The sequence below is a fragment of the Panthera onca genome, chromosome C1, assembly GCF_046562875.1.
Source record: "Panthera onca isolate mPanOnc1 chromosome C1, mPanOnc1 haplotype 2, whole genome shotgun sequence".
In the NCBI taxonomy this organism is placed as follows: domain Eukaryota; kingdom Metazoa; phylum Chordata; class Mammalia; order Carnivora; family Felidae; genus Panthera; species Panthera onca.
In genome coordinates this window covers 8,774,018-8,917,458 of record NC_138346.1, presented here as the reverse complement: position 1 = coordinate 8,917,458, position 143,441 = coordinate 8,774,018, and the positions used below count along the sequence as shown (strand labels likewise).

Here is a 143,441-nt window from a genome sequence, read left to right as displayed (position 1 = left end):
AAAGCTTAAGAACCAAGGGACTCTCCCTGGATTCAAGGTCACCTGGCTTTGTCAAGCAGCCCCGAAGCTCTTGGACAATGCCAGACCCATTACTGGGATTGTCAAACCAAGGTTCCCCCAACCCCCACTGGCCTGGGATACCAGACGGGAGGAAATGGGAGACGTGGAGCAGAGGTTCCTAGCCAGGCTCCTAGGGGCAGAGCCTGAAACAGGGATTTGGGTGCACAGGATTTGTGGAGGAAAAAGGGAGTGAGGGAGGTAAGAGGACAGAGGAAAGAGTAGAGCGAGGAGGAGGTCTCAGCGGGGAGTCCAGCTTCAGCTCGACCCCAGGGGAGCTTTGGCGCGTGAGTTACACCACAGAGCTGGTGGGGATCTGGGTGGGCACCAGGAGCACCCACAGTTGTCCCCAGTGCCAAGTCCCCATTGCAGTGAACGCCTGCTAATGCTGGTCGGGTGGTAATGGCAGCTTCTCCACCCACCCCCAGACCTCCGCCGGCCCCAGAATGGACAGGGAGTGGCCACAGCAGGGCACAAGGTGGGAACAGATGCTCAAAGTATCTCAAAAGCCCGACCCAGACAGTAAACTCACCAGCTGCTCAGGGGCTCTGCTGCCTGATCGAGGGACTATTGTGGACGCACCTTAAGTTTCATGAAATTCCAGAGCCACCAAGAGGCTCTATTTCCCCATCTAGAAACAGGGAAGACCGTGGGGCCTTCTTCTCAAGATTATTGGAATGTAAGATAAGGTGGCCAGGTGGCGGGTCTTGTTACCCCTACCACCATGGGGGTGGTTGGAAACATGCAGGCTTTGGAGTAGGTCCCAGGCCTGACTCTGCTCCCTGGTGGCTGGGTCTTAGGGGACGCATCACTTAACTTCTGTGAGAGCCACGCCATGGCTAACGTAGGGGGACTAGTGACGACCTCCAAGGGCGATGGTTTTGAGGATGCACTGAGGGGATGTTCAGACATGCCAGGCGGGTCACAGGGGATGGGTAGATGGTGACCGGCAGTCTGAAGAATGCCCTTGAGCCGTTTTGTTCTAGAGGCTCCTTACAACAGGGCCCACGGTGTCAGCTTGGGTTCTGTCCCTCGAGGCACGCAAGTTTAACGTCAGATCCCGTTCCACACCCAGGATCTCTGGAGCCTGGGACAAGTTCCTTAACTCCTGACACCTCATTTTTCTTTTTGTTAAATGGAGGTAATGATAGTATCCCTCTCACTGGGTTGACATCTGTAATATCACTTACTCTTTTTTTTTTTTTAATTAGCTTTCTTTTTAACTTCCACGCATTTATTTTCAAGGGAAATTTAGTTCTGGCCATAAATGGAAAATCCTATCCCTTTCCATAAAAAGACTACACAGTAAATATACATCCAAAATGTCATGGAATTCTAGCCGATAAGGATACCTGAGAAAGCCTCCTCTTTCAAGGCAGTGCCCTGTGTACTCCAAGGACAGGTGTTGGATGTTGAGACAGGCAGCGCCTCACTGAGACGCTGTCTTCCACTTTAACCGGAGTTGAGAGACCCCAGGAATGGCAGGGACCCCAGTTACTTAATGTGAAGCATCGTATATACTGCAGTTCACACAGTGCTGAGCTCTGCGCGGAGGGTGCAGGGAGGGGAGGAAGGAGATGGTTGATGGCAAGGAGGGGAAGAGAAGGTGGCCGGGAGGGGGAAATGGAGAGGACGGGAGAGGAATGGAAACCCACCCCGGGTCTGGAGGAGGTCACTCCCCCAGGGCCTGAGAGTGAATCAGTGGCAGAGTCAACAAGACCCCAGAGACTGAAGCCCCGAGTGTGTTGGGGGTGGGGGTTCAAGTGGCTGGTGGGCCCCATATCGCGGACGTCACTTAGAAACGCACGCGGTGCACGAACTTCACCCGGCTTTCTTCTGCTCCGAGGGGTAACTCCTTATGTCCTCTCAGGGTGGGCCCGGTGCCTGGATGCAGGGCTAGGGTGCAGCTTTCTCAGGGCCAGACGAAACCAGCCCAGGGACAGGTCTCCAACCTGACAGGCTGGTCCGGCCAGCGACCAGGGACCAGGGACATGCTGGTCCTCTCTCTGCACGGAGCTGTCCCGCGACCACTCTGGTTTCCCTTGAGGGAGAGGGAGGCTGTGCCACCCACCCTGAGTGGCCTGAGACAGGGTCCTTCCCAGACCCCACAGCCATGATGAGGTGGCCTTTCTGCACGTAACCCACTGCTTTTGTCAAATTACTGTTCCAGCACTGGGATGGCATTGGGGTACTTGAAATGCGTTTTAACCGACCTCAGCAGGCCTAGCTTCTTCCAGACCTGCTTCTGTCCGAGCCTGTGCTACAGGGTCATATCCCATCATTGAGTAGACACTGTGAGTCTGAGGGTCTGATTATGGCACCACCAGCAGGGGGCAGGAGAGGCCTTTCTAGAAGCCTAGAGGTTGCAGTGACAGTTCCTGGACACTAGTCAAGCACAGTGTCTCCCACTCTGACTTCCCACTGTCCCCCACAAGAGCCCCTGCGAACTCTGTCAACAGGCAAGTGGGGCAGCACGGCTGTGACATGTCAGTACTGACCATGTGCCCAGCACCACACCGGGTACGGTGAGACTTGATGACACCAAGGTCCACCAACAGCCGACGGCTAGGCTTGGGACTTTGAGGTCTGGTAAGGTCAGTGCATCTAGGCTGGTCAAGGACCCCAAGAGAGGGGAACAGGGGACAATAATTCACAGGGAGACACAAATGCTTACCTGACATCCAAGCTAGAAGGCAGAGTGCAGATGGGGGGAAAGAGTGTTCATTAATTAAATAATGCATTCATTCATTAAATATTCCTTGGGTATGTACCCTGTGCTATAGGAGTAAACCAAGATGTACAAAAGCCCTCCCCTGGTGGAGCCTGCATCCTAGAGGGCACAGACAGACAATTGACAAGTGAACGAATAAACAAGATCTCTTGATTGTGTGGCAAATGTTAGGAAGGAAATAGAGACATAAAGTTGATCTGATAAAGAACAGAGAAGGTCAGAATGATTGGGGGTGGGGGGGGTGCTCCTGGGAACAGGCTGGTCTGTAAAGGCTTCTCTGAACTGAAGCACACATGCCAGAAAGAGCCAGACTATGCAAATATGTCTGTGTTCTTACAGACAGAATAGCAAATTCAATAGTCCTGAGGCAGGAAGGAGCCTCACACGTTTTGGGGGCCAGACAAGAGGCCAGTATGGCTGAAGCCAAGATGCCACTGGAGGGACCAAGGTCAGGCAGGGCCTCGAAGATTTCTCTTGTGTTCCAGATGGGTTGGAAGCCCCAGAAGCAGGGCAAGAGCAAATTCTTATATAGCACTTCCTGTGTGCAGGCACTGTTCTGGGTCCTTTACATATACTCGTTCATTCATCCTCCCCTCAGAGGGAAGTCTCTCAAGCTGCTGATTTAGATTTCAAAATAATTGCAGGTCCTGTCGAATAGAGAATGGAAAAGGGGGAGGAGGACGAGATCGGAATTGTTTGCACTACTCCAGGCAGGCAAAGATGACACTTGGAACAGGGTGATGGCTCTTACGGATATAGAACCAGCAAGTCTTGCTGATAGATTGAATGAAGCGATGAGGGAAAGGAAGCCTCAAGGAGCCCTTGAGGTGCCATTGCCAGAGGCACAAGGCACAGGAGGGGGCAGTAATCAAGAGTTCTGTTCGTTGTTACTGTTAAGATGTTGGACAACCAAATGGGCATGTCACATAGGCAGATGGATATATGGAAGTCAGCGGAAAAGCCCAGTCTTAGCTCTAAGCGTAGGAGTGATTAGAAATAGCTGAGATATACACCCACAGGCGGTGGCTAAGATGACTCGGGGAGAAGGCATAAATAGAGCAGAGAGCCAGGAACTGAGGCCAGGAAGAGGTCGTTTAGAAGTCTGCTAGTGAAGGAAGGTGCCTATGGACAAGACACCTACTGTGGGTCTGCTCTGGGTCTAGGCAAGTATGCAGGGTCCCTGTAAGTTCTCAGAGATAAGCAGAACAGATAGGTTCAGGTCAACAAGCGGTGTCCACAGGTAGGGAAAGGCAGCAAGGAGACAAGAATCTCAGTGGAAGGGGCTGAGCAGGGCTGGGACTTCTGATCATAAGGACCCTGCCGCTACCTTTCTGCTTGTCCATGAAGTGTGGACAGACAGACATGTGCTTCCCTTTCCTAAGGGAAAGCACCCACTACAATAGGTAGGAATGTTTTTAGAAGGTGATATGGGAGCCAAGCGCAGAATGAACTCCCAATGCGGATCTGTTGGCTTGGACAAGTGCTTTAGCCACTGAAAGCGACCCTGAGGTTATATGAAGGTGTGTGTGTGTGTGTGTGTGTGTGTGTGTGTGTGTGTGCATGGGGGGTACACTGAGTCATCCTGGGTTCCATAAGCTCAGCAATTAGACACTGTGGAAGGGAAATAGAGAGTTTGGTGTCCTTCTTAGTCCATAGACTATAGAACCATCTAATGACAGTGACAAAGCCTCCTCTCTGGGAAAAGGTGTTTCTAGAATCCTCCTTCTTAAAGCATGGGAAGCCCCTCTCTTAGCATCCCTCCAAGAATGATGAGACACTACAAGCAAAGGGCTGTTTCCCCTCTCCTTTTGGGCACTGAGCATAGTAAAATTCATTGCCACAATCCAGCTTGGGGGCCATAAGGCTCTATCGTAGCTGCTGGGAGCCCTGGGAGAAGGGACAGGAAAAGAAGGCGCCAATGTTGACTGAGCCAAGTACCTGCCAAGAACTTTGCATAAGTGCGTTATAGCCTAAAGGGAACACCAGGCTCTAAGTGGCTGTGTTTAGATGAAACTAGTTGACAAGACAATGACAGAAATTTGAATCCTAAATCATTTATTTTTCCACAAGAGGATCTTAGCTGCTGAACCTTCACCCATGGGGTGGTAAAACTGGGAAGCCACCAAAATTCCAAGGTCATGGAATATTGTCTAAGCTAATGGCTCTATCCTCATTTTTCTTACAGATCCAGTTTCCATCAAGGATCTCTCTTGTCACCAAAATAGAACAAAAAAAAAAATCTGTTTAATGAGTGTGTTTTACCCAGAGACACAAAGTTCGACTTGGCAAGTGTGTTGGGAGATGGGTTTGGGATGACTTTGAGAGTCCCAGGCAATGAGGGTGGGATCCTGCAGTTTCCTGTTGGGGCCACAGACCCAATGGTGGGGGGTGGGGGGAGGGCAACTTTCTCTGCACATTCAGAGCAAACTGTTTCTGATTTTCCCAACCTAAAAACAAGAATTCTAGAACTTAATTCAATACCTAACACAGTCAACTGTACTTCCGTCCAGTGATAATCCCGGTTAGGGGAACAGGAGGAATGTGCTGGCCCCCTTCCAGGCCTGCGCCTTGGGGAACAGGGGGCCTGTGCCTGGGGACACTCTGTCTCTGGGAGGTGGCTTCATTTAGCTTCACCTGTGATGGGGGACACGCGGGGTCAGGGCCAGTCACCACTTGCAGTCTTGTGCTCTCTCGGAGGACTTAGCCACACCCGCCAGAGGCTGGTGGGGCTTGAGCAGCTGAGGCAGAGGTCTCAGTTCAAAGTGGGAGTACGGGAGAGGGGTGTGAAACAGGGAAGAGATGACAGTCCATTCAGGTGCGGTGGCCCCTGAGGACAACTGAGGCCTACCCAGTTCTGCTGGGGCAACGATGGGAGACAGACCATATACCTCAGAATAATCCCACTGGAGGCAGGAAAGCTGGATGTTTAGACACCCGTCCCATTGGTCCTCAGTTAAGGGCTGCTGGAAGGGAGATGGTTCTTTCTTCCAGGACTTTCCTCCGCTCCAGAGATGAAGCTCCCAGGCAAAGAAGGCAGATGGCTGCCCTTGGGAGTCCAGAATGCACTGAAGCCCTCAGTAATGACCAGGGGATGTGAGCGGGCAGGGAGCCAGCCTACCTGTAACAGGGAAGGCAGGACTGGGCCAGGTGGGCCGGGCCAGTCCCAAGGAACCCTGCAGCCCACTCGTCACCTCCCCATCCTGGGATTTCCTTTCCTAAACAGGCACTGACTGATAGGCTGGGAGAGGGTCCCTACCCCTGGACTGAGAGTCACCTCCTCTGGGAAGCAGCCCCCCCAAGAAGAATGCAGACTTCCAGGCTGGGGCAGGGTCACGCTATAGTCCTGTCCTGAGGGTCAGCATGAAGGGGGCATAGATCTGGTGCCGAGGACTGGGGCCCCTGGTCAGCCTGGCTCCTCTGACTGAAGACACTCAGCTCCTTTTCCCAGCATATTAATCAGTCCCTTTTCGTTGTCCCCGTCGGACAACCTCACCCAACCTGACCTGAACAAGACGGGGATGTATTGGCTCCCGTCAAGAGGGAAATTCCAGTGCAGATGTGGCTGGTTCCGGGGGTGCAGACCGTGCCCCCAAACCTGTTTCTGCTTTTGCAGGGTCACCTATCTTCAGGCAGGGGGCCTGACGGCTGCAGCAGCAACAGCCCCCCAGCCTCTGAAGGTCAAGTCTGGCAGGGAAGGTGGTCTGTTTCCCAGCAGCAAAAGGGCTCTGATCAGCCTCAGATCAGGTCCTGTGTCCCTCCTGGAACCCATGCTCTGCCCAGGGGAAGGCAACGCTCTGACTGGCCAGGCTACAACCACCTTTGGAACTGAGGGTCAACCCCACGGAAGGTCTGAGGACTGACGGCAGGGAAGAGGCCAAATGATAATTTTGGTAACCTGTTACTCAAAGAAGTGGGAACCCATGCCAGGCAGCTAAAAACCACAGCTTTCCACTCCAGATGGTTTTGAGCCTGTGACCAGAGCTCTAGTGCTGCCCTCCACTGCTGCCCCCTTCCCCTCCACCGCCACCATTTCACCAGGATGAATGCCTGAGTCGCTAGGAGTCAAGAATTCACAGTTGCCTTGAGCCACGGACCCATGGTATTTGGATTCCTCAGGGCAGTGGTGACCTGGGCAGTCCCACCCTCCCACCTGTGGGAAATGTGACTGGCTGTCATCATGACTGGGGGATACTATAGGCTGTTAGCGATGAAGGCTGAGAATGCAAAGCACAGGACAGTCCCACACAACAAAGAGTTATCCCACCCAAAATGTCAATAGCATTCTCTTTGGCAATCACTGCCACCAGGGCTCATCCGTGGATACTCTGGTAGTACACTGCCCTTGCATTGGGTCTCACGGTACTGGTCACGGACCATAGGCATCACTCTCGAAGAGTAGAAACCATGCATGATAAACGGTCACATGCCAAGCATCCCCCAAGTAATGGGGGGATGTTGGTATGTTCTATTCTGTTGGTATTTCCTGTAGGACATACCCTCTTCCCTCTATTTGTTAGGTCCTGGAGGCAGATACCAGCTGTTTTTCCTCTCTCGAATCCTTCCTGGCACATAATAGAATCTCATGAATGAATAAGCCTGCCCCCACTGGGACCATTTTTTGATAAGCTGAGATTTGGGTTAGGCCATTGTATTCAGAGTGGCTTACAGTGATGGTTGGATTGAACTATTTTAATTACCACCAATTTCGAGCAACAGCCCCAACAGGTGCTTTGGAGAGGGAAGAGGAGAGCTAGAAAGAAGCGTGGCCAAGTATACTTCTGACCACAGTGCAAGAGCTAAGGCTACCGTGGCTGTGAGTTTGGGGACAGCCTGGCTGAGGCTGGGCCTGTGGGTCTGGCATCTTCACCAGGCTAGATTCAGACCTTGGCTCTGACTGTGGTCTCTAGACCACAGACTGGCTATTCCTAAGAAAGTCGGGTCTTATCCCATTGCAGCAGTCCTTCTGAGGGCAGAAGAGGTACGCCAGAAGAGGCTACAAGAGGTGAAGAGCCAAGTCCAGGCTGCCCGAGCCCCCTGCAGCTGCCCATCTGGCCCACCCAGCTAACTGGCGCCAGGTGCTAGGATCAACTGAAAGGTCCCGAGCTTTTCAGATACTTCTCTGGTCCTCCTCCTTCCCACCCTACCCTCCAGAGGACAACCACTCTCCCACTGGCCACGAAACCTGGTGGGCTACAGGTAGAATGAGTAAGCAGGATGCAGGGAACCAAAATGACAAGTCCAGTCGTAAAACTGAGGTGGAACACCCAAGGGCAGCCCCTTCCATCTCCTCTGAGGTCCCAGGCTCAATGCTATGTTTGGCAGGGCAGTAAATCAGGCCTGTGGCTGCTGGTAGCCCGTAGAGGTAAGATAGCTTTTCACGCTGCTGCTGCAAGTTCTGCCTTCACTGGAAGATTCTGGAAGACCTTTTCTCCCCAGCCAGCGCTCCTCGGTATAGGCAGCGACAGCATACACATTAATAACATGCAGATACTATACTCTCACGACACCTCACACAGCCAGTCATGGAGACTCGGAGCAGGAATTTGAGTTGGCAAAGTGCCCTTGTAAAAACGATTCATGATACGTTCCTGGCCAAAGTCAGGGAACTGAGCCATGAGCTGGCAAAAGGACTGGGGCTAAGAAGTCTTAAGGTACCTCCTTACTGGGAGTGTTGCATTGTTGGCTGCCAAGGAGGGAAGTATCCAAGGAAGAAGGCCAGTTGGTCTTAGCTGCAGGGCTGAAGCAAGGGATCCAGGCTCAAACTCCTCCAGGAGATTGAGAGCTAAGGAGTTCTGTTCGAATCCGGGGCGACTGATCCCACTTAAGAAGAACATAAAATAGGGGCACCAGGGAGGATCAGTAGTTGAGCATCTGACTTCGGCTCAGGTCATCATCTCACAGTTCGTGGGTTCGAGCCCCACATCAGGCTCTGTGCTGACGGCTCGGAGCCTGGAGCCTGCTTCGGATACTGTGTCTCCCTCTCTCGCTCTCTGCCCCTCCCCCACTTGTGTGCATGCGCTCTCTCTCTCTCTCTCTCTCTCTCTCTCTCTCTCAAAAATAAACATTAAAAAAAGGAGTACATAAAATGGATGAATTGGACAATCGGCTTGTCTTGCATTAGACTCAGGATGAAAGGTCTGGGTGGGCCAGCTCCATGAAGATGCTGAACCCCTGGGATTGTGTTCCCTTTTTTACCTTTCTCTTCCTCCCTCTTCCACTTTTTCTGCCTTTCTCTTGCCTGCCCACCTCCAGTGGTCAAGGGTGAGCTGCTTGTACCTTGTTCTGGGAAATCCGAGGATACCCGGGACGCCTGTGTGGATTGAAGTCGGCTGCAGAATGCCACTGGGATTTAGATTTACCCTCTGGTGCTCTATTCTGCAGATGTGGTAGGAGGTGTTTTGATGAGCTGATAAGGGATCTTGAAGGAGGTAGTGCGTGTGGAAGAATCCCACAGCTACTGTAGCTCAAAGAGCCCAGCAGGCCCCCCGGGGCGAGCCCCTGAAGCTGGGCAGAGCTGACCAGGAGAAGTGGGTTGGAGGAACTTTTGGGGTCTACGTTGCACTTCGGGGGGATTTGTGTTTCGCGCATATGGTGGGGGGGTGTTGCTTTCTCTGTGGGAAGAAGCAAAAGGAAAGTCTTTTTGTTCTAGTGGGCTTAGGAACCGATTTGCCCACTTTCTTCCTCTTACTCACTTAGCAAAACCACATCCTGGTTCAAAAACCAGTTCTCCATCTCTGGTGCACGTCCAGCGGGACTTGGTCAAATACAACCATGCCTCCTGGAATTACTCTAAATTTATGACCTCGAATTCCAAGTAGGCTTCAGTGCTGGCGGGGATTGAATCACCGCACATCTCCCTGATACTCTTCTGTCTTCAAACTTTACCCCCAAGTCTCCCCACCTACCAGCCCCTCTCTAGTCAATATTCATGTCCCCTTCACCCAAGACAACCACTGGTTTGATTTCTACACCCACCGACAGACAGACACATAGTTTTGCCTGTTCTGGAAACTCATATAAGTGGAATCAACCAGCACACACACTTGTATCAGGCTTCCTTTGCTCAATGTTTTGAACCTGATTCATAGTCTTGTATATATCAATAATCTATTCCTTTCTCTTTCTGGGTATTTCCATGTGTGACCATGCCACAATGTGTTTATCTCCTTGCCCATTAATGGGCATTCAGATGGTTTCCAGTTTGGAGATTTTTAAAAAAAAATTTTTTTTAGTGTTCATTTATTTTTGACAGAGAGAGAGAGAGAGAGAGAGAGAGAGAGAGAGAGCATGAGCGGGGGAGGGGCAGAGAGAGAGGGAGACACAGAATCCGAAGCAAGCTCCAGGCTCTGAGCTGTCAGCACAAAGCCCGATGTGGGGCTCAAACTCACAAACTGCGAGATCATGACCTTGAGCTGAAGTCGGACGCTCAACCGACAGAGTCACCCAGGCGCCCCTCCAGTTTGGGGATTTTAAAATAAAGTTGCTACGAATATGTTTGTGTGATTCTTTTGGTGGGCTAAAGTTTCCCTTTCTCTTTGGTGTATACCTAGGAATGAAATTCCTGCGTCCAAAGGTAGGCCCATGGTTAACCTGAAAAGAAACTGCCACACTCCCAAAGTGGCTGTGCCATCTGACCCTCCTGTACCAGAGTATACCACACAATCTGACCATTTAAGGAAGTAAATTAGAGCACATTATCCCTCCGCAAAACACCCTCTAATGACCTAAGGACGGGATATTTAATTACAGTAAGGAATTATTGTAAATTTGTAGGTGTGAAAATGACTTTATGTTCAGCTTAAAAGACGTCCTCCTCAAAGATACACATAGAAATACTTAGGGATGAAATGATGCGGGACACGGGAAATGGAGATACGGATGAAACAAGGTGGCCGTGAGCTGCTCACTGTGGAACCCGTGTGATTGGTTCACGCTGAGTTTATCATCTTCTTCACTCTACTTTTGTGTTGCAAGAGGACCAGAGCCAGACAGAAGTTAAAGCAGTGAGGGCACGTTTTATTCTGGAAACATTGCAATAGGGGAAGAGGGACCTCAGTGTAGAACTGAGCTCCGTTCTGAACATAGGGACAAGGGGGGATTTATAGTCAAGGAGCAGGGTGGGGTCAATGGGCAGAAAATCACTAAGAGGAAACATAGGGTAAGGGGCAATTCTGGTTTAACCAACTCGACAGGATTCTTGCTGTAGGCAAGCCAGGGTGAAAGATATTGAGAGGGATAGGTGAGGATTTTGATCAGATATCAAGGATAGTTAGATACCAAGGATTCTGTAAACTGACCCAGCAGGATTCCCACTAAAACCAGATGAAGCAGGCCCAGGTCTGGGCCAGATAAGCCTGGCTACAATTAGGTCAAGAAGAGACACTTGATTTCGGCTCAGGTCATGATCTCATGATTCGTGGCTTCGAGCCCAGTGTTGGGTTCTGTGCTGACAGTACAGAGCCTACTTCAGATTCTCTGTCTCCGCAACCTCCCCCCCGCCCCTCCCCTGCTCATGCCCGCTTTCTCTCTCACTCTCAAAAATAAACATTTTTATAAAAATATATTCTTTAAAGTGTTTTAAAAATCCTCCAGTTGAGGTCTTTCCAAGGCCCCTCCCTCTCTGACCGAATGTCCTGTTATGCCCCACCTACTGCTCTCCAGCTAGGGAGACCTCCTTGCTGTGTCTCCCCAGAGCCAGGCACTAGGCCTTTGTGCTGGCTGGTTTCTGTGCCTGGCACGCTCTTCTCCATAGCGCATGGCTATCTGAGCCGAAGGAATTTGAAAAACAGCAGGTGCAGGAAGGACTCTGTGACCTTCCCCTCAAGTAGGTCATAGACCCTCAGGTGAGAGATGGCTTCTCTATACCTACAAGAAAAAAAATAATAAGCCTTATCTCCAAGACAGCTGTCCTATCGCATTTTCCTACAACTTTTCATTCTTCATCAACCTGGCATTGAAAGGCTCAGGTATAACCACTTCTTCAGGTCTAGATTTCCTTATAAAATCTTCTACATCACATAAAACTTAAATAAGTCTGCATGCTTTTCTCTTATTAATCTGGGGTTGTTGTTGTTGTTGTTGTTACAGAAGCCCCAGCCAAGAACTTGGACGGGCAGGGGGAAAGATGTTTTTCTTTCTCTGCATTTGCCTTCGAGTCTCTGCTCAAATGTCATGTTCTCAATGAGGTCCAGCCTGACCAGCTGCTTAGAACTGCAAACCCCCACTTACTCTATTCCCATGACCCTCAGTCCTCTATAAAACACTGTAAAATTCACTTATTGCTTATGGTGTTGTTATTGCCTGTGTCCTGCCTCTAGCCGGAAGATGTGCTGGCCAAGGATCTCTTTATTGTTCACAAGTATACTGCCAGTTCCTGGCAATGCCAGTGGCTGGCATACAGAAAGAGTCAATACTTTGTATGGATTGAAAGAAAGGGAGAGAGTGAAGCAGAGAGGGAGGGAAAAAAGAAGGAATGGGGAGAGAAGAAGAAAGAGTAGTGTATAGGGTAACATTTTTCTAGGGGAAGGAAGCCACATACGGAGGCTCTTTTGTTCGATTAGTGTGTTGTCCATTTTATTACCCTGTTTGGTTAATGTCAGAAATAAAAGCAAGGGCTTTTCTTGGTCTAGTGTCTAGGCTGGTCTTAGAATGAGCTCACCTGAGGGGCCCCTGGCTGGCTCAGTCAGAAGAGCACACAACTCTAGATCTCGGGGTCATGAGTTCGAGCCCCACTTTGGGTGTAGAGATTGCTTTAAAAGGTAAATTAAAAACTTAAAAAAAAAAGGACACCTGCTTATGGTACGCCTGGGTGGCTCAGTCGTTTAAGCGGCCGACTTCGGCTCAGGTCATGATCTCGCGGTCTGTGAGTTCGAGCCCCGCGTCGGGCTCTGTGCTGACAGCTCAGAGCCTGGAGCCTGTTTCAGATTCTGTGTCTCCCTCTCCCTGACCCTCCCGCATTCATGCTCTGTCTCTCTCTGTCTCAAAAATAAATAAACGTTAAAAAAATTAAAAAAACAAAAAAACAAAAAAAAAGGACACCTGGGTGGCTCAGTCGGCTGAGCGTCCGACTTCAGCTCAGGTCATGATCTTATGGTTTGTGAGTTTGAGCCCCGAATCGGGCTCGCTTCCCCTCCTCTCTCTCTCTCTCCCTCAAAAATAAATAAAAAAACTTTGAAAAATAATTTTCAGGGGCGCCTGGGTGGCTCAGTCAGTTAAGCGTCCGACTTCGGCTCAGGTCAGGATCTCATGGTCTGTGGGTTCGAGCCCCGCGTGGGGCTCTGGGTTGACAGCTCAGAGCCTGGAGCCTGCTTTGAATTCTGTGTCTCCCTCTCTCTCTGACTCTCCCCATTCATGCTCTGTCTCTCTCTGTCTCAAAAATAAATAAACATTTAAAAAATTAAAAAAAAAAAGAAAAAACAAAAAAGAAAACTAATTTTCAAAAAAGAATAAGCTCTCCTGAAATGATGTCCCATGCACGTCAAGTGACTTCAAAGGGCTTCAAAGTTACACATCTGGACCCCTCAGCTCTTTGGAGCCAAGTACAGTCACAGGCCCCACGCTAAGAATTGGGTCAACACCCTCACGGTGCCACGGGGCTCCTCTGGCACTCTGCTAGTCTGTGTCTGTCCAAGAGGACCCACACACCCAACAGACTGACCACAGGCCACAGGGGAAGGACTCCTGTGGGGAGGGGTAGGAGTGGGAAGGAGTGTTGGCGAACGCCCCTTCCTTGTCACTGTGACCTCTAGGGGGAGCTTCCCGGAGTGAGCCGAGAACCCAGAACTGGGGGACTCCCAAGCTGGGGGCAGGAAGCCTATGGCCGACTCTTGGTGGGTGGGGCTTTAAAGTGACCCTCCTTCTCAAGGCTTTTTTTCTCAGCCCCGGAGAGTGAAGACAAACCACTTTCTCAGCTTCTTCAGAGAACGAAGATGAACGAGGGGTGGGGCCAAAGGGAGCATTAGCAAACCACACAGGGAGGTCTTCTGACTGCCCAAGCAGCCACTGGTCCCAACTGAAGGGAGAAGGGCTGGAAAAGGAGCCCATGTGAGTGTGGGACTGAATTCCACGTCGGCGCCCAAACAGCCGGGCTCTGCCCCAACACTCCCCCTCCCCCACTCAGGACTCCCCTCCCCCTCCCCACCAGGCCACATCCTTGAGGCAAGAGAAGGCTGCAGAGCAAGGAACAGTGGCCCTTGGAATTGGGAATCAGGTCGCGAGTTTACCTCATGCAAACCAGCTCCCTGGAAACCTGCAGGGAAGAGATGACTCAACACGGACATCCCAGAATCCTCACTGGTTCTTGGCAAAGAGCCTTCCCCCACCCCCTCAGCCGCAGCTGCTGGGGTGGGGGGTGGGGGGAAATGCAATGTGCCTCCTTTCTCTTATCCCTCCTGTACTGTTCACATGGTACAGCAAACACAGAAAGCCCTTATTCACAGGCTCCATCGCTTGGCCCTCTATTGAAAGCGTCCTGGAAATGCAAATTCCTCAGAAGCAGATTCTTTTCAAACACTTTAAAGTTGCGTATTCTCACAGAGAGCGGTTAAGCTGACCAAGACTGCCTTGGGCTGGAGGCTCCTTAAAAATAATATTTACATTGAAAGGAGAAATGTCTGAAACAACCAGAAAGCAGAACTCCCAGCTGAAGTCAGGCTTGACGACAAAAGGCCAGGGGGGCCCAGTTTCTCTGGGCCTCACCTCCCTGGGGGCATGCAGGTGGAAAGCCCCCTCCTTTTGCTTTCTGCGCCCCTCCCCCACTTGGCCTTGCCTCCTTCATTCAGTACAGTCTTGCACCGATACCCACGTTAGTCCCGGGTGACTGGGACCCAACAACAAGACAGAATTGTTGCCCACCGGAAGCTCGAATCCAGGGGGCTAGACAAGCCTCCAGAGGAGCAAACTTTCCCCTCTCCTGGGGCCCTGAGGCCTCCTGCTCCTTTCAGCCCGTAGAACCCTGAGGTTGTGTGTGGTCTCAGCCCCTTCTCAGAGGGACAGATCCCCACAGGGATGGCTGTTGTGTCAGTAAGACTGGGTATTTTAAGTCTTGTCTTTGTATCTGTACGTGAGGCCCCTTCTCCAGTGCCTCAGGCTTCACCTCCTGCCAGGTCCCCTGGGAGCCTCTCCTTCTGCAGCAGCTCTCCCTGGAGGAGGGGTGCCCTCTCCTCCCTCAAGCCTCAGGCGGGATTCAAGCCGAGACAACTGAGGAAAACAGGATTCCTCTCTCCTCCCACGACCTCTTCTAACCCACCCCAAACCAAGAGACCACTTGATTAAAATAGACATTTCCCCCCCTGATTATACAGCATTTCGTACCATAGATTTGATACCCGTTCTTTTCATTTCTCATGGAAATCTTTCCAATCGCTCAGTTTTAGCAGCTGCATGATGTCCCATCAGACGACTGCTCCAGAATTGCTCAAATGAGACCCCAAAGGGTGGCCGGTTACGCCATCCCACAAGACGCCACTTTGGCCTAAGGGTTGAGCTAAAAGCACTTTAAAAACAGCAGATCTAGAAAGGGCATTCTAATCTCCCCCTTTCTTTCTGAAAGCCGGAGATTAACAAGTCCCATGAGAAAGATGCCCTCCCTGTACCAGAAGGAAAGCAACACTTATCGAGGACAAGCAGCTGAGACCTGGGGAATTCTACACAAACAGGCCTCTTCAAGATACTCATCTTCCTTTAGCCTCCCCACGTAGCCTAGTAATTTTTCCACGGTTGTCTCGCCTTGTTCAAGCTAACGGAGGAGTAAGTCGTTTTCACCATTTCTTTGGGTCTTCATTCCCTTATGAGTTCCCAGGTCACATAAAATTTATATAAATTTGTGTGCCTTTCTCCTGCTGACGGGCCTTAGGTATTTAATTCTCAGTCTCAACCAAAAAAAAAAAAAAAAACCCTTAGAGGGTAGAAAGAAATTGTTGCATTGCCTAGAGCCATCCAGCAGGAGTGCCCACAAGCAGGTGCCCTTCCCAGCATTCCAAGCGAGAGTCCTTTGATTCACTCTAATTGAACGGCGTTGGGTCACATGACCACCGATGATTGGTACCAAAGGCATGTGTTGATTGACTTAGGCCACCCCGGGCCCAGCCGCAGGTTGGGCTGAGGTTAGCTTCCCCTGAGTAGGCTGCCTGAGGAAAGGCAGAATATCTGAATGAAAATTAGGTGATTTTAGTTCAGGAAGCATATAATGCTGGGAAGACGATGAACACAGGTGGGTTCTCACTATGAGCTTTTCCTCTTGTGGCAGTTCACCTGCTGATGGATAAAGAAGTTTCTCCAATCATTCACTTTTAGAAACAGTGCTGCAATGAACATCCCTAAAGATACGTACGTTTTTGCTGAAGATTCCTTCTCAATGCCACTCTCCTCTGATTACCAGAGCCCCCCCATACCCTCTTCAGACTTGCCCTGTCCCCCTCTCTCTGTGTATTTGCTGCTCCAAGGTCAGACTTCATTATCATTACTTCCACAGCCTGTAATGAACACAGAAATGAGTCAGGCTGGCCTTCTAGGGTTGGGACATGTGATGTTCAATTCTCGCTGCACAGCAGCCAGCTATGGTGGGAAAGTACTCCCCTAGGGCCAGAAATCCAGGAGAGATACCCTCATAGGTCCACCTACCATGTGTTTTTATATTAAACTCTTCTTTTAAGCCAAGCACATCATGCCGGAAGTTTGACCTGACATCAAATAAAGTGTCTGTAGCCTCCTTCATTTATCCCACCAATGGGAAAATAGTGGAAGCCTATAGAAATCTGACTGTAGTGAATGCTGTACCGTTCTACTGGATCCAAGCACTCATTCCCTCGGATGCCAGAAGTGTTGTCTGCTGAGTGCTCACGGCGGTGCCCATCTCTGGGAACTGCCGTTGGTTAAAAAAAAAAAAAAATGTTGCTTCACCCAAGATCATGCCACCTCCCGAGAGGCAAGATGAATTTAATGACAGGTTTGTAGAGGCAGAAAATGTTTCCCTTCTTACCTTCTAGGTTCTTTGGCTGCTCTGATAATTAAATTGACATAAGACGGATTAACAGGAGAAAACAAATTTAATTACAGGCGTATGGGAGGGAGCCCCATAAAAATATGAGACTCAAAGGCACTCAGGCAATTGAGGCTTATGTGCCATCGTGAGCTAAGGAAAGGAAGGGATGGGAGCCTGGGGCTTCAAAGGGGAGAAAGGAAATTCACAGGAAGATGAGAAGAGCGGATGTGCTGTAATCAAATGACCCGCCATGCAGATGTATGTCACATAAAAAGAAGTTATCTCTGATAACATCTCCCTTTCTGGGCCAGGCCCCCGATGTAAATTATTTTAGGCATTTAAGGGAGAGGTAAAAAAGCTTTTCCTGAGTCTGCTGGGACTGGATCGCCTTCTGCTCAAAATAATCCACATGCCCAAGTTTAGGGTGGCATATTCTGCTCCCCTTCAGGTCCGTGTGGGGATGAAAAGGCCTGCGCTTGCGTCTCGTTTTGAGACAACTCTGAAAGACCATCCCAGCTCCAAAGTTTCCTATGTGTTCCAGTTTTCTATTGCCACATAACAACCCACCCCAAAACTTACCAAACCAAACAGTGGCGCAATGACTTGTTATGTCTCGTGTTTCTACGGGCCAATGGGCTCAATGAGGTAGTTCATGGTATAGCTGAGGTCCCTCCTGTAGCTGCGTTCAGCTGGCAGCTTGGCAGGACCTGGAACCCCCAAGCTCGCCTCTCATCCTGCAGGGTCGGCTCCCCTTTGCCTTCCTCACTTGTAGCCTAACACGGGGCTTCTTTACGCGTGGCAGCTGAATTCCAAGGGGGTATTCCAAGAGGACAAAGCCCCACGGTGCAGGCCCTTACCCAGTCTCTATTTGCATCATTCTTACCAACGTCACAATAGCCAAGCCCTGAGTCGATATAGAGCTAAATGAGTCGGTATGGAACTGATGCGGGACAATCTACACAGGTCAGCCCTCCAGCAACTAATCATTTGTATCCACTTGTGACACGGAGTCACCCCACAAAACGAAGCAAAATAAAACGTCCCAAGTTATCTCGCCATTCCAGCACGACCCTCGGGTCTGAGGTCCGGGATCTTAGCGTCAAGATTAGATCCGGGTGGGGTGATGCACCCCTGGTTTGGTTCCTCAAGTACTCCTCAGATTTGGTTTCTTAGGTGCAGAGCCCTGTGAACCAGGACTAACGATGTTATTTCCCCAACGCGCACCTGACACATATTGGCGAGACAGAGATAGGAAAATATAATAGCTTATTCTCTCATTCAGAAGGTGAGGGGAAAGGGAGGCGCATAATAATCACTAGCCCATAGCTATAAACAAAAAAATCTTTCCACGCGCTCATTTAATTGCAGCTCCCAAATTTTGGCGTTTCGTTTTTGCTTTTGTTCAAGTAAAAATATTTCCTCATTTCACGTGTGGTGTTTTAAGATTTGTGTGAGGGGGACCCTGGGTAGCTCTGTCCATGAAATGACCAACTGTTGGTTTTGGCTTAGGTCATGATTTCATGGTTCGTGAGTTTGAGCCCTGCGTCAGGCTCCACAGCTGGCAGGGAGGACTCCGCTTGGGAGAGAGTCCCTCTCTCTCTCCGCCCCTGCCCCCACTCACGCTGTTTCCCCCAAAACCAATAATTAAACTTTAAAAAATTAAAAAATTAAAAAAATTAAGACGTTATTTGGGATTGTTTGGTTAATTCCTATATATTTGAGGACTTCCTGGATATCATATTATTATTGATTATTACTTTTATATATATATTTTTACAATTTTGTTACATTTTTTAATGCTTATTTATTCTGAGAGAGACAGAGGCAGAGAGAGAAGGAGAGAGAGAATCCTAAGCAGGCTCCACACTCAGCATGGTGCCCGACACGGGGCTTGATTCCATAAACCATGAGATCATGACCTGAGCAGAAATTGAGAGTCGGATGCTCAACCGACTGAGCCAACCAGGCGCCCCTGATAATTAATTTTAATACCTGTATGATTGATGACTAATTTAATACCTCAGATAAAGTACTCTGCAGGTTTTCAATCCTTTGAAATTTATTGAGACTTGTTTCATGGCCCAGCGTATGGTCTATCTTGGTGAATGTTCCGTATGCTTTTTTACACAATCTCATAATCACTGATTTTTACATGAAAGTATTTAGGGGCATCTAGGTGGCTCAGTCGGTTAAGCGTCCGACTTCAGCTCGGGTCATGACCTCACAGTCTGTGAGTTCAAGCCCCACATTGGGGTCTCTGCTCTCAGCACAGAGCCTGCTTTGGATCTTCTGTGTCCCTCTCTCTCTGCCCTCCCCCTCCCCCGCTCATGCTCTCTCTGTCTAAAATAAATAAACGTTTTTAAAAAGTATTTACTTTGTTGATAATAAGTAACTATTAACATGGTTAAGTTTAAGTCTGGAATCTTGGTTTAGTTTTCTATTTGTCCCCCAAGTTTGTTTTTCCTCTCTTCATCCTTCTCTGCCACTCTTTAGGTGAATTGAGTATCATTTACTCTGCCACTTATCTCATCTATTAGCTCTTTAGGTAAGCTTCTTGGTGTTGTTTCTAGTGTTTTTTTTTTTCCTAGAAACTGAAACATGTATCTGTAACTCATCCATAGTGTTGAGTTTAAGCCTGCCCATCACCCCCACATGTCACCTCCTCCCTGAGGACTGTCTGTCCCTCACTCATACCAATTCTGTGCTCCTGGAATCTATTTATTCGTGCATTCATCTAGCAGGCACACACTTAGTGAGCAGCAGGATAATGCAGGAAGAGAGTGCCAGCTCTCAAGCAAGCCATGAATAGAAAGGGAGCCGGCTCCTTCTGCTACCAGAAGTGACGAGGCAATGCAATCATTGAGACCAACATGAGATGATGCTGTCATTGTAGAAAGGAAGGTCCTTGTAAGGAGGAAGCCAGACGCTTTCTTCAATCATCTCCCGAACAGTTCTGGGTAGCGAGGCCTGAGCAAGTCAGGCTTCATGTGCCAAAGGTACAGCCAAAGTCATTGAACTAGAAAAGTCAGAAAGATTACGGGTGATGTGGGCTCACTTGTCCACATTGGTGCTTCTGAGGATGACTTAAAAGCATCTTGAAAGCATCAGTGCACAGGTTTTCTGTCAAGTTGTGGACAGAAGTGCTTTTTATAATCGCATGGAAGTTTACAACATGAGGGCACTGACTAAAATAGAGTACAGCTAGGAGCACACGGGTGGCTCCATTGGTTAAGTGTCCTGCTTTGGCTCAGGTCACAACCTCGCAGTTTGTGGGTTTGAGCCCTGCATCAGGCTCTGTGCTGGCAGCGTGGAGCCAGCTTGGGACTCTTTCTCTCTGCCTCTCTACTCTTCCCCTGCTCAAGCTCACTTTCTCTTTCTCAAAATAAATAAAGTATGGTAATCAGATACATAACACTATTTGGCGTTTTGAAATGATGATGTCAGTCCATAGGTGTTGATATGGAAAAGTATCTAAACTATATGGTCCAGAGAGAAGAGTAGGTATGATAACACTATGTACTGTGGGATAACCACTCGCATAAAGGTATTATGGGCTGTGAGATGCATGATAGGAAGCACAGAGTAGGGACTGTGTCTAGTTTTGAACAATGCTATATTCCAGGACATAACACATAGTAGGTGCTCAATAAATATTTGTTGACTATAACAAGCACTTTGTTCAAAACTTGGAAGGCTGGGGCGCCTGGGTGGCTCAGGTGGTTAAGCGTTCGACTTCGGCGCAGGTCATGATCTCACTGTTCATGGGTTCAAGCCCCGTGTCAGGCTCTGTGTTGACAGCTCGGAGCCTGGAGCCGGCTTCGGATTCTCTGTCTCCCTGTCTCTCTACCCTCCACCCACCTCACCCCCTGCCCATGCCCTGTCTCTCTGTCTCTCTCAGAGATAAATGAACATTAAAATAAATAAATAAACAAATAAATAAATAAACTTGGAAGGCTAATCCCCTAGTTGCTAATAATAAGAAACTGAGTGATATTTTTTCTTTTTCATTGTCCTTATGTTTTGTTTTTGTTTCCACAAAAAACATGGTGAGTAGAGGATTGTAACTGCTGTCTCAGATTTATCCCAGAATGAATACATAAATTCCTCTGTACGCAAACACTGTTTTTAGGTTTCTGTTGTTTGTGTTGGTGACTGAGGGAACTTGAACTTCACTGAGTACAGATTGGTCTCTCAAGATTGCCTCTAAAGCAAACTAGTGATTTTTTGATGTGGATTTGTCCCACATCCACAGCAAAGAGGAAAAAAAAAAGTGTAAAAACGCAAAATGCTTGGAATTCTTGTTAGAGGATTAGAAAACTGAATGAGAACACGAGTCTCTGAATCCCATTCCGCTCTCCAGAGAATAAAGATGCGTTCATAACGATGGTGTCAGGTACTAAGTAAACATCAGAAGCCAGAAAGAGGAGTTTTGAAAGATTGCAAATGGATGAAAATTCTTTCTACCACAGTGATCGCAGGAGTGGTGACAAAATGATTATTCTTAAAGACTAAAATGAAAACTTCAGACCCAATAAGATCCCTGAGCTCCCCAGATTAGAGAATAGCTCAGAGTTCAGTATAAGGGTCCAAGTGAAAATATAAAATTTTAAATATTTTGTGTGTATCTTTGTTTTTATCTTTCTTTGACTAAAAAATAAAGAACAAACATTTAAGCTTGCTTACAAAATATACCAATAAAATGCTTTTTTAAAAAGTCACAGGAGGGGAGCCTGGGTGGCTCAGTCGGTTGAGCATCCAACTTCTGCTCAGGTCATGATCTCACGGTTTGTGAGTTCGAGCCCCACATCCAGCTCACTGCTGTCAGCACAGAGCCCACTTCAGGTCCTTTGTCCCCTTCTCTTTCTGCCCCTCCCTCGCTCATGTGTGTGCTCTCTCTCTCTCTCCAAAATAAATAAACATTTAAAAATAAAAAGTCACAGGAAACATTAGGAAGAAGGGAAAACAGGTTAGGAGAGATACTGTGAAGCCAGAGATAAAATTAATACACAAAATGCTTACCGTGAAAATCCTCTACACTTGCTAGATATGGGCCACAATTTGACTCTGAGCTTCCTAGCAGCCCATGCAAGGAAAGAAACAAGGCCAGCCATATCACTCACAATGTTCATTAGATACAAAAACAAATCAGGAGCTTAATTCCAAGACCAGAAAGGAATTTCTTCCATATGCTTTCATTCAAAGGGCCTATGTAATATAGTGAACAAGGCCCTAAAAAACATCCTTACTGTAAATAAAACAATGAGTGCTGTGGGGTTGGTGTTGACAGTCTTCCTTCTTTAAGTCAATGGCATGACTCCATGTGGGTTCAAACCAAAAAAATCCTACCAGGGCAGAGAGCACGTGATCATCTAAGTGTATTGTTCAAACCTAAAATAAATGCTAACAAGGACTAGAGCTCGGGGCGCCTGGGTGGCTTAGTCGGTTAAGGTTAAGCGTCTGACTTCAGCTGAAGGCATGATCTCAGTCTGTGAGTTCGAGCCCCACATAGGGTTCTGTGCTGTCAGCTCAGAGCCTGGATCCTGTTTCAGATTCTGTGTCTCCCTTCCTCTCTGCCCCTCCCCCACTCACACCGTCTCTGTCTCTCAAAAATGAATAAGTGTTAAAAAAATTAAAAAATAAAAAAGACTAGAGCTCTTATGCATGACTGTGTGACTGCCATTCAGACAAGTCTTCCTAAATGTTGTTAAATTCAACCAAATGTTTGCTAAGTATCAAACAAGAGTGAGTTTTAGGTTGTGGCTCCGATCTGACAAGGACCCTTGATATTCTATATTGCTGGTTAAGGGCAGACCTGAATGTTTAAAGAGACAACTGAGATTGGGGCAGGGTTAACAGCCTCTTCTGAAAGTCAAGGAGCCTGAATAGAGGTCACCAGATATACCCATACTGTAGGGGGGGGGGGGCGGGGGGCGGGTGTCAGCCGGCAGGACCCAGGCAGGGCCATTTCAGTCTTACCCTCACACACAAATGACCAACACCTCAAATTCTTAGGCTAGTATTCCTGACCTTTCCAAGCCCAAGAACCATTTTTAATGCCTGCCCACCCCCCACCTCCCTGCCTCAAGCATGTATAGTCATTGTAGCTTTGGAACTGGCTGACTGAAAAATATTTAAAATGACAGACTCTTTTTTAAAAGTTAGGCATGTAGGGGCACCTAGCTGGTTTAGTTGGTAGAGCAAGCAACTCTTGATGTTGGGGTCATGGGTTTGAGCCCCACATTGGGTGAGGAGTCTACTTAAAAAAATAAATTAAACATTTTTTAAAAAGAACAATAAAAATTAGGCATGTAATAAATGCTCATTATAGAAAAAATTGTAACTGTGTGTGGTAACTGATCTTAAATAGAATTATTATGATTATTTTGAAATATATACAAATATTGAATCATTTGTAGAATGCCTGAAACGAGGGGCGCCTGGGTGGCGCAGTCGGTTAAGCGTCCGACTTCAGCCAGGTCACGATCTCACGGTCCGTGAGTTCGAGCCCCGCGTCAGGCTCTGGGCTGATGGCTCGGAGCCTGGAGCCTGTTTCCGATTCTGTGTCTCCCTCTCTCTCTGCCCCTCCCCCGTTCATGCTCTGTCTCTCTCTGTCCCAAAAATAAATAAAAAACGTTGAAAAAAAAAAAAAATTTAAAAAAATAAAAAAAAAAAATAATAAAGAATGCCTGAAACGAATATGTTATATATCAACTATACCTCAATAAAGAAAAAAGAAAAAAAGGAAGGAAGAAAGAGAGAAAGAAAGAAAAGGAATAAGTGAAGATAAAAATCACCAGTATTTTGGCTGCCCAGCCTCTAGGACAGGTGGCAGGCAAGGTTCTTATCTATTCCTCTTTATGGAACCCAAAGGGGAATCAAATATTCTCATTCAGCTTCTTTATAACTAGTACATCATCATGTAACCTAAACTAGACAGTTAGGTGTTCCTGCCTAATTGAATTGTGAAGGAATGATGGAAAGGCCCTACGGTCAATCAGATAATATTCACAGTGGCTGAAGCAGAGTTGGGAGTCTAACAGCATAATCCTGAGAGGCCAACAGCAATAATGTCAGGGCCAGCATCCCAGGCAGGCTGTTACTAAGAGGACACTGCCATCAAAATGGCCTCTCTATTTTCAGCAGAAGGTCCCAGAGTGGCAGTGTGGCTTCTCTGATGTGTCAGTTCACAGTCCATTGAATTGAATGAAGACTGGGTCCCCTTGGAAAAGAAAACAAACATGTGATAACATCAAAAATGTATTCTGCCTATCTTACTCCTGCTTTTCCTACAGGGGATCTGACCATGTGTCAGGGAATCTGTGCCCCAAGGAAAACAATGAATACCCCCTTTCAGGGGATTTGGGATGCTAGCTCAAGCCAACAGTAATCCCAGGGGACAAGAACACCACTGAGTTGAGTGATAAATGGAGACTTGATTGAGTTCCCGCTCATAGTAGGGCTGCTGGAACCCTGAGCCCATTACTTCTCCAAAGCCTGGGTGTAGGATTGAAACAGATGCCTTAAACCTCAGGCAGAACCCTCGCATTGGTTCTCTGACCCAAAAGTAAGGGTTATTATGACAGGAAGGGCAGAGGAGAAGCCCTTGGAGTCCCCCCACTGCCACCCAACAAACGGCAAATCTGGAGGAAGACCAAGCCCAGAAGGTAGTACAGCCATTAGTATCACTGTGAGTGTGTGTGTGTGTGTGTGTGTGTGTGTGTGTACAGGGGGATGATTACTCTCTCAGTCCTATACAATTCTCCCATTTGGCCAGTGCCGAAGAAAGTGTGGGACAGGAGTGGACAACGGCGAGTCCCCTCCATCTTGCTTCTAGACTTTGTGCTGGAATGACCTTGACCATCTCACTGCCCTATGGAACACCATGTCGGTCCACCTCATTGATGATACTGTGCTTAGACTAAGGTGAGCCTTAGAAGCTCTCACAGGACATGGGTTCACTGAGTTTCCCCAAATATTATCAACAGTTCAAAGAAAGATATTGATTGTCTTGGCCTTTCCCTCACAATGACAAGTTGGCTGTCCCGGGTCCAAATATCAAATCCACATAACAGTGTCCCAAACAAGATGGAAAATGATGGGCTCAAAGGGGTTATTCACCTTCCTTGGTTGGGAAAGAAAATCTTTCCCAGAAGTCTCTCCAGGGGACTTCCTCTTGTGTTGGACCGGCTAGAACTGAGTCACGAACCCACCCCAAGACCAATCACTGGCAAAGAGGGGCGGGAGTATCATAGGTGGCTTAATCTACCAGTGATTCAACCCCTGGCCCTTTGTAACAAAGTCAGAGCTCGGTGAGCATGGAGTGGCAGCGAGTAGGGAACCACCAATGTTTGCCACAGCCAGTAACCTCACGCCGTCACTGTCTAATGTTGAAAAACAATGTAAACTAAATTGTCGATAAAGTCACAGAAATCATCCTTGGAAGAAAATGAAAGCATACCTCTAGATCTGCCCAATACGATAGCCCCTGACTACCTGTGGCTACTTAAATTTAACCTAAAAATAATTGAAATTAAATAAAAATTTGAATCGAGTCACACCAGCCATATTTCAAGTGTTCAACAGCCACTGTGGCCAGTGGCTACCAGACTGGACAGTAAAGACATAAAGTATCTTCATCATCACAGAAGGTTCTATTGGCAACCACAGCTTCTGCTGCCAATGATAAGTGAGAAGAGGCTTCTTCTAAAGCTGTGAGGTGAGGGTTTCACCTGTCCCACCAGTGTCATGCCACTATCGTGTCAGTGGCAACACCCCCATCACCTTTGCCCAGCACAACCCGAAATTGGTGAGCTGAGCAGTCTCCAAGCCAGAAATCGCAGAAGCTTTCTGAGCCGTGGAACTGCATTCAACATACAGATTTGGCAATGAAACCCGTGTTTTCGTGCACTCACGGAGTCCATCCTGACTGAATCCTCAACGCATCTCTCTGGGCAGGAGAGGTGCTGGCCGGGAGCTGGTTGAGCAAATAAAGTTATCGTGAGATTAATATTTAATGGTTTTCTGGTCCTACGCCAGGCACCCTGTGAAGAGTGGTCATGAAGTCGCCCACTGCACGTGTCCCCAAAACACACACGCTTCCTATAGCTCATCAGCGAGGGCACTAAGGAGCTGCAGAAGGGGCACAGAATGAGACAGGGGCAGGAAGTGCATGGGGAGCGCTATGCCTCAGGTCCACCCCATGGACACAGCTGACATTGTACTTGATTGTCTATAAACGGGTGCGCGTGTTGAACCCTGGCAGAGGAAGAGGAATGTGTCCTGTGATAACCCCCCCCCCAGTTCCACTCTAACTTCCAGAGCCCTGACAACTAAGTGCCAGCTGGAGTGAGGTTGGTACATTCATATCCTGGAGGAGATAAAGGCCCCATTCGGCTCTTGGAGACCGCAGCCACTTCCTGGCCACTACCGGCCAGTGCCATTCTCCTGCGAGGTTGGATCTTGGGAGACTCCTGCTCAAACTCTAACTTGACCTGGCCAGGGGGATTTTAAAGGAGGACCAAGTTGAGTGGCTTCGAGGTCACCCCACGCCACTGCAGGACAGGTCAGCTGCTGCTCCCCTCCGCGCTGTGCCAGAGGCTCAGACATAGGCGGATCCTCGTGAAGTCACCTTGAGGCCAAGGCCAGGGCAGCAGGTGCAGACGGCCTCCCTGGGATTGCATGCTGAAGCTGCATTTTGCCAACATTCTGCCGGGCTGAAGCTGCAGACATGCTGGCGATGCTCAGGCAAGCTTGTCACCTGCTCCCGGCTGCCAGGCAGAGCTGGCGGGTGTCCCCGCTCTTGCATGGATGCTCTTTCAGCTGTGACTCCCAGGTCTCCTAGTGCACGCCTCGGAGGGGGATGGGTGGGGGCGGGTAGAATGCTCAGGCACCGGCTGAGTATGCATTTCTGAGGATGGGGGATCGCCTTCCTGCCCCCCACGCCCTCAGCCTGTGTAGACGTGCCCAGGGGGCCTGCCCCCTCCCCTGCTGACACCGCTGACCCGTCCTGGGCCCGGCAAGGGTGCAGTAAGGATTAGAGCTAGGGTCTTTCTGCCCGGCCTTCTTAACAGACCTTCATTAGACCCTCACTTACCTAAAGTTCAAGTAAAACTGAGACGCTTGACCCTCATAGGAGCATGAGCCGTCACAGAGATCTACATCCCCAGTGCCCTGACAGGAACCAGCCCTGGTCAGGTAGACGCTGAAAGGGAACAGAATACCTCACCCAAAAATGCCACTTTGGCATGTGGACTATTTGAGCTGAAGGCAATCAAGACCCAAAATGTTCAGGAAAAGATTTTTACCTCTCCTTTAACTGCCTAGAAGAATTTAGATTGGGGACTTGGCCCAGAAAGAGAATCATTACCAGATATATATATATATATATATATATATAGATATATATATATATATATATACATTTTTTTTTTTAATTTTTTTTTATCTGCGAGACTCACCTGCATGGTAGGGCCAACATCTGATTACCAGACTTTTGCCTTCTCATCGTCCTGTGAGTTGCCCTCCTCCCCTTTGGAGCCCCCAGGCCCCTATCCCTTTCCTCAGCTCAGGACAACAAGTGAGCCTCAATTGCCTCCCATAAGGATGTAATTAAATTTCTTTTTCTCCCGTTAACCTGCCTTATGTAAATTTCATCATTAGACCAGCCAAAGAACCCAGAAAGGAAGAAAGAAAAACGTTGCACCTCGACAACAAGGAAATGAAGTCCTAGCACAGGGGTGCCCTCGTGGTCATGCGGCAGCGGGGACCCAGCACAGGGGCTGCTCCACTGTCGGGCCCACAGCGCCCCCATCAGATGCAGTCTTGAAACCTTTCTGGCTCCAGCCTTGGTCCTCTCTGAGTCCCGGGGTCTCCTCCAACTTCTTTCCCCTTCACGGTCTTCTTCACATTGAAGATCTTTCTCCCTCTACTGGGATCCCCAGGAGCCCATACACTCTCCCCAGGTCCCACTTTCCTTGGAACTCCGAAAACAACTGTTTCATGGGTGAAGAGAAAGGAAGGAAAGATGTAAAGGAAGACCAGTGGGGAAGGAAAAAAGACTTAGGGACAGGGGAAGAGAGGAGAGGAGGGGAAGGAGGAGTGGGTAGAAGGAGAAGGGAAGGAGGGGGAGGGGGAGGAGGATGGGGAGTGGGATGGGGAGGGGGACCAGAGAAGGGTTGAGGGGTAGGGTAGAGTGGGGAGAGAAGGATGGGGAGGGGAGGGAGGGAGGGGTTGAGGGAAGGAAGAAGGAAAGATAGCCTGAAAGATCAGGAGACTAGAGGAGAAAGGAGGTACCCGAAACCAGACCAAAATCACTCCTTTTTCTCCAAATCAACACTTTTCTGTCACTCTTCCTACCAAGTTCTGCTTGAGGGACCATGAGGAAGCAAATTGTTCCAGAAATCCCAGTTTCACTCTACATCTTCATTGAAAACCAGAGAAATCAGAAAAAGCCTATTTGTTTCATGATATTGTCGAGGGCATGGACACAGAGGAGGGAAAAATAATCTTGGCTTCCTGCCTTTTTTTTTTTTTTTAAGGTCTTTGTAGTTTCCTGTTAATTTAATCCCTGAACCTTCGCCATGTAAATAGCGCAGGTAAAGATAAACTTCACTGGCCCTGGACTCTGACCTTTGTTTAACACCCACCCCTTCTCTGATTCATTCTCCATCCCACCTCTGGAAGGCTTGGAATTGTTACCTAGAAGTTTAAAGCCGAAGAATAAATAGAATAAATGGCTCGCGGCAGAGCATGTTGGTTTTAGACAAGCCTGGCAAGACAGCCCAAAAATAAGAGCAATGCTCTAGTCAGCTGCTGTGTCTTCCTCTCTTCCTCAAAAAAGTGACCTCGCTGGGGTCCATTACCTGTCTATTCGCTAGGTAGGACTCCCACAGGCTGTCGCCTCTGCACTTCTATGCACCCAGGCTGTGCTTTGCTGGCCCTGCACTGTACCATTTACTCAGACAAGAGTGATTTAAGCAAAATATTTAATCCCTCTTACTCAGTATTGTTGAGCATCCCTGTATTTATTTCTTTTGTTGTTGGAGTGCTTCCTCTAACAGTGTTTTCAAAGGGTGGCTATTTGCGAGAAAACTTCCGACCCTTTAAATACCTGATAATTTAGCTAGAAATCTAAAATCTAGGTTCGAAGTTCTTTCTCTTTGATACTTTAAAAGTATTATTCAACTATCATCTTAAATGCAGTGGTGCTGTGAAGAAATCTGAAGTCAATCTGATGTTTGTTCCTTCCTCAGCCTTCTGCTATCCAGGTGCCTGGAATACAGATGTGATGGCTGGCGCGGACGCTGCTAGCTTGGATTATGAAGATGAGATGGGGGAATAGTGATCTGGATTGAAACCTGAGTCCTCAAGAACTAGTGATACAAAGCTACTATGTCGGCCATGAGCGGTCCACCCCCACACTTCTACAAAAGGGAAAAAATAAACTTTCATTGTGTTTGGAGTCTGTATTATCAGTAGCTGTTATTTGGAGTCTGTGTTATTAGTAGCTGAAATGAATCGTAATTCATGTCTTAATTAAATCTGATTAGTTTTCCCAGTGATTGATACTCACCTGGATATCAGCTACCCTGGAAGAGGCTAAAGCCTAAATCCTACCTTGTATCCCTCCTGGGGAGCTCAAAGAAGGGAGGGTGGTGGTGAGGACAAGGGAATTGCCTCTGGCATTACAGTGTAGACTTGGCTACCTCCAGGTCCCTCAGACCCCGCTCTGACCCTTACCAGGCACGTTGCTCAAGGGACTTCTAGGCACTCTCCCTTGGCTGCTACTCTTTTCATGACCTAGGTCATGTGAGTGGAATGCCCTGACCCAGGCAGGGGGAAGAAGGGCCTGGACTTCGAGGGGCTGCCACGTCCGGTTATGCTATGCTTCTGACTCCAGCCTGATGTTACCATTCCTGGCTAGCACAACTATTTTCTGCCTCAGAGTGCCAGGGCAGTGATGGCGACAACTGTGTGGCTGGGGCTGGGCAACGATCCATCCAAGCCGATGCGGGCAGAGAAAAGTACATGTTGTGAGACATTCACTCATCCTACCCCCTTCTAGGGCCCCCAGCCCTTACCTACAAGGGATTGCTGTTTCCTTCCCACCCTCCATGACCCAACCACCTGGTGCCTCCAAGGAGGTAGGATTGGGCGGGGGGGGGGGGGGGGGGAGAAGTTCTCATGGCTTGTGCGTTGCTTTCTTAATCCTCATCAACCCCCCTCTTGTTTCTGTGGCATCTTCAGGATTGTATTCACAGGAAGAGGCCAGCATCTCAAGTACGTGACCCTTTTGTCAGCTCTGCATTACTTTTCTCATAGCACCGATCACCATCTGAAGCTATTATTTATGTGTGTATTGTTTTCTCTCTTTCTCTCTCTCTCTACAAGTCCCCACTAGAACAGCCTATCCAGTAGGGTAAGCTGTCTCCCCAGCACCGGGCACAATACACGGCAGAGATGCTCAGTACATACAAGTTGAGGGACTGAATCACTGAGCTGGTGCTGGAACCCAACCCTGCTTCTGGCCCAGGGCTTCCAAATCTTGGGCTTTTCCCACCCAAGCCCCTGGATCTGTGCCCTGAACAAAGACCGTACACAATGAGAAAAGCTTTCTATGAACCAGGCTCACAACAAAGATATGGGGTCCTTACTCCAAGCACTGGCTAAAACAACTGCTGAATAATTTCGACTTAGGGCAGGGCTGCTTGCACATCTTCAAATTCCCACTGCTTGCACACAGTAGGTGCTCAAAAAAGGTGTGTTTTATTGAATGGACATACAATTTCTCCTGGAGGAGATATTTCAGTATAATTATGGGGGGCGGCAGGAAATAGGGTAACTGAAGAGCACATTGGAGGTTATATGGTGAAGGAGAGAGCTGAGCATGAATATGCTAGTGACCGAAAAGGAGTCATCGGAAGTAAAGCACTGTCCACTGCCACAGCCATTAACCTCGTGCAGCTATTTACATTTCATTAAAACGAGATAAAATGTAAAATTCAGCTTCTCAGTTGCTAATAACAGCCACATGTGGCTTGTGACTACTGCATTGGACAGTACGGATCATATAAAATATTGTCATCATCAAAGAATGTTCCATTGGACGAAGCTGACCTAGACCCTTAGAATGAAAGTAAATGCACCCCTGCTTCTAACTTGGCCTACTGACATCCCCTTGTCACCCCGTAAACCACCACTGCCCCTGCCCAGATCACAGCACCATCAGTGCCCATATCTGCCTTCTTAAGCTTTCTGCTCCACAGGGAGTAAAGCTGTCGGCCTTCTTAGTTTTCACCTCCTTCCCCCCCAGCACCTGGGGCACTGCCCTGTGGACGATAAGTATTTGTTGCAATAATGAACCCTCAATTAGCTTTTGTTAAATGCTAAGACCCAAAAGGTGAGTTAAGTGACAGAAGAGAAGAAATCCCCCTTTCCATTCTTTTCTCACCTCCCTACCCCATTGTCTGCTTTCCGTCTCTGGTGCCCCCCCCCCCCCCCCCATCAACTCTAAAGCCGCATAGTTAGAGGAAGGTTAATTGTCAGGCTCAGGTGATGATCTCATGGCCAGGGGACGGAGCCTGGAATCAAGCTCCACACTGACAGTGTGGAACCTTCTTGGGATTCTCTCTCTCTCCCTCTTTCTCTCTTTCTGTCTCTCTCTCTCTCTCTCTCTCTCAAAATAAATAAAAATACACATTAGGGGGGAAAAAAAGAAGTATCTGTTCCAGGTCTCAAACCGATCTAACTTGTGAAGGTGTATTTGTTCACATAATTTTCGGTCTTCCTTCACCCTCGGCTGCCCTGCTCCTAGTATGTGCTCAATTTGTGTTTGTTGAATGGATGGATGAATCGGTGCCTGGATACACGGCCGGCCGGCTCGGTGTCCCCGCGTTGCCACAGACACTGCGGGAGGAGCCGCCCTTAGAGCCCTGGGGGGAGAGCCCCAGCCGCGCCCCCCTCCCACCCCCCCCACCCCCCCACCCCCCCCCCAGCAGCCGGCTGCGGCACGGAAAACGCGGCCCGCGGGCCGGGGGTCGGGCGGAGCTTGGCCCTCGGGGGCGTGTCCTACTGGGCCCGGGCGCCGGCGCCTGGAGAGGGGCGCTTCTGGCGCGCCCTGGCCCCGGCGGCCGCAGAGGACGCGCGGCGGCGAGCATGGAGCGCGAGCTGGAGGAGCTGGCGGCGCGGCCCCCGCGCCCGGCCGAGCCGCCCTTCCAGGCGCTGGTGGAGGCGGCGGGCGGCCGCGGGCAGGTGCTGCTGGTGGGCGAGCTGTGGGAGCGCGAGCAGAGCCGCGCACTGCTGCGGGACTTCGCCCGGGCCGTGTTCCCGCCGGAGCCAGGCGCGGGCAAGCCCGGCGGCGCGGGGCCCGGGGCGCCGGGGGCCGGGGCGCCGGGGGCGCAGAGGCCGCCCGGGACGGCGGCGGCGCGCGCCATCCGCTCGCCGCTCGTCTTCGTGCTGTGCCGCGCGTCCTCGCTGACCGCCCGCGAGCCGCGGCGCCGCCTGCGGGAGATGCTGCGGGACGTGCGCGGCCGGCGGCGGGCCGGCGCGGCGCTGGTCGGGGTGCTGGTGGCCGAGGCCGGGCCCGAGGACGCGGTGGCGCCGGGGCTGCGGCTCCTGGAGGCGCTCCTGCGCGCGGTGTTCGGCCGCCAGGCGGGGGGCCCGGTGCAGGCGGCCGCCTACCGCCCCGGCCACCCGGCCTCCAGCTTGGCCGTCCAGGCGGCCGCCTGCAGAGCCCTGCAAGCTGCGGGGCCCGCGCGTGCAGGTGAGACTACGAGGCCCGGGAGCGGGCGGGCGGGCGGCGTCGGGGGGTGGGGGGGAAGACCCCCCCAAGTTGGAACTCTTTAGGCCGGCTTCCCTCCTGGTGCACCACAGTAAACTGAGGCCGGGAGAGAGGGGAGGTCCTAGCACTAGGTCTTCCAGCTAGCGCAGTGGGCCCTGGGCACCGGGTCCAGTCTGTTCCGGAAGGATCCAGAAAGCCTTAGAGATGCAGGAGGGCTTGGAAAAGCCGAGCGGGCAAGCTCAAGGCAGGGGAAGTTGGTGGAGAGAAGACTGGATTGGGCTGGGAGCTGGGAGGAGGGAGAGGAGGTGAGAAAGCCTCAGGATGCCCAAGTTTAAAGGTGGGGAGGGGAACAGACCCGGGACCAAGGGCTTGGCGGTGCGCGGAGCTTCTAGGACGCTGTGCAGCTAGAGATGCGACGGGGACGGGGAGGCTCAGTGCAGAAGCGCCAGGGGCTTATCATAGGAATAAGGAAAGGAATAGACGCCAAGACTTGGAGGTAGGGGGACAGGGTGTGAGGGACTGAGGGCCCAGAATTTTCTAATCCTCCTTGGCTACCCACTCTGTGCGCACCCACTGCTGTGTTTCTATGTTCTCCTGAAGTGGGAGGAGGGGAGTGAGGGGCTTTTCCCAGCCTGGGTGACGACGCTGGGGGCAGTGTCAGAATCTACTCCACCAACAAGAGCTTTTCTGTATCTCAGGATTAAAGTACAGACATTAAGTGTAGCTGGATCCGGCAAAGCTGAGAGGTGGCAGGATTGTTCTTTGCGTTCCCAGATCCCTCCCCACCCTCACTTTTCCAGCATCTGCTGCCCCTCAAGCCCTCCAGCCTTCCCTTCTTGCTAAAGAGTTAATGAAGACAGAGACTGTGTTCTGCTTCCCTGGGCACTGGTGTGTTAACCAGAAACTGGGAGATGCCAGGCTTGCAGGGGAGCCTTTTCCAGCAAGGAGACCTGGGACCTCTGATGGCACAAATGTCACAGACCTACCAGCTAGCCTGGCCTGCCTGGGTGAAGGCCGTGCAGCTCAGCCTTAGAGCCTGCCCCAACCTCCCCCCACATGCCTGCAACCCTTTTCTCTCGAATCTGTGAGCAAGCCAGCTAAATTTGAAACTCTGCAAGCAGTATCCTGAAAGACATGGGGAATGTCCTGAGGTGGGTTATTATTGTGATTGTGGATGCCAGCTTCTTCACTGACCTGGCCCCATGGGGCAGAGGAGGGAATTTACACAACCAAATATTCTGTGCTTAATGAGCTGGTGCCTAGAAAATTCTGAGTTCTCAGTCTCTTAGCCCTCTTCCATTCTCCAGAAGCAACTTTTAATTCCCCGGAGCCAAGCGTGCTCTGGCCTCCTAAGTTTTTGTACACATTACAGTTGCCTTGAATGCAGTTGCCTCGAATGAAAGCCATTTTTCCCATCCTCCTCTTCACCTGACCAATCCCATCTCATCTTTTGGGACTGGACTTCCTCTTCCAGGAAGCCTTCCCCAACCCTCCCTACTCCCCCTTGTAAATTTGCAAGTGAAATCCCAGAATTCTTAACGGGGTGGTTTTGTCACTTTCCCTCGTAAGTGACATTATATTCCCATTTCCCAACACCCTGCCTGGCCTGCAGAATCCTTGCCTCCTATCAACACTTAAGAAATTTTTTTTTTAATTTTTTTTTAACGTTTATTTATTTTTGAGACAGAGAGAGACAGAGCACAAACGGGGGAGGGTCAGAGAGAGGGAGACACAGAATCTGAGCTGTCAGCACAGAGCCCGACGCAGGGCTCGAACTCACAGACTACGAAATCATGACCTGAGCGGAAGTCGTCCACTTAACCAACTGAGCCACCCAGGTGCCCCAACACTTAAGAAATTTTAACACTCTGCAAGGGAATCATTCTCTACTGCTTAAACTCGTTTCTACTTTTTAAAAACATACTAAACAACAATGAAACCTTTCATGACCAAAAGTCATGAGTGTGGTTGTAACTCATTGTCCCCTGGTTTCTTCAGGGTTCTTGCAGTGGGTGGCACCATGGCTTCCTTTGCTACAGTTTTGCTGGCAGCTGGGTCTGGCTTTTTAAAGTTTTCCAGTCTGTTTCCTCCCTGCCTGATGGTTATTACACTTTCAGGTTGCCTGCCTTTTGGCAGTGACCTTTTACCTAGTTTATGTTTAGTTCAAATCCTAATCCAACTAAGCATCCCGTCTCGTTAGGAGAGGGTACAAATTAAGAGTAAATAGATCCCGAGTAAGGATTTATGAACAGGACATTTTGTGTCCCAATTGGCTTTCTCCAGAGAGTTGGGACTCTCTGGGACTGAGGTGCTACTATATAATAAGGAAACTAGACTCAACATGTAATTGTTTTATTGTAATTATCAAAAGAGATTAAATCTGTTCCCATTAAGAAATAGTTTGAACTAAACCCAGGGGGAGAATTTCTGCTCTTTGAGTATTTTCTTTGGTGCTATGGAATTGTTAGTTTCATGGCAGTTGTGTTACACGGTTTCCCAGGCACGATACCCACATCATAGGGTTTTGAAAAGATAAAATAACATAATATATATAAAGCAATCTTTGGGGGGGGGGGGGCTCAATTTTTTAAGTATAAAAAGTCCACCCCATTTTATAAATCAAAATCCTTGTGTTTTTAATCAAACAGTTGAAACTAGGGCAGTTGATGATTGAAGCTCTTGGTTTGCTGAACAGACAATCTCTCAGTCCTGTCAAGCACACTCACCTGCTGCCTCTGGGACTTTGTGTTCTCTCTAGTGGCAGGAGCCTGGGAGAGACCCGGCCTCCCAGCACTGCTGGCGTGCTTTTCTTGGGGTCCCTGGAGCCGGGGGAAGGACCCAGATGCCACCTCCCCCAGTGACCCAGCTCAGGGTGAGTGTGCTGCCTTCCTGGCCTTCTGGACCTTGAGGGCCAGGTGCTTGGGATTATGGGAATGGTCATGTGCTCACAGGGACCTGAGGGATAGAGTGGACCAACATCCATGGAGCACCCGCCATGTGCGGGGCGTGGAGGTGAGTGATGTGAGGTGCCCCTGCCACTGGGCGAGGCACACAGGCTCCCCAGCAGGGCTCTAGCCCCGTGGGTCTCTGACTAATGAAGGCAGTTGGTGTGGGCAGGGCTGCCCTGCAGGTGCCTGCCAGGTCCATAGCGGGGCACTTGGATCCAGACGCATTCCATCTCCCCTGAGGATCCGGGGAGTATCAGGAACGAGTGACCAGGCAGCTAGGGGTTGGAGATCGTCCCAGGCGGAAATGGTAAGACTTAGAGAGGAAGTACTGTGAACGAAGGCTTGACGGCATGATGTCATGCTCCAAAAAGGAGTCCCTTGTCGGGAGAACTGGGGGTGAGGTATGGGAGACTGGTTAGGGCTAAGGCTGAAGAGGAGAGTTTAGATCAAATTGGGACCCTGGACCCAAGTGTCTGGGGAACAGTGAGCCGCTGGTCATTCTGAGCGGGGGTGTCCAGATTAGAGGTGTTTGGGAGAGGTGGCAGACTGCGGAGCAGGGAGAGACAAGAGGCAGAACCAGTTAGCAGGGGACCGCCCGGTCCTAGGAGGAACAATGGGCAGCCTGGACCCAATGCTGGCAGTTTGGGAACGGAGAGGAAGGAACTCAGCCTGAAGCCATTTTTAGGGTAGGATCATCAGGCCACTAATAGGAGAAGGGGAGGGAAGAAAGTCCTGCGAAGTCCCCAGAAGCACTCTGTAGGCATTGAGGCTGTTGTGACAGAGACAAGAAGTACCGAGGGGGGTTAAGTTGTAACCAGCCGAATGTATGTGGCCTGCACCCCCAAAGTGTACTGAACAGTACAGCTCTGTTACAGAAACGGGCAATGTTTTATTTACTTTTTAAAGAATTTTTTAATGTTTATTTATTTTTGAGAGCGAAGGAGGGGCTGAGGGAGAAGGGGACAGAGGATCCAAATCAGGCTCTGCACCGTCAGCGGAGAGCCCCTATATGTGGGGCTCGAACTCACGAACGTGAGATCATGACCTGAGCCAAAGTGGGACGCTTAACTGACTGAGCCACCCAGGCGCCCCCGGGGGCAAATGTTCTTTATGTTCAAAAAAAATCATAAATCAAATCAAAAATCAAAAGGTGAGGTATCAGCCTTCTACTGGCACGTAACAAGTTACCATAAACTTAGTGGCTTAACACAATGCCCATGAATTCTTCTTGATTTCCATGGGTTAAGCCTGGGCAGGGCTTAGCTGGGACTTCCGTTCAGGGTCTCATAAAGCTGCATCAGAGTGTCTGCCGGGCTGCAGTCCTTTCTGGAGCCCGAGTCCTTCAAGCTCACTTCGTTGTGGACAGAATTCACTTCTTTGCTGCTGTAAGACTGAGGCCCCTGCCTTGTTGGTGGCTGTTAGCTGGGGCTGTTCTCTGCTCTGACAGTCACACCTCTACACATCTCTCAACACAACAATTGCTTCTTCAATTAGCAGGAGACTTTCTAGTCTCCTGTTATGTCACTTAATCATCAAATGTCACCTTTGTCATATACGGTACCCTAATCAAGGGATTCACAGGTCCCACCCACACTCAGAGAAGGGGATTATTCAGGATGGATACACCAAGGAATGGAAATCTTAAGGGTCATCTTAGAATTCTGCCTATCACAGGTGAAAGCTCAAAAAAAATTGAAAAAGCAAAACAAGTATTTAAGTCATTTGCTTAATTCTGCCACTTAAAAGTAACTATAATCTGCATTTTGGTGTAGACCATTCTATTCATTGATCCACTTGTGTTATAGAAATTTTAATAAATATACTTCTATATAATATATGCATCATCTGCAAAATGCATCAGATATTTAAAACATTTAATTACAAAAATGTTCACTTCAACTTTTCAATCATCATTTTGGATATTTTTGGGAACCAAAGGAAAAAAATAATAAAGCAAAGGAATCCAAAACAATTTTACATAGATCTTGTATAACTTCCCCCTCTGTAGCATATAACAAATTTTTTTAGTGTTTTTCAATTTATTATTTTTATTTTTGAGAGAAAGCACACACAGCATGTGCATGGGTAGAGGAGGGCAAGAGAGAGAGAGAGAGAGAGAGAGAGAGAGAGAGAGAGAGAGAGAGAATCTCAAGCAGCCTCCACGCTCATTCCAGAGTCTGATGCAGGGCTGGATCCCATGACCCTGGGTTCATGACCTAAGGTGAAATCAAGAGTTGGATGCTCAACTGACTGAGCCACCCGGGCATCCCAACAAATTTTTTTAAGTTCTGTTTGGTTAAGTAATCTCTACACCCCACTTGGTATTCAAACTTATGACTCTAAGATCAAGAGTCACATGCTCTTCTTTTTTTTTTTTAAGTATATTTATTTATTTTGAGAGAGAGAGGGAGGGAGGAGCAGAGAGAAAGGGAGAGAGAGAATCCCAAGAAAGCTCTGTGCTGAGAGTACAGAGCCTGATGTGGGGCTCAAACCCACAAACCGCAAGATCATGACCTGAGCCGAAACCAAGAGTCGGATGTTAAACTGACTGAGCCACCCAGGTGTCTCTGTAGCATATAACAAATTATTTAATCTCAAGTAGAAGCAAATGTATTAAAATGAAAATTGCACTCATGGACTATGTGTAGGCAATGATATAACATATATAATAAATGTAGGATTATACAGACAGACATTTATACATACTGTTTTGCAATTAGCTTCCTTCACAATAACATATGGTGACTGCAGTATTCCACGGCAATGATTGCATATCAACGATATCTTTTCTCTTTTGAGGGGATGGTGTGTAATTGTAGATTCACATGCAGTTGTAAGAAATCATACAAAGAGATCTTGTGTACTTGGCCCAGTTTCCCCCAATGGTAACATCTTGTGTGAAACTATTGGATAATATTACCACTGGGATATTGACATTGAAACAATCCACAGATTCTCCTCAGAGTTCCCCAGTTTTACTTGTATTTGTGTGTGTGTGTGTGTGTGTGTGTGTGTGTGTGTGTGTGTGTGTGTGTTTAGTTCTATGGAATTTTATGTATCTTTTTTTTAAGGTTTATTTCTTTCTTTTGAGAGAGAGAGCGTGCACATGTGTGCATGCAGGGGAATGGCAAGGGCAGAGAGAGGAGGGGAAAGAGAATCCCAAGCAGGCTCTGCGCTGACAGTGGCGAGCCCGACTGGGCTCGAACTCACGAACCGTGAGATCGTGACCTGAGTTGAAGTCAGATGCTCAGCCGACTGAGCCACCCAGGCACCTGCCCCGTGCATCATTTTTAATGCCCGAATCCCATCCTGTGGGTGAGCCATGGTTACCCCATCCCGTGGTTGCACATCTAATCGGTATGTTTGCTTTCAGCTGCAGGCAGAGAAAGCAAGCATAGCAGCACAGGCATTCAGTATCTCACCTAAAAGACGGTCTAGTGGTAGAGTCAGCTTCAGAGCTGGTCGATTCAGGGGCCCAGATTCTTTCCTTCTCTCCGCTGGGTTGCCCTCACTCTTGTTTCATCCTTGGGTTGGTAGCAAGACGGCCGCAGCAGCTCCACTAATTATCCCTAATTATCTCCATAGGATAAAATCCTAGAAGTGGAATTCATGGGTCAAAGGGTATGTACATTTTTAAGGTTTTTGATATGTATTTCACTGTGGTTTTTAAGTAGATATTTGCTGAAGCCAACTCTCTCCCTTTCACTCCTAGCTTATTCACTCCCAAACTTGACCTTCTGATTGGGTGGTTCCTGCTCTTGTGTTCCAGATCACCTCCAGGACCCTGAGGAGGAGCTGGCCCTGACAGACGTGTTTCCCAATGGAGACTGTGAGGACCCCAGAAAGGGGCTGAGAGCCTGTGATGGATTTGTCCACGCTCCGGCTGAGCCCGCTGCAGACTCAAGATGAAGGCCGGACACCCGGACTGCCTGGGCTCGAACCTGCACTCTGGGGACTGGCGCCTTCTCACTGAGCCCCCTTGCCTCCATGGTGACCTTGGAATGGTGGTAACCACAAAGGCCCCTGCTGCCAGGGGGCTGCCGCATTGAGCCAGCTGGGAAAACTTATTTTCCTGGAACCTGCCCCCGCCTCATAATTTGCTCAATCTCTGATCACAGTGAGGTTATTTGTTCTTTCTGTACCTCAGTTTCTCTGTACCATTGGGACAGATGGCTGTCTCCTTTGAGGCTCTGTGGTGCTGTGGCAGCCTGTGGTGTGTTTGCATGAGCATCCATCATTTCAAGTGCGACTGGAAAGAACTCTGGACCAGAAGTCATCAGATCTGGGGGGAGTGGTCTTAGACATGTCACTGAACCTTTGTGGCTTCTGTTTCTCAAATACATGAGGGGACTACCAGCCCAGGGGCTCTCACCCAAGGGCCAGGCTGCTGCTCCAGACAGCATTGGAAACTTTGAGTGTGTGTGTGTGTGTGTGTGTGTGTGTTGGGAGGGTTACTGTAACTATGAGGTGCCCTTGGCACTTAGTGGTTATTTTACAACGTACAGGACAATCTCAAACAGCCAATTATTGTTCCATCCAAATTGCTCATCATGGCAACCTTGAGAAACTCTGGATGAGCCAATCCCTTCTCCCTGTGAAATTCTAGGAAGAGTCCCCTGGAGCAGAGAGGGTTGGGCTTCCCAAGACCCTGGCTCCCAGAGCAAGCCAAAATAAAGACTGCATTGCTGCCCTGGGGGCCTATTGGGCCAGAGACAAGACATCCGAGTACTTTGCATGCCCTCTCTCTTCCTCCTGTTGACATTGATCTGTGCCAAAGCCTTTGAGAATAAGAATGCTAGGAATGGCCCACAGCACCAAACAAGGAAAGGTAGGAATAAAGACATGGGACTTTCTCTTGATCTCAGGCCCTTGTCCAAGGTCAAAGCAAACCCAGCCCAGAGGTGCCAAGTTCCTGAATCATTTTTTCTCTGTTTATGAGTCAGACAGGGTCAATGATGTTCCCTTAAAAGCCAGGAAAGCCATCCGTTCACTTGTAGAAGGAGCTCTGCATTACCTCCATTGCCTTCCTTGCCTGCCCCTGGAGTTAATACAGTCTTTGGAGTGGCAAGCGCATCTCCTGATTTTCCGTGGTAGGAAGCGCTATCTAAGCAAAGTAGCTGAATTCATTCATTCGTGCACGGTTTGCTCAGCAGACGTGCTGTTGGGCAGGTTTCTGCCCAGCGTTCTGCAAGATGCTGCATGACTTCCAGTAGTTATTTTGGTTTCCATTTCTGGTACCAAAATGTGGAATTGGGGTTGAGGGGCTGTATGAGATCAAGGAGGGTCCCTTCTGGCTCTATGCTTCAATTTATTCTTCATAATCAGCCTAATTCAACCCCTCTCTGCCTCATGGGGATAGTGTAAGAGCAGACAGGGTGACATCTTATTTGGGGCTTGGTTAACAGCAGGAGTCATTTTAATAATGCAAGGCTGTCTCACCGATAAGTGGACCCAGCTGACCTCCTTCTCCGCAAGAATGAACTCAATGAATTAACTTTTGATTTTGTTTTAAAATGGGGAGACTGGTATTTTTGAAGCTGCTATATTTTTCTATTTCTCTGTTAATTTCTTTGTAATAATTGGGTTGGAGTTTTGTTGTTTGGTGGGGGGAGGGAGCTTTTATTAAGTTAGGAAGTTATCTAAGGCAGAAGTTCCAAGGCACCCCGCCTCTGCTGCATTCAAAAATCTTTCGTATTTGTTAACAATATTTGAGACTTGAGAGATTGCACATAAAAAAGCTAGTTTTCTAGGGTGGAGGATGGGGCAATGCCATCATCTCCAGTTTGCTGCAACCCCCTCCCCTGATTGGAGGCCCCCTCCCAGCCATCTACACCGCCCCCTATACACTGCACTTCACTCACGTAAGCCACCTGCCTGATCCTGAAGGACATATGAGTTTGCAAGCCTGTGGGGTAAAGGGTGGTTTGCATACTATTTTTTCATTGCTTTCAGTATCTCTGGTGAATAGTTGAAGAGAGAAGATCTTTACTGAGATTTGTGTTCTGCCTCCCAACAGATAAACACAAGACTGAGATCCTTCCGGGTCTAGCTTGGCTTCCTTGACACATGGCTAAGATAAGCGCTGTCCTTTTAGGAACAGTCTAGTTGGTATTTTCTAGCAGACAGAAGAGTTAGGTGCTGGAAGGGATGACCTTGGTGGTAGATCTCTTCCAAGGACTCTTCCGAGGCATGAAGATTGGACGGGCCTGTCCGAGAATAGAGGCCCCGGATTAAGTTGGTGGTACCAGGAGCCACTGGCGAAGGCCTCCGGTCAAGTCATGGTCTGGACTGTTGGGTATTAATCCTTCTAATATGGCAGTAATTGTGCTGCTTCTGACTTGAATCAATAATTCCTTATATCTAATAAAACCAAACCGTACCTCATTGCTGTCTAATCAAAACCAGAATGGATCTTCCCTTTCATTTTCCTAAGGTGTTCCTTGCAAGGGCCCCTGGGAGCAGAGCATCTGGGCAAAAGGTGGGAACTTCTGGAATAGTTTGGCCTGAAACTCTTCCATTGCCGCCCTAGATCACATCTCCACCACCCTATTGGCCAGAATTGGAAAATCTATAGCTGGAAAGTAAATACTTGAAATCTTTAAAAAAGATAACATTGAGCTTGGTATTTAACAGGATGTGTGTGTTTTGTGTGCCCATATGAGCATGTTTAATGAGGTCAAATGGCCTTGCCTGAGTCTCGGAGAGCCCCTTATCATTTGTGTCATGGTTCCTTTCCTCTCAAAGAATTTGTCTCCAAGACTTGCCACACAGAAGGCATCCCTTGGTTGTCAAACCAAAAACAAGGGAAAGCTGCAAAGGGGCCAAGGGCCGAGCCCCCCATACCTGTGTGCTCTAAACAAGTCCCTCTTATCCCAGACAGAGAACCCAGGGCCCAGCCTCACCGGAAAAGGTGATGACAGCCATGTTAACCTGATGGCAGCTGCACTTCAAAGTGTAACAGAACCGCGCTGCGGGGCTGGGTTCCCTGTAGTCAGCAGGCCTGCACTTTGTCCTGTTTGGATGGCAGTGGAGACAACCTTTTGTTTTGTACCCAGGGGCTGCACAACTCCCCTCTGACCTGGTTTTGTGTGTTAGTGGATCAAAGATTGAGACAGACCGTTGTTTGTGTAATTTTAGAGTTCAAAGGAAATGAGGTACAAGGCAGCGTGGATGACCAGGATCCTGCATGAATTCCTCAGGTGCCTTTGGCCCCTGAGCCAGAGCCCTCTGGTTGCATTATACTTGGGGCTGCCGAATCGGGAACAGAAACAGGGCCTACCAGCCGGGCCATGCCATGGCTCACAGACCTACCGAAGGGACCAGGGTGTGGGATTGCTTGGCTCCAAAGTTGGGCTGGGCACTAGGGCCACTGTGGGTCCAGGGCTTGGCAAGGGCGAGAGACCCCTCTGGCTTCCTCCCTGAGCTCCCCAGCCCCAGCCAGGGCTCCTGCTTCAAATGCAGACCCACACCTGCATGTTCCATGGCTGGTGAAATTCAGAGACACTCCAGTAGGAGTTCAGATGTTAAGTCTTAAGTCAGGCTTCTTACTGTCGTTCTCTGCACTTATTTGGAGTAGTTAGGCACTTAGTCCTTGTGACTAAGCTCTCGTTTTGAGTTCTGGTTACCAATACTGGGCCTCTGTCTTGTCACCCTGCGTTCCCTTTTCCTCACTGGTTGGTGAGGTCTTCTCAGATCATTTCCCCAACCCCAGACTATTCTAACCCTGACCACCTGCTCTCCCAGATATATCGTCCACTCCAGAACTCCTGGCTGCCAGGACAGCCACTCCAAGCCCCTTGCTCCCTGATGGGAGTGGGTCTCACCCTTAGCCTCTGCCCCTCAGTCCGGTCTGGTCCAGCACGTGCCGGCACCAAAGAGCAGAACCAGGCCCAAATGGCAAGTCGGAACAAGAGTTCTGGGTAGGTGTAGACCGGCCCTAAGAGAAATCTAACATCAGGAACATATATATGTAGGTTTAGATTTTCTAGTAGCCACATTAGAAAAAAGTAGGGGCGCCTGGGTGGCTCAGTTGGTTAAACATCCAACTCGTGATTTTGGCTCAGGTCATGATCTCACAGTTTGTGAGGTCAAGCCCCACATCGGGTTCTGCACTGATCGTGGAGCCTGCTTGGGATTTTCTCCCCCTCTCTCTGCTCCTCCCTTGCTCATGAGCACTCTCTCTCTCACTCTCTCTCAAAATAAATAAACTTGAAAAAAAGGAAAGAAAAATAATTGACAAAGCAATGAAATTAATTTAAATAATATATCTTATTTAGCCCCATATATCCAAAATAATATTATTTCAACTTAAATATAAAAAGATTTTGAGACATTTGACATCTTTGAAATTCTGTGAGAATTTTACACTTCGAGCTCAATTCAGACACTAAATTTTTGTTTAAAGTACTTGATATTGTTCCAAACATACTTACAAGTTTCCCATAACTGAATTGGGTGCCAGTCTTTAAGTTTCAATGAGATAAAATAAAACTTAATTTAAAAATCAGTTCCTGGATTGAACAGCCACATATCCAGGGCTCAATATCACCTGTCGCTAGTGGCCACCGGATGTGAAAGCAAGAGTCTAGAGAACACTGGAAAGGTGGAGACCTGTCTTGGGGGTTCACTGTGGGGTTCCCACCCCCGCCCCCTCCCAGACTCCCAGCAAGGAGTTGTCCTCATGGAGACCATGCCTAGCTAGGGTGGAGAGATTTCAGCATCCCGGATGGCTTTGCAGGTCTCTGGGCCTCGGTCCACCCGGGGCGGTTCTGGCCCCATCCAGGCCTTTCCCTCCCACCAAGCACCCGCCCACCGGAGGCCCACGTCACCCGCTGCGTTTCACGCTTCTATTCCCGAGAACAAATGCCTTCCCTCTAAAAGCACGTGGCAGGCGTGCTGTACGTGAAGCAGTCAGCAGCCTCTCCGCCAGGCCCTGTGACATAAGATCTGAGGTTCATTGAACGCTGCTCTATGCCAAACCCTTGACTAGGGCACCCCCCACCCCGGACGAGTGGCCCCGCCAGGCAGGTGGACCCGCCCCCTTTACGCCTGGGATCGAGTGACCCCACCGCCACAGCGCCGCTAAGCGGCAAAATATCGGAGATTTGATCCTGCTGTTCCTGGCTCCGACGCCTGCCCGAATCAACTCATCACGCTGCTGCTCAAAAAGCAATCAAGCTCGATTCTTGGCAGGAATGAGCCCTCCTAAGACCCAGGATTCAAATGCCAGGAGGTGGGGCGCCGGGGTGGCAGGGAGAGGGGGATGTGGGTGGCCACAGGGTCTCGCACGTAGCGGAGTTTTCTGCCTTCCGGGGAGCACTGTGGCCTCTAGAGGGCGCCGCGCCGATCAGGGAGTGGCTCCAGGCAGAGCGTGGTACTGAACCCTTTTTGAGGTGGGCCCACTGGTTTCTTCCCTTCACCCTGACAGAGACCCCGGCCAGGCCGACACCCGTGTGAGCCCACAGATGACCTTGTCTGGGCTCTGAGAACTTTTGTGTCGCTCCTAAATTTGGAGGGAGATAGTTGTTTATGAACAGAGCACTGGCTAAGAATTATTTCTGTGGTTTTGGTATGTCCTCAAACTTCTTTGAAGATAAATATATCTCATTTTCAAATCTTGGAGAGGGATGGGAGCCTGGGTGGCTCAGTTGGTTAAGCATCAGACTCTTGATTTCTGCTCTGGTCACGATCTCATGGTTCGTGGGTTTGAGCCCTGCGCCCAGTTCTGCACTGGCAGCACAGAGCCTGCTTGGGATTCTCTCTCTCTCTCTCTCCCTCTCTCACTGCCCCTCCCCTGCTCTCTCTCTCACTCTCTCTCTCAAAATAAATAAATAAACTTAAAAAAAAAATCTTGCAGAGGGCAAGGGTTTGAGAGACATAGGTGTGAGTTCTAGCATTGTTCATCCATTCATTCAACAAACATTTATTGAGCACCTACTGTGTGCCTAACACTGTGCTAGTTACTATAGGTGACACCGAGATGAATAAGATGTAGCTTGTTCCCTTGAGAAGGTCCTGGTCCAGTTGGAACATGGGCAAGGAGACAGGATACTAACTGTGTGGGGTAGAGTCTGTAAGAGGGCACATAGTGGAGTGGTCAAGAAGGCCTACCCAGAGGAGGAGTTGCTTGTTAGCTGAGGGGGAGAGGGAGAGGAAGACAGCGGGAAGAGCAAGTACCAAGGTCAGAGACGAGGTGCATGGCAGCATGGCCACTCTGGGACATAAAGATTGAGGGTAAGCAGGGTTGGATGAAGGTCTTGGGGGAGAGAGTCCTTGTCTTCCTTGTTTTTGATTGTGCTCTGGGCTGGCTGGGAAGAATAGACTGGGGAATCATGAGATGGTAAAGCAGGAAGTCAAAGCTGTTGGAAGCTGTCACAGCCAGGAAAGAAAAGGGGCAGCCAAGACCGATGGGAAATGGAGCTGCACTAATGTGAGAGACATTAGACTGACCAGATCGGGTACAGACCAGGTGAGGGGCAGTGAACAGTCAAGTGCACGCCCCAGGGCCCTGCTACGGTAGCTGTTGGGTGCCCTTCACCACACTGAGATCAAGGCAGGAGACAAGAATGGAGCTTTGAGGTTGTTGAGTTAAGGATTATCTAGCAGAGATGTATGGTGCGTGTGTGGGTCTGGTGCTCGAGAGAGAGGACAGGCATGCAGGGATCTATTTTAGCGTATAGCAATGGGAGGCATTGATCTCTCACAGGGAGAATGCAGAATGAGACAAAGGCTATGGACAGAAAGAAACTCAGAAGAACGAAGCATAAGAATCGAGCTCGGGATGAGGGCTGAGGGTTTCAAGGAGTAGAGGCAGTGGTCAGAGTTGAGTTTTGAAAAGATCGCCCTGAGTAAAGAATGCACAATTGAATGGAGAGGAAGAAACCAAAGGCCTGGAACAGCCATCCAGGTGGAAAAGCAGAATCCCCAGGAAGAGAGGGAGCCCCTCACAGGGTTCCCACAGGGCTCAGATGAGGTTGTAGCAGCTGCAAGCACAGTATCCAAGCCAGAGACATGATTGTCCTTCCACAGGGAATTTCTTCTCTTTGAAGAGCAGGGGTGGTGACTGGCCTCCTCATTTGTTTTGTTTTTTGTTTTTGTTTTTGGGTTTGTTTTTTTTTTTATGAAAGATGGGTGGGGCCAGAGGGAGAGGGAGAATCTTAAGCAGGCTTCATACCGCAGTGCAGAGCCCCACGTGGGGCTGGATCTCACCACCGTGAGATCATGACCTGAGCCAAAATCAAGAGTTGGGCACTCAACTTGACTGAGCCACCCAGACACCCCTCCTCTTGTTTTAAAACATTTTGAATTAGTTGCCAACATTTATTTTTTTATTGAGATATAACTGACACGTAACATAGTGGTTAGTTTTAGGTATACAACATAATGACTGGGTATGTGTATATATTGGAAAATGATTACCACAATAAGTTTAGTTACCATCCAGCAGGGTATCAGTATAATTGTTTTCTTGTGTTTAGAACTCTAAAAACTTTCATATATACAATACAATATCTTTAACTATAGTCACCATACTGTAACATCCCAGGGCATCTTTTTAGATTGAAGTATAGTTGACACACAATTATACATTAGTTTCAGGTTAATAGACCTGTTTATCTTATAACTGGAAGTTTGTACCTTTTGACTACTACCTTCACCCATTTCACCCAAGTTACCACCATTTTTTTTAATTAAAAAACAATTTTTTAATAATTTATTTTGAAAGAGAGAGAGAGAGCATGCACATAAATGGGGGAGGGGCAGAGAGGGAGAGAGAGAGAGAGAGAGAGAGAGAGAGAGAGAGAGAGAGAGAATCCCAAGCAGGCTCCATGCTGTCAGCACAGGGTCCAACGTGGGGCTCAATCCCACAAACAGTGGGATCATGACCTGGGCTGAAACCGAGATTCGGACACTTAACTGACTGAGCCACTCAAGTGCCCCCAAGTTATCACCATTTAAAAGTCATATTTCATATGAAATTCTGATTTCTGGCTTTTCTTGCAAGAGTCATAAGCTTTCAGGGGCACCTGGGTGGCTCAGTTGGTTGGGTGGCCGACTTCGGCTCAGGTCATGATCTCACAGTTCATGAGTTTGAGCCCCATGTCAGGCTCTGTGCTGACAGCTCAGAGCCTGGAGCCTGCTTCAGATTCTGTGTCTTCCCCTCTCTCTACCTCTCCCCTGCTCACGCTCTGTGTCTCTCTGTCTCTCAGTAATAAATAAACGTTTAAAAAATTAAAAAAGTCATAAGCTTTCACAACAGCAGCCCTACATTTTGCACAGCAACGCTGGGCTACTCAGCCCCCGCTCTCTTTCAATGGGACACTCATTCTTCGTGTTCATACAGTTATCACCACGCCCTCCTGCCTCCCTGACACTGTTAGTTGCCATTCACCATCATGCTGATCTAATATTATACTCAGACTGCTTCACTCCTTTACATCACCTGTTACATTTGTGATTCCTCTAGAAGTTTCGGGCATGCAAGCGTCTTTATATGAGGGATTGGCCAAAATGCATCCGTAAAATGATACTCCCAGACATCTGTTTATTTTTTGTGCACACTTCCCAGGGCAGTCCCTTTCATCCTGAGCTATAGGTTCTTCAAAAGTGTTTCATAGTTATATTTGATATATTTTAACAAGCTTGGCTCAAGAATACTAATTTAAAAAATTCACACATACACTCCAACATGTTATCAAGCAAATTTTAATTGCACCACAAAATATTTTTGTGCCAGTAGGTTACATTGCTTTCACAAGGCCTCAGAAATAATCCTGATTTTTCTCTTTCAGAAATAATCTTTTCTAACTGCTATCCAATCGATGAGTCACTTGATGATGTAAGGCAAGTGGCTTAAAAATGCCACCATCTGTCTCTAACCTTTGTCAAGGCTTTCTCAGTACTGGCTATTGAAGCAAATTGGCCATTGAAGCTGGTGTATGACTGCAAACAGGGACCACAACTGCCATTTCAAATTAGGTATATGAAACACCAAGAACCTGTTGTTATTGGAGGAAAGAGGAATTAGGCAAGTGGAAAACAAGAATGGAAAGCTTTTTTTTTTTTTTCCTTTGGGACATTTTCACTGTATATGTTTCTACACTTCTATAAAACAATGTACTGTGTTAATGACTCTAAATGTAAAACAAAATTCTCATGGTTTAATTTTATTCGAAAGCAGTGAATACTTAGGGATTCATTATGACAATGAAGCGTTTCTGTGAGGATTTCTTTATTAGACAGGTTCTGCTTTTTAAAAACTTTTGAGACTCGGGGCGCCTCGGTGGCTCAGTCGGTTAAGCATCCGACCCCTGCTCACGGTTGGTGAGTTTGAGCCCCACGACAGGCTCTGACAGCTCAGAGCCTGGAGCCGGCTTCGGATTCTGTGTCTCCTTCTCTCTCTGCCCCCACCCCACTTGCACTTTGTCTCTCTCACTCCCTCTCTCAAAAATAAGTAAACATTAAAAAGTGTTTTTTAACAAAGAAATAAAAACTTTTGAAACTCATTTCTCTAAGAAAAGGCTCTTTGCCCTGCTGCCAAAAGCTTGAGGTGGATGCTGCAGAGAGACCGCCCAGGCGGCAGGTGGCGCTGCGAGCTCCGCGAGCACCTGCCCGCAACACCCTTTCTCTGAGCAATGGCGGGTGATGGTGGGGTCCTCTTTCTGGGGGTGGCCATTCTGAAGCCTGATCGCAGGTGCGCAGTGGTGTCCGCGCCCCAGCGAGAGCGCCGAACCTCGAGGAGGGTTGAAGAAAACATGGAGCTCTCCTGCACCCTTCAGCGAGGGCCAGGGCGGCGGTCGGGGCGCAGAGAACCGCAGGCCGGGGGAGAATTCGCGCCGAGCAGCAGGCGGGGAGGCGGGCAGCCCCGGAGCGGGCGGGGTCCTGGAAGAGAAGCGAGCCGGCGGCCTGAGGAGGCTACTGACTGAGCAGCGCACCGGGAGAGCGAGCAGGCGCGGCGGAGTGGACGGGCCCGGAGCTGACAGATACACGGCGCGGCCGGGACGGCGAGCGAGCGGGCAGGCCTGTGCGGGACGCAGCCATGATCACCTCAGCTGGTGAGTGCGACCGCAGCCGGCGCCGAAAGGGAGGAGCCGCCACGCCGGCTTTTAGCTGAGTCAGGGCCGGTGACTGGGCACCTCCCGGCGGAGCGCCGGCCCGCGCGGCCCCTCGCTGCCCACGGCCCAGCGCCCGGGCCGGGGGCTGGCAGTCCGGTCCGGCCTCTCTGAGGGCCCCGCGTCCCCCTCGGGCTCGGGGGAATCGCGCCGGCTCGGCCGCCTGGGCATCCCTCCCCAGTCACACCCCCGTGCCCGGTCCCGAGGGGCTACCTGGGCCCTTCTCCGGCCCCGGGGCGGTGGAGGTTCTCAGTTCTGCGCCTCCCGAAGTCGGCCCTGTGGGGCCGTCTCATCCATCCCAGGGCTTCCTCGCAGGTGCCCAGGATAGGCCGGTCCCCCTGTGCGGTCGGCCGATAAGGCGGCCTCCCTGCAAGTGCTCTGGCCCCATCCTCCTGCTAATTACATTTGAGGCGGGTGGTTTCTGGGCCTATTCCAAGAGGATTCAGTTAAAACGCCCAGACAACTTTTGTGTTCGGTGAAGACAACACCCGGGGACAGCATTACGCTGCGAATCATTGTGTGGTTTGGAGGCGAGGTGCTCAGCAAACATTCTGTTTTGAGGAAAGAATTCGCGGGTGTGCGGAGCAGGCTTCATACGCTTAACGTTGTATATGCAGATTCGGGTAATGACATTTGAAATGGGATAAGCTGTGCAGGTCTGGCGGCGATTTTTAAGCCCCCCTGCTACAAATTGATTTGCGTGTAGCTGCCCACAGCCTTGATGTCTTTCTTTCTTTTCTTTTCTTTTCTTTTCTTTCTTTTCCTTCTTTCTTTTCTTTTCTTTTTTTCTTTCTTTTCTTTCCTTTTCTCTTCTTTTTTCTTTTCTTTCTTTTCCTTTCTTTTTCTTTCTTTTCTTTTTTCTTTTCTTTTCTTTCTTTTCCTTCTTTCTTTCTTTTCTTTTCTTTTTCTTTTCTTTTCTTTCTTTCTTTCTTTCTTTCTTTCTTTTCTTCCTTCCTTCCTTCCTTCCTTTCTTTTTCTTCCTTTCTTCCTTTTTTGCTTGCCTGCTTACACACCCTTTTCTCCTCCTGTTTTATTTACGCTTGTCCCTCAAGCATTTTGTTGTGAGCTAGGCTGGTGATCAGAATAACTTGTAAGGAGCTCAAAACCATGCATTTGTGGGGATTGCTGAAAGAAATTGGTGGAGACCCCAGGGACGTAATAGCTACTTTGAAAGACTTCAAGAGCCGTCACCTGCACCTGGAATCAGACTTTTGCCCCCAAAGAATACAAATGAGATGAATTTGAGTTGAATAAGGGCAGAGTTTTTCCAGTCCCGGCTCTCTAAAGATGCAATAAGCATGAAGTCTCTTGCCATTTGTAAACGTAGGCCTCGTTCCACTTCACATCTGTCCACTACCACTGCTTCTTTGCTAGAGACCGCCTGTTCTTTTGCCTGGGTTCCCGTAACAGCCTGAAGATGAGGTTTTTCCACTGTTACCTGCATACATTCCGTTCTCCTTGTTGGAGTCAGGGTATTTTTTTTTCGAACTTTAATCACACAATATCATCTTTCTGGCTTTGAATCTCCCGTGATTTCCACTGTGTTTAGAACCAGATCCAGTCTTGTAAACCGAGACTTCCCTGGCTGGATACCTGCCTTGTCCTACACCACTCACCACATCCGAATCTTACTGGCCTTTCTGTTCCTTGAGTATGTCAGTTTCTCTCCTCCCTGAGGACCCTGCCCTCTTTTTAGACTCTTTTTCCTCAAGTTGTCCCTTAACTTCTCCGTCTTTAGTCTCGGTTCGAATGTTAGTCTTTCCTGATCATTCTGTTAAAACATGTGCCTGCCTCTCTTCGCCTTGGCTGTCCCCTCCCTTCATCGCAGTCCTGTGATTACTTTGTTTACTTGCCTGATAGCTTTCTCTCTGGTACAGTTTTGGGCGACAGACTTGTCATTTTCATAATTCTTCGAGCACCGTCAGGCAGATGGCAGAAGTCCACAAGTATGTCTTGAATGAAGAAATCATTAGTCAGCTGATCAAATCAATAAATCAATCCCTAAAGTGTTTTGGAGGCTGAAAAAGCACTTGGTGGGAATATAATGGGAAGAATTTAAACCTTTTGGTGGTAAGAATAGAGGCCTTTGAGGTCCTACTCTGAGACTGTGCTGATGCGCTATATTTGTGGTGAGTGTGTATTTGTTACTATCATTTGTTATGTTTACTGAATTACTTAGCTTCTGCTCCAAACCTTTTGTCACCTTATTTCCTGTCCTCTGGCTCACAGTGGCTTAGGATCTGTCCCAGGTGCTAAACAGGCTAGCCTCATGGTTCTGGTGTGGATTCATCCGTTCATTTGTTTATTTGTTCTCTACTCACTTGCTAGGCACTAAGAACACAGTGATGAATAAGAGGTGAATGTGGATTGTTACATTTTTCAAACCATTTGGCAGAGAAAGGGAGTGGAGAGATAGAAAGATAGGTGGTTACAGGAGAGAGATGGAAAATTGTTTTGTTTTTTTTTAACATAATATAGGCACGGAAAGAGAAATTATGGTACAAAGCTTTAAAACAGTAGCCTCCCACTCCTCTTTCCTCTTCTTAATCCCTGGAGACAGCCACTTTCAACTTTTAAGCTGTTTCCACTGGAACACACGTCACTATGTATAAATCACATCCAAAGTTTTCTATAAACTGATTGGATAAGTTACATAGTATCTGCTTACTTTTTATTAGGGCAGAAGAGATTTTTCTAGCATGCTAAACTTCTCACATTCCTTGTGTGTCTCCCCTCCCCTGTCCAAAGGAGCGTTCTATTTTGTTAAGATGAGAAAGATTTGTGTATGGAGTGTAGAGTATCTGATTTAGTTGTGTTCCATGAACAAAGGCTGTGTTTCTAAGCCAGGATAACCATGTAACAAGCTAGTCATAAGTGAAACCAAATAGGAGAGTGTAAAAAATTCATTATCTCTTTTGGTAAAAGCAGTTCAGACACATCATTGATGATGGGCAATGGGTAGCATTTGTAGTACGTTGATGAAGTGTTCTGTTGTTCATGATCTGTTCCGCATTTAAAGCATTCTTGTCTATCAGCTATCCACGTCACTAGTTCAAAATCCCACCCATTACATTTTTTAATTTGTTTTCTCTCCACTCTGTCAGTTTAGCCTCTCTGTTCTGGACTTGTCCTACCAAACTAGAGTACCAAGAAGTTCTTTCTATTTGCTTTTTCTTTTAGAATAGCATTATGACCTAGCCAGCACCATGGTGTGATTTTGTTGGCTATATTTTGTATCCTTTCCTGTATGGCTCTCTAAAGACTGCTGGAGTTATTTGGCAGACTGACACCAATTAAAAATGGCGACATCTCCTAAGTAAAGTTGTCTTGATCAACTTTAATCAACTCGCAGTTTGAACTCAGTGTTCCAGAATGATTTTAAGACCTACATGGAAAACCTGTATCTGAGAGACCGTTTCTTTGTGGTCTAAGGACAGTAATTTCCCATATATTTTTTTCTAATAATCCCTTTGACTGTATTTCAAGGTGTATTCTTTTGGAGAGGTTAGTTGTTTCCTTTACTCTCCAGTGTTCATGTTAACACTTCAGGGTCACGGGAGGAACACTGTGCTTGGGTACTTAGAATTCAGAACAAGTCAAATTGCTCATCATTTCACATAACTTCTAGGTTACTTGTGATAAAAAGGAGGTGCCTTGAAATAATTGATGTATTTTACCCTGTTGAGTTGATTACTCTCTTTTTTTTTTGGTAAATAATTTTATAACTGTTGGTTTATTTTGTGTGAATAGATTTGTTCTCAAACAAATTGTCTGGGAAGGTTTCTCCTTGATCAGTAACTAGGCGAGTGATTATCAAACTGTATTATCAGCATCCCAAGGAAAACTTGTTGCCCTGTAACTGGACCCCACCCCCACATTTTCTGATTTAGTAGATCTGGAATGAGGCCAAGAATTGCATTTTTAACAAGTTCCCAGGTAATGCTAATGCTGTGGATGCAAGGACTACACTTAGAAAACTATTGAATTTGGCAAATAATGTGATATATGTGGTGTCATGGTATCATAAGGATTTGATAACATAATTCTTAAACTTCAAAATATACGCATTTATAGATATAAAGAAAAATAATTATTGTAGTGAAGTCACTTCTCAAAAAATGCTTATTTTTTCCAACTGTGATATATTTTTGAATAAGCAGTAGCTTCTTTCTTCGCATATACTTCATTATCACGATAAACCTTTTGTTTTATAGCTGGAATTATTTCTCTTCTGGATGAGGAAGAACCACAGCTTAAGGTATGAGTTGAAGAAAAATTAACTGGGGTTAATAGGAGTGCTGTGAAACTCTTTGGCTATAGTGATATTTGTGTATTTTCCATCATTTAAAATAGCCATCTTACCCAGTCTATACCCATTCAAATCTAGCCCCAAAGGACAGTATTTTGGCAATAGCAGTTGTTCATTTAACAAAGCTAAGGTAAATAATTCTCAATATGCCACCAGAACACTCCCTTCACCCTTGTTCCTTTATCAAAGGAAAGCACAAAAAATTGATTCTCATGTGTCACGTATTTTTAAATTATTTTTATTTGATTGAAATTTGGAATGTATGGTAAGAGGCTCTACACACCTGAATTCATTTATGTCCAGAGTTGTAGTCAACTTTGTATATACAGAGAAGAAAAATGTTCCTTATGGTAAGGAATGACCTATGGCTAGTCTGATGTTTTATGATTAAAAACCAAGGAAATGTGTAGACCTAAGAGACAACATAAGTCAGTTAATTTTTGTGTTTGTCATAGTAAAAATTTTGGTAAATGTGACTGAGAATTTGGCCACTGATTTATTGGAAACATTTTTTTTTTTTTTTTTTTTTTTTGAGAAAATGTAATTGTAAGTCTCTCTCAAAATTGAATTTTGGTTTTATCTTCTACAGGAATTTGCACTACACAAATTGAATGCAGTTGTCAATGATTTCTGGGCAGAAATTTCTGAGTCTGTAGATAAAATGTAAGAAATTATTTTATTTCTATAAATTGGATTCAAGTAAATCAACTAATCTCTGTGGATGTGGATCATATGGCTTATTGATTCCTTTAGAAATTTGCTGCTACTAAACATATTTAGATTTGGGATTTTTGAGAAGAAGCACAGTTTAAGATTGCCCATACTTCCAAATTTCTTTCAGAGAAGTTTTGTATGAAGATGAAGGTTTCCGGAGTCGGCAGTTTGCAGCCTTAGTGGCATCTAAAGTATTTTATCACCTTGGGGCTTTTGAGGAATCTCTGAATTATGCACTTGGAGCCGGTGACCTCTTCAATGTCAATGATAACTCTGAATACGTGGAGACTATTATAGGTAATTATTCTCCATCTGGTAAGGCTTTATCTTGTTGGCTTCTCTCTTGCCGTAGTGCACATAACATTTTTTTTTTCCGATTACTTCTTGCTCTTGCCAAATTTAATTCTTAATCTTTTTTTTTTTTTTTAAGTTTATTTATTTAGTTTTTGAGAGAGAAGGAGAGCAAGGGCAGGGGAGTGGCAGAGAGACAGAGGGGAAGAGAGAATCCCAAGCAGGCTCTGTGCAGGGCTTGATCTCACAGACTGTCAGATTGTGACCTGAGCCACAACCAGGAGTTGGATGCTTAACTGACTGAGCCACCTAGGCACCCTGCCAAATTTAATTTTAATTGGAAGTTTATAATCTTATAATTTTATGCAAGCTGAGTTTTTAGATCTGCCTTCCAGTTTTGTGCTTTATTATCTTTTGACATAATGAGCAGTAACATTAGTAACAGTAATAATGAAGATGCCTACCTCACAAAACATTTTAAGAATTAATCTGATAAATTATTCAGAAACTGCCTAATCAACACAAAGATGGTTATCTTACATTATGGTTATTGCTACTCCAGTGAGCATTCTGTAGCATGAAAAAGTTCAGTCAGATTATTATGAGTGACAAATTAAATGACAGCAATTTATAGAGTTGTTTGTAATACCAGAAACCATTATTGACTGCCTTCATTGTGCTAGGCACTGTGCCACTCATTCTTCATGGTGTGGTTTATTCCACAGCTCCCCTGTGAGGAAGGCGCTATAACTCAGGTTTCGAGATGATAAAGACACAAGGCTATTAAATATGAGAGTCAGAATTTAAAACTGAGGCTTACTCACTTCAGAGTCCATACTGTTTCTACTAGAAACCATCATTTTCTAATTTGTTTCTTTATTTTTGAAGTGGGGGGTAGGATACTGGCAAGGCTTTAGGCTGTCTATCTTGTAAATTGAACTATAACTATGTAAGGTTTTGTTCAAAGATGTGTCACTTTAAAAAAGCGATTGGAAACTTATCTAATAGATGGAAAAAGGACTGCATACTCTCCAGGCAAGTGTAGGAATATCAAGTTTTCAGTCATAGTTACAGAGAGAGCCCGAGGGTGTGTTTTCTCAGGAGTGTGCGGTGTAGGTATTTTTTTGAATTGCTGATTTAGAAGAGATCTGCATTATTCACCTGAACCCTTAAAAGGAGAGATTTGGTATTCTTTTTCAGAAATTGGGAAGTGCTGCACAAGGTGGTCCAAAGGGATACTTTCAAATGTCTCTGATGTTGTAACTAGAATTCTGCGTTCATGTTTTTAAGTTTTATTTATTTTGAGAGAAAGCGAGAGTAGAGGAGGGGCAGAGAGAGAGGGAGAGAGAATCCCAAGCAGGCTTCACCCTGCCAGTGCAGAACCCAACACGGGGCTCCAATTCACAAACCGTGAGATCATGACCTGAGCCACAGGCAAGAGTCAGACGCTTAACCTACTGAGCCACCCAAGCGCCCCCACCATTATTATAAAGAGATGATTTAGACATGGTTTCTACTGTTTTACTAACGTGAAGAAGTCTAATAATTTATTGTTCTGTGATAATTGTTACAGTAGGTCTTTTTTAATATCCTCGATGATAGCAAATATTTGTTTTTGAAAGTGAAAGAGCACTTGTAGCCAATTCTGTCTAATAAGCAGCACAGTGAAGTTGAAGAGTATAATTTCGGTTAAAATATAGTAACAAAGTAGAAATATAGTGAATGACATCAGCCTTACTGGAATTAGTGTGTAAGGCCTCCAGTATAACTTATGAAGGGAACAATATTAACTTGAATATATAACTTCTAGAATTTAAAATTTTTCAAATTTGCTTATTACTCTATAGTTATCCCATAAATTTTGAAAATTGCTTATTACTCTATAGTTATCCCATAAGTTTTTATGATTATAAATGTAGGCATTTCTCTTTTCTAGTAGTTCAGTCCTGTTTATAAGGTGATTCATTATTTTATTTTCTTCATAGCAAAATGCATTGATCACTACACCAAACAATGTGTGGAAAATGCAGATTTGCCCGAAGGAGAAAAAAAACCAATTGACCAGAGATTAGAAGGAATTGTAAATAAAATGTTCCAGCGATGTCTAGATGATCACAAGTATAAGCAAGCTATTGGCATTGCTCTGGAGACACGAAGACTGGACGTCTTTGAGAAGACTATACTGGAGTCGGTAGGTAGATGATGTGATTTTAGAGACTGTTATTAATGGGGAATCAGCAAAGCAAGTCGTTAAAACTAAAAACCTCAAGGGTAGTGAAAAGAAAATCTAGTTTAGAAATAATAAGATGCTTTTTAACCAAATGTTTTATTTTCATGTATATATATATGAACTTTGGCTAGGTTTTGTGGTCATCAAATCCCTGCTTTTATCCTATCACATTCGTTCCTTTGAAGTCTTGCATAGGGAAGTTGTTTTTCATTATCCTACCCTTGTTAAGAAGACTGTACTGATAAGCTATTTTAATGCATTTATTATGGTTAAAACTACAGACTAGATTCCTGTTTGAGGGTGTTTTGCAGTAATTATAACATTTGTAGTAAGTTAGTGTAAGGAAGTGGTCAGGAAGGTATAAGACTGAGTTAAGTGGGCATTGATTTTTATGCCCACTTTGCCTACCTAACCACCTGTCTCCATAAGCTGGCTCTGTTCTCCAGCCAGGTTAACCTCACTTCAGTTCCTAGATGTACCCTGCTCCCTTCTCCTTACCAGAAATACTGCCTCTGCCAAAAACGTTCTTTCCTTTCTTTACCTGTTTTATTCCTGTACAAGATACAGAGTTTAGCTCAGCTGTCACTATTTTACAGATCCATCGATTCCCAGCACCCATACCTCCTCAACCCCTGCTGCAGACTAGCTCTAATTCTTTTATTAATCTCTTGGAGCCTTGTGTTTTTTTCATAGGGTTTACTATTAAAGTAATTAACTCATTGTGTTACTTGGTAGTTAACATCTGTCTTCGCCACTAGACTATAACTTCCGTAAGGACAGGTACTTTGTGCCTTATTCACCACTGTGTCTCCAAAGCCAGAGGCAGTGTTTAGCAGCAGTGTGATAGGATTTGTTTAAACGAGTAAATGAATGAGCAACCTTGTGTGATAGAATTGGACCTTGTTTTATACTGTTTCATTTTTGTGCAGTTGTAGCCTCTCCTTGTCTTCATGTGAATAGAATTAAAATATTTGTTTTCATTCACTCAACAAATATTTTTTGACTGACTACTGTATGTCAGACAACTATTCTAGGCTTTGGAGATGCAGTGGCAAATAAGACCAACAGAGTTTCTGACCAGATGGAACAAACCATTAGGGGAATAGGCAGTTGAGCAAGTGAAAATTTAAAGTCAAGGGGTGACGTGTTCAAATCAAGAACAAAGCTCAGTAAGAAATGCATCTTATTTTGCATCCCAGTGCACGTATACATATGGATATAACTTAGGTTTTATGAAACAGTACCTGCTTTTACTACTTATGATACAGCTCTGATATTTTTATTTTTTTATTTTTTAAATGTTTATTTTTGAGAGAGAGCCGGGGAGGGGCAGAGAGAGAAGGGGATAGAGGATCTGAAATCGGCTCTGTGCCAACAGCAGAGAGCCTGACGTGGAGCTCGAACTGACTATCCGTGAGATCACGACCAGAGCTGAAGTCAGACACTCAACCGGCTGAGCCACCCAGGCGCCCCTTTTAAAGATTTTTATTTAAAATGGTTACTTTTTAATTTTTTAAACTTTTGTAAAGTTTATTTTGAGAGAGAGTGCATGCATACATGTGTGAGAGAGCTTGGGGGAGGGGCAGGGGGAGAGAGAATCCCAAGCAGGCTCCGTGCTATCAGCATAGAGCCTGTTGCAGGCTTGATCCCATGAACCGTGAGATCATGACCTGAGCTGAAATCAAGAGTTGGATACTTAATTGGCTGAAACACCCAGGCACCCCTAAAAACAGTTATTTTCTTTTAGTTTTATTTATTTAATCTCTCTACCCAACATGGGGCTCAAACTCATGACTCTGAGATCGAGAGTTGCATGCTTTTCTAACTGAGCCATCCAGGCATCCGCTAAAATGGTTGTTTTTAAGTTTTGCTGTTTAAGTAGCAAATAAATCTTTGGTTGCCTAAAATAACTAAAGAATGTAGATTAAAATAATTTGATTTCTAAATAAACATAATACTTCGGTAACCAGATAATGATATATCTTTAAATTATCTCTTTCAGAATGATGTCCCAGGAATGCTAGCCTATAGCCTCAAGCTCTGCATGTCTTTAATGCAGAATAAACAGTTTCGGAATAAGGTACTAAGAGTTCTAGTGAAAATCTACATGAATTTGGAGAAACCCGATTTCATCAATGTTTGTCAGGTACTTACATTACATTACGTTGTATTACTTTATGTTACCTTACCTTATGTCACACTACTTTATGCTGCATTGCTGGGCTAGACCTTACCACATTACATTACTTTATGTTACTGTAATGGTTTCATACATGTATCTGAGTTGATTTTCACAACAGCTCTGTGAAGATAAGGTATATGCTTATATTCCTTTTTACTGATAAGAAACTGAATGTTAAAAAACTAAAAAACTTTTGTTACAACGCATCCTATGTATTCTTTTTTTGTTTTTAATGTTTATTTATTTATTTTGAGAAACAGAGCACGTGCGTGCGCGGGCAGGGGAGGGACAGAGAAAGGAGGAAAGAGAATCCCAAGCAGGCTCTGCGCAGATAGTGCAGAATTGTGAGATCATGACCTGAGCCGAAGTCGAGTTGGATGTTTAACCGACTAAGCCACCCAGGCACCCCTGTATTCTTTTTCATTTTGAAAGTATTCCAAACATTTATGGAAAATTTGAAAACTAGGTTAAAAAAAATAAAAGATAGAAGAAAAGATAAAAACAGTACCTTTGTTGTGTCATTCTAAAAAGAATTTCAGGTAAATGATCTCTGGTTTTATTACCCAAACACAACCAACACATTTGGGTATATTTTATCTCTTTTTATGTTTGAAAATTTTTAAAGGATTTTATTTTCAAGTAATCTCTGCATCCAGTGTGCGCTCAAACTCATAATCCCGAGATCAAGAACTGCACACTTCCCTGACTGAGCCAGCCAGGCTCCCCTCTTCATGTATGAATTTGCTTGCACATTTTTAAAAAATTCAGATGGCCCAGAAAATGAAAAGTGTATCTTTCCCTTTCCCTGGGCCTTTTCTCAAAGATAATGTATAGATGTTTTTCTTTCACTCATTAGCACATTTCTTTTAAATGGCTGTATTTTATTGACTGGAAGCGCATGAGTTTGCTTTTTAACAATTGTCATACTGTATCAATTTTTGTATTCTGCTTAGAGCATAGCATTTCATCACAGATTTTGTTACTTTGTCACTATAATGTGTTATCATATAATTTCATCATCTATATGTTTTTAAAATTTAGAGTAATGTATCCTTTTTTAAATGCTTTTTGAAGCAAGTTTGAAACACAGAAAAGGCTGGAAGAAAAATAATATATATCACCCAATGGCAACATTTAAGTGTATTTCCTTTTAGTTTTCCCTGTATAGCTATTTGGAGTTTTGTTTGCTTCTAAGTAGTTTTTAATAGGTTTTGTTTGTTTGTGTTTGTTTTTTAAATAATTGTGTTTTAAAACGTACATGAGAAACAATAGTCTTCTGCTCACCTGTGTATTTCAGTTTTATTCCTCAGAGGCAATTTTATTTCTTTGTAGTTGTTTTATTTTTTGTCCTTTCAAGGCTTTTTAAAACTTTATTTTACATTTCAAAAATACATTTTTTTTTGAACAGGTAATAATACAGTCATGCGATTCAAAATTTAAAAAGAACCAAAGGGTGGGGTGCCTGAGTGGCTCAGATGGTTAAGCATCCGACTTCAGCTCAGGTCATGATCTCACGGTTCGTGAGTTTGAGCCCCACGTCGGGCTCTGCGCTGACAGCTCAGACCCTGGAGCCCGCTTCAGATTCTGTGTCTCCCTCTGTCTGCCCCTCCGCTGCTTGCACTCTGTCTCTCGCATTGGCTAAAAAATAAATAAGCATTAAAAAAAGAACCAAAGGGTATACAGGGAGAAGTCTTCCCACTCCTTTCCTTTGGCTCCTAAGTTCCTTTCTCGGGAGGCAAACAGTTATCAGTTATATAAATCCTTCAATTTTAACATTTTTCCATATTTAAGTCTTCACAAACTCTTGTTCCAACTTTCTTGAATGTGCAGTAGGCATTTAGTGGATGTAATTTGCCTTACTTAACCATTTCCCTATTTATTTTATTTATCTTATTTCCATTATTTCCTATTCTTTTAAAATTTTTTTTAAATGTTTATTTTTGAAAGAGAGAGGAAGAGAGACAGAGCACAAGCTTGGGAGGAGCAAATAGAGAGGAAGACATAGAATCCAAAGCAGGCTCCAGGCTCCAGGCTCCCAGCTATCATCACAGAGCCCGACACTGGGCCTGAACTCAAGAACCGTGAGATCATGACCTGAGCCAAAGTCAGATGCTTAACCCACTGAGCCACCCAGGAGCCCCATTATTTCCTATTCTTTTTCTAAGTAGGCTCCACGCCCAGTGTGGAGCCCAACATGGGGCTCGAACTCAGGACCCTGAGATCAAGACCTGGGCTGAGCTCTAGAGTTGGATGCTTAACTGACTGAGCCACCCAGGTGCTCCTCCATTATTTTCATTCTTAATTTGTAATAACTTTGGTTAATGTGTCCATTTTGAAATTAGTTATTTGCTACTTTAAGGGAACAAGAAAATTTTAATTGAATTCTTTAAAAAATCCTAAATTTATTAGATAATTTTGTTAAAGCATGACAGATTGTAAGAGTGATAAGAGAAATACTTCAAAATGGTCATTTCAGTGCCCCTTGTTCTGGCCCAGCACTATACAACATGTGTTAAATGAATCAATGACTCCTACAATTTATGGTTAAGCAGAAAATTCAAATTAAGGAGCACTTGATAATAATATACAGATAAGATTTGAAGAATCCAAGATTCATTTACCTATCAGTCATTAAGTACTGCTAATTGCCAGACACAATAATTAGGAGCTGTGAGTATGATCTGTATGGGTTTTCTTATGGAAGGCAGATGTCGTTTTCAGGAAAAATTTGTCTAATGGCAGGATCAGAAATAGAGTGCTAACACTGGAATTAAAATTAAAAATTAATTTAAAAAAAGAAAAAAAGAAATGGAGTGCTGGAACAATTTATCTGCCCCAGTTTGCCTGTGCTTATATTTTCAGGTTTCCCATATTAATAATCAACTGTTCGTCAGTCTCTATCTTGTATACACAGTTTTCGATTATTATGTAATTGTTTTTTATCTGCATTTCAGTGCTTAATTTTCTTAGATGATCCTCAGGCCGTGAGTGATATCTTAGAAAAACTGGTCAAGGAAGACAACCTCCTGATGGCTTATCAGATTTGTTTTGATTTGTATGAAAGTGCTAGCCAGCAGTTTTTGTCATCTGTAATCCAGAATCTTCGAACTGTTGGCACCCCTATTGCTTCTGTGCCTGGATCTACCAATACGGGTACTGTCCCAGGATCAGAGAAAGACAGGTATGAGTATCTTTTTCTGCATCAGAACTAATTGGACAACCTTTATTTCATTTTGAGAATAGGTGGAATATTCATCGACCGTGTAGTCTAAGAATTATTTTCAGAATTAGCTTTCATAGATTGTAAAGTCTTATTAAGGCTATTGCTGTTTTGCACTGTGCTGGGTACATTAAGGAAAACCAAAACTGGGAACTCTTCTGGAAAGAAATGGAAGTGATTGACGGGGAGGGCTAATTGCATGTGTGCTATCTAACCAAGTAAATTAAAAATCTCAGGTTAGGTGGGCTAGATTTTAGTATTTGGAAAGTAAACATTTCCAGCTTTTTGTGCTTTTATTAGAACTAAATATACATTTATCTTAGACTGATGCAGTGTTAGATTTTATTTTCCTGTATTTTTTTATGCATTTAGACCACTTATTTAAAATGTTTAAATGTTTTTCTTATGCCTCCTTTTTTCCTTTTAAAGTTCACACAGCAGTGAGAGTTATTTTTCTGAAACAAATGTCACAACTCTTTCAATCTCCAATACTTGACAAACACATTTCATATAAAATTCTAAGTCTTGAACATGGCCTTCAAGGTTATACATGATTCGTCCTCTCCATACCCCTCAACTCATCTCTTGCTTTCTTCCTTACTTACTGCCCTCCGATCTCAGTGGCCTTTTTACTATTACTCAAAAACACTAGAAATAGTCCTGCTTCAGTAAGGTTTTCTTGAATTTTAGTTTTTAGTATTTGTTTTCTGCCCTTTATTTTTCTTTATTTGGGGCTTATCGTTATATGTAAGTTGGATTTTCTTTGCCCATCTTCTGTATTTCTCATTTCTTTTGAATCCTTTTCAGCTCTTCAATTTTCTTTCTTTCTTTCTTTCTTTCTTTCTTTCTTTCTTTTCTTTCTTTCTTTCTTTCTTTCTTTCTATCTATTTATCTATCTATCTATTTATTTTTAACGTTGTATTTGCTTTTGAGACAGGGAGAGACAGAGCATGAACAGGGGAGGGTCAGAGAGAGGGAGACACAGAATCTGAAACAGGCTCCAGGCTCTGAGCTGTCAGCACAGAGCCCGACGCGGGGCTCAAACTCAGGGACCGCGAGATCATGACCTGAGCAGAAGTCGGCTGCTTAACCGACTGAGCCACCCAGGCGCCCCTCTTTCTTTTATTTAAAAGGAAATATTTATTTGGGGAGAGAGAGCACATGTGCACCTGTGGGAGGGGCAGAGCGAGGGAGATAGAGAATTCCAAACAGCTTCCGTGCTGTCAGTGCAGAGCCCAGCTTGGGACTCCATCTCACAAACCAACTGTGAAATCATGACCTGAGCCAAAATCAAGAGTCAGACACTTAACTGACTGAACCACCAAGGCACCCCTTCAATTCTTTCTTTTAATTGAATGATAATTTAAATACTGTTAAATACACATATCCTAATGATCCAGTTCAATGAGTTCTGACAGTGTAAACACCCATATAACCATCATCTGTATTATCATCCCAGAAACTTGCCCTGTGCCCTTCGAGGTCAACCCACTGCCCCTGAGGCAACCACTGGTTTGATTTCCGTCAGAATAGATTAGTTTTGCCAGTTCTTAACTTCATATAAATGGTTCATATAGCATGTATTCTTTTGTTTCTGCTTCTTTCACTGAACATGTTATATATATCTGTGTTTTTTGGATGAAATAGTAACTGATTTCTTTTTATTGCTGAGCAGCATTTCATTGTATGAATATACCACAGTTTGTTTATTCATTCTTATACTGATGGACATTTGGGTTGTTTCAAAACAAGGCTACTAGAACATTCCTATACAAGTCTTTTTGTGGACAAATATTTTCATTTCTCTTGGGTAAATACCTAGGATTAGAATAGCTGGGTCACAGGGTATATGTTTAAATTGGTAAGAATCTGCCGAACTATTTTCCAACATGGTTGCCCATTTTACCCTCCCAACAGTAATGTATTAGCATTCCATTTGTTGGCCAACATCAGATGTTCTCAGTCTCTTTAATATTACTCATTTTAGTGGTATAAAGTGATATTTTGTTGTTAATTTTTATATAAGTAATTTGTCAGATATATTGTTCTGAACATTTTCTCCCAGTCTTTGGCTTATCTTTTCATTTTATTGGTGGTATTTTTTGATGAACACAAGTTTTTACTTATTTTTTTTTAAATGTTTATTTATTTGGAGCTCAGTCGGTTAAGTGTCCTACTTCGGCTCAGGTCATGATCTCACAGTTCATGAGTTTGAGCCCCGTGATGGGCTCTGTGCTGACAGAGCCTGGAGCCTGCTTGGGATTCTGTGTCTCCATCTCCCTCTCTCTCTCTGCCCCTCCTCCGCTTGCACTCTGTCTTTCTGTCTCTCAAAAATAAACATTAAAAAAATTTTTTTAATTAAAAAAAATGTTTATTTAAATAAATAAGTGGGGAGAGGGAGAGAAAGAATACTATCAAGACGGCACTCGATCTCATGAACCGTGAGATCATGACCTGAGCCGAAATCAAGAGTTGGACACTTTACTGACTGAGCCACCCAAGCACCCCAGAAGTTTTTATATTTTATAATCCTCCTGAAGTTTTTATATTTTATAATCCTCCTGTTTTCCATTTTGGGATCCCAATCTAAGAAATTCTTTGTCAGTCTCACAGTTACAAAGGTATTCTGCTGTTCTGCCACACTCCTAGAAACTATATAGTTTAAGGTTTATAATACGGTGTCAGGAATAAAGAGTTTGTTTAAAAACATGGATGTCTAGTAATTCCATTAGCATTTGTTTGAAAGACTGTCCTTTCCCTGTGGAGTTGCCTTGGAACCTTGGACATGTGATATGTGGATTGATTTCCCTATTTTCCATTTATTTGTCTTTCCTTATACCAGTATAAGGAAACAATGTCTTTATTACTAAAGCTTATAGTCTTGAAATCAGGTCAGTGGAAGACATACAGTTATGACCTCCCTTCTCTCCTCACCACCAAGGTTGTTTTGGGTCTCTTGCATTTCTGTAAGTCTGAGGGGATTCTGGTTGGGACTGTGTCGAATCTCTTCAATTTGGAACAAATTGAGACCCTCACAATATTGGGTCTTACAATCCATAAGCATAGTTTTGTTCTTAATTTATTTAGATTTTCTTTAAATTTTCTCAGCAGCATTTTATAGATTTTAGTTCAGAGATTTTGTACGTCTTAAATTAATTCCTAAGTATGTTTTTTGATGCTATTGTAAGTGGTATGTTAAATTTGAATTTCTATTTGTTTGTTACTAATATGTAGAAATACAGTTGATTTTTTATATTAATGTGAATCCCACAACCTTGCTTAAATCAGTTATTAGGTCTAGTAATTTTTTTTTTTATAGATCCTCCTATAGACTTTTGTACATAGGGATCCTGTTACCTTAATAGAAACGATTTTACTTCTTCCTTTACAATTTTCATGACTTTTCCACCCTTGTTTTTCTGCATTGGCTAGGATTTCCAATGTTACTGGGTAGACATAAGAGTGAACATCCTTCATTCCTGATCTTAGGGGAATGGCATTTGTTTTATTTCTTGTTAATTTAAATTTTTTCTTTCATACCTTCTCCTTTATTTGATTTGTGTTTATCTGGTCTTATGTTTCCTCTGAATTAATTTTCTGAAATTATTATTTTGCTTCCTTCATTTATAATTTCCCCCCAGTTTTATAATTTCATTTCTGAATTATCTAATTCTGGTATGTTTTATTCTTTTATATCTTGTATACTTTTATTAATGTCTTTTACCTCTTTTGAAATAATTTTTTTCTTTTAATATTATATGGGCTTTAACTTTGATCCTTGTCAGTAGCTTGTCTTTACTGAAATTAGTTTTCCTAAATTTTTGCAAAGGAGGCTTATTTAGGATAGTTTTTCTAATTTTACTGCTCTCTAGAATTTCCTCTTCTGTTGTGTTACTGAGTTTTAAAATGGTATCTTACAACTTGAGATCTCTTAACTCTCTTTCTTGCTTTTTTTTTTTTTTAAGTTTATTTCTTTCGAGAGAGGCAGAGACAGCATGAGGAAGAAGAAGTAGAGAGAGAGGGAGGGAGGGAGGGAATCCCAACCAGGCTCCTCCCTGCCAGTGCAGAGCCTGATGCGGGTCTCAAACTCACAAACTGTGAGGTCGTAACCTGAGCCAAAACCAAGAGTCAGATGCTCAACCAACTGAGCCACCCAGTCCCCCTTACTTTCTCACTTTTATTTGGTCTTTCTTTTTTCTTTCTTTCTGCCATGGTAATTGGATTCTGTACCCAGCATTTTATCCCCATTAAAATGCTTTCGCCTAGAAGGGAGTATTGGCTGGTTGTTTTTCAGAGTCGTTGGGGTCCTCAGCTGCTTCACTTCAAACTGGTGTTGTAGCTGGTGATGGTGTATCTCCACCTGGCTGTGTTAGGAGTTTGGTGGGTGCTTTGTCATCTGGTTTTGTTGTATTTGTTGTTTGTGCTAACCTAGTTAGTTGTGTGGTTTTATGAATTTGGAGGAAATTAAATCACTGGGCTGCTTCCATCTTAATAGAATCGTCTCTGTTTCTTAAGGGAAATACTTAGGTAATTAAACATTTTTTCCTTGCAAAATATTTATTTGAACATGGTTCAGATTCTTTAGTTTGATAACTCGTTACCTACACATACTATTCAGAAAAGATTTATCAGATTAGTAACTGTTGATTCTCTTCATTTTAGTGACTCAATGGAAACAGAAGAAAAGCCAGGTAGTGTGCTTGTAGGAAAGACACCAGAAGTGGTAAGTGTGTTTTTTGAAGTTGAGGTTACCATTTAACATATAATTATATTGTAAGTTATTTTAAAGTGTTATATATCTGTCTTTGTTAGTGGTTTAATATTAAGTTTAATACCAAAGTTATTTTATAAAAATAGATCTTCTGTAAAGTAAAATTTTAAAGACTGACCCTAGAAAGTGCTTAACTTAGAAGAAAGCAAATCCTTGGATCCTTACAAAAGATTGACCTCTGTCTAGAATAACTCTGAATTATTTGTCACAGGATGAGAAAAAAGGATGGCCTCTAACAACTAAATGACAACTTAATTGTAGACGGGGCAGGGTACTTTAATTGTCTTTGTTATTTTTAATATTCATGGTGTATGGAGGAAAGGGGTAAGTATTAAAACAGTGGTCTGTTGGATGTAAATGTTTCCTCCACCAAGACTTTTGATTTTTGATACTCAGGTATATAAATGTCAACTATTATTTACCTGGATAGCTTGGTAGTTGATGAGATCATATATATGTGTTGGTTAAATGTGTTTTTGATTTTTCCAGTTCAGAGTAGGCAGTTTCTCACCTAAACGATGAGTTGTTCTGTATAAAATAGTTTTCCTTGCATATCATCAGTAGTCAGTTATTCTTTTACAGTTTGGGTTTGTTTTTTTTTTTAACATTAAAGTAATTGTACATTGGAAGTTTCTTCAGAGTGAATTATATTCTTTCATTAAACTGGTATCATATTTCAGTGGTAGCTGTTAAAGAAATATTCTTTCTTTCAAATAAGTGATACATGAGTTTTCTAGATCCTACTATTAAAATACAAGTTTTGCTCTGTGTATGGATTGTGAATTTCACTGGTTTAGGGCTGTTAAAGCACAATTGGTGGATATCAGTAATATATGAATTTTTCTTCTTGTTTGTTTATTTTGGCAGAGTCCAGAGCCCAAGGACCAGACTTTGAAAATGATTAAAATTTTAAGCGGTGAAATGGCTATTGAGTTACATCTACAGTTTTTAATACGAAATAATAACACAGATCTCATGATTCTAAAAAACACAAAGGTAGGAAATTCATCTGTAATGGCGGCTTTCTTGTATTTATTTCTTTGTTGATTATTAGTACGTATACTTATTTATTATTGAATACTTTGTTGCATTTTATTCTAATCAAGAAAGTAACTTAAAAAGAGTAACAAAGGGAGAAATTCTTGAATTTGTTGAGAGAAGAAAGGAAATTAAAATTGAGTTCCTGTTTTTGTGTTTCACATTCATTGGGAAGTTTAGTGGTTTGTTTTGTTTTGTTTTTTAACGTTCATTTGTTTATTTCTGAGAGTGTGTGAGCAGGGGAGGGGCAGAGAGAGAAGGAGACAACAGAGAATCCCAAGTAGGCTTCAGGTTGTCAGAGCCTGACTTGGGGTTAGAACTCACAAACCAGTGAGATCATTGCCTGAGCCGAAATCAAGAATCAGACACTTAGCGGACTGAGCCACGCAGGTGCTCCTTGTTTTAATTTTTTTTTAGTTAACTTTTTAATATGTACATGTAGCACTTGGACGAATGGCCCAATCAGAGCACTGATGCAGTTTGTTTATGTGTCTTTTTTCCCATTGAACTGCAAACTCCTTGAGTGTACAGGTTTTTGATAATTGTGTAATGTTTGTTGAGATACTGATCCTAACAGTAGGATTAATTTTAATCTTTGAATAGGTAATATATTCATCTGGTTCAAGAAAATGTTTTCATACGAAAAAACTTACGTATTTTTCTTCCCTTTCCTGTCTTATCTACCCAGTAGCTTTTGACAAAGTCATTTATTCCTCTTTTACAGCTATAAACTATTTCAATACTACACAGTTGTTTGCCTGAAATATGTAATCATACTTCTCAAATTTTTAGTAATTACAAATGTCAGTTGGACACAGTTACACAGTTTGTATTTATGACAGTTTTTTGAAACTAATCTTTATAATATTCTCATTAGAAATAAACAAAATCCCTTTGGTTACTGCCAGAGGTGCAGAGTGAGAAGAGATGCAGCATTGTTCTCTAGGCTAGCCTGATACCTTGGAGACCTTAGACAAGATGCTGAAAAGAAATGGCAAATTAAACTATTCAGAAACCAATAAATAGAAAATCTACTACCTAAATTGCTACCTAAAACCTACTGATCTCAAGACTACAGATAAAACTCTGACTTGCTTGTATTTATAAACTACCTATTTAATCTTTATAAAGAATTATCCAGGGGGTGCCTGGGTGACTCAGTTGGTTAAGCATCGGACTTCGGCTCAGGTCATGATCTCACAATTCATGAGATTGAGCCCTGCATTGGGCTCTCTGCTGTCAGCACAGAGCCTACTTCAGATCCTCTGCCCCTCCCCCACTCTCTCATTCTCTCTCTCTCAAAAATAAGTAAACATTAAAAATTATAATGTCCAAGATTCATAGTTTAATGTCAGTTCAGTTTATTAATATTTTCATCACAAAACAGGGCCTCTGATTGTGTGCCTACATGTGCCTTTGTGTATGTATGTATACTTTGCCAGTGGTACAAATGTATTTGTTTTTATAGGATGCAGTACGGAATTCTGTATGTCACACAGCAACCGTTATAGCAAATTCTTTTATGCACTGTGGGACTACCAGTGACCAGTTTCTTAGGTAAATATACTCGAAGGTTTCCACTTTGGTTTAAAATCATCTTTAATAGAGACACTTGACATTGTTACATAGATGTAGCTGCCAGTCCTGAATTTTAAATTCTGTTTTTGCTAATTTTATACATTTTTTTAGTGCATATGCCTGCTTATTTTAAGGTAAAATTAATTCCCTTTATTAGTTGGCTTGAATCTAGGCTTTTTCATGACATAATATTAATGTAATTCTGCTTTTGTTCATAGTGAAATTACATATCATGCATTTCTTCAAGTCTCTAGAATACTAAGAACTTAGGAGATAAAATAGAATCACCAGTAATTTGAGCTCCGTAAAGTAAAATGACTTGTAATAGTTCAAGGTAAAATTTTAATGCTTTGACTTTAGTATTATAAAAAACTTTATGGCATTCATTTCAATAGTATTGCTGAATTTTCTTGCAGAGATAACTTGGAATGGTTGGCCAGAGCCACTAACTGGGCGAAATTTACAGCTACAGCCAGTTTGGGTGTAATTCATAAGGTAATATACAATGATCAGTGCGAACAGAACCAATTTTTCTGGAGTTAAAAAACATAAAAGTTTATCGTATTTCTTTCATAAGTACATTTTGTTAAATCAGGTAGATTCTCTTACAGGAAAGAATAAAGTAAATAAGAAATGAAAATACATATGTATGTGTTTGATTTTAATAAAAGGTGGAAATCCTTTCCTTATGAAGACTAAGCCATTTCTCACAGGATGAATTGAAATAAATTATTTGTATAGTCTGAAATGAATTTGGGGAAATGTTATAAAACAAGGGAAAAAATTGAAGCGTTTGTTTCTAACAAGGATGTGATTCAATCTCTTAAAGATTCTCCTCTCATTTGAGTTATAAAGTTGTATAGGAGAGAGCTCCACTTCCTCCTCTTTTAGAAAGTGAACATTCTGGAGAAAAGAAAATAATTCTAGAAAATACTACATCTTTTTTCTCTCACTTTTCTCTTACTGACACCTTTATTGTGGCTCAATTTTACAGGGTCATGAGAAGGAGGCATTACAGTTAATGGCAACATATCTTCCCAAGGACACTTCTCCAGGATCTGCCTATCAGGAAGGTGGAGGTCTCTATGCATTAGGTCTTATTCATGCCAATCATGGTGGTGATATAATTGACTATCTGCTTAACCAGCTTAAGAATGCCAGCAATGATGTAAGTACGAGAATGGAAAACTAGTTTCTGTTACTTAAGAGTCCAAGAAAATAATTACATTTGCCAAATTACTTTAGTGAATAGAAATTTTATACATTTTGAAATTCCCAAAATGGAACTGTTCTTAAAGAATTCTTTTTTAAGGGAATTTTCCTTCCTGTTCTATAAACTAAAATTGTGCTTCTCAGCCCTTTAAAATTGGTATGTGACAAGCAAAATAAAGTACCATATGTTTGTAAAATATATGTTGTATTTCCACACTTAAGAGTTTTGGAATGTTAGAACTGTAAGTGACCTTAATGATCATTTGGTTTAATCTTGTTATTTTATAGGACACTAAGTCCCAAAGAAGTAACTGTCAGGAATCAATTCTTAGTTATTTGGTGTTTTATAATTTGTTACATGTAATTCTTTTGGAAAAACTTACTAAGCAGCTTGTTCTTATTTTACAGAACTTTGAAATAGGATTTTAGACTTTAACTTTTATGTTAGAGTAGACTCTTTTTTAGAAGGCTATTAGGAGATTAGCTAAGTAAGAAAGATAACTTTGTCCTCCTATTTCAGTGAAAAGATTGAGGCCGATAGGATGATCTGTCTCCACTAATAAGCCCCTCATCCACGAATTTTATATACATTTATTCATGGCTTTGCCTCATTTCCTTCTCAGGTAAAAATTTTCTAATCAGACAAATCTCTTTGGTTACCAGCAATAGAAACCTTCGCTGATTGACTTTAAACAAAATGTTTATTGGAAGTAGTTTATATAATTAAAGGAAAAGCTGATGAACCAATTCTCACAACAGTTAAGAGCCAGGGCAGTTCTAGAGATCTAGATAACAGGAACTAATTGTATCATTTTTCTAGGGCCCTGCTGTCAGGATGAAGGAATTTGAAATGTTTTTTGTCTTTGGGTCATTTCACTTAAGAAAGATTGGAATTTCAGAGAAAGAGCATTCAGTTGGCCTGTTTTGGGTCTCACGGTCCCATACTTTGGGTAGGAGAAAGTGGGCACGTATTAAGTTGGCAATTCCACCAAAACTAACCAGTGGGAGAAGAGTATTTCCCAAGCAACGTTGAGGTGCTGTCTCCTGTAAAAGGAGACTGCACTCAAAAATGACAGATGACCACTAATGTGTCCGTCTTGAAATAAAGACCAACTTTTGCCCTTGACCCCGTTTTTCCTACTTCTTCATGACTGTGTTCCATTAGATACCTTTTCCTCCTCTCTTCAGCCTCCTTCCCCTTAGCCAGTAAGCATATTCAGGTCTCACCTATCCTAAAAAATCTTTCCTTGACACTTGCTTCTCCTTCTTAGTTATCATATTTCTCCCTTTCTCATGTAAACTTATTAAAAAAGAGCCATACCCTCTCTCTCCACTTTATCTTTCATTCACTTCTCAACTTACTATTATTTTGCATCAGCAAGCACCATTCTTTTGAAACTGAAATTGCTGAGGTTACCACTGGCCATCTGAGTCAAATCCTTTGGTCATACTCACTAGGTCAACTGCCCTGCATGTTTAATATCACAATACATTTTGAAGTTAGAATAAAAGCTTGGATTTTTAAGTACAGTATTCCAAATCACTGGAACCCATGCTTTTTCCCTAGATCGTTCGACATGGGGGCAGCCTGGGCCTGGGTTTGGCTGCCATGGGGACTGCACGCCAGGATGTATATGACTTGCTAAAAACGAACCTTTATCAGGATGATGCTGTGACAGGTAAGTGATTCTTTGCAAAGATAACTCACTTTAGGATTAATTAACGTGACTAAATTTGTTTTCTACTTATATTTTGTTTTGTCTTGTTTTTTAAGTATTTTGAGAGAGAGTGTGAGCAGGGGTTCAGGGGTGGGGAGAGGCAGAGAGAGAGAAGAAAGAAAGAACCCGCGCTGTCAGCATGGAATCTGACGTGGAGCTTGATCCTCATGAACTGTAAGATCATGACCTGAGCTGAAATCAAGAGTCCCAACATTTAACCAGCTGAGCCACTCAGGCGCCCCTCTACTTCTGTTTTGTAGCCTCTTAAAAATCTAATAGATTACTTGTATAGGGAGTGGATTTTGCCCCATTTGTCAAACTCATAAAAATAGATTTTGTGATGTATAAGTTTTTAAAAATGATATATCCTGTGTGTGTGTATAATTGATTTTTGCAAACAAATTTATTAGAGTGATCTATTTGTATCACAGAGCTATCTGTACTGCTTGGTGATAACATGGAAAAACATCATTGTGTCTCTTTTGAAATCACTGTTGGATTGATGGTACATTCTGTCACGATTTAAAAGGAAAATAGCTATAAATATATGGATGTGCTTTCTATCAGCTGGCTTGAAAAAATGCCTTCATTTTCATTTAATAGATGTTTTGATAGTTGATAATAAGTGCCACTTCCAATAGGATAGGTTTTATTGAGTTTACGTATGTAATTTTATTTTTTAATGTTTATTTATTTTTGAGAGGGAGAGAGAGCGAGCATGAGTCGGGGAGGGGCAGAGAGAGAAGGGGACAGAGGATCTGAAGTGAGCTCCGCGCTGACAGCCCAATGTGGGTCTTGAACCCACAAACCTCAAGACCTTGACCCGAGCCAAAGTCAGACGTTCAACCAATTGAGCCACCCAGACGCCCTATATTTTTTAATGTTTTATTTTTTACTCACTAGGGGAAGCAGCTGGCCTGGCCCTAGGTTTGGTTATGTTGGGCTCTAAAAATGCCCAGGCTATTGAGGACATGGTCGGCTATGCACAGGAAACTCAACATGAGAAGATCCTGCGTGGTCTTGCAGTTGGCATTGCATTAGTGATGTATGGGAGGATGGAGGAGGCTGATGCTCTCATTGAATCTCTCTGCCGTGATAAGGTAAGACGATACATTGTTTGTCCTTTTCCCCCTGTACTCCCTCATGCCCTAGTTATCACCCGCATTTACAGAAATACTTTTCATTAGAAATTATCTCTGTTCTTGTCAGAACGCATAACTATACTCGTTGATCAAACAAGGTATATAAAGCCTAATAGAATGTAGGAAAGAAAAACACTGATTAGAAGGGATGAACAGGACTAATTTGAGGATTTTAAATTTAACCAAGATTTCAGACCAGTAATTTTCAGATAAGCAGATCCAGAAAAGGTATTTAGAAATTTACAAGTTGATTTCTTTTAGAAATAGTATTTTTGGAATTATTTAATAATCATTTAATGAGATATAAATTTATTGTTTTTTCATCAAAAACCAGTGCTAATCCCCATGCTTATTTATTTGGGTAAGTGTTTTTCATTGCCTTTTGTATTGTTTTATTTTGACAGTGGTATTGTATATGGTGGGTACTCAGTGGTAAATAATGCTGTCCTCTATAGTCTTGATAAAAAGAACTACTACTGTATTAAATGATAAAGCTACTGATTATTTTGCTCAGCTCTCAGACTCCATATCTCTTCCATTCAGTGCTCATCAGTGCCCAAGAATTAAACAAGGTAAAAGGAGGTTACAATGTGGAATTAGAAGCGAGCTTCTTTCTTATTCGTTTAATAATGGAAGTTGAGTGTCAGAGGATAGTGTTGGTATTGGACTTGAGTTTATACTTCCTAGTAAGTGTGAGGCAGTACAGGCATGTTGCACAGAATGTTGGGAATTAGAAGTTAACTCCTCCTGTATTAGAGTCTTTTATTTCCACATTCGTTTTAGCAAATTACCAACCACAAAATAGTTCTCCTTAAGTTTATTGTTTCCATCGTTTCCTACCTAAAACCAACTCTCCTGGTGGATGTCAGTTACTATTTGAAATGCTAACTTGTCTATTGATGTACATTATTCTTCTTAGGACCCAATTCTTCGACGATCTGGAATGTACACTGTAGCCATGGCTTATTGTGGCTCGGGTAACAACAAAGCTATCCGGCGCCTGCTACATGTTGCTGTAAGTACTCTTTCTTGGCTGGAGGGGGAAAGGAAAGTTTGCAGATGGACACTAAATGTCTAGGTTATTGCAGCACCCACACTACATGATCACCACCAGTGATCTCAGGTACAGATTCTCATTCGCTGGACACAATCAGCTGTAACCTAAGCACCAGGTTCACTTGGCTTTTCAGAAGGTTGTAGTACAGGATAACAGTAAGTCGATATGAATAGAAGTCCTTAAAATCATTCAGGGGCAACTTCTGAAAACCTACTCCAAGGGGCATCCTCATTTGTAAGGAACAAGACCACATGAGTGTGTGCAGCCACCCTAGGATAGGGAAATCTAATGAACAGTAAAAATCACTTCTTTTTTACAACCTGTGAAGTTAGCTTCCAGGCAGCCCTAAGTGACATGGTCTGTTACAAGAGATGCATTATACAGGAAAGCCAGTGTCCGTGTTTTCCAACAGGCTTTTCCCACTCATAGTCCTCCCAATCCAGATGGAGTTTATGAACAGTAATGTTGCCTGGTAACACAGAGGACATTGTACATATGTCTTCACTTAGTAGGTTTCTACCATGTTGGTGCCAGGAGAAAGTAAACCTCAGGTCATCTTCCCATGCAGAAAGGGTTCAGAACTATTATTATCTTCTTCCCAGAAATACTCACATCCCGCTGTATTTATTATTAATTTATCTTTTATCAGTGCAACATGTGGTATGTTGTAAATTTTAAATGTTTGTATTTTGCTTGAATTTAGGACATACTTTTTTGAAAATAACTTTGAAGAAATGGTTAGATTTTCAGTGTAGACCACAAAAGCTATATAGTGCGGCTGAAATAATCTTTAGAAGTAGCCCTGAATCCTAAACCTCACCAGGCTTAATAGCCCTGAAATGAAAACTATATCTGATGAGTTTTTCTAAAGTGAGGAGGACATTCTAATTAAATAGTAATAAATTAATGAGGTCTAATTTACATTTGAATGATGTGAGCCTCATATCAGTTTATTCTAGTAATGGAATGCATGGTATAATGTAATCCTTTAAAATTTTTCCTAGGTAAGTGACGTTAATGATGATGTCAGGAGGGCAGCAGTAGAATCACTTGGGTTCATTCTTTTCAGGTAATTTCTAATTTCTGGTTCTCTTTATAGTCCTTTTTTTTTTTTTTTTTTTTTTAATAGTAACTAAACAGAAACTAGTGTCTGAGAAATATGTCTAGGTTCAGAGTGAAGACCATTTAACAATAAGATTAGTACTGTTCATCTGAAAAAGGAAGCAAGTGTGTCTTGAGATTCCAAGAACCTATTTGAGAAATAGTAAAATGACTTTATTATTTGTTTTTTCATAACATTCAGTGTATTTGTTTAGTTTTTTAAATCCAGATAACATATTTAGTACTCCTCTTTCCATGAACATTGGTAATTCAAATTGGATGCTTCTCTTACACAGATTTGTAGAGTTCTTGAAGCTCTTTAATGAGAATAAAAGGTAATGGACTTTGTTTAAAGAAGGTTGAAAAATTTGCGGAGTTAAGAAAACTGTTTTGGACTTGAGATTTGGAGATGCCTTGGCTTAGTACAGTTGTGATGAAGAGGACATACTCTGAAACCAGTCTGCCAGGATTGAATCCTGGCTCTGCCACTTACAAGCTGAGTGACTTTGGGCTTGTTACTTAGCCTTTTTGAATCTCTGATTTCGGGTACAATAATAGTGCCTATTTAAGAAATGTGTCTTTAGATGAATGACTGAGTTAATATCTAAAGCCCTTAGAACAGTGTCTGGCACTACTACGTGTTATTTAAGCGTGTTAGTGGTGGTAACTGTAATAGTGGTGGTTGCAATAGTACTTCTTGCAGTAGTTCTTCCTGTCTGCTTATTATCTCCAATCTCATACCGTTGTTTCTTTTAGCTAAGATGCTTTATATTAAAATCTAACAAAGGCAAATTAAAAGAGCTTCATTTAGCTCTATTTGTACACTGCTTATAACAACTTATTTTTGATGAAATTACACAGTAAAGTTCCTAGGATATATGTTAGATGAGTCAGATGAGTCTCATTCATGTCCGTTTAAATCTGGGGTAGATTTTCTACCCCAAGTCCCTGGGAGTGAACCTTTGTTGTAAAGGTCATAATATAAGTTTACAAATATTGAACGTCCACCGTGAACTGGTTATAGGATCTTCTTCATAACATCTTGGTAGGAACTTATTCCATTTATCAGGAAGTTATCCAGAAAGGCTGTATTTTATTCTTTTTTTTTTTTTTAACGTTTATTTATTTTTGAGACAGAGAGAGACAGAGCATGAACGGGGGAGGGGCAGAGAGAGGGAGGCACAGAATCGGAAGCAGGCTCCAGGCTCTGAGCCATCAGCCCAGAGCCCGACGCGGGGCTCAAACTCACGGACCGCGAGATCGTGACCTGAGCTGAAGTCGGACACTTAACCGACTGAGCCACCCAGGCGCCCCAAAAGTATTTTATTCTTATTGTGGATAAAAATGTTGAGTAAAACAGCAAAGTACAGACCCATACAACATGCTAATAGGTTTCTCCTTACACCAGTTTTGTTAAATAAGGTTGTTCAGCACATACTAACCTCCTTCATTGTGTTGTCCTCAAACCCTTATTTGCTCAACTTGTTCACAAAGACAGTAGAGAGCTTTCTTGAAATCCAAAGACATAGTATTTACACAGATCTACTGTCTAACACCTCCTAAGTAGAATATGTGATTAGTTGGTTATTACTGCTTTTAGTAAATCCATACAAGTGTCAGATATTCATTGATTGTTTTTCTAAGATATGACAGAGCCTATGTGCGTTAAGCTATTCTACATTTTTAAAAAAGATCTGCAGTAGACTACACGCTTTATTTCTTGATTCCTATTTCTCTTATCTTTTTTTGAACATCAGAATATTTAGCCACTTACAGTCTTTTTGTACCTTTGCCATTTTCTTTTTTTCTCAGATTTGTCAGCAGTGGTTCCATAATTACAACCACAAAGTTCTGTTTCAGGGAGGTGATTCATTTAGCTTAAAGAGTTGAACTCACTTAAGGCAGCAGGTCTTTTCACCCAGTCTACATTTTGATCACTCTTTCCATTACTTTTTATCTTCCTGGTCTAAAACTCATTATCCTGAGGTGGGGGGGGAAAAAAGGAAGCAAAACAGAGGTTGAATAGTTCTCTTTTCTGCCTGTCATCTTTGGCCAAGTTATGACCCTAAAGTTTCACTGGTTTTGCTTTAGAATTTAGACACAGTGTAGGGTTGGGCATGGGTCATTATTGCCATCCGGAGAGGTTCTTTTGTTTTGTTTTTGTTTTTGTTTTAATTCTTATCAGAGAACTAGGTAATTTTGATTTGGAAAGTATATTTTTCTAGGAGTACCTTTAATAACTGTTGGTTTGTGTAAACCATCCTACTCATGACGGTCTCTGTTTTGTTTCTTTGTTGTCAGCTGTTAATTTTTCCTGGTGATTTTCCATTTCATATTCTCTACATCAGTGGTCTAGTATGTATATTCTGCCACATAGGAAGTTGAGCTTCATGAAGACTGTTTCTCTTCCCTTTTTAACCTGACAGCACTTTGCTCTCTAACAAAATTCATTTCTGCCTTTGCATTTCCTGTAGTTCACACTCATGCTAAACTCCCAGTTTCAGCAGCAGATGTCTCCCATGAGCTGCTTTTAGGCTTTGCTAAGATCTCAGTTACTTACGATAGATCCAGCTAATGAGTGGTTCTATGTGCTTGTTATTTCTTAGGGATCATTCTCAGTTTTATTTTCATGATAGGATTCTTTATAAGTAGAAGAAACTGGAAAAGTCTTTAGAGATGATTTTGTCTAAAAGTTACTTTATAGATGAAGAAAATTAAATGTAATCAACTTGTCTAAGAAATTGCAGTTGAAACCAAATTCTCTAAATTTTAGATTAGTGTCATTTCCCTGGAGGGAGAATCTTTAAAGATGAAAGAAACTTAGAAATATTTTTTTTAAAAGAGAAGAAAATTCAATTCTAAAATAGTTAATAAAATTTCCCATTGTCATAGAGCTAAATGGTAGAACTGAAATTCAAAACAGGTCTTGTTAGAGACCAGTGCTTTCTACATCATGCCTTTCTATCAGAGTACTATTTTCCTGAGCAACTCTCACGGAACATTTTTTTTCTCAAATTTCCTCGTTACTTTTAATATTTGGAAAGTTTCTGTCCCTTCTCTTAAGAATAGTTAATGTTTTCTGGTGCATCATCATTTATTTTCTTAGAGATTGCTCCATTTTATCATTTCTTCCCTTTTAGATTTACTTTTAAAATAACCGCAGACATTTCACTTTCTTGAACCATATTTTAAGAATTTGTTTCTTCTTACTTTTTTAATCTTCTTTTTCAAATGTACTTACTGGACATGAATACTGAAAATATGTGGGTAAACATGTATTTGTACTTCAACCACTAAGGTGAAATTGTCTTCGTGGGAAACTAAAAGTTCTTATGTATGTTATCTCTTTTACCCTCAAGTAGTCCAGACAGTTATAATATTTTCACTGTTTCTTTCTCCTGATATTTGTGGGTTATTTGTTTATAATGTATATAAATATTGAGAGTTGAGTTGAAAACATTCTTGCCAAGTTGAAATGAACCTAGTACATTTTTGTTTAGTAAATAGGTGATTATTAGGCCCATTGTTATCTATCGAGTAAGCAGATTTTATTATAACTCTTTTTATGGTACAATGACTGAAACTCAGTTGGAACTGAGCATAATCTGAATTATTTTAACTTGACATTGGAAAGCAAAGTGAAGAAATGTTAAAAGAAGCATTGGTCTTTATATACTTGTTAAAATTAAGTTGCTATAATGATCTGATACAGATTCTTCTTAAAACTAGACAATCCTAGAGACCCCTGGACATCTTTGCTCTAACTTTACGTTATAACAATAACTGCATATTTTCCAATGTATACATTAATTTGCTTTCAGATACGGATGGATCTTATAAGTTATGAGGGAGAGTCTTGGTGCAGATATTTCTTTAGACCATAAGATATGTTTCCTTGAATATAAAAATGTTGCACCATTATAGATCTTTAGAATTTGAAGGAACCCCAGCAATCAGCTAGTTACCACCAAGTGCATGAATCATCTTTACAATATCTCCATTCACATTTTTTTATCACTTTGATACGTATTGTCTGTATTCTGTTCTGTTTCTGCCTCATTGTCTTTGTGTTTAGGTTCTTGATGCTATAACTTCCTTATTTTATTTCTGTCTTTTAAAACCTTTTCTATACCTTCCCCCCCTCCAGTAATGAATAAATATGAAATTTAATGGAAGTTTTCTTCCAAAATTATTTTTAGAGACAGTCTACTCTTTTTCATAGTCTTTTTATTGCCATAAATGTGGTTAACATCTGAAATTTGCTTTAAAATTACAGATTTTTTAAAAGTATTTTGAAATGGAAGTGTCAGTTTTATATCAAAATGGTAAAAGTTTGTGCTATGTTTTACTTTTTCAGAAATAGTTTATATTGGAGTTGTATTTCATTTTCTACAATCTTCTGGAAGTACTAGAATGATTAACTAGAGAAAGATCTCTCAGCTAACTATAAAGCAAAGATTTTTTTCCCCAGGAATTGAAGCTAACTAGTCATATAGTTAATTTTGTAAGTGTGTGATTGTTTAAGTACATACATGAATTTGGAGGCAGTATGGAGCATGTGAGAAGGTAGCCCATCTACTCTAGTTCGTCTAGGGGTAGAGCTTTGGCAGTGTGAGTGCCATCTCTAATATTTAGATTTCCTGAAACAATTATATATGCCTTTACATAGATAAGATTCAGTTTGTGATACTTTTAAAGTGACACCAGAAAACTTAATCTTATGTGACTTTGCAAGAATATAAATCTCAATGTATGTCAAACCCATCATATTAGAGACTAGAACCAAAATAGATAACAATATATATATATATATATTTTTTTTAGGAATGTAGATTATTTTGCCTATCTGAAATGGGCCACCCTTAATGCTGCTGAAGAATCTTAGACTGGTAGGGAAAAGTGCCTAAAGCTTTGAGATTTAGGGATTAAATTTGAAATCTTTTCTTTCTGGCAGATGACATAGAGCCCATAAGATCTATGTTCTAACTGTGTCCTAGGAAAGGATCCTACCATGTGGAGAATATGTATGTGGTTCACTTATGCTGAGCTCCACAGCCAACGCATTTCTTGAAGTAATTTTCTTAAACTTAATCACCTGGAAAGGGACAGCGATATAGTAGTAATAAATAGGTTGAGACATAAGAATGGGTCAACACGAAAAGGAAAAGCTAAGATATGGACTGGCTTCACTGCAGACCCCCTCAGCCTAAATTTCTTTACCATTTATGGGAATAGTGTAACAATAAAATATCAAATGTAAATAGAATTGGCTAGCATGTACAGACTGCGCACATGTACTAATTCTCATAAGAACCGTATGAAATGTAGATGAGAAAACTGAGAAATTTAAGTACCTCTCATAAATTCAGTCAGTTAGCTAGTAAGTGACATGGTTTGGATTTATTCCCAGATCTTGCAATGCAAAATGAAATGAGGAAAGGGTGAATAAAAAATGTTGTGCCAGAAGTTCAACAGACTTTTTGGGTGAGCTTGGGCAACCATGATCACAGTTTTATGTGGCCATTAAAGGTTAGATTCCTGGATTGAGATCCCACAGCTCCAGTTTGTACATGTTCTTTAAGGAACAAACTGAGCTTCAGGTACCCAGGACTGACTTCATTTGCTTCCTCCTCCTTCTCTAAGTTAGCCCCACCTCTGCTGAGTAGATTCCTGGTATCAGTCATTTAACAAAGAGCTCCAGTTCTAAGATGCTGTTATTTTGTGTGATATCCAGCCACTATCGTCCCTATCCCTTCCATCAAGACAAGTTTCCTGATCAAAGCAAAATCATGACTACATCTAAGTAAGTCAGACTGTAAATGACAGTCTTAGCTTACCACCACATGTGATCATTTTATGCATTCAGTTTTAGTCTTCTCTTCCTATCACTGTTGTTCTGTTATGCCTTATATTTTTAAGGCTTTGAGGGGGTTAATGTGTTTTGTCATTTAATAAAATGACACTCTTAGCACAGCTTTGCATACAATTAGGAACTAAACGAATTCTTACAGTGACATTATTTATTTTTAAGCTTAAAATTATTTATTTAATTTTATTTCATTTGAATGCCATTAACATTTAGCCAGAGTGCTAGGTCATTTTCATTTGCAGCTGTACAAAATGATTTTTTTTCATGGAGTAGTTTTGTCCAAATAAAGAAAATTACATAATCTCGATAAAGAGATGATTTGATACATGGCATAAAGTTCCTCTTTATATGATTCTTGGCACATTTATATCTGCTTCATCACCATACTCGTTATATTAGATGAAAACTGACATTCCTCCTATACGTAACTGACTTGCTCTTCAGTTTTGTCACCTTCATTTTCTGTGAGGAGAAGTGTATCTAGTAGAATGATTGATGAAGACTGAATAGTTGAACTGCAGAGCCTCATTGGGCTTTGGTACATGGCAGGATTAATCCCTTTTCGCATTCCATGTTTCATGAAAAACTTAGAGTTCTCTGCCATCGGGTTTCGAAAGTAGATACTGCTGGAGCATTTTCTGACAGTTTTTACTGATTTTGTGGCCTGGTAATTGCAGGTGATGTATCGGCCAAATGCATTCCGAAATGTCTTGTTGAAGAGGGTGTAGACCAAAGGATTCACCCCTGAGGAAACATAGCCTATCCACACAAATATCTCCAGGAGCATTTGGAGAGTAGTCTCGTTGCAGGAATCACATAAAACGAAAGTTATATTTGTAATAAAAAAGGGGCACCACATAAGCAAAAAGAGAAAAAAAACAATCCCTAGAACTTTGGAGGCTCTCTGTTCATTGGAAATGGTCTGCACTGACTTTTTTCCAACTGTGGACATTCTTCGCATAAGCAGATCATTCTTTGAGTTGGGCAGAGTTTTGTCCTTGTGAGTACCATCCAGCATTGCCACCTTTTCAGGTGATGAGCAAGGTGTTTCATCCCTTTGGAAAACTGTAGACACAGTCAGCCATGTTAGGCGTTGAGGTGGCTTGTTTTTGACCAAGTAAGCTTTCTTCTGTAAAGCGTGGATAGTGAGAAAGTAGGTGACAATCATGATTGCCAGAGGTGTAAAGAAGGAAGCCAGTGAGCCAAAGAGCATAAAGTTGCCAAAACGGTCCTTTGTTAGCACACAGGTGATGTTGCTTGGGTTATTCATATCAGTTTCTATGCCTTTAATAGGGACTGGAATGGCAATGCCTAAGGAAGAAGAAACGAGATAAATCTAGTTAATTTTAGGACTTTCAACTCTTAGGTTATGTCCTTTTAGACTTTATCTTAGTGACTTAATGTGGTTAGTGGTTAGTGTATTGTAATTCCTGATACACACAATGCAGAATTTGTCAAAGCACTTAATCCTTGGAAGATTTAACCAAGAGAACCTAAGTAAGCAAACCTGCTGTTTTTAAACAGACATTGATTACTGATTTCGAGTTTATAATTAAAACTTCCCTGGGGTGCCTGGGTGGCTCAGTCGGTTAACCATCTGATTCTTGGTTTTGGCTCAGGTCATGATCTCACAGTTTGTGGGATCGAGCCCTACATTGGGCTCAGTGCTGGCAATGCAGAGGTTGTTTGAGTTTTTCTTTCTCACCCTCTCTCTGCCCCTTCCCCACTCTCACATGTGTGCATACACTGTCTCTCTCTCTTTCAAAATAAATAAACTAAAAAGAAAAAAAAGCTTCCTAAATCTGCAGTATGTCCACGAAATGGCAAAGAATGTGTCCATTTATATCTGTTTATTGATCTATCCCAGGTTAAGGAAAATGAATTCAGAAGAGAATTTGCTTTTATCTTTATATTCGATGTAGTTGACTTAAAGAGACTTCACAGTACGTTCATAGAATATCTTAATTCTGGATAGATACCTATTATCTTTGAGCTACACAGTGTCATCGAACAGACATTTTCATTTTTTGAAATTCATGAATGTCTTCATCTTTTCCTTTGATTTAGGGAAAACTAAAGGTTTCATTGTTTTTTTAAAAACGCTACTTAAAAATTTGAGAGGATGTGGATCATAAAATTTATTTTCAAGTTGAGAGTTCCTCTCATAGATATGAAAGAAATGTATCTTATGCTAATCTTCTAGTACTTTAAGTGCCATGAAGTAGGTAATTAAATATGATCTTGCCTAGTGAAGTAGCTTATTAGGAAGACAAGTACACAGGTGTTATCCTCATCCTTTCCCTTTGAAACAGCAGATCCTTAAAAGAAGTCTGAGTTAACTGATCTTTGGAAACCTGTAGAACACTTTTGTTTTATGAATCTGAAAGTACTTCGTCATGTACACAGCCTTTTTATGGTTACTGAAGAACCTTTGCCGTAAATATTTTCCTCAAATCTATGGCTGCTTTTACTGTACTGCAGAGCTCAGTAGCGGTGACAGAAACCATATAGAGCCTGCAAGCCCAAAATGTTTACTCTCTTACCCTTTGTAGGAAAAGTCGGCTAACCCCTGCTGTATGTACCCTGTTATTTCTAGGTAATCATTCCACTGTTCTTTCCCCCCTAAACCCTTCCCTTTTGAAGTCTATTTAATCTACTTACACCACTCTGTTCCCCATCCGGGTCATCTACCCAGCCCTCAGAACATTTGTCCGTCTTCCTCAATGGATTCAGTGCTTTGCTATTGCCTGTCTGCTGGTCCGTTGCCGTTACCTTCCATGATTTCACCTCACTGATGATCCTTCTAACACCGTCATTTTATGTCTCTTGAACTCAACTCTAATTCTTAAAATTATTTTTAAAATTCTAATTCCAATGTAGTTAAACATACATTGTTATATTACTTTCAGGTGTATCAGCTCTTAGTAGTAATAGTAGTAGTATTTTGGACTCCTGAAGCCATCCATAAGCCCTCTTAAAACTGTCCCATATCTAAAGCTATGAACTTTGTTTGCTATTTCCCTTTCTTGTCCTGCTACTCTTCATTATTGTGGAACTTCTCTTTCCTATTATCTTGACCTCTAGTCCATTCTTCCTTCTGTTTTCACACTCCATTAATCCTCTATCAAGGCTCACAATACGTGCCTCAACCAACTGGTGGTCAGTAAGTTACATTTTCACTAGTACTTGTTTTTTTTTTTTTTAATGTTTATTTATTTTAGAGGGAGAGAGAGAGAGTGGGGGAGGAGCAGAGAGAAAGGGAGACAGGATCAGAAGGGGACTCTGCACTGACAGCAGCAGAGTCATCAGGTGTGGGACTCAAACTCACGAACCGAACTGTGAGACTGTGACCTGAGCCGAAGTCAGACACTCAACCAACTGAGCCACCCAGACACCCCTTCACTGGTACTTATACCCTTTTCCCCTTATTCTTTCATACCTTAGCTTATATGCCAGGTCTTACCTAGGATAACTGAACTCTTTTCAAAGCACTTTGCAGAATTTAAACCTAAACTAACCTTTACTATCCTCTGCTTTTTCTTTTACAAGGTTACTTAATTGTATGGTTCTACAAAACAGTGTGATGAAATGAACAGAGCATTGATCTTGGCCTTGGTGCTGAAAAGCTGAAAGCAGTCTTTAAGCCAACTATTTAAAACTTCTAGGTTTCTTTTCTCATCTGTAAAAGGAAAAAGTGGACTTATAAGATCCCTTCTGAAGCTATAAATCTGGAGTCTTCTTTTTATTCTTTCCCCTCTGCATACTTAACACTTTGTATTAGTCTAATTTATTATCTACCTTCCTTGAATATAAAGGCTCTTTTTTATTTATCTTTCTTTGTATTCTTGGTACCTAGCATGTCATAGGTACTCAAAGATTTGATCTGTTTATGGAGTCATATGATCCAGCCTTGAGGTATCACTTCTAACAATAGGCTATTTATTGGCTTGATCATATTTCATGGTTTCAAATGTTTTAACTCTTCTTAAAGATCATTTCTCCTGTTTTCTCCCTGCCTTTGTCCCATTTCCCCACCCTACCCCAACACACATACCTCACACTGTCTTCCCTTTACTCTCCCTCATTCCAGTGAGCTTACCAGAAAGATGTGGGTCTTTTGCCATGAGCTACTATAGTTGTCCTTCTTTGCACTTTAAATTTTGGTAACTGTTACCCATTATCTCCCATGCCCTTTCTCTAACTTCTTTTTGGGGGGCCTCTTCTGTTCTGTCAATCAGCATCTGTTCCTAAAACTATCCTCTCACCACTTGCATATCTGTCCATTCTGAATAGACTTTTCCTTGACCCTAACTTTCTTCCCAAGCCAGAATAGTAACACTCCTTACTTTTACCTCCAAACTATTCAGAAGAGGTTTGGCCCTGGTATCATCATTTCAGGAATATAAAGGTCATTTTCATTGTCTTGCTTTCTTGCCTTTTTTTTTTTTTTAACCAAGTGTCCTTATTATGATTAGAGAGAGAGACCATCTTTTTCTTGTTTTCCTTTTAGCATTCCAGATCTCTCTTGATTTTATTCCTCTTTAAATTCTTTTTTTGCTGGGAAGAAATGAATCCACTTGTCAGACTATTAATGTAATGATCATAGTAACTGTTGTGAATCTGTTTGTTTTTCTGATGTTAACTTATAAACGGTTTGAGTTTTTTATGCTATACTTGATGCTAAGATAGTTTATTTTAGTAGCTATCTTTGAGCATTAAAGATGAGCACAACGGCATCAAACAGTTTAGAAGAAATATCTCCTTCTGTAAATCATTTGTGAATATCACTTGCATCTCTCTTAAAATCTCTGATTAAACACATATCCAAAACACACAGACATTTACTGACTTTAGTCTATACACATACTGGCTTCCAAGATGAATTTATGATCTTTAATATCCGCATATAAAACATTTGGATTTTTTTTCTCTTTTCCTGTTTATCTTCTTAAATGTGATGATACTTTTTTTTCTTGTCACTTGCGATTTTGCGTGCTGCCTAGACCTTAATGATGTGTTTGACAAAAGTGAAAACTGTTTTCAGACTTAGTCTTCCTGCATGTCAAAATTAAAGCAGGAAGATATCTCAGTAAACATTGTGAAGACGGTTCCTTCAGAGCACATGAACTTTTCTCCGTTTTCACACGTATTGCTGATAGTGTGGGTTAGTAGCTGTATGATGACATGGCATAAGGAGCTTGTGTTGGTATATTAGTAGTCTGCCTTGACCTCTTTTGTTGGGTTTCACAGCCTACCAGGTCTGGTATATTTCCTAGCCAAATGGAACCAAGGACTGTTTATTTACACCACCCCACACACCCTGACATTCCCCACATACCTATTGAAATTAACCATACCACTGTAATCTTGATGAATGCTGTAGCTCGTGAGTTATATTGATTGGCCTGGATTGGCTTTTTGATGGCTATATAACGATCCACTGAAATGGCACAGAGATGCATGATGGATGCAGTAGAAAAAAGAACATCAAGAAATAACCAGGCAGGGCAGAGAACAAGTGGGAGGGGCCACACAGCCTCTGAAAAACAAAACAAAAACATATTCTCCTGCAAAATGGCAATCTTCAATCTGTAGTTTCTTTTTAAAGTGATAATAGATTTTTAAACTTTTTATGTTATTCATCTGAAATTTTATGGTTTATCCTCCACAAGTTGTTTAAGACAATGGAGTCAATAATATTAAGTATATTTCTGCAAATGACCCCTTTTAAATACATTTTCTATTTCATATAATAATTACAACACTCTTTCAAGATCTGCAGTTTAATATTTTTAACATACCATTGCTCTTTTGTCTATTCCTTTTGTGATCTTTTAAAAATTTCCAGTGTTGGGGCGCCTGCGTGGCTCATTCAGTTGAGCATTCCACTTTTGATTTCAGCTTAGGTCATGATCTCAGGGTTGTGGGATCAAGCCCCGTGTTGGGCTCTAAAATGAGCATGAAGACCACTTAAGATTCTGTCTCAGGCGCCTGGGTGGCTCAGTTGGTTAAGCGTTTGACTTCGACTCAAGTCATCATCTCATGGTTCATGACTTTGAGCCCTGTGTCAGGCTCTGTGCTGACCGCTTAGAGCCTGGAGACTGCTTTGGATGCTGTGTCTCCATCTCTCTCCACCCCTCCCCACTTGTGTGTGTACACGCACATTCTCTCTCAAAAGCAATAAACATAAAAAAAAATTTTTTTTTAATTCTGTCTCTCCCTCTCTCTAATAAAAAATTTTTAAAAAATTTTTTAAGTGAATGGGAGTCTCAGTGAGGCCTGGGATTTGGGCTCAGTTCTAGCAATAACTAGCAGTATGATCTTTGTTTATACCAAACTCTCATTTGGTGAAATAATTAAGTGGAATGATTTGAGTTTTTTTTTTTGAAAGAAGTACTTCTTTAATAAAGTTTGCAAAAGGAATGGCTTCAGATAAGTTTGAAGAAAAGTAGATTGTTATCCTTCTGTATTCCTTCATTCACTCCAGGCACTGGAGACTATGGTTTAAAAAGTCTCAAGTATTAGACATAGTACTTAATTTATGTAACAAACTCTTATAAAAAAGCATTTACTCAATATTTCATATAGTCTTGAGCACTTAAGAAATACTTTGAAAATTTTCAGGGTTTGGATATGATAACTATATTCTACATAGCTTTCCAATAAATTCACTTAGACAAGTATCCATACATATGTGGGTTTGACACATAATATATTATACACACACCCAGTATATATATATTTACAGTTCTAAAACACCTAAAATTTATTTTAGGGTTTGCCCTAGAATATTTCAGTTAGAATCCACTTTACTAAAACACACACACTCACAGATTTTAGAACTTGCTATAAAAAGCAAATTACTTCTGTTTGAAACAAATGTCATATATATGAGAATATCTAAATCTTTTTACAGTTTAACTGTTGTATGCGCACAGACAATATAAATTACTTTTGTTGGTTTTTCCACAATGATCTGACTTTGACAGGTATAAAATGATTAGGATAATTGAAGGAGGACCAAGATAACCATTTTAGGATTTCAGAGCACCAAGAAGAAACTTGTCAGTTGTGATCTGTTTAAATTCAGGAATCCTGAGGGTGGAGAGAGGTTAGTATCCCAGAACAACAACAAAAAAGACTATAGTGTAGGAAAAGAGTGTTGAAATAGACTTAAATATTTTTCAAAAGTATGCGAATTAATGTTTGAGAAGGCTCTGAGAAAGATTGTGTCTTGGGTCTTAAAAGATGCACCTACATTTGTTTGCTGATATAGGTTAGGTGCTCAGAATGCCTCATATGAAAAAATTTATGGAAGACCTCTCAAAATTAATCAAGTATGGTAGAGAAATCTGTCTTTAAAAGAATCTAATAGTATTTTTAAAGAATCTATAGTATTTAGATTTTCTGTTCAGTAGAAAAGGACTTTGGACAGTGAAAGACAGCAATGGACCTGAGCTTGAGTAAACTAAGAGTCTAAGTGAGTGAAAATAATGACATATGATTAAGAGAGTTTTGCAGTGGAAATGACTTGAAATGAGGCTACATTCTGTAGTAAAGTTCTACATTTAAGACTGAGTAGTAGAAAAATACTCAAGTCTAGAGCTACAACAAGAGATACTGATTATAGTTTTAAATGTGCCTATATAGCTTTTCTAATTATGGGTTCGTTGTCTTTAAATTAAGATCTGGAAAATTCTAGTCATAAATCTAGTAGCTGTGATAGGAAGCCACAATAGAACTCTCATGTAAAAAGGACAGATCTTTGGAAAATAGACCATTTGACCTACATATTCCTAGTTGTGAGCTAAAGCTCTTTAGTGCTCATTTAATTAAGCCTGTGAAGCCTTGTTAAGCTCACTTTCCAATAGAATGAATTTATTTTATAAACTCCAATTTTGGAACACAAAGTGGGTATTAAAATTAATGCAGATCACTAGAATTTTATTATTTCAGTCAGTACTTATTGCTAACAGTAGTACTGAGGCGTAATAGAAAAAGTATTGCTAAGTACTGAGGCGTGATAGACAAAGAGACTGTAATAGGTTTAGGATTAAGAGAGATGGATCTCTATGATTAACCTCTATAATTGCAAGTTTCATGAAATACTAGTCAGTAGACTTTTGATGAAATGAATATAAAAGTAACATGACTGCATTTAATTAACAGATATCTTTTATATGTTTGTCTAATTGCTTAAGTAGATTCAGGTAATGCAAGAATTTATACAAATTAAAAGCAGTTCTAGACATTCTCAAGTTATTCTCAAATTGTCTTTTCAGGTAGCATTAATTTGATAGGCTCAAGGTCAGAAAAGTTTCTTACTAGAGTAACTAGGGGCACCTGGGTGGCTCAGTCGGTTAAGTGTCGGACTTAAGTTCAGGGCATGATCTCGCAGTCCGGGAGTTTGAGCCCCGCATTGGGCTCTGTGCTGACAGCTCAGAGCCTGGAGCCTGCTTTGGATTCTGTGTCTGTCTGTCTCTCTCTCTCTCTCTCTCTCTCTCTCTCTCTCCCTCTCCCTCTCCCTCCCTCCCCCCCTCCCCCCCTCCCCCGCTCACACTGTCTCTCAAAAATGAATGAATGTTTAAAAAAATTTTTTTAATAAATAAAAAAATTAAAAAATATTGGGTTCTGGCTGTCCCTAGAGAAAATTCTGTGGCTGTCTTTTTTTTTTTTAAGCTTTTATTTGTATTTATTTTGAGAGAGAGAATCCCAAGTGGGCTCTGCACTGTGAGTGCAGAGCCTGTCACAGGGCTCGATCTCACAAACCTCAAAATCATGACCTGAGCCGAAATCAAGAGTCAGATGCTTAACTGACTGAGCCTCCTAGGTACCCCAATGGCTGTCTTGTTAGATAGTTATTTCAGATGTAAATGTTGGCTGTTTGCCAAATATGACTGTTTAGGTTGGTATGATTTCTCATTTCATTTGAGAAAGCAATGTAGAAGAGGTTAAGAGTATGAATTCTGGAGTCATTCTCCCAGATTCAAATTATGTCTCTTCCATTTATTTATTCCTATGTCCTCTCTTGTAAAGTAGGGATATGGTGATGATGCCCATTTTATAGGTTTGCTTTGAAGATTAAATGCTGTACTACATGTAAAGTGTTTAGAAAATGTCTGGCATAGAGAAAGCACTCAATAAATGTTAATTCTTATTACTATTATTATCTGACAAAAACTAGCCAAGTAGCCTAGCCATTAAAACACTGCTACTTAGAAATGTAAGTCATATCATTGCTATAAAATCAGTATGTTTGTCTTCCTGACTGCTGTAGCAAGAGTGCATGTATCCAGGGGCACCTGGTGATGCAGTAGGTTGAGCAGCCAAAACTCTTGATTTTGGCTCAGGTCATGATCCCAGGTTTGTGGGATTGAGCCCCCTGCATCAGGCTCCATGCTGAGCATGGAGTCTGCTTGGGATTCATTCATTCATTCTCTCTCTGTCTCTCTCGCTTTCTCTCTCTCACTCTCCCTCTGCCCTTCTCCCTTGTTTCCACGTGCTCTCTCTCTCAAAGAAAAAAATTTTGTTTCCAAAGGGGGGGAAAAATGAGTGCATGTATCCAATTGAATTTAAATCTGTACTCTTTAAAAAGCATGGGAACATGTTTAACTGTTTAAATTTGTCATGAAAGTATGCCTTTTTAACTCTGTCTATATGTGTGTGTCTAACTATAAATAGCAAACATAAATAACTTACGTTCATTGCCATGCTTGGCTATTTATGTGTATTTATTTGTTTGTTTATTTTGCTTTCTTTTTAACTGGTATAAAAACCTAAATTTTTTAGCCAGAAACTCCATTTCTTGATGAGATAGACTCATTTTATCTGAACCTTGCTTAATCTTTGGGCAAGTTTTTAGTTTGGAAAGCTGAATTATTAGTTTAGAAAGTAATTAAAATTAATATGTAAGTCTGGGATATAAGATATTTGCCTTTTGAGTATTTTAAAAGACTTTTTTTTAATGCTTTTTTATTTATTTTGAGAGAGAGAGAGAGAATGAATTGGGGAGGGGCAAAGAGGAAGAGAAAGAGAATCCTAAGCAGGTTCCACACTGTCAGCATAGAGCCAGACATGGGGCTTGAACTCACAATCCATGAGATGCTGACCTGAGCCAAAATCAAGAGTCTGACGCTTAACTGAGTGAGCCATCCAGATGCCCCTAAAAGACTCTTTTTAAAGCTATCCCAAGAGAGCTGTGCCTATAGAGATTACCGAGGTAAACAGTGTTAGAGCAGGACAAGGCCTAATAATCCGAAAAGGCATAGTTCTCAAAGTAGCCATTTTTTTAAATCTCAGAAATTCTTATGTTTGTATCTTTATCTTCCAGAAAAGAGAGACATAGATCAGTGCTTCAGTCTTTATTATGAAGCTTCTGTTTTGTTTTTGTTGTCATTTTCCTATTACATTAGAGCATATAAAATATTCTGGGATTAGATGTCTAATATGATAGTGTTTTAAATGTTTCAAGTGATTTAATACTTAGGAAAATTTTTTTCTTGGTTTTTACGTTTCCACTTTTCCAAAAAGAAGTGCCTTTAATTGCTTTGCTCCCTCATTTAAGAATTAGAGCAACATTTCACTGCGTAAGTGAATAACTGATGTTTTTTTCTTTTACTGCTGTACATCTGCTTCATCTCTGGTCAGACTTACACCTAAACTAAATCACATATTTAAATATATAAACTCTTCTCATACTCCACTTGCCAATTATTTGTGCCTATAATGTGTCCCTATTTGACCATTTAACAAGATATCTGCAATGTCAGTTTTAGCATATCCGTTTTCCAGACGAGGTGATTGAACTGATGTGAGTGAGTTTCCTAAGCCAACACAGGAGAACCAGGATTCAGAGCCTGGGTTGTCTTGCTTTAAACCTCTGTAACCTCTGTCTTTCAGCCATTTTATTTTATACACCCTCTTCCAGCTGTATGACAGATACTGTTCCAGCTATAATCGTGAGGCATGAGTTAAAACTTAAGTTATAAATAAACTAGTAATGATCAATGAATGACCAAACACTGTTATTTTCTCCTTTACATTTTTAATCATTTATTTAAGGAGAGAAGGGAAAGTCCAGAGAATTTCTTAAACTGTGAGTGAACATTCTGTCTTTTTTGTATTAGCACATGATGTTCTGTTTTCCTTTGCATCCTATTCAAGTATTTCTAAAGTAGGCATTTCCAAGCCTTCTGTCGTAAGCTACTAACTTGTGATTGTGCATTTTTGGAATTACATGCAGGACAGTAAAAACTAGAACTATAAAGCAAAGTTAGCGCTCCCAGAGCATTGACATAGGTATCACAATTCATTTGAGAGACCATGTTGGGCCAGTCATAATCTTGGTAAAATAGAAATTCTATAAAAAAAAAAATTCGGACAGTTTATGATCAAATAGTATATAAATCATTGGTTAAATAAAATACTCTGTACCATAAGAACCAGTTTTAAAATGTTTAACTTCTCTCCTTTTTTTAAACTTAATTTTATTAGAACATTAGTTAATGTAAAGTTTCTTATGATAATTTCATTTAATTTCCCTGAGATGACTAAAATCACTCATACCACTCAGTAGTAGTTAATTTTTTTATGTATACAGAATTGGGGACACTGTACCGACTTCAGAAGTTTGGAAGATTATTCCTGTAATGAGAGAAAAATACACAAAATCTGTTCCTGTCTTTTAGATTTATTAGAAATTCTTATAAATGCATTAATTTAGAAAGTCTTTGTTAACATGTGAACGCCTATCAAAAAATCTTAGTATTTGAAGTCAGGTCCCAATTTATAGTATGTGCAGTTCCCAATTTATGAATGTATCCTTTTGAAGCTTTTTAGAAGGCAGAGCATGTATTTTCTCATATACTTTCTCATAGAAAAAGAACAGCGTTAAAAAAAAAAAAAGAACAGTATTTTCAATAATGAATTTAATGCAATAATTTTTTAAATAGAAGTTAAATGCCCAGGTTAGTTTATTTTTTAAAAATCAAATCCCCCTATAGAGCTTAATTACTGTTAGTAAAAGTGTTTGGGACTATGAAAGATTTTATTTTGTAATTAAAAATTAACAACATTTGAAAGAATGAAGTGTAGTTAAAACATTATTAGGACAAAAATAGGAAGACATTCCATATATTTTATGTTAAAATATGTTGGGTTTTCTGCTAACATTTATTGGCAAGAATATGTTGGGCCCAAAAAATGTAAATATAAACTTAGTTGTCAGCTGCACATACCTACTATTTTCCTATGGAATACATGGAATTATCTCTCATCTGTTTTTGTGTTTTGTCAGGTCACTTTAATACTATGGAACTTTGCTTTTTAAGATTCCTTACTATTTAGCTGATAACTTGAATATCTACCACAGTATTTTTTTGTATGTGGTAGATTTTTGATATTTTTGGACTCGTGGACTTTAAAGTTAAAATTTAGTTCTGTGTAACTCATTCTATCTCATTTGTTCAATATAACATCAATTAAATTTTATGGTAGTATAAGATGAGCATTGTAACATTTGCTGTATGCCTATTTAAAGAGTGATTTTACTGTGAAGTTACTATTGTGTGTGCAGAGAAAAGAGCTTGAATCAAATCTCTGTACAATCTTTACCAAATATACATAAATGGTTCTATATAATCCTCATTTTATTTCTTTTAAACTTTATTCAGGATTAAGATCCTTTAGGTTCTCCTTTCGAGTATGATTTATTAATTCTTTTCCATGGTTACATGTAGCACTAAATTTTCAGAAGGTTACAGATTTACAGAAGAGAAGGGGAAAGATAGACATTATTAATGATTAGAGAGTCAATTAAAGCAGTGGAAACTTAATTACTGCGTGTCCTGCTACAGAATTTAAAGCCTGGATAAATGTTGATTTAGAATGAGAAGTTTTAGCCTGTCACCATCTGATATTTGGGGGATCAAACACTTAATTTTAGATATCTCTATAATTACTTAAAAATGTAACATTTAACCTAAATATAATAGTTTAAATTGGAGTTTTTCTTCTCCTTCTAATATGTATTCTAGTTAAATAAACTTTACTTTTCTAACCTGAAGTATTTTTATACTCACTATATAAACATAATTTCAAGAAGCCCTATCTGCTGCAAATAATCATTTTTCTTATGCAGTTAATGGATGGAATATCAATTTATGCCAGGCAATGAATACGTTAAATATCCTTTTAATTCTGATTCTTAGAAGCCCTCAGAATTTATTAGAATTATTTGAATTTACCCACATTCTATTAACTAGAGAGGATATGCATAAATCAAAACTAGTACTTTAATATTGAACTACATTTTATTGTAATACTCAGGTTTTGATCACTTATTGTAATAACTTATGTTTAATAATTTTTTATGTTATTTTAAATAACAATTTAAAGTCCGATTTTTCTTACATGTGTCAAGGACCTGGATGGTCAGAAATCATAAAAATTAAACAGATGAATCATCTTTTAGAACACTGTGAGCCAGACCATTTCCTTTAGCAACTAAACATAGTATTTTCTTAACATGACACTGGTGTAAGAATTATGTTTAAGTCTAAAGTACACAAATGATAAATATAACAAGAATTTTAAAACAATTCCAGTTTTAAATTTGGGTTTGGTGATTCAAATTGGAATTTAGTTACTCAAAGATTTATCATTAATAAGTAAGTCAGCACATAACTGTCACAGAAGTGTCCTAGCTATTACTTTGTCAAGGGAAAAATGTATTAATAATGGGGAAGTTAAAGTATAGGTCTGTTCTTCACTATAATTTTTAGGTGATGAATGCGGAATCTATGAATATTGCTAACTTGGATGATTTTTTAAATGATGGCTAGGAAGGAGTAGAATTTCTAAGAAATTATTTTTTGCTCTTTAAAATTGATTATCAGCCATAGGAAATGATGGGAATAAGAGTCTGTTTACTCACTGTATCTTTAAATAGTCTAAGTTCACCTTTAAAGACTAAATGAGTATCCATTTTTCTAACAGTATATCACAGTTCTGTGGTTTGATGTCAGGAACAAAGTGAAATACTTACCAAACATTATTGTCAAGAGGGCAATCGGCATCACAAACAATCCAACCAGCAAATCAGCCACTGCTAAGGACATTAGAAAATAATTGGTAGCGTATTGCAGCTTTTTCTCCAGTGAAACCGCCAGAATAACCAGGATGTTCCCACCAATCGTGGGTATTATCACCATGAGTATCAGAAGAGCAGCCCAGCGCGGTTTATTTCCCTGTTGCTCACCAATCTGTTTCATTTCTTCTGGTATTGATTCTGTCTGTAATCCAGACCAATTAGCAAAGATTAAGTGATCAAATGAGCTCCGCAAAATGTGCTCAGGAATTGTGCTTTGTTCTGATATTCTATAAGAGAAGGCCATTTGCTGTTTTTGTGTGATTTGATCCAATTCCGGACAATGGTCAGCATGGTCAGTAGCTAAGCTGGTCATCTGCTTTTTAAAGGCATTGTACCCAGGCCACAGAAACACTCAAAAGCCAAAGTTGACTCCTTCCTTTAAAAAATATTTTCAGGTTCTCTAAAATGAGAGCATACATCATCTGTCCATTTCTGTAGGTAAGGCCCAAGTGTTTAGTCTTCAGCAGAGGCTCCACTTTCGTAAGGCTTAGTGAAAGAAACTGATAGCTGTGAAAGAAAGACCGTTGATTAGTTTCTCTTGCTCTCTTTTTTTTTTTTTTTTTTTTTTTTTTTGCTGTAGTGGTAGACTCCTGTTTGAATTTGAATGCCAGTGAGTTCCGAGAGTTTCTCCCTAGATGTATAAAATATGTGAATTGCATTATATTATTTCTTTATTTTAAAAAAATAGTTAAACACTTGAGCTTAGTAGCCCTTCCCATCTGAGTAAGTCTCTTGTGCACTTGTGGCAATGCAACTTAGTTCCATAGTCATATTCCTGATATGCCTCAGGTTATGAAACAGGAGATACATTAATTTTTTCAGTAGTCATAAAAAAAGGCTAGCTGTTTCCGATCCTTGAATGTCTTTTTACCTTTACTCTAGAATATGTACATAAGACTAGAAACATCGAAGCACTAAATAGTTCTGAATAGACCTTTTTGGTACACACTCACCTAGAAATACTTCAAGCCCATGTAAGGTCCAAATAAATCATTTACCAGCTAGGAATCCTTATTTGTAGTTGGGTTTATCTGATCAAGTTTATCTTAATACTGATGTAAATAACATTTTTATGAAACATTTTATAAGTCCTTTAGAGAGAAGGAAAAAAATAATTACTAGAATCCAAATAATTGTTTTTAGTAACTTCATCTTTCAAAGAAAGCCTGTTTCTGCAACAACAAATATTCTCCAAATTTATCACTTTACACCAAATTTCAAACAGTTCTTTCTTTTGGTTTTAAGTAATCGTTTTCTCCCTTAACCTCTGCAGTTTCCTTAGGAAGGAGGGTAAGCTAAGAGGAAGATTAAACCATTTATTCATAAAATCTGTAAATCCCCTATTAAATATCTCCTTTAACATCAGTAAATTTTCATTTAGGCTTTTAAATCACTGAATAGAAATGAAAGATAGCAGTTTTTTTTGAAGAAAGAAAAAAAAACCTTTTAGATTATTTGTTAAATACTTACCTCGTATTGTCAATCTCCCAAGCATGTTATCTTATCTGCTCGGTAGACCTGTTTGCTGCTGTGACTGAAGTTCTCCCGTGGACTTATTCAGAGCCTCCAGCACTGGCACTTGAAAGCAATGAAACAAATGTGTTGTATAGCTGCAAGCCTGCCAAGAAGGTTATTTCCTCTTTGATATATTCATTTTTAGAGAGTAGCAGCATTCATTATAATTCATAAAACTACCAGTTAAGTATGTTGAACCAGTTCATGACCCTATTCATGTTGTGTTTGTAAGAGCTTTCTTTGATATTTGGGGGAATGAAATAAGTCTCTGTCATTCTAGTTTAAGATAGTTTTGTTTCAGATTAATACTGAGCTGTTTTTCCCATTTGAGAAAAAAAAAGTCTAGAAATTCTGGAGCTTGCATTCTGTGAAGATTCTGCCCTGTGAGCCTTACAGTAATTTCCAGAGTTCTAGTTTCAAAACATGATTCTTATCCAGCTTTTATGTGTTTGCTGTGGAACACAATTAATTCTCTCTGGTTGCAACCTTATATAGAAGAGTGCAGAAAGGTCTACATTCTACTTGTATACATAGGTTTTAGCAGAAACTTTCATTGCTCATTTTTCAAGCAGATGTCCTCTGGATTGGGGAGTCGGTTCTTCGGCAGTTTTTTTTTTCCTCCACAGATATATTGGGGAAAGCATACAGAATGTAATGAAAATATATTTCTGCCTTATTTTAGAAAATTGATATAAAAATTTTAACAGCTATGCAAAGTTTTTCTAAACTGTAAGACTAGCTTATTAGCATTAGAACTTCTAGCATTCTCAAAATTTCCTTTTAAAAGATCATCATAGATCCCTCATTTTAATTTTTTTTTTGACATTTATTTATTTTTGGAAGACAGAGACAGAGCACTAGTGGGGGAGGGGCAGAGATAGGGAGACAGAATCCGAAGCAGACTCCAGGCTCTGAGTTGTCAGCACAGAGCCCAATGTGGGGCTCGACTTATGAACCACAAGATAATGACCTGAGTTGAAGTCGGACACTTTACCAATTGAGCCACCCAGGTGCCCCATAGATCCTCATTTTTAAAGTGCTTAATTACTTCCAGGTCAGCCATAGCATTTGTGCCCTTTTTCTGTTTCAAATTTATATTCCTTAGCTTGTGTGGAAGATACTTGATTCATTTCAGTTCTACTGAGCAATTGAGATTTTGTTCAATATTTGTGTTTTTTTTTAACTCAAAATTCAGTATTTTATAAAAAATATTTGCTATGAATTTTGAGTATGAAAACATGTAAAATAATATTCAAGTGGATTTTAATGTTCCAGGATTCTCTTTAGGAATATGGAAATATTCTGAAACACTGCTTTATTCTGAATCACAGTTTAGTACCTGTCACACAATAGGAACATTATATTCAATGAAAAGACTTGTCTGAAACAAGTTTATGTTTATAGATACCTTCATGGATTTGTGTTTATAGATACCATGTTTGTTTATTATTCTTTCAATGTTTATTTATTTTTGAGAGAGAGAGAGAGCGCACAAACAAAGGAGGGGCAGAGAGAGAGGGAGACACAGAATCTGAAGCAGGCTTCAGGCTCCAAACTGTCAGCACAAAGCCTGACAGGGGTTTTAAACTCATGAACCGTAAGATCATGACCTGAGCCAAAATCAGACGCTTAACCTACTGAACCACCCAGGTGCCCCTCTAGATAAAATTTATTAAAATATTCATGGAATATATTTTTTAAATGATGACCATTATTACTATTATACTACTTTACTAGTACTAACCCTCTCACCCACATTCGCTCACCTTTTTTTTAATTGTAAGTATAAGTAGTTAAAATTGGTGGTTGGATTATTTTTTTCTATTTTTAAATTAGTTTAATGGCTAGGGAACATAGCTAGTTCAAACTACTTGTTTGGCAACTTTGGGTTCTTAGAAGTATAGCTGATAATCAGGAAAAAAGCAAGATAATAATGAATAGATGAAAGGTAGACAAGTCTCTCAGTTGGCAATAACTATAAGCCCTCTAAAAACTCACGCATGTTAGATGGAAAGCAGCCTATAAGTCCTCAATCCAAATCCCTTTACATATATACTCACAGAAACATGTCTCTCTCTCCTCTTTAATGAAAATACCACTTGCACATGGTGGTAAATCTAAATAGTACAAAAGAATGGTCAGTGATAGGGGCGCCTGGGTGGCTCAGTCGATTAAGTGTCTCTTGATTTCATATCAAGTCATGATCTAACTAACGGTCGTGAGATAGAGCCCTGCATTGGGTTCCACATGAGTGCAGAGTCTGCTTGGGATTCTCTATCTCCCTCTCTCTCTGCTTTTCCCCTGCTCGCACTCACTCTCTCTCTCAAAAATAAATAAAGAAACTTCAAGAAAAAGTTCAGTGATAAATTCACTCTTGAGACCATTTTAACAAACATTTCGATGCCTACTCCATAAGTAGATTAACAAATTAAAAGGTGGACAGGCACTTTGGTGATAGCAAAAGGGGTCCGCTGAAGAAACAGGAAATACAAAGTGTAGGCATGTAGGTCTACTCAGAATAGAGGCTTGTGGCTCACCTGTAACTCAGCCCTTCACAATTTTACGTGGTATAATACTTGCTACCAGAGTGGTTACTTCTACATATTTAAGAAAAGGTTAAGTCATCTTTATTTAGCTCTGTTTTAGATGGCAGGAATATGTGAAATGCATTTTTTAAAAGATTGCCATCCCAAATGACAATTATATAAAAGTACGATTCATACTAGTTGGATGAAATTTCAGATATCTGGAAACTTCGTTTGTGTGGAATATCTCATTTACCAAGAACTCCAGGTAAATTCTTACTAAAGTAGCTAAAAGTTCAGATTCAGACTCTAATAATTGGTGCATTTTTTCTAAAATAATGCATTTTGTCCCTGGTGCCTTTTTAATTAACTTTTTTATTTTTTAAGTTTATTTATTTATTTTGAAAGAGAGAGTGCATGAGCAGAGACGGGGCAGAGAGAGAGGGAGAGAAAGAATCCCAGGCAGGCTCCAAGATTTCAGTGCAGATCCCAATATGGGGCTTGATCCCACGAACCATGAAATCATGACCTGAACCGAGATCAAGAGTCAGGTGTTTAACTGACTGAGCCATCCAGGCACCTCCTTTTAATTTATGGAACAGATTCTTTGACTTAAAAGAGCAGTCTAAGACTCAGATTGTCTAAAACTGAACTTCTGCTCTTTCCCTCCGAATCTGCTCTATGTATTGGTTTCTTTATCTCTGGCAAAGGTATTTGCATCCTTCCACTCTCTTTTTCTCACATTCTGCGTGTTATCCGTCAAGAAATCTTGTTGGGGCACTTGGAAAGCTCGGTCGTTTAAGCGTCCAACTCCTCGTTTCAGCTCAGGTCATGATCTCCCAACATGTGAGTTTGAGCCCGCATATGGCTCTGTGCTAGTGGCACAGAGCCTGCTTGCCATTCTCTCTGCCTCTGCCCGCCCCCCCCCCGCCCCCCCCCCGCCACTTCAAAATAAAAAAATAAACTTAAAATATCTTGTTGGTTCTACCTTCAGTGTGTGTGTGTGTGTGTGTGTGTGTGTGTGTGTGTGTGTATACACACACACACACACATATATGTATATGTGTATACATGTACATATATACACGTGTGTGTGTGTGTGTGTGTGTGTGTGTGTGTGTGTGTGTGTATTATACACTGAATTTCCCCCCCCCACATCTACTGCTGCCATCTTACCTTACTAAGTCACCATCATATCTTGACTGGATTTCCAGGTAGCCTCTTAACCAGTCTTCTTTCTTCTACCTTTGCCCTCTGTTCTCAGTAAAGCAGCCAAAATGACCCTTTTAACACAAGTCAGATCATATAATTCCTTTGTTCAGAATTCTCCATTGGCCCTTAATTTCACTCACAGTAAAAGCCAAAGTTCTAATAAACCCCTGGCCTATAAAGTTCCTGTAAAGCTTTTATGATTTGGCCATAGTTTCAACTATTCTTCCCCTTCTTCATGACACTCAAACCATTGGCCTTTGCTGCTTCGCAAACATGCCTGGCATTGTTCCAGCATAGGGATATGCATGAGCTGTTTCCTCTACCTGATACACTCTTCCCCCACATAACCACTTGGCTTGCTTCCTCACTGCCTTCCTGTCCTTGCCTAAATATCACTTTATCATTGAAGCCTACTCTGAGTGCCATAATTAATACTGTTAAACGCTCCTCTCCTGGCTCTTCCAATACCCCTTACCGTGACTTACTTTTTTTTTTTTTTTTGAAAGGGGGGGGTGGGGGGAGAGAGCACGCATGAGTGGGGAGGAGCAGAGGGAGAGAGAGAATCCCAGGCAGGCTCCACATTACCAGCACAGAGTGGCACTCCAATTCATGGAACTGTGAGATCATGACCTGAGTTGAAATCAAAGAGTCAGATACTTAACCGACTGAGCCACCCAGTCACCCCTATTAATTTCTTATCTTCCTCTGAATGGGCTGTACTTTCTTACTTCTTTGCATGACTGTTAATTTTTTATTGAAAACTGGGTATTTTGAATATTATACTGTGGCAACAAAGGAAATCAGACTCTTCCCCCCTTCCAAGGGTTTATTATTGCTGCTTGTTATAGATTGGTGACTTTTCTAAAGTAGTGTTATAAAGTCTGTATTCTTTCTCATGAATGGCCACTGAAGTCTGTGTTACATTAGCTTAGTGTTCAGCTAGTGTTTTTGCTAGAGTTTCCTTCATTGCCTGGAGCCAAGAAAAGAAAAATCAAAGGAAAAGGAAAAAGACTATTTGCAAATTGGCTGTGTGCTAGGGCGCTCCTTCAACACTTAACCAGGTCATTTACCACTCTGCCTTAGCTTTCGCTTCCTGTTTGTGCACAGCCTGAGATGAAAGTTTACAGTTCTCAGGCCTTTCCTGAGTATGCATCCAGCCCTGAGTATGCGTGTGGTATTCTCAATTCCCCCAGTATACGCGGGAGCTTTTAGAAGCCCTTATTAACTCCACATATCTCCTTTCCCAGCCTCTTTCTTTCCAAGCTTTTTGGTCTGTTTATTTCCTATCCTATTAACCCCTTTTATAAGGGTTATGGCCAATACTTTCGCCTTTAAGTGTTTTCAGCAAATATCACCTGGGAAGTTGCTGCAGCCCTGGGAGTACTCTAAGTTTGGTGAAACAAAGGCAGACTGTGCACTGGTGCTTCAAGGAGCCACCAGACAGGTTGAAACATAGCCACGATTCTGTGAGAATAGTCTTCCTTTCTCCCTCTCATTAGCAGCCTGTACCAGGACACAGGCCATGCTCTCCACTGAACCCACCAATCTCGGGAGTAGGGGTGGTAGGCAGGCAGTTGAAAATGTCACAGCCCTCCCTTACAACAATGATTCCTTAAGCTGTCCCCTGGTTGTTGTAAGTTTTTGACTAGATTGCAGAGTTCTATACAAGTTGATTCTGACAGTTTTTGCCAGATTGTTAATGCCAGACAGAGCTGCTTATGACTATCTACTTTTATCAAGAACAGAAGAATAAGATTTCTTAAAATATCAGTGAAACTCTATAATACAACTTGATGTCATGAAATGGCAATGTCCTTTAATCAAAAGAACTCTTATACCTGGAATTATAGTTGATGATCATAAAAGATCCAAATATTTTTATGTAAAGTTGCTCAGCTCTGCAAGTCTTCAGTAATCCCTGTAATCAGCTATTATAAACAGACTTTTATCATCGGGACACTTATTTAAATATCAGAAATGAATTAAACTTTCTGAGAATTGAGGTACATTTTCATTTTTATAAAATCAAGGAAATACCAATGAAATCTTTAATAATCTACAAGTTAATAGCATCCCACTCATACTGTAGACTTTTCTTGGTTTGGTCATTTTAAGGGCTGGTGGGAATGTACTAATAATATACTATAACTTTTTTAATATTACAGATTTCTCTAGATACAGGGATGCAATTTGATATATTTTTAAAGAAATCCCTCCTTTTTTTAAAGTTTATTTATTTTGAGAGAATCTGAGAACACGAGTGAGGGAGGGGCAGAGAGAGAGAGAGAGAGAGAGAGAGAGAGAATCCCAAGCAAGGGGCTCGAACTCACATATGATGAGATCATGACCTGAGCTGAAACCAACAGTCAGATGCTTAAGCGACTGAGCCACCAGGAACCCCTGAAATTTGATATTTTAAGAACCATGTTTCTTATTATGGTGAAGTAGCAATTTCTCTGTATTTATAAATTTGTTTAATGTTTATTTTTGAGAGAGAGCACACGAGCAGGAGAGGCAGAGAGAGGTGGGGACAGGATCCAAAGCAGGCTCCACACTGTCAGCAGAGAGCCTGATGTGAGACTCAAACTCGTGAACCATGAGATCATGACCTGAGCTGAGGTCAGACACTTAACTGACTGAGCCACCCAGATGCCCTTTTGTATTTATAAATCTTATGAAGCTGCTCTCTTCTCCCTTTTGAGATATTTTTGCCCTACTTTGGTAGCACCTGAAAGAAATCAATCTGTTTGGAAATAAAGCAAAAGCTTATCTAAAACTGTAGCTATTTTTAGTTATCTGAAGTCTAGTAAAATGATTTAAAAATATATGTATATATTAAAGGTAGGACTAAATTTGTAAGGTTTAGGACAGGATCTGTGTAATTTTGTTTTTGTTTTCTTGGTACTTTACATGTAGTAGGTAGATATAAACTGATAAAGTGGAAATCCACACATAGCAGTAGCTTGTGATATGGAAGTTTATGGGATAAAAGTATGCTTGGGAAACAAAACTGCTTCCTTCTTTTTCGGTTATTTTCCTGATAATGCATATTTGATGTATCTTTTTTATATTGTGATGAAAATAAAATTCAAAAAATCTATCTCTCTGCTTTTTATCCTAATGATACTCACTTTTTTATTTTTATAAACCAAAAAGTAAAGGAGAACAAGAAAAGTTGCTACAATTCCCACTACTTTTAGCTCCATTGTTAAAAACAAATGCAGCTAACAAATTTATAATTGAGTAAATACACTTTTAAATTTAACATACCAAAACATAAATATGTGAAAAAAAGCTGTCGTATGTGATACATTTTATGCTAATACAGTGGTTTCCAAACTGTTGAATCCCTTGCTCTCTACCTCCCCCTCTCCAATAAAACAAAATCCACTATTTTCCTGTGACTTGATCACTTCTAGACATTTATTTTTTTAAATATGTTCATGGAGACATAGAGATGAGGTGAGTTTTTATTGCTGATCAGGGATAAGTCATTTAAATACTTTATTATAAATGCTGATCTGAGTCTGAGGAAAGTATATCAAATGACAGGAATTATTTCGTGATGTTATCTGAGAGAATTTTTTAGAAAAGCTAAGAGTTAAGTAGTGTCAGAATTATCTAAAATAACTGAAAGAAAGCCTTATGGGCTACTATTAAAGATTTGGTGTATTTTCTTTTAATTTAATTTCTCCCCATCTCTTGCTTTTCCTCGCCTCTTTTTGTTTCCTTCTTGCAGTTTATTTGTTGAAGAAACAAGGTCATTATTACTGTCAAGTTTCCACAGTATGGGTTTTGCTAATTGCACCCTGCATCCCTGTATGTAAAATAGTGTGGTTTTTAGTCTTCTCTATTTCCTATAAATTGATAATTGGATATCGGAGCTTGGTTGATCACATTGAGGCTCAGTTTCTCTCCCTCCCTCCCTCTCTCTCTCCTCTCTCTCTCTCTCTCTCTCTCCCTCCCTCCCTCCCTCCCCCCTCCCCTCCCCCCTTTGGAGGGACAGGGCTGGCAGTACACATAAGGTGTACTTGTTTCCATTTTTATGATATCAGTAGTCATTGATAATTATCCTGAAGTCCATTAATTCATTCCAAGCCTCAAAGTGATGTTGATAATTATTTTACCACTTATTCATTTATTAACTTACTTTAAAATTTTTATATTTATACATACATTCTACATATATTATAATGTTTAGACAAAGATTAATGTGTAGAAATTTTGCTTTCAGCGAATATTTACATTCCAATCATTGCTTAGAAAGATCTTTTGTCCTTTTAGAGCTACTTGCTAAAAATTAAAGTAAACATAGAATATTCTGGCTTTATTGTACTCTTGAAGGGACTGAATGTCTAAGCTAATTTATTAAAGAATTTATAATTTCTTGTCTTAACACTTAAACTGAAGAATGTGTCAGGATTGGAACTGTTATAGACTGAGAAATTTGACAAGAATTTTTTTATGTTCTTTGAGTTTATAGCCTCACAACCTATTTCAGTCTTTATGGTAATCAACTAGATAAAGCTCTGCATTAAGCTCCCAGTATTTATGTTTGCTGGCAAAATTTTCTCTGAACCTTATGAAACTATTAATATCTTATTCTAAGTATAATACTTTTTTAATAAGTGAACATCATGAAATAAATGAAGTTTTAAGATACATTTAGAATAAGCTCTTTTGTGTTAGTTTTCCCTGGAATGTCTTACCCTGGCTGCAGCCAAGGGATGAGTGGGTAAATGTTCTGTGCCATTAGCTCCTTAAAAACTTGGTGAGGATATCTGGAGGTCAGGACTCTGAATACAACGAGCTTTCTAGGTTTAATATCCAACTCACTTTATATTATTTTGCATGAATATTTGGGCATGAGTTACTACCTTCCCTTTTTTACAAGTAAGAACCCAAACCACAGCTAGAGTAACCAAATTCCTGGTTCTGATCCAAAGACAATTTCTGGTAATGCATTTAGATTTCAGTCATTATAATACGGTATTCTACTCTGTCTGTCATACATCCCACCAACTCTCCCCAGCATAAATAAGGTGGAACAGATACCATATTATGGGTAATGCAGTTAAGGCTCAGAGAGATTTAGTGGTTGCCACTCTGTTATTAATTGGCTGTGCTGGAATTGGAATTCAGGTCTTTCTGATTCCAAACCCATGTTCTCCCTACCACAGCAAAATGAAGGCAAGAGGAAAAGAAGGCAGAGAGATTATTTAAGGAGTCACTGTTACTTCCAGTGAGAGATTATTGAGGCCTGAAACAGGCAGTGGAAACAGAAACAAGATTTAAGGGTTTCACATGACTTGGTGGTAGATAAGATACGGGGAATGAGAGAATAGAATGATTAAAGAAAGATGTGAGTTTCCTGGGTGTGTAAATGAAATGTCATGGGAAGGGAAGCAGTTTACAGGAGGGCTGGCCCTTATTCCTCTTTCTGTATGGAATTCTGTCTGTTGGTTGAGGTGTTTGTCGTATATTTGGTTGAAGACATTGTAGGCACTTTGAAATTCAGGGTACTACTTAGCTTATTTAATCTTTTGGTAGTGAATACAAGGGAGTTTAACAGGGTGTATATTCATTTTATTTATTTATTTTATTTAAATCCAAGTTAACATAGTGTAATAGTAGTTTCAGGAATAGAATTTAGTTATTCATCACTTATGTATAACATCCAGTGCTATTCTCAACAAGGGCCCTCCTTAATGCCCATCACTGATTTAACCCATATCCCCACCCAACACCCCTCCAGCAGCCATCAGTTTTGTTCTGTTTAAGAGTCTCTTATTGTTTGCCTCCCTCTCTGTTTTTATCTTATTTTTCCTTCCCTTCCCCTATGTTCATCTGTTTTGTTTCTTATACATTATACATATGTTCATCTGTTTTGTTTCTTATACATTATATATATATACATATATAATATGTATATATATAATATATACACCACATCTTCTTTATCCATTTGTAAGTTGATGGACATTTGGGCTCTTACCATAATTCTGTTATTGTTGATAGCACTACTATAAACATTGGTGTGCATGTGCCCCTTCAAATCAGCATTTTTTTTATCCTTTGGATAAATACTTAGTAGTGCAATTACTGGATCGTAGGGTAGTTCTATTTTTAATTTTTTGAGGAACCTCCATACTGTTTTCCAGGGTGGCTGTATTTCCAGTTTGCATTCCCACCAGCAGTGTGAAAGTGTTCCCCTTTCTCCGCATCCTTGCCAACATCTATTATTGCCTGAGTTGTTAATTTTAGCCATTCTGACAGGTGTGAGGTAATATCTCATTGTGGTTTTGATTTGTATTTCCCTGATGATGAGTGATGTTGACTATCTTTTCATGTGTCTGTTAGCCATCTGGATGTCTTCTTTCGAAGTGTCTGTTCATGTCTTTTGCCCATTTCTTTACTGGATTACTCATTTTTTGGGTGTTGAGTTTGATAACTTCTTTTTAGATTTTGGATATTAACCCTTTATCCGATATGTCATTTGCAAATATCTTCTCTCCTTCCTGTGGTTGCCTTTTAGTTTTGCTGATTGTTTCCTTTGCTGTGCAGAAGCTTTTTATCTTGATGAGGTCCCAGTAGTTCATTTTTGCTTTGTTTCCCTTGCCTCCAGGCGACATGTCTAGTAAGAAATTGCTGCGGCCGAGGTCAAAGAGATTGTTGCCTGTTTTCTTCTGTAGGATTTTAATGGTTTCCTGTCTTATATTTAGGTCTTTCATCCATTTTGAGTTTATTTTTGTGTATGGTGTAAGAAAGTGGTTTAGGTTCATTCTTCTGCATGTTGCTGTCCAGTTTTCCCAACACCATTTGCTGAAGAGGCTGTCTTTTTTCCATTGGATATTCTTTCCTGCTTTGTTGATGATTAATTGGCCATACATATGTGAGTCCATTTCTGGGTTCTCTATTCTATTCCATTGATCTATGTGTCTGTTTTTGTGCCAGTACCATACTGTCTTGATGATTAGAGCTTTGTAATGCAGCGTAAAGTCCAGAATTGTGATGCCTCCAGTTTTGATTTTCCTTTTCAACATTACTTTGGCTATTTGGGGTAACAGAGTGTATATCCTTTTTTTTTTTTTTTTTTTTTAATTCTTTTTTAAAGTTTAGTTTTTGAGAGAGAGCAGGGGAAGGGCAAAAGGGAAAGGGGACAGAGGATCTGAAGCAGGCTCCACGCTGACAGCAGAGAGCCCCTTGTGGGGCTTGAACTCACCAACTGTGAGATCATGACTGGAGCCAAAGTCAGACGCTTAACAGGTTGAGCCACCCAGATGCCCCTGTATTCTTAATTCCTTTGTCATTATGTTATTCCTATGGCACTTAACCTAGTGAGAATTATAAATTCACAGTTATACTGAAGGACTACCCTGAGGTTTATGGCCTCAGCAGATTGCCAGTGTGATAGACCCCATGTGCATAGAACAGTGTTTCTGCCTATATACTTATATTGCCGTATTTTTCCTTCTCTAGTGAAGGATTAGAAAAAAGACACCATATTCTTGAAAACATTTATTTATTAATATGATTTGATGTTGAGGTTGCACAAAATATTCAGTAAAGAAACAGTAGTTAATAGCCAGTATGTTGAGAGAAAGGAGTTCATATATGCATGTATGATCAGATGATATAGCAGTGACTTGTGCGTATTCCCTTGCATAGTTCCTGCTCTACGGTAAGTTTGTATAGATAATAAAGCTGGCAAGTTGACTGTTGACTACAAGCCCAGAAATTGTACTGAAACAACAAATTAGAATTAGGTACTGGAGCACTTGGGTGGCTCAAATGGTTAAGTGTCCAACTGGCTCAGGTCATGATCTCATGGTTCCTGAGTTTGAGCCCTGCATTGGCCACTGCACTGACAGTGCGGAGCCTGCTTGAGACTCTCTCTTTCTCTCTCTTTCTCTCTCTCTCTCTCTCTCTCTCTCTCTCTCTCTCTCCCCCTCCCCACAAATAAATAAATAAACTTTTAAAAAAAGAATTAGGTACCTATTTCAACTGGTGTTTCATTTTTTCAAGCAGGCTTTACCTAGCCCTCTGTGTGGTCTCCCTACTGAGAACTTTAAAGCACAATAAAATTAAGACACTCAATTAGCCCTAATGGGGCAGCACAGGTACTTGTTAACTTTCCCTTTTTTTGATTATGCAGCTAAATTATAAACTTCAGAGGGCAAGGGAACAGGGAAGGTTTGATTCCCGCCCCCACCCCCACCCCACCCTCTGCCAGAGGTTAATTAACCATTAGGCTTTGAACCTAGTAAAAATACTTACTGTTTAAGTCTATAACTATAAATTTATCTTGGTTCCTTTTACGTTTTACTAAATAATAAAAATTATTTTGTCTTTAGTATCAAGCACTCTGCTAATAATTTATGGAAAATAAAATATATAGAAAACACAGTATTAGCCCTTGGGATATGTTCAGTCTTGAGTTGGTTTTATTTGTAATTAATTTGGTGACAGAATCCTTGAGTTGGTCAGAGAATTTTAGTATCGAGTTATGGACAGAGCTCTAAGTTCTTAGCCTAATAGGAGTGAAAAATAAAAGTTAAATAAAAGTAAACTATAAGTTGCAGAATGACTCTGCAACAACGTATTGGTGTAATACCACTTTAAGTCTCATAGGAATATTTCTCATTGAAGAAATGTCCTGTAATAATGAACATTGAAAACCTTTGATGTTTGGTTCATTAAAAGCTATGAACCAAAGCTAATTGTAAAGTGGGACAGACATTATGGAACTTCTAGTCCCATTCTTCTTTTTTCATACATAGAAAGGAAGCCCAGAATGTTTGGTTCATTGAATCTTGTCTAAATTATCTCAGCTGTTTAGAGGCAAAACAGGAACTGGAACATGGGTTTCTGACTTTATGGCTTCCTTTTATGTAACATATTGTTATTTATGTCACTATGCATTAACTGAAGGTATGTATGTTATTACTATATTTTTAATTATTTGCTCATTTTGTTTTTTATATTACTCCTGCAAAAAGAAAAGTTATCGGGGCACCTGGGTGGCTCAGTTGGTTAAGCGTCTGATTTCACCTCAGGTCATGATCTCACGGTTTGTGAGTTCGAGCCCTGTGTCGGGCTCTGTGCTGACAGCTCAGAGCCTGGAGCCTGTTTCAGATTCTGTGTCTCCCTCTCTCTCTCTGACCCTCCCCCATTCATGCTCTGTCTCTCCCTGTCTCAAAAGTAAATAAACGTTAAAAAAAAAAATTTAAAAAAAAAAGTTATCTGTAATTACAAAAAGAAGAAAGTGACTTGCCTAATGTCACATACTAAGAAATTAGCAAAACTAGGACTAGAACCCAGATCTTCTGTTTCCTAGTGCACTGAATCTTTCACAGCCCCAAACTTTTTCTCCATGGTGTTGTCATTAGTATTATTTATAGATTATTCCTACTAGGAAACTTAGTCAAACTGAGAACATTTTCGAGAAAGAATGATGGACTCTGTTGTAAGCAGTAAATAATCCAACTTTCTCTTGTAGCAAAATTCCACTTTTCTGGATGGTTTTCATCAATTTGCCTCTATTCCATTTGAAATTTGAGTTTGCCACTTACTAGAATTTGAGGCTAGAGGATAGTTCAAACAGAGTTATAGATTTTAATTGGTCTGTAGGTAATTACTGTTTCATTCACAACAAGATCGTCTTTTAAAAGATTTTTATTAAATGTAGTATATGGTAGTGTTTTTTTTAAGTTGTTATTGAATGTAATATCCAAAAATATGCACATAATCAGCCAACAGCTTCATGAATTTTCGCAACTGAACAAACACAGTGTATAACACACACCCAGTTCAAGATCATTATCAGCCTCCCATACATTCCCCTTACACTCATTTCTAGTTACTACCCCTATCCTGCTGCCCCCTATAGAGTAATCACTATAACAGTAATCACTATAACACTATAATAGTCTTTTAATGAGTCAGGTACTTCATTAGTCAGGGTCATCCTATTTTTTTGGTCTTGGCCGAAGTATATGAAGAGGATGAGAAGAGAACAGTTTCTGTTCTTACCAACACAAAAATAATTGAAAACAGAATTTTTTCATTATTAAGGCATATTTACCAATTTTGTATTCAATCAGTAATACTGGGTGACTCAAATCTTGTGTTCCACTTTGGAAACATACGGAGTCTCTGTAACAACTTTTGTCTTCTGAAAACACAGTAAGCAGGAAATATAAGAATTGATGTAGAGCATTGTGTGCTCCCCATGGTTATTTTCCACAATGGAGGAGGCATGAGGGAATGACTAATGCTCTAAGGCAGAGCTGTGGTTGAGGAATCACTGATACGTTCCACTTTCTTTGTGTATGTTCTGTGAATATTGAAGATAGATTTTTAATGTCAATAATTGGAATTCCGTGGATTTTTATTTTTAATTTTTTTTTAACGTTTTATTTTATTTTTGAGACAGAGAGAGACAGAGCATGAACGGGGGAGGGGCAGAGAGAGAGGGAAACACAGAATCTGAAACAGGCTCCAGGCTCTGAGCTGTCAGCACAGAGCCCGACGCGGGGCTCGAACTCACAGACCGTGAGATCATGACCTGAGCTGAAGTCGGAAGCTTAACCGACCAAGCCACCCAGGCGCCCCGCGTGGATTTTTAATTCTCCGACTTCTGTGTGAAATATAATTATTGTTTTCCATAAGTTAAAAAAAATTTGGTTAAAATTCTTCCATCTTGATTTAAAATATTTTACCTGTAACACTGTCTTCACTTTCTCTATTCTTCTCAGGACCCCTGAACAGTGCCCCAGCGTTGTTTCATTGTTGTCAGAGAGTTACAATCCTCACGTGCGTTATGGAGCTGCTATGGCCCTAGGCATCTGCTGTGCTGGTACCGGAAACAAGGTAAAGTCCAAAGCCGGTGGGGTCAGTTCTTTCCTGGCACCAGACTGTTTTCCCTCGCAGAGAAGTTTATGCATCCGCTGCAAAAATACAAGTGTGGTGTGATCTGTAAGAGGAAACTTGCCTCACAAAGCTTACCAGAACTTCCTTCCTCACTTTACTATGCTGGATTGCTCAAAGCCAGTTATGAACAAACCAGGGGAGCCTACCTGGCTCAGTTGGAAGAGTGTGTGACTCTTGATCTCGGGGTCATGAGTTTGAGCCCCGTGTTGGGTATAGAGAGTACTTAAATTTTTTTTTAATTTTTTTTACTGTTTATTTTTTGAGAGAAAGACAGAGCTCAAGGAGGGGAGGAGCAGAGAGAGAAGGAGGCATAGAATCTGAAGCAGGCTCCAGGCTCCGAGCTGTCAGCACAGAGCCTGATGCAGGGCTCAAACTCAGGAACCATGAGATCATGACCTGAGCCAGAGTTAACTGACTAAGCCACCCAGGTGCCCCAGAGATTATTTAAATTAAAAAAAAAATTTTTTTTTTAATTAAAATAGAACAAACCACATTCCATGGGGTGGCTGTAATGGAGACATGCTGTTGAATTTCTCTTTGAGAGCATTGATTTCTTTCAAAAAAGAAAAAGATAAAATACTTTTTTCTTTAAAGAATTTGGTCATTTTAAATGGTAATTTACATGTTTAATTTTCATGATTAGTAGTGTGGAAATCAAAATTCTCGTATAAGAGCACCAAAATCAATCCGCTTTGATTTCTTTTTTTGTTTTATTTTAAACAAATCACTTTAAGTGCCATTTGCCTGATCTCTCCTCACAAACATAACAGATAACCTGATATTTGTTAAGTCCTCAAAAGTGACAAAATAAAGAGTTGGGTTAGATAAGTAGATGATTGGAAAGTACAGTTCATCATGAGATTCATAAAGAAATGCACTGTTGCTGAAACAAGTATTCTTGATTTATAGCAGTGACCTAATCATAACATTTTTTGCCTTCCATAACACAAATGGACACACCTTGACCACTGCCCCAAGCTCAACTTTTTTTTCCTTTTTTTTTTTTGAGAGAGAGAGGGTGCAAATGAGCAAGGGGCAGAGAGAGAGAGAAGCAGGGCTCCCCTGAAGCGGAGCTCAAGCTCACTGGACCTGGGACTCAAACTCACGAACTGTGAGATCATGACCTGAGCCGAAGTCAGATGCTTGAGGACTGAGCCACTCAGGCGCCCCAAACTTTTTTGTTTTAATGGAGTGCATGAGGGAACACGAACATAACGAGAATGAGAACATCTAGAACAAGAACATAATTAGGGTATGCTTCTGATGTCTTTACATCAGAGAGAAGGAGAACACTTTGAATGTTTATTCATTTTTGAGAGAGAGCATGAGCGGAGACGGGCAGAGAGGAAGAGGGAGACAAAGGATCCAAAGCAAGCTCTGTGTTGACAGCAGCAAGCCCGATGTGGGGCTTGAACTCACAAACCATGGGATCGTGACCTGAGCTAGCCATACACTCAGCTGAGCCACCCCAGTGCCCCAGAAGGAATCATTTTTTTATCCTCTGTTGTCCAAACTAGATAAAATAAAACATAGGTATTTATTGATTGATCCAGGAATTAAATTTTAATTTGCTTGACTTTTTCTCAAATAAAGGGTATTAGTATTGGATACTAATAACTTTTACTAGTCCTGTAAAATGTTACTGAAGCTAGGAATTAATATGGGCATTTTCACTACATGTGACAAGAATTACATAAAAATTTATAGAGAAACATTCCCTTCCAGTATTTCTCATTCATCTCCTTACCCTGCTTTATTTTTCATCATGGCACTTATCACCACCCAACGTATTTTTACACCTGTTTATTTGTTGTCTATCTCCTCTCCACTGAATTGTAAGGTCCCTGAGAACACAATGTTCATTGCTGGAATCTAAGGTCAGACCTGGCACACAGTAGGTTTCACTAAATATTTGTCAACCCAGTGATTGGGGGCTGGGGGACCTGGGTGGCTCAGTTGGTTAATAGTCCAACTTCAGCTCAGGACATGATCTCGCTTTTCATGAGTTCAAGCCCTGTGTCAGGCTCTGTGCTGACAGCTTAGAGCCTGGAACCTGCTTCGGATTCTTTGTCTTGCTCTTCTCTGCCCCTCCCCCACTCATGTGCGCACACGCGCGCTGTCTCTCTCAAAAATAAATAAACACATAAAAAATTTTAATTTAAAAAAATCAATGATGGGGTGGAGATTATTTAAGGATATGATAGTGAACAAGTTGGACATAGTCTGTCATCACAGAGATTTGTTTTTAAAATGCTTTTGTTTCTTTTGGGGGAGAATTTCTTACATGAGAATATATCTGCAGTTTTATTGGAAATATCATTGGGTAGGGGCACCTGGGTGGCTCAGTTGGTTGAGCATCTGACTCTTGATTTCATCTCAGGTCATGAGATCATGGGATCCCAGGTCATGGGATCAAGCCCCACATTGGGCTCCGCCCTGAGTATGGCACCTGCTTAAGATTCTGTCTCCCTCTGCCCCTCTCCCCCAGTCACATGTGATGTCTTTCTCTCTCTCTCAAAAAAAAATTTTTTTTTAATAAAATACAAATATCATTGAGTATATAAAATACAGTTTATAGAAATTGGCCTTCATTTTTTTTTTCTGGGATACATCTGTAAACAAAGGAAAAATATAGATAGATGTTTTTCAAAGTATTTTCTCCCTCAGGTCTTCAGTAGACATTTATGGCAGGCCTCATAAGTTAAATATTTTAAGTTAGATTTTTTTTCTTTCCAGATTATTCTAACCTTAATATGATATCTAGGAGCAAATGTTGTTTGAGACACAGCATCTGAACAAGTTAATTCAATGAGAAATTTTTATTACTCCTACTAAGCAAGTCTGCTTTGTTTCTAGATAGTTTGTGTGGTCTCCATATCAGTACCTATCTGACCAAGGTTTGGTGCTTTATGTTTGGTTCTTAAAAACCTGAAACACCTGTTTATTCTAAAATATCTATCGCTGAGGTTATATCACATAGCTCAAAGACCAAGTTAGTGTCTTTTAACTTACAAGCTGGAAATTTGGTTATATTTGTATCATGACTATCTTAGAAACAGTATTGCCAGCATTATGAGTAATAGTTGAAAAACTTGCTCCTTTGCACAATGTCATGACATTTTTCAGTGAAATGGGGAGAAAGAATACACTTACCTGGTGTGTATAGTATCTGTTAACAGCACTGATTTTAAATAAATAAACAAATAAATCTACATGTAAAGAAAACTGAAAATGTTTTCCCAAGAAAAAGGATTTAACTTTTTCTTTCCTTGGCCTTGAAACAAAGGATATTTAAGAAATGGTATATTATATTAAGAAATAAGTTTGATTATCTTGTAAACCCATTTCTCTGTTCCTCTAGATTTATACCTACCAAGGACCTTAGAAGGAATGTTATAACATGGCACTTAACTAAGGTTCCACAGGGTGTTAATAGAAGTTAGTAGGGCAAAAGAGTTCTTGGTCAAATACAGTGGACAAATACAAAGTTCAAGTGATTTCTTTAATAAGACTTTTTGGAGCTTTTGCCAGGATACGTACATTTGTAGAGTATTTGATAAGCAGTATATATTTTGAATCTGTAAGAGGGGGTGATATATAGTACACAGGAACTCCCAAACTTATTTCAACAAGAAATCCTTTTTTTCATAGGACTGATTATTCTGAAGAATATGATTTTAGGGAAATCCTGGTAAATATCAATTTAATTTTTTAAGTTAGGTCTTATAAAATCATCAAAGACATTACCTTACCCTAGTATTTGAAGGAAGTTGGATACTTAATCCAGGCTTTGGGGTCAGACTAGCCTGGAGTCATTCTACTTGTATGGCTTTGGGCAAATTTCTTAACCTTTCTTACTCTGTTTCTTTGTTTATAAAGATGGTTTTATGTTGTGGGTTTTTTGTTTGTTTGTTTTGGGATTAATAGAACTATATGGGATAACACATATAAAATATTGCTGTGCTTGGAAAATAATAGGTGTTTATCGAACATTAATCTCATTTTCTGTTACTTTGTTTTTGACTTCTTTTACTTCACGACAGGAGCGCTTGTGTTCTATAAGCTTCCTTTGTACTTACCATCAATTGTATTGAAACTTAAAGCATACTCAGTTCCAGGTAGTCTTTAATGAACTTATTACAACGTTAGATGAAAACACTGATTTAGAATGACAGTAACTAATTTGAAAATCCAGCGATACCAGCTTTATTTAAAGTTTTTTTAATGCTTTCAGGAGGCAATTAATTTGCTAGAACCGATGACAAATGATCCTGTGAACTATGTGAGGCAAGGAGCTCTTATAGCTTCAGCTCTCATCATGATCCAGCAGACGGAAATCACTTGTCCAAAGGTAAGCAAACAAAAAAACTCTGTAGAAGAGAGCTGGTGCAGGCTTTTCTTTAGTAACTTATGTTCTTTTAAGGACATTTGTAACTCAAATATGATGAACACTGAACTTACAGGAAGTAAAAAGGTGTGAGAATGGGGAAACTTTAAATATGTAGTAATACTCCCTAAGTGCATTTTTTACAGATTTATAGTCAGTTTGCTAATTCAGCTATATAGCCATAATTGAAAAATTAAAACTTACAGATTGATGAAATCATAAAAATGAACTTTAATTTTTGCCTACTGCTGTCCTTTTAAAATGTATTTAGTAGGATAACTTGTTCCTCTGATACAGGATGCAAACTCAGGTGATCCATGAGTTTTTGATCCCATCTTTCTAAGATAATAAAAAGTCTTACATTCACTTTATATGATATATCCAGTCTCAGTTTAGAAAATGAGTACATCCAGGGACACCTGGATGGCTTAGTTGGTTAAGCACCTGACTCTTGATTTTGGCTGAGGTCATGATTTCGTAGTTCGTGAGATCGAGCCCCGTGTTGGGCTCTGTGCTGGCAGCACAGAGCCTGCTTGGGATTCTGTCTCTCCCTCTCTCTGCCCCTCTCCTGCTCACTATCTCTCTGTCTCTCTCTCAAAATAAATAAACTTTTTTTTTTTTTTAATTTTTAACATTTTTATTTATTCTTGAGAGAGTATGAGCAGGGGAGGGGCAGAGAGAGAAAGACACAGAATTCGAAGCAGGCTCCAGGCTCTGAGCTGTCAGCGCACAGCCCGACATGGGGCTCAAACTCACAAACCACAAGATCATGACCTGAGCTGAAGTCACACACTCAACCAACTGAGCCACCTGGGTGCCCCAAAATAAATAAACTTTAAAAAAAAAAAAAAAAAAAAGGAAAGGAAATGAGTACATCCAGACTCTCTTAGAGTGTCACTGCCCTCCTGGGTGATCTTTTGGGCAGAGTTTCACATGGCTGCAGGACGGCCTTGTTTCCCTCTTGACCCCTTCTGTTCACATAGGCAGTCCTGCATATTTACCCTTGTAGCTGGAAGTATGGCTCTTAGTGCAGCTTCATCTGCTCCCTCCTGTCTTCCTTTCCCTCCTCTTCGTCCTACTCCCTCTCCACTAGTACCTCAATCGATAGCTAATGCCTCCTATTTTTCATGTCAGATGTCAATGCACAGTGACCACTGATCATATTAAGCTCTCTAAGCGATCCCTCTGAAGCCCATCTTTAGGCTTGGAGTGAGGGGGAAAGACCCACAGAAATCCCCTTCACATAACCTGCAGTCCCGTTCTCAGATAAACCCTGTGGATGACTCCCCTCATGGAGACATCTATTTTAAAATTTCCTCATGACAATCCCCTAGACATCATGTGAAGAGTATAATATCTAATGTAAATTGGCACCTCAGCCAAAATGTTTCATTTTGTTCAGAGACAGAAAATGCGTAGATCTTATTCACGTGGACTATAACTTACCACGTTTACTATATTAAGTAAATGTGTAGAGCTTATGCACTAATTTCAGATCTTTTCGTTAACTTGAAATTAGGGTATTTAATAGTTTTGTGTTAATTTTGCTTCTGTTTGAGAAACAGTCAAAATTAACAAGTGGAAAAACCATTAGTATACTGTCTTCTGCCTCATCTGCCAAGTGTAGAACATCCTCATTTTCAGCAAAGTAGATTGATGGGGCGGGTGGAGAAGAGAAGAATTGCCAGAACTCATCGATGCTGGATTATTCATTCTCATTTTACGAAACTTTGTTTAATAGATTTCCATTTCTAAGCATTTGCTGTCATTTTTATTTCATTTATCCAGTGCTGCTCTTTCTGTCAAATAATTTGTAAGACTTCCAAAAATTGTATTATTGCAAAAATAGAATCTAACTTCTCATTCTGTTTTAATAATATATTACTTCATATATTATATCTTTTAAAACATAAACATCTTTTAAAGAGTCTGCATTTCTTTTTGGTTTTTATTTTTAAATATAGCAGTTATAGTATGAATAGTTTTTGCATCTTTTATTTCTGTTTTTGATCTTCTAAGCTTTATCAGCTGGAGGTTATCCAGTTGAGTAATGTCATTAAAGAAGGAAGTTTAGGCCATGGAATGCACCTCCCCTAATAGTAATATATAGATACTTACTCACTTTGACCTTGCATGTTGCTTTCATGTTATTTGTATTGTGAACAAGACAAATGTTTTACTATCTTTCCATCCTCTGCTATAGGATTTTGTTGATTTTTCAATCATAAACTCTGCACCAACAATGGCAGAGTCCTTTGGAATGGGGGTGGGGTAGGATATAGGCTGTGTAGTTTGAAAAAGCATTCAACTATTTATTCTAATAAGTAAAACTTTCTCACATTTAGAAAAAGTGAAAAAATACAGAATTTAATTCGCATTTTTAAAATCATTCCATAAAATACTGTTGAACCAAGTCTTAGCTGATGTGAATACATGGGGCACACTTCCATCTTCAGATTGTACCAGAATCCTGAGTATTGATTAAGAATGTTGAAATGCAGTTAGAGCTGGTAGCCATTGCCATTAATATAAACTCCACAGGGAAAGTGAAATGTATACCCTGCCAATTATGAAAGCAAAGCTGTGTATGGCAGTATAAAGCTCCAGTTTTCCGGGAACACTATTCCTTAGAGGGAAACTATTACTCAGCTCATGAATTCTTAAAATTTAAGTTCTATTTCATTGTTTTCTGCTATTAAGCATGCAGTAAAGACTTTTGTGGACTGTCATTTATATCATTTCTCTTTTATCTGATAACTGCTAACAAGACAACTTGAGATTCTTTTGGAGTGGTATGTGACATTTTGCTGAAAAGAAAAAGCTGTTAAGCTTGAAGAGAAGTTCTCAAGATTATGAGTCCTAGTCACAAGGTTGCAAACTGGTGCATGAAATAAAGTGGAGATCAAGTGCTAATTTCATCAAACTATAACCACCCCTCAAAGGAATCCAAAAGGGACATTTCTCAGTTTATGAAATGCACAATGAGACGTTCCAAAGGAAATGTTTTATGTAATCATGATATACATCACATCCATTTACAGAATGCTGTCTTAATGCTTAGTTTGATACGTTATGGTTTTGGTTTAAGTAATCCCAGTGCATCTTTGCTTTTCTTCTGCTGGTTTTTTGCTCACTCACGCTCACCAACGTAGACCCAGGAACATGCATATACCCCTGGGTGATTACAAACCCAATTTAAAAAGCCTTTACACCAGATTCAGAACCATTTAACTAGAATAATGTACTTTTATAGGTCCCTGGAACTATTTTCTCTGAAGAACCCAACTCTACTCTTTATGAAGGATCTATCTTTAATTTTCCTTTTTAAATGAAATCTACCTTTAGCATTTTTGAACACATACATATTATCATATATAGAATCAGATAAAAATATCACAGTGTAGGAATAAAATATTTGGTGCTCTTCCTGGCCTAATGTCCCCTGGCCTGAGGTTACCTGCTGGGGGAAAGCTTCTCCCACCACTGACAGGTACATTTTTGGCAGTAGGATCATGTTGGGCCAAGCTTGATAAGCTTTTGCAGTTCTAAAATCACAATTTAAGTAGATGAGGCTTTTGTGAAATATCATAGTAACCTAGAAGTATTTCTATGGAGAAAGTTTGAACTTCTATAGGATGAAATTATAAGAATGAAATTTTGTATTATAAGGTGATAGTTTACAGCATAACACATCTATAAGTAATAATATATATTACCATACTGTCACCTTAGGTAGGAACTTGAACTCTAATAGTGTCAGTGGTAATATAAAGAAAGGACTGCAAGCAACTACCATAAGCAAAATAATACTCATAAAATTACGAAGGGAGCTAAAAACATCATTTGGCATATTGATAATGGGGAAATCATGGTAGCATTGACAATATCTTGAAAGAAGAATAAAGATCATTTTTTGTTTTAAGCATGTTGAGTTTGAGATGTTAGCAAGTCAGCTGGAAATAAGATGAGAGCATAGGAAAAAAGTCAGAACCAAAGAGATTTGGGACTAGCCACAAAGAAATTATATAAGTCATAGCCCATTATCTGCAGTTCCAAAATCTAAAAAGCTCTGAAAATTGAAGAGAGGTTTGTTTATTTTTAAGGACTCAATTTGGGGGGCATCTGGGTGGCTCAGTGAGTTAAGCCTTTGACTCTTGATTTCAGCTCAGGTCATGATCTCACATTGGTGGGGTCGAACCCTGCATCGGGTTTCCTGCTGAGCATGGAGCTTAAGTGCTGGGGATTCTGTCCTTACCTCTCTCTCTCTCTCTCTCTCTCTCTCTCTGCCCCTCCCCCTTCCCCACTCATGCACTATTTTGCTCCATCAAAAACATAAAAATTAAAAAATTTTTAAGGACTCATTGGCTGCAGAACTTGACCTAATATGAACTCATCTATAGCCTTTATCCCATTTAGTGTTAATATTCAGTCATTTAACTGCTTTTAAAATATTAATTTGTTTGATTATAACTTATTGCCCCCATGCTCCATTGAGAGTATTGCATAATGTAGGGTATATGTATAAATGCTATCTTTCTGAATTCTGAATTCCAAAATTCATCTGGCCTCAAGGATTTCATGAAAGGAGTTATAGACCTCTAGTTTAAGTCATAAGAGGAGATGAAATCTCATGGAAAAGAAAAGAAAAACAACTTTAAAACTGATCGCCAATGTGCTGCTTTATTTCTGTATTTGGCAAAATAGAAGAAAATTGAAAGGAGACATTCCCAGGTGATAAGTACCAACAGAAATGACCCCAAAAAACTTTATTCCCTTCTCCCCATTTTTTTTCCAGAGAGTGATTTCCCACCACCCCCCCCCCAGCCGTATAAGGTATAGAGTTAAAAATATGATGAATGTTAAAAATGCATGAATTTGGAAAAGGTAGGTTTTTAGATAATCATGCCCAGTAGAAAGCATGGATCACAGGATTGCCTAGAGTTTAATTGTCTTTTCTGTGAGATTGTCATAATATAAAATGGGAAATAAATATGCTTTTCTCCCACAAATTCTACTTTATATGGGGGCGCCATACTATGCATAACAATGAAATTGAAGCAGAAAATCATGATCCTAACCATGGTTGCAATTAGTTTTTTTGTGATTACAAGCAAACCAGGCATTTCACCCATCTTACTTCAGTTTCACATCTGTAAATAGAGGGAGTACATGATCTCAAACTTGCCTTTCAAATTTAAGATAACTGCCCTCACCTACTAAAATAATTTTTTTAAGATTTTTTTAAGCTATCTATTTATTTTGAGAGACAGAGAGAGCAGCAGAGGGGCAGAGAGAGAGGGAGGGAGAGAATCCCAACAAGGTCCACACCATCAGTATGGAGCCTCACACAGGGCATCAACTCATGAAACACAAGATTATGACCTGAGCAGAAATCAAGAGTCAGACACTCAACTGACTGAGCTACCCCAGTGGCTGAGCCACTGAGCCACCTCAGTGCCCCAAAACAATAATGCTTTCTGAAGAATCATAAACATGAGAATTAAGTTACTGCTGCATAAGTAATAAAATGTGAGGGGGGAGAAATGTTTAAATGATAAACATAAAAGTAGCTCTTTAAGTAGTGTACTTAATAGTAATTGGATAATCCTGTTATACATTTGTGTTGATTTTTTTTACCCATCTTTAAGTTTCACTGAATGTTTTCCTATTGTTTTGGGTGTAGTTTTATATTTAAATTCTTCCTCATAATGTACATACAGTGCTTTGTCCAGTGTTTCTTTTTATAAGTTCATGACATATTTCATAAACCTTTAGCACATAAAATTTCCATCCTATATAAGGTAATGTAAGTGTTCATCTAAAATAAGTTCAGAATCAAAGGAATTTGACCTGTTGAACCAGAGTAAAAGCATCAAACCTTAGGATTTGTAAAACTAGAAGGGAATTTTACAATGATCTAATCATGCTGGGTTTTATAGTTAAGAGAAAGTAAGACCGATAGAAATGGCTCACTAATGGTTAGTTGCTAGGTATTGGCAGAGTGACTTCATTGTTTTTCCCATCACCTTTTGTTGCTGCCTGTGAATAAAAAATGAGAAGCATGTTTAAGGAATATCGTTTTGTTAGCAGTATTAGGTTGCCGAGATCATAGTCAAGGGGGACTGGTAGGATTCTGCCCTAGTATGGTAGGATGGCCATGCTATTGAAGTCAAAAATGCCTTTTACACATTACATTACATACATATTTACATCAGGTAGTCCTAACAGCAGCCGTGTAAGGTGTAGGCACTCTAATCCCTGTAGGGATGACGAAACTGAAGCTCATAAAATCTAAGTAGCTTACCTAAACAGCTTATTGGAGCAGAGGTATTTATAAGCCAGGGTTGTCTGATTCTAGATTACCCTGCACTGTATCACAGTGTGGCCTCTAAGACCAAGGCAAGTGAAGAAGGGAAGAGATTCTGAAAGAATATGTAATGCAGATAAAGTCATTATATTAGGAAACTCAAATTCAATATTTTCTGCTTTTGGCAGATTTGGGGAGCTCCCTGATTATGTGCTTCTTGAACAAGCAGACTTCCTGGGTGCCTACCACTTGAAAAGCACTGGTGGGAAAACAGAGAAGTGTAAGACCTGGAAGAAGCGTAAAATAGTTCCTTTATTGTCACCCAAACAGATTTAAAGGAATCACAAATACATTGATGATATTTATTTTATAAACTTTATTTTTTTTAATTGTAAAAGCAATGTATATTAATTTTAGAAAATACAGAAAAGAATAAAGAAACAAACAAAATTACTGGGTATCCCATCCTAAGTTAGCACATGTTCCATTTTGGTGTTTTTTTTTTTTTTGATGAGACTAATTATTGTGACATATTCTCAAAAAATTAATATGTGTGCATATCCATTAAATCCAAAATATACCTCACACAACTTCAGTAAAGGGTAGTTTATTTGAAGATAGAATTGAAGGACTATGCCTGCTAGTAGTGGTTATGGTAAGCAAAATAGCTGTAATTCACAGTACAATGAAGTCCTCAGTGTTTGCTTGAACTGTTTAAGCCTACTGACTAACCGTGGTGCGATATGAAATCGCATTCAGCATTCCCATGAGTGTGAATCATCCACTGTGGAATGAGGATTGAAAACAGAACTGGTACTCCCACACAAGAAAAGTCATAACACCCATGATTTCAGCCATGGAACTTTTCTGCTTTCAAGTCTGGTTTATCTCTCTCTCTTTTTAAATGTTGTAAAATTCAGAACTCAAGTTTCATTATAATTTGAGCAATCTATTCCCTGTTCTGAAATGACACCGCAAATGTATAGAATTTGACTATAATTCTTTTTCTTGTTCATACAGGTGAATCAGTTCAGACAGCTGTATTCCAAAGTTATCAATGATAAACATGATGATGTCATGGCCAAGTTTGGCGCTATTTTGGCCCAGGGCATACTGGATGCAGGTAAATGTTAAGTCTTCCAGATGTGTTAATCTATTTAAACTAAATCTATTGAAGTAACTATGTGCTCTATGACATAGTAGAAATTGAGTCTGGGGGAAATTATTCCTGTAGAAAATGTGGAGCCTAGAATTCATAGAAATACTTTAGTAGAGTTGTTAAGCGTGCAGACTGTTAGGGTTTGAGTCCCAGGCCCTTTACAGTAGTAGCTGTATAACCTTGAGAAGTTTTCCCCCATGTTTATATTCTTGTCTTGTAAAGTCTACCTTGTGGTGTTGGGAGGGTTAAAAATCCATGTAAAGCTTTTAAAACAGTACCTATCACTTAATAAAGTGCTCAGTGTGGATTTTTTTTCTCTAATTTTCTTAGTATATATCAATTTGAAACAAGTTGACACTGGAAAGATTTTGAGAAAAAAAATAGGTTTTAGACAAATTCTAGCAGCCAAATCATCTTAAAATGGGATGTATGGAATATTTACCTAATAAATAGAGTGTAACCGCCATCTAGCTCCTGAATTCACACTCTTCACCTCTACATTATGCTTGATGTCAGAGACAGGCTACCCTTCCAAGGTAGAAGCGTGTGCTCTAGTACCTGGATCTCTGCTAATTTGAAAGATGTGAAGAATAGTATCTCAAGGTTTTCATAACAGTTCTGTTACTCAATGAATATTTTCTCAAATTGATTAGCCATCTGTATATCTTCTAATGAAAACACTCTCAGCCATAGCTACTACAGTCAGTCGTTTCTTGGTCAAGTAGAATTGCATGTATATTTCTGTAGGAGGTCAGGAAAAGAAGTTGCAGTCCTTTTATGTCTTTAAAGTTTTCTTAGTCTCTCCAGGTTTTCACTTGCTGAGAGTGTTTTCTTGATTATATTTGCCGGAGATTTCTTTTTATGTTTCTTTGCTGATGCTACTTTTTTTCCTTCCTAAATTCTTTTCATTTTGCTGAAATCTTTTATTTGCTTTTTCTCTCTTTTCTCAGGAGTTAGTTTGTTTGGTTTTTTTTTCCCTAAATGTTTGAGGCAGATAGTCTTCTCTTTTAATCCATTGTCACATGGGGGTTTTTGTTTTGTTTTCATTGTCCAAAAAGAGTTTTTTGCTTAAATTTTTAGTGGTTAAGGCACAATTTATTTGTGTCTTTTTAATTTAAAGACAGTTCTTTGTAGCTGTGTATAAATAAGGAAAATACTCCATAGATACTTTAGTAAAACATTTCAGTTCTCAGTGGTATCGATTCTCTCCCATATATGAATAATACAGACATTGACATGTCATAATTTCTTCTTCCTTGTTCTTCATCGCCTTCTAATATTTTTATATTGTCATGGTTTATAATGTTTACATCCTCTTGTGAAATTGTAATTCTCACAGTTTAGTCTTAGTTCCATATTTGAATGGATTCAGTGCTCATCACCATTTCTTTATTTACTGCTGCTTTTTCCTGGGTATCTGTACTACGGCTTGACACTTAATTGGCTGGATTTTATCAGTCCCTAGTTTACATTCAGGTTCACTTTCTTTTTCTTTTAATTTCATTAATTTCATTTTTTTTTTATTTTTAGAGAGAAAGAGTGCACAAGGTGGGGAGAGGGGCAGAGAGAGAGAGAAAGAGAATCCCAGGCAGACTGCATGCTCAGAACATAGCCTGACATGGGACTCGATCCCACAACCCTGGGATCGTGACCTGAGCTGAAATCAAGAGTCGGACGCTTAACCGACTGAGCCACCCAAGCATCCCACATTCAGGTTCACTTTCTATGAGTTTTGACAAATGCATAAATATATATCCGCCATTACATCATACACAATAGTTTCACTGTCCTAAAAATCCTCTGTGTCACCTTTTCATCTCTCCCTCCTTTCACACAGTCCCTGGCAACCCCTGAACTTTTTACTGTCACTGTAGCTTTAGTTTTTCCTTGTCCAGAGTATTGTATAGTTGGAATCATACAGTATGTAGCCATTTGAGATTGGCTACTTTGGATAATTGGTTTTTAAGTAGGGTTTAGGAGTAACATTTTACTATTCCATAATCTTCTATGTATTCATTTATTTTTTAGCTGCAGTTTTTGAAGTTTGTACTTTTACACTACAACCCTTTACTTGTTCATTCAGAGCTACTATGGTTTCTTGCTGGTTTCTGCTATATCAGAGTTGTTTGTTAAGAATTAGGGGAAAATAAGGGTGCTTGGGTTGGTTAGTCGGTTGAGTGTGTGACTCTTGATTTCAGCTCAGGTCAAGCAGCTCAGGCCTGCTTAAGATTCTCATTCTCTCTCGTTCTCTCTCTCTCTCTCTCTCTCTCTCTCTCTCTCTCTATTTCATGCACACATGCGCACTACCTCTCTTGCTCTCACTCTGTCTCTCCCTCTCTTGCTCTTTCTCTCCCTCTCTTGCTCTTTCTCTCCCCCACTCCTCCTCCCCTCCCTCTGCCCCTTTCCCCCACTCTGCCCTCTCTCTAAAATTAAAAAAAAAAAAAAAACAAAAAAACTGGGGGAGGATAATTCTCTTGTTTCGGCTTCATTTCGCTGTCTTTACTGGAAGTCCTTTCTCTCCCCTCTTCCTTACTCTTTCAGGCCTTTCTCCCTTCACTTCCTTTTGTGAATATCTCTTTGAATTGTTATGGACCAGTCAAGTTTTGATGCTTTTTTTGCATTTCTCTTTTTATTTATGTTTTTTGCCTTACTTATTTTAGTGTCATTTAGTATATAAAGGTTCTGTAGTGTCGTGTTCACTATTACAAGCATAATTATTCTGTCACCCCTTTCTACTTTGTCAGTGTCCTGTCCCCCTACAAACTAGGCTGCAACTGCATTAGAAAAAATGTGTAGTCATGTATTCTGGCTCTCAGAAGTTAGTGGTAATGGAGAAAATCTAGAGGGCAACTTCAAAGGAATGACTGAAGTTTGAGAATTCACTCAATGATATGGTCTCTTCGAGGAGAAAAGCCAAAAATTAAGGTTTATGGTTGAAGTTTGCAAAACTGTGTAAACACTATCAATAGGACAAACTCTTTCTTGTTTTGTAGTAAATCTCCCGACTGTTAGAACAGAAAGCTAGTTTAGTTTCTAAGTCTGAAGAAAATGGGTTTCATTGAAATAAAAGGGAATTCAGCTTCAAAACTTAAATCAAAGATCACATTCTTTAGGAAGCCTTCCCCTCTGCTCTACCCTGCCCAGCCTCATGTTGGGGTAGGTGCCAAGGCATGCTTAGCTGTATGTTCTCACTAGTGCACAGGTTTCTATCCTAATGCTTGCCTGCTCTGGTCTAATTATCTAGTTATCTGTCTTCCCCACTAGACTAGAGACTCCTCAGGATCGCTTTCAGCATTTTGTTCAAGATTCTCAATATATATTGTAAGCATTCAGTGAATGGGGGAGGTTGAGTAGAGAAAAGTACAAGCAGACAATAAATGTGTATAACTCATTCCTGTTGGAAAAACAAAGTATACCTGATTTTTTTTCCAGATAAAATCTAGGTTATTTGGTTGAACAATTGAACCCCGATTCTTATAAAAAATTAAAGTGCTTTTTAGTGTAGTAGAATTAGTACTTCCTGACTCTAATATGGAGGCATCTGGGAGAGACTGAGGTTTAAAGAAGTGAAATGTATGGGCGCCTGGCTGGCTCACTTGGAGGAGCATGTGACTCTTGATCTCGGGTAGTAAGTTTGAACCCGTGTTGGGTATAGAGATTACTTAAAAATAAAATCTCCAAAAAAAAAAGTGAAATGTGAGCAGAATTGGAATTCAATTAGGATGGTGACTAGGCACAGACAAGCGCCATTTCTAGGCTATGTTATATAAACTAAAAGATTGGGGTCTCAAAGTTCTGGGGTCCAGCACTAATACTTTATATAGAGTCTTCAACACAGCAGCCTGTGGGCCACATCGGACTTAAACATGTTTTGTTTTGCGTGCCTAACAAAGTGTGCAAAATATTGGACAAAATCCAGATTCTAATCTGCTTTTAAAAACAAAATTACCTAGTGACCCTGGACCTACACCCTTGGTAACATGTCCTCTCTGAATATGACATGAACTTTCCATTTGCCTCAATGTCCCATTGCTTCCAATCCAAGTTTTCTTATTTGTTTGCCTGACTGGTTCCTAAAGGCATTCAACTTTTCAACCCCTATTAGCCTTAGATTCTTAGTCTTTCAAGGGCCCAATAATGATCCAGCTGTCTAACTGATGGTTGGATCTTCGCTCTTGTTCACTAGTTTTCAAACTGTTTCTCTGCACTCCTTCAAGGGATAGTCTAGGGGATGTGGCAAGGAATGGGCGAACAGGACAGGCTCTGAGCCATAATACTCTCAACAGCCCAAACTTCTGATTACATAGAATTAGCTCTGGTTTCATTGTTTCACATATTGTGCGTCCTCAAAAAATTTCATCTGAATCAAGGATTAGAGATTAAAATTTTTCTTTTGTTAGTGATAGTACTCTAGTTCAAGTGCTCAAGTTCAAACCTTCATATTGCCAATGGGAAAAGAGACTTGAAGAGGTAAAGTCATTTATTTGTCCAAGGTCATAAGGCTAGTTAAAATGTTGGAGCAATCTACTATCAGACATAACTAAAGCAGAAAGAGTAAAACTAAGCAAACAACATCTGCCTCTTGCCTCTTTGCTATTGTTTGCAAATATGTGTACTGAAATTTTACTTTTTGTTAGCATTAAAAGCCCCAGTGTAGAATGTAGATTAATATCTAATTTAGTGGGACACCTGGGTGGCTCAGTCAGTTAAGTGTCCAACTTCAGCTCAGGTCATGATCTCATGGTTTGTGGGGTCGAGCCCCACATCAGGCTCTGTGCTGACAGCTCAGAGCCTGGAGCCTGCTTCGGATTCTGTGTTTTCGTCTGTCTGCCCCTCCCCCACTCAATGCTCTGTCTGTCTGTCTCTCTCTCTCAAAAATAAATATTAAAATTTTTTTAATATTTAGCATTCAGTTTTTATATCCTTTAGGCTTAGTTTTTGGAAAATGCCTACTTATACAGAATGAAGGTCTAGTGCTGTAAAATACAGCACTTCAGTTTTGGAGACCCTAGATAATTCACTGGCTAACAAACTCCAGCTACTCCATATAATATTTTGTGAACTGTATGCTTAAAATAATCACCAAATGCTTCCGTAGTGCAGTGCTTAGAAATCTTTATTATGGCCCTACTGGTTTCATGTTCATGGTTTCTCTCTTTTTCTACAGGTGGTCATAATGTCACAATCTCCTTGCAGTCCAGGACTGGGCACACCCATATGCCTTCTGTAGTTGGCGTCCTTGTCTTTACCCAGTTCTGGTTCTGGTTTCCTCTTTCACACTTCCTGTCATTGGCTTATACCCCTACCTGTGTCATTGGCCTTAACAAGGACTTAAAGGTATGTTTGTAAGACTTCACGTTTATAGTGTGTCTTCACTCTATCCTACCTAATCACCCACTCACAAGGATTTTCATGAAATTTTAAAGATGAATTGGCATCTCACCAATATTTGTTTCCCCTTCAAATTGAGTCATCACCTTGTTGAGTGGAGTGTGTCAGTGGAAGTTTTGAAAATCAGGTCTCCTTACTAACTGTGTAACCTTAGATGAATCAGTTGAGAGGGAATGGTAAGAAAGGAGGCAAATTTAAAAATACGAAAAGGTTTTATAGCTCACTCTTACCAATTTTATTTAATACTGAAGTTCTGTAAGAGCCGTTGAAGGATTTCTTGCAGATAAATGACATGATGAGGTTCGCACTCTAGAAACCTCATTCTGGTGTCCGTGGAAATCCATTACAGTGAATGCTATTGCAGTCATCTGGGCAAGGAAGAAAGAGGACCTGAACTAAATCTTAATAAGGAGCGAGGCTTTGAGGCAGGGCCATGTTTCAGAGTTGTATGATGCTAGAGTATTTGATGGAAGAAAGGATTATTTCTAAAGGGAAAAGCAAAATAGGAGGATGTCTCTGGTAGTGGCAGAAAACAAGACCAACAATGAGAAGCCAAGGAATCTGACAGAGAGAAACTAGTCACATAAGTCAAGGACTGGAAGTGATACATCCCCTGTCATCACACCGTCCATGTTTTTTTAGTGGGGTTTGTGCTTAGGTCTTTCCTAATTCTGTGGCCTGATGATTCACCTTCTTGTTCTTCCATCTTCTCAGAGCCTTTTGACCTTCAAATAACTCTTAAATCTGGTCATCACTTCTGTTAAAATGTTCTATTAAATTTTCAAAGTGGAAAAATTTGGGACCAGAAAATAGCTGATGAAGATTGAGTATTTCATCCAATTGACTCCCCCGCCCCCCCCGGTATAGCTATACAGTCATTTATCCTTTAAGTGTTGCAATATAAAACTACTCACATTTGTAAATATTGAGCAAATATTTGTAAATATTCTTTCCAAACAAGAATCTTTAGGTTCTCCAGTCCCTAACCTTTAACCTTTAACATTGTGGTGAAGCATCCTGTATAATCTGTAGGGACTTTTCCCTCTAGCACACAATCTTCTGATCTCTGTTTTCCATTCTTTATAAGGAAAGTAGAATGAAAAAGACAAGATTCCAAGGGTGCCAGGGTGGCTCAGTCATTTGAGCGTCTGACTCTTGATTTCGGCTCAGGTCATGATCTCAGAGTTTTGTGAGTTTGAGCTCCGTGTTGGGCTCTATGCTAATAGCGCAGAACCTGCTTGAGATTCTCCCTCTCTCTCTCTGCTCCCGCTGCTTGCACTCTCTGTCTCTCTCAAAATAAATAAACTTAAAAAAAGACAAGATTTCTTATCCTGTAAATATGCCAGTTACCATTCTCTGTCAGTGTAAATTGGGTAAATAGGGAAAAATTCAGACTAGAGAACTTTAAAACCTAATCACTAAGTAGTGTGAAGCTGACTTTTTCATCAGGCTCATGTTGGGCTCTTATAAGGAGTGATTACATGGTATAGAAACCGTGTTCAGACTTGTATAGATTGTTAGAGTGGTATAAGGAAGGTACATGGAAGTTAGGTGTGCAGGCTAACTAATCAAAGAACACTTTACAAAGGAGGTAACCGTTGATCTGATGCTCACACCATGAGTGAGACTTACAAAGCAGGGTGCGTGGCCAGTAGAGATGAGATCAAGGGGGTGCCCATGAACAGGCACAGAGCCTCAGAAAAGTCTAAGGAACTGCAGGTAGTTCTGTAAAGCACCTAAAAACAAATTCAGTGAAGAAGACAGATGCCTGTAAGGGAGTTTTGTAAGAGAACATTTAGCCTAGATCGAAACTTCTGGCATTCCTTTGCATTGTGTTCTTGTTAAGAGCATAAAATACTTAAATCTTGATTTGGGTTATTTTAATGTAAGGAGAAAAACTTTTATTTCTTCAGATGCCGAAAGTTCAGTATAAATCAAACTGTAAACCATCCACATTTGCATATCCTGCCCCTCTGGAAGTACCAAAAGAAAAAGAAAAGGAAAAGGTAGGTTCTTTGTTCCCTTGAGCAGCATTTGTACTTCTATATAGAAGCTGCTTAGTGTTTTACTTGGGTTTGTTTTAAATATTTTAATGTTTTAAATTAGATATTTTCAAAGTAATACTTCTTATGGTAAAATCCAACATTACACAAGAATGTAAAGTAAAAGCCCTTTTTCTCTCCTGGTCATCCAGGTCCCACGTCACAGGAATCATAATTTGTGAATCCTTGCAAATGTTTTCTCTGCACATGTCAGTACTTTTTATGCCACAAATAATTGTTGACACACTGTTCTGCAGCTTATTGTTTTCACTTTAACAGTTAATCTTTAGGGGACGCCTGGCTGGCTCAGTCGGTAGAGCATGCAACTTGATTGATCTCAGGATCATGAGCTCAAGCCCCACTTTGGGTGTAGAGCCTACATAAAATTTTTAAAAGAATCTAAGTTTTTCAGTGTATATGGGTCTCATTTATTGCTGCAGAGCATTCCCTTTATGTACAATACCATTATCTGTCTTCTCAGTTCCTCGCATGATGAACACTTTAAGATGGTTTCTAATCTGTCACTGTTACAAATGAGACTAGAATAAGAGTCTTTATACATGTATGTTTGTGCACTTGTACGAGTATATCTATAGGTTAGGATCTTAGATGTGATTGATTAGAAGTAATGTACATTATTTATTTTCATAGATATTAACTAAATTTCCTTTCAAAATGGATATAACCAACTTATGCTACTAACAGCAATGTATGAGAATGCTCACTGATGTGTGTTAAATCAAACTATCGTGAGTTAGAGAGCTGCACTTGCCCCTGAAGTTTTCTCAGTAAAATTACCCTTTTTGATACCTTATACTAAGGAAAATACTTTTCTTCCTCTCAACAGTGTTCTGTATTAGCCAGTTGATTATTTGCTGTAAACTTTGTAAGTGGGGATAATTATACAACTGACCAAATTTGAGGGTGGTGGGTGATGAATATCTCTGACGACAACATCCTGTTCCATCAGCTATGTTTCAGACCCCCAGCTTTTAGGTCTGAAACAAAACCAGCTTACACCAATACTGCCAGCCTTCAAAGTCCCTGTTTTACCTTCGATTTTAGCAAGACCCATCAAGAAGGGTAGTTCTAGGCTAACCATTCACCCACTGTGTATTACAATTGTAGAGCATCTAATTCAGTAACAGGATCTTTATGACCAAGTTTGGAGGAAATTTTTATGTTTTCTAGTGCTTTCCCTATAAAGTAAAAATGTATGCAGCACCCAAATATCTCAGAATCTCATAATAGCAAATCCACATCCAAGGTAGACTACAGATTAAAAAAGTAGTAATAATAAGAGTTATATTGGATGCAGGCCTCTAGGAACTAAAGAATCACCTGAGGACTATAGTAGAAAATTATATGAATAAATGTCCTGCTTATTTTTCCCATTTATTCCTGGTTATTTTGTTATTTATGATACTTACTTCCAGGAAACAAAGTTATATAGAACTGATTTCTCTGTGGGCTTGTACCTTGTAGGTAAGAGACTACGATTTACCATGTTCACTTCCTCTAGGTTTCCACTGCTGTGTTATCTATTACTGCCAAGGCTAAAAAAAAGGAAAAAGAAAAAGAAAAAAAAGAGGAGGAGAAAATGGAAGTTGTAAGTATAATTTGGTGATCATGTGGGTTGATATATCTATCTTTATCATGGTCCAGGTTCTTCGTAACTGAACATTTCCATACCTTGCTCTTGGCTTCCTTTAAGTAAGTATCCTGTTCCAAGCATAGAGACTCCTAAAGTTTTAATTGGAAGAGAGTTGAGTTCTTGGAGGAAATGACAACTAAAGTGGGTTTTGAAGGGCAGAGTAGAATTTTCAGACAATGAGATGATGTTGGGAGAAAAAAGGCCCTTTCAAGCAAAGAGAATATCATTTGTTTAAATAGACCCTCTTTTTATGGTCTCTTCTGGTAGAAAAACTTCCTTATCCTTTAAAACCAAGTTACATAGCATTCTCACCCCTAAGCACAGTTGTCCTGTCCATCCTGAGTCTGGTATGACTTTAGTTATATTTTCATTACATCTAATCCTAGCTACCTTTTGTACCTAAGAGTTACTCAGTAAAAGGAATGTCTGAGTGGCCCAGTTGGTTAAGCATCCAACTCTCAGTTTCGGCTCAGGTTATGATCTCACAATTTCGTGAGCTCGAGCCCCGCGTCGGGCTCTGTGCTAACAGTGCAGAGCTGCTTGGGATTCTCTCTCTCTCCCTCTCTCTCTGCCCCTCCCCTGCTCACACTGTCTCTGTCCCTCTCACTATAAATAAACTTCAAAAAAAATTTTAAAAAGGAGTTGCTCAGTAAATTTATCAAACGTTATTCAGTGATGTGGAAGAGAAGTAAACCTTTGTTGGGTTATTTTCTCATATTTTCCAGGACGAAGCAGAAAAAAAGGAAGAAAAAGAGAAGAAAAAAGAACCTGAGCCGAACTTCCAGTTATTGGATAACCCAGCCCGAGTTATGCCTGCCCAGCTTAAGGTCCTGACCATGCCAGAGACCTGTAGATACCAGCCTTTCAAACCAGTAAGTTATCTATGGCCCTTAGCTATATGCCAGTGGGATATTAATTCGTAGAACAATGACATATTGATAGAGGAGGATAAATCTCCAAAGCATTGGAGAAAGCTCTCTAGAACAAATCAGTCTTTTAGCAAAAGAGAGGACATTCCCTTCCATTTCATATAGATTTGGGAGAGATCTTTTTTTTCCTTTGGGTAACCCTACAAGCATCCTTCATCTACCAGAGGCTTACATAATAGAAGTTCATGGTGATAGCTATGAGGTCAGCATAGACTCCAGGACCAGACATCCTGAGTTTGAATCCTGACTCTACCATTTACAGCCTATGTAACCTTAAGTCTAATACTAAACCTCTCTCTGCCTCAGTTTCCTCTCCTGTGAAATAAGAATTATACCTAACTCAGGAATGAAAGAGTGAATAAGGTGATAACAGTTAATACACAAGCACTTAGAGCATTGAATTTTACAATTTGAAAAGGATCTTTCTGCCATTTAATTTATTCTAAGGAAGAATGTTTCAGGTTAGAAACACTGAACAATAATTTGAGCATGAAAATGTCTTTTTTTCCCCCCCACATTCTTATAACTGGAAAACAAAGCTATTAGTAGACACATTTAATACATCCAGATCCTGGGCCTGTCTACAGTCCCATAGATGAGATTTCTAAAAAAAAAAAGTAAACCCATTCTCATCAACTTGAAAGTGGTCCCTGATAGTGGTGAGTGGAAGGCATCTCTTACCTACACTTGTGAGCCAAGGTCTTACCTAACTAGATTATCGGCTAGAGGAGAGAAGGACAGGGATAGATGGCTGTATTTAGTGGTGAAGAGCTAGAATTGGGTAGAACTGAGTTTATACTCCAGCTCTGCCATTTCTTAGCTGTATAACTGAGACAAGTCTTTTGATCTTTTCATGTTTCAATTTCCTCATCTGTTAATGTTGTAAAGATTAAATAGATCATTATATGTAAAATGCCTAAAACAATATCTGGCACATGGTAAATTCTTAATAAATATTAGTTGATGGGGCACCTGGGTGGCTCAGTTGGTTAAGCACCTGACTTCAGCTCAGGTCATGATCTCGCGGTCCGTGAGTTCAAGCCCCGTGTTGGGCTCTGTGCTGACAGCTTGGAACCTGGATCCTGCTTCGGATTCTGTATCTCTCTCTCTCTCTCTCTCTCTCTCTCTCTCTCTCTCTCTCTCCCCCCCCTCTCTCTCTCCCCCTCCCTCCCTCCCTCCATCCCTCCCTCCCTCCCTCCCTCTCCCCCTCCCCCACTCACAGTCTCTCAAAAATGAATAAATGTTAAAAAAAAATTTTTTTTAAGAAAATTTAATAAATATTGGTTGATGGTGGTAACAAGTCACCAGATGGCTGTAGGTAGCAAGGCAATCAGGCCAGGAAGGCAGGAATAGTGTGAAGATCTTTTCCTACTTCCTATTAGTCCTTCATTATGACTAGAACCTGATACTACTTGATCTGTAGTGTACAATGAATGAATTCATAGAACCACCAATGCACACCTTAAATGCAGTCACTGTCTACTCGACTACCCAGTTCATCTAAGTGGCATGTTTACAGAGAGTGTATTCTAACAGTGTCTAGAAACTGCTGTTGCCAGTTTAAGTGGGGTATATCAAGAATAGATCTATTAGCGCATAACTAGTGAGTACATAAAGCACACAAGACACCCAGTGTTCTTGACAATTACGAAGAACCGAAGACAGCAAAGTATACGCTCCATATCGTGAGGCCATATGAGAAGACTGGTATGTTTCTGTTGGAAATTAAATGTTTATTAGCATTTGCTCAGAATGAGAGGAAGCTGCAACCATTGTCCATCTAGGAGTCAAAAGACTGGCTTTGTCAGAGCAAGCCAGCAGTGAAGGCTAAGGAAGAGTTGCCAGCTGCCTGGCTGACTGTTGGTGGTATGCTTCCCTAACGCACACACAGCCCCTCAGCAAAGACTGGAGACTTACTGGTTCCAGGTGTTTAAGGAAAGCCCTGCCCAATCGTAGCTGACCACTCAGTTGAGTAGAGACTATGTGGTCACGTACAGCAAAAAATACTGACTTTATGGAAGAAGTTCAGAAAAGTCACAAAACAGACAATAGCAAACCCTGGGGAAGGGAGAGAATCTGATTTCCAGAGTGCCTGCATGATATTATTTTAATGTCCAGTTTCAACAAAAAATTACAAGACATACAAAGAAATAAAAACCTAGATGTCTTAGGCAGACTAAATCAACTACTTAAAATATGTCTGAAGACCTAAAGGAACTAGGTTTAAAGAACTAAAGGAAAGTATGAGAATGTCTTAACAAGTAGTATCGGTAAAGTGATAGAAATCATAAAAAATAAGAGATTATGGAGTTAAAAAATACAGTAACTGAAATGAAAGCTATTAAAGGAGCTCAACAGCTGATTCAAGCAGGCTTGGGCAAACTTGAAGATAGGTCAGTTGAAGAACAACTCTCCAAAAAAGGGTGAAGAAAAATGAACCTCAGAGATCTGTGGAACACTACCAGGCATACCAAGCTACATAAAATGGGATAATGGAAGTCCCAAAAAAGAAAGCATAGAATATTTAAAGAAATAATGGATGAAAACTTGGCAGATTTTATAAATGTTACTAATCTACGTATCCCAGATGTTCAGTAAATCCAAGAGTGATAAACCCAAAGAGATCCACACCCAGCCCCATCGTGATAAAATTGTTGAAAAATCTTGAGAGAAGCAACTCATCATATACTGGAACCCTAAATAAGATTAACAGCTGATTTGCCACCAGAAACCATGGAGGCCAGGAGGCAGTAGGATGATATATTCATAAGTGCTGAAAGAAAAGACTCTCAACCAAAAATTCTGTATCCATCAAAACGGTCCTTCAAAAATGAAGGTGAAATTAAGACATTTCCATATAAAAATGAAGAGAATCTGTTGCTAGCCAACTTGCCATACAGGAAATAGTAAAGTGAATGCTTCAGGCTGAAATGAAAGGACACTAGACAGTAATTTGAATCCACATGAAAAAATAAAGAGCACTGGTAAATGTAACTACATAGGTAAATCCGAATGATAGTATAAATGTATTTTTGTAACTCTTCTCCTATCTGGTTTAAAAGACAACTGTATTAAGCAGTCATAAATTGGTATTGATGTATGCACAAAAGCATAATTTGCATTAAACTATGTCATAGTTCTGGCTGCTAAAGCAGATTGCCACCTGTTGTTTAAAACTAAATGGCTTAAACCACAAACATTTCTCACAGTTATGGAGGCTAGAAGTCCAAGATTAGGACGCCAGCATGATTGGGGTCTTAGTAAAGGCCCTCATCTTACTTTACACATGGCCTTCTTCTCATTGTATCTTCACAAGGCAGAGAGCAGAGAGGAAAGAAGCTCTCTTCATGGCTCTCCTTATAAGGGCACCAATTTCATTATTAATGAGGGCTAATTGCTTGCTAATGGCCCACCTGCTAATACTATCACTTTGGGGGATAGAATTTCAACATGTGATTGGCAGGATGAGAAGACACAGACATTCAGTTCATAACACAGTAACAACAAAGGAGTGGGGAAACAGCTATATTGAAGTGTAGTTTTTGTATACTTTGAAATTAAGTTACTATTTTTCAGTGAGATTAAGATGTTAATTGTAACCCCAAAGACAACCACCAGACAAAACAACTCAAAAGTAGACTGAAAGAAACAAGGAAATTAAACTAGTACACTAGAAAGTACCTACATAATGCCAAAGGAAGCCAGTAGTGGAAGAATTGAGAAACAAAAATATAGAAGACATACAAAAAACAAATTGCAAAAATGGTATGAGTAAATCTTACCTTAGTAATCAGATGAAATATCTTTTTTTTTTTTTTTTAAAGTAAGTTCTAGGCCCATCATGGGCCTAGAACTCACAGCTGTAACATAGAGTCTCATGCTCTACCAGCTGAGTCAACCAGGCACCCTCATGAGATGTAAATGGACTAACCACTCCAGTTAAAAGGCAAAGATCAGCCAAATGGATAAAAAAGAAGAGGATCCAACTACATGCTCTCTTATTAAGAGACACACTTTATGAGGTGCCTGGCTGCCTCAGTCAGTAGAGCATGCAACTCTTGATCTCAGAGTTCAAGCCCCGTGTTTGGTGTAGAGATTACTTAAAAAATAAAACAGAGGGAGGTAAACCCTAAGAGGCTCTTAAATACAGAGAACAAACTGAGGGTTGATGGGGAGATGGGTGGGGAAAATGGGAGCTGGGCATTGAGGAGGGCACTTGTTGGGATAAGCACTGGATGTTGTATGTAAGGGATGAATCATAGGAATCTACTCCCGAAGCTAAGACTACACTATATATACTCACTATATGTTAGCTAACTTGACAATGAACTATTAAAATTTAAAAATGATAATAAAACAAAAAAAATAAAATCTTAAACACACACACACACACACTTTAGATTCAGAGATTCAAAAATTAAAAGCAAAAGGATGGGGAAAGGTATCCCATGCAAACAAGTAACTAAAAAAGAGCTGAAGCAGCTGTACTAAATCAGAAAAAAATATATTTTAAGACAAAAATTGTTGCTAGAGACAAAGAACATTTTATAAAATTTTATAAAAAGGTCAGAGACTGACTGGCTCAGTCAATAGAGCATGCAACTTTTTTTTTTTTTTTTTTTTTTTTTTAAAGTAATCTCTGCACCTGACGTGGGGCTCGAACTCATGATCCCAAGATCAAGAGTCACGTGCTCTTCCGACTGAGCCAGTCAGGCGCCCCAGAGTATGTGACTCTTGATCTCAGGGTTGTAAGTTCGAGCGCCATGTTAGATATGGAAGATTACTTAAAAAAGAATAAAATAAACCTAAACCACATAGCTATAAAAGGCTCTTTCCTTATGTTGTTTATAATTGCAGGATTTGAGTTGGATTATTTCATTCCAATTAAGCGTAAAATAGTACAGTTATAACCTGGAGCCATCTGTTTCCAAAATATTGGAAGTCCTATTTGTTGAACATAGATATTTTCTTCTGTTTGGTAGACAGTTCATCTCCATTTGGTCCTTTAAATGGTTCAGGTAAACTTGCAGGCCGTGGAGGATTAGTGGCCTTGTACTGTGATTGTTTTTGGGTGAATATGGATGGCACAGGCAGGGTCCATTCATAAAATGGCTCCTCTGCAAGGAAAGCATACTTTTTAAGGGAAAGAGTTAGAAATTCATGTGTATGGATATGTGGGTGTTGAGAGAAGAGAAATAGAATATAGGTAGAAATTCATGAACGCACACCAGTTTTATAGCATGGCAGGGCAGAGTTCCGACGAGTGAAAATCAGATTAGGTTGAACTGCAGAGATACTTGTACATACATGAATCATTTGACTAATGTGCTTGTGCTTCTTTTCCTTCCCATTAATGTGCTTTGGTAGAAATAATGTTTTTCCAGATGTGCCCTGCCACTGTCGACTGATTTAATTACAGAGAGCAGCTTTCCATTTCCTTTGACACAGGCAAGAAAATAAGATAAGATTAGCACACCAGAGATGGGTGAAGAGTTTGGTATTTGAATTTACTTGTAATATGTTTGGGAGAGGGCTAATGCAATTGCTTTTATACTATAGTTGTTCTTTGTTGCCTATCTACTACTTTGTTGTCTTGTATCACAAGGATTTATAAATTAAAGTGAAAAACAATCGGTAAATCTGTGATATTTCTGTCGTTCTCTCTGTCATTCTGAAATTGCTGGAGAAAAATTGGCTTTTCATTTGTAGATTGTCTTTTGTGTCCAAAATGATAGTTTTCTCACAAATAATAAAGTGTCTAGTAGACTAGCGTGCTTCTTAGACTTGAATGTGCACACATATCACCTATGGATCTCGTTAAAATGCAGGTTCTGTAGATCTAGGCAGGGCTGTGTTTTCTGCATTTCTAACAGAGCCCCAGGTAGTAATGATGCTGCTGCTCCAGGACCATGTGTTGAGTGGCAGGGCATTAGAATTCATATTTATACTTAGACAGTAGACGTTCTCACTACATTCAGACTGAGGCAATACTGGAAGTGCTTACTGTTCTTCGCTTGGGATGCATCATCTAAACCTCCTACCATCCAGAGCCACTGGGCTAAGTTTGTAAATATTCCTTATGGATTACAATTTTCTTTATCCTTCGTAATGTACACTGATGTTGCTTTCCTCGTTTAGTCTTCAGACTATTCCTGAAGGAATAGATGTGGAAGATCTTATTAGCCCCTTCTCCCTGTTGAACAATCTGTCACCGGTGTAGCATCACACAGGCACAGATGCCCAGGTTTTCTGACTTTTGTCTAGTAAACTGTAGTTCTATTCCAGTCCTTTACTTCCAAATCATTCGAGTAGTCTTAAAGGTACCATTTCACAAATATGCGCCCTAGACTCGGAAGCAGTCTGAAAATATGAGTGGAATTTGTGCTTCATTCCTTGCTCTGTGTTTCCAGCTCTCCATTGGAGGCATCATAATCCTGAAGGATACCAGTGAAGACACTGAAGAGCTGGTAGAACCTGTGGCAGCCCATGGCCCAAAAATTGAGGAAGAAGAACAAGAGCCAGAACCCCCAGAGCCATTCGAGTATATCGATGATTAAGGACCCAGAGGTATGTGTAGAATAAAATTGTGTATCAAGGGAAATCTGTTGTCAGTACGTCATAAATGTTTTAGGCAGAGACATTGTCTCACTTCTTCCATTCCTTTTATGCTTAATCCCTATTTACTTAAATGGTATTAAAATTTCCCCTCTTTTTGATTTCTTCCTGTGCACATAACCACCCGTTCCTTTTTCTTTTTCCCTCCACTCTCTCTGCCCTGTAGTGTTTGACCAATGCTACTAAAGTGGCTACAGACTGTTTTCATAGGTCCATGAGGAGGTAAGGAGCTTGCTCCAGAATGTAAATCTACTCAGTGCTTCTTTCATCAAAAAAACCTTGCTCACTTACCTGCTCCCCCTAGAAAAAAGTCTGCTGAACTAACAAGTTGCTCACGGTAGAGTTGATTTACATTTTGTTGTAAGCCCCTTATTACAGATCATTTACAGTTCATGGGCCGGCCTGGTTCATGGATCACACAGGTCTAGGCTTCTCACTGATTGATCTCCGTCTCCCTTTCCTTTGGCAGTTCTTTTGGCACTGAAAGCCTTAATAATTTATTTATTCACTGAAGCTATTGAACATCTAATGTGATAAGACACGGAGTCCATCAGACTATAACACAAAGCTTTGTCCAGTTGAAAAAGATTATTATTCCAGTATTCTAACAGTGTTGGAGTAGGTCTTTAGATGCAGAAGATTGGAATAATCTATCTAAAGTCATGAAATTGTCCTTTTTTCCCCCATCTTGTTAGTAGTCATCACATATTTGAAGATAACCTATGAACTATATAATCAAGGTTTACTAAGTCCACCCTAGTACATGTACATTGTCAGACAAATAAGAATTTACTCTTCTGTCCGAAGATAAGAAGAACAGGGGCACCTGGGTGGCTCAAGTCAGTTAAGTGTCCAACTTGCTTTCGGCTCAGGTCATGATCTCACGGTTTCTTGAGTTCGAGCCCCGTGTCAGGCTCTGTGCTGACAGTGTGGAACCTGCTTGGGATTCTCTCTGTGCCCTTCCCCCACTCACACTGTCTCTGTCTCTCTCAAATAAATACACTTAAAATAAAATGGAAATAAAAATAATAAAAACAGTATCATTTATTACATTATGACAAAAGAAAAATACATTCAAACGTCAGGTGGTAAATCTAGCACCATGAGTGTTACCCACTGACCAGCATTTAATGAAAGCTTTTTACAGAAGTCTCAGATAAACATTAAGTCAGAAACCCTGCCATTAGTAGGAAACTATATTCAAGCCTCTGAGAGTGTTTGGACCTTTGAGAGAGGGAGATTTATACTAACTTCCTGGTTATGTAAACTTAACTTTTGAAAATTATTTTTCAGCCTTTGGTTTCCTAAGCTTTACCCAAGCAGCACAAGGCACTGTTGATACAGTGAGCACTCGGTGTCTATGTGGAACTGAACGGACTCACATTAGCCCCCTTAATTAAGCCTTTACAACACCTTCACGCCTTACTGAAAACCCCTGATTAAATCTTTCAAGGCAGTTAACTACAAGATGGCTTATAAAAGTTTTAGTTAGAAATCGGACTTTTTTTCTTCCTTCCTTTTTTTTTTTTTAAGTGAACTCTGCGCCCACTCACACCCCGAGTTCGAATGTCGTACGCTCCACCAGCTGAGCCAGGCCAGGCACCACAGAAACTGGATTCTTATTCTTTTCAAAAGGATAAAATACTCAGTCTAGTAGGAGTGTAAAAACTGTAGTCTGTCTTAGCAAAAAGTAGCTTTTAGGACGACACAGGCAGGGTTAGGGGCTAGTTTTAGACTTCAACAGCTAGTAATAAAAATAAAAAATAAAAAAATGTTTGAAGAATGACCCTAGGGGCTCCTGGGTGGCTCTGCTCGTTGAGCATCTGACTCTTGATTTTGGCTCAGGTCATGATCTGACGGTTGTGATATTGAGCCGCTTGTTGGGCTCCATGCCTAGTGTGGACCCCGCTCACGATTCTCCCTCCCTCTGATCTTCTCCCCTGCTCACATATGCTCGCTCGCTCTCTCTCTCTCTCTCTCTCTCAAATTAATTAAAAAAAAAAAAAAAAAGAATGACCCTAGCTTTCCCCCTCACCCCTTCCCTAGGATCTCATTGCTCTTCTGAAGAAGACTGTCCAGGCTCGTATGGGAAATGCCTGTGAGGACGTTCATGCCGAGACCCGCTATTCACTGCATGTATCATTGCCTCTGCGTTGACCTGAAGAACCTTGTCTCCAAGTCTTTGGTGAAGAGAAGATATAGGACTATTTAGTGTGCTCTTTACAGAACTTGGTTTTCAAATAAATATATTAAAATCTCAAAATGGACAAGAGCTTTTTAATTTGTTTTTCAGCCTCGATTTTAAATGAATGGACCTAGTATCCTCCCCCGCACCATGAAATGCCTAAACCCAAAGAGCTAAATCCTCGATTGTCAGGATGAGTACGCATGACTTTCATGTTGATGAAGTTAAACTGGTTTATAGGTTATTTGAAAAATTATGCCAAAAAAAAAAAAAAAAAAATCAACCTTTGTTCATTACTCCAAGAATTCTCTGCAGTTTTTAAAATTGGATTGAGGGTATGGGTGCCATCATTTACTGAAGAAGTCCTTGTAGTGGTCGAAGGGAAATGTTTATTTAGGCAG

The 143,441-nt window shown here is 41.1% G+C and overlaps 4 protein-coding genes and 1 long non-coding RNA gene across 8 annotated transcripts in view; 3 read left to right on the top strand and 2 right to left on the bottom strand.

The window, feature by feature from the left end:
* Positions 1–12,062, top strand: part of SPATA3 (spermatogenesis associated 3) — an 18,395-nt gene extending 6,333 nt beyond the window's left edge. Inside the window, exons 4-6 of the mRNA XM_060624085.3 lie at positions 4,974–5,077; positions 6,402–6,678; positions 11,876–12,062. The gene's annotated coding sequence lies outside the window, so the exon portion shown is untranslated. The remainder of the gene's footprint in view (positions 1–4,973; positions 5,078–6,401; positions 6,679–11,875) is intronic.
* Positions 12,063–31,820: 19,758 nt separating this feature from the next.
* Positions 31,821–41,896, top strand: CC1H2orf72 (chromosome C1 C2orf72 homolog). Of its 3 annotated transcripts, XM_060624105.3 has the most exons (4): positions 31,821–32,529; positions 35,306–35,419; positions 39,081–39,116; positions 39,265–39,373. In XM_060624105.3, the coding sequence occupies exons 1-3, from the start codon at positions 31,923–31,925 to the stop codon at positions 39,083–39,085; spliced, it is 726 nt and encodes a 241-aa protein (XP_060480088.2). In that variant the 5' UTR covers positions 31,821–31,922; the 3' UTR covers positions 39,086–39,116; positions 39,265–39,373. The 3 variants fall into 3 exon arrangements, with proteins under 3 accessions (XP_060480088.2, XP_060480087.2, XP_060480086.2); XM_060624103.3 differs by lacking the exon at positions 39,081–39,116 and having other exon boundaries at positions 31,823–32,529; positions 39,265–41,896; XM_060624104.3 differs by lacking the exons at positions 35,306–35,419; positions 39,081–39,116 and having other exon boundaries at positions 39,265–41,896.
* A 7,467-nt stretch (positions 41,897–49,363) lies between these two features.
* PSMD1 (proteasome 26S subunit, non-ATPase 1) lies at positions 49,364–143,118 on the top strand. Its single transcript, XM_060624106.2, has 25 exons — positions 49,364–49,549; positions 53,821–53,864; positions 54,505–54,578; positions 54,757–54,926; positions 56,906–57,111; positions 59,153–59,296; positions 62,287–62,513; positions 67,215–67,275; positions 68,191–68,319; positions 69,830–69,918; positions 70,356–70,434; positions 70,934–71,107; positions 72,719–72,830; positions 73,773–73,969; positions 74,931–75,026; positions 76,073–76,137; positions 112,197–112,311; positions 116,606–116,722; positions 124,086–124,188; positions 129,392–129,561; positions 131,529–131,621; positions 133,180–133,266; positions 134,037–134,183; positions 140,651–140,807; positions 142,902–143,118. The coding sequence occupies exons 1-24, from the start codon at positions 49,534–49,536 to the stop codon at positions 140,795–140,797; spliced, it is 2,862 nt and encodes a 953-aa protein (XP_060480089.1). The 5' UTR covers positions 49,364–49,533; the 3' UTR covers positions 140,798–140,807; positions 142,902–143,118.
* HTR2B (5-hydroxytryptamine receptor 2B) lies at positions 82,022–96,446 on the bottom strand. Its single transcript, XM_060624107.3, has 3 exons — positions 96,083–96,446; positions 87,377–87,577; positions 82,022–83,349 (listed from the first exon to the last, which is right to left on the bottom strand). Exons 1-3 carry the CDS (start codon positions 96,429–96,431, stop codon positions 82,457–82,459), a joined length of 1,443 nt encoding a protein of 480 aa, XP_060480090.3. The 5' UTR covers positions 96,432–96,446; the 3' UTR covers positions 82,022–82,456.
* Positions 96,519–101,753, bottom strand: LOC144617111 (uncharacterized). 2 transcript variants are annotated; one of them, XR_013557160.2, is made up of 3 exons: positions 101,404–101,753; positions 97,658–97,805; positions 96,519–96,694 (listed from the first exon to the last, which is right to left on the bottom strand). It is a non-coding gene; the product is annotated as an uncharacterized LOC144617111 (long non-coding RNA). The 2 variants fall into 2 exon arrangements; XR_013557159.2 differs by having other exon boundaries at positions 97,658–97,765; positions 101,404–101,745.
* Positions 143,119–143,441: the final 323 nt, after the last annotated feature.

Bases quoted from the DNA above. Each gene is read 5' to 3' on its own strand.
- CC1H2orf72 (XM_060624103.3), top strand. From the start codon at position 31,923: ATGGAGCGCGAGCTGGAGGAGCTGGCGGCGCGGCCCCCGCGCCCGGCC. The intron at 32,530-35,305 runs GTGAGACTACGA...TGTTCTCTCTAG, and splicing joins TGCGGGGCCCGCGCGTGCAG to TGGCAGGAGCCTGGGAGAGA. The intron at 35,420-39,264 runs GTGAGTGTGCTG...CTTGTGTTCCAG, and splicing joins CCCCAGTGACCCAGCTCAGG to ATCACCTCCAGGACCCTGAG.
- PSMD1 (XM_060624106.2), top strand. The intron at 54,927-56,905 runs GTAATTATTCTC...TTTTCTTCATAG, and splicing joins ATACGTGGAGACTATTATAG to CAAAATGCATTGATCACTAC. The intron at 133,267-134,036 runs GTAAGTATAATT...CATATTTTCCAG, and splicing joins AGGAGGAGAAAATGGAAGTT to GACGAAGCAGAAAAAAAGGA.
- HTR2B (XM_060624107.3), bottom strand. From the start codon at position 96,431: ATGGCCTTCTCTTATAGAATATCAGAACAAAGCACAATTCCTGAGCAC. The intron at 87,578-96,082 runs GTAAGTATTTCA...TTTGTTTTTCAG, and splicing joins CCTCTTGACAATAATGTTTG to AGGCTGTGTGGCCCCTCCCA. The intron at 83,350-87,376 runs GTATGTGGGGAA...CTTCTTCCTTAG, and splicing joins GGTATGGTTAATTTCAATAG to GCATTGCCATTCCAGTCCCT.